General features: G+C 39.8%; 11 protein-coding genes across 16 annotated transcripts; 5 read left to right on the top strand and 6 right to left on the bottom strand.

Moving 5' to 3' along the window:
• Nucleotides 1-353: 353 nt before the first annotated feature.
• Nucleotides 354-9,737, top strand: LOC145911532 (uncharacterized). Its single transcript, XM_082998916.1, has 13 exons — nucleotides 354-494; nucleotides 2,654-2,846; nucleotides 3,642-3,792; nucleotides 4,244-4,556; nucleotides 4,957-5,202; nucleotides 5,783-6,149; nucleotides 6,611-6,842; nucleotides 7,195-7,339; nucleotides 7,508-7,600; nucleotides 7,879-8,118; nucleotides 8,395-8,490; nucleotides 8,775-8,984; nucleotides 9,383-9,737. Exons 1-13 carry the CDS (start codon nucleotides 479-481, stop codon nucleotides 9,631-9,633), a joined length of 2,553 nt encoding a protein of 850 aa, XP_082855042.1. The 5' UTR covers nucleotides 354-478; the 3' UTR covers nucleotides 9,634-9,737.
• Nucleotides 9,738-10,618: 881 nt separating this feature from the next.
• Nucleotides 10,619-44,972, top strand: LOC145910256 (hemicentin-1-like). Of its 2 annotated transcripts, XM_082997316.1 has the most exons (55): nucleotides 10,619-10,757; nucleotides 11,522-11,713; nucleotides 11,907-11,996; nucleotides 12,655-12,801; nucleotides 13,071-13,352; nucleotides 13,465-13,576; nucleotides 13,924-14,105; nucleotides 14,627-14,738; nucleotides 14,804-14,985; nucleotides 15,555-15,666; nucleotides 15,812-15,999; nucleotides 16,074-16,185; nucleotides 16,256-16,440; nucleotides 16,497-16,608; nucleotides 16,671-16,852; nucleotides 17,052-17,163; nucleotides 17,238-17,422; nucleotides 17,492-17,603; nucleotides 17,661-17,848; nucleotides 18,005-18,116; nucleotides 18,355-18,536; nucleotides 18,744-18,858; nucleotides 18,915-19,096; nucleotides 19,255-19,366; nucleotides 19,423-19,598; nucleotides 35,748-35,859; nucleotides 35,912-36,099; nucleotides 36,369-36,480; nucleotides 36,546-36,733; nucleotides 36,795-36,906; nucleotides 36,963-37,141; nucleotides 37,405-37,516; nucleotides 37,577-37,752; nucleotides 37,827-37,938; nucleotides 37,991-38,178; nucleotides 38,448-38,559; nucleotides 38,625-38,812; nucleotides 38,874-38,985; nucleotides 39,044-39,222; nucleotides 39,487-39,598; nucleotides 39,658-39,833; nucleotides 39,903-40,014; nucleotides 40,067-40,254; nucleotides 41,005-41,119; nucleotides 41,416-41,597; nucleotides 41,867-41,978; nucleotides 42,044-42,234; nucleotides 42,630-42,920; nucleotides 42,984-43,148; nucleotides 43,218-43,316; nucleotides 43,685-43,911; nucleotides 43,984-44,133; nucleotides 44,281-44,467; nucleotides 44,591-44,692; nucleotides 44,780-44,972. In XM_082997316.1, the coding sequence occupies exons 1-54, from the start codon at nucleotides 10,709-10,711 to the stop codon at nucleotides 44,683-44,685; spliced, it is 8,187 nt and encodes a 2,728-aa protein (XP_082853442.1). In that variant the 5' UTR covers nucleotides 10,619-10,708; the 3' UTR covers nucleotides 44,686-44,692; nucleotides 44,780-44,972. The 2 variants fall into 2 exon arrangements, 1 of the variants encoding a protein (XP_082853442.1); XR_014403195.1 differs by lacking the exon at nucleotides 44,780-44,972 and having other exon boundaries at nucleotides 43,984-44,069.
• On the top strand, nucleotides 27,540-31,375 carry LOC145911334 (uncharacterized). The gene is made up of 9 exons (XM_082998647.1): nucleotides 27,540-27,670; nucleotides 28,065-28,256; nucleotides 28,446-28,535; nucleotides 28,624-28,770; nucleotides 28,874-29,155; nucleotides 29,444-29,670; nucleotides 29,748-29,909; nucleotides 30,009-30,210; nucleotides 30,680-31,375. The coding sequence occupies exons 1-9, from the start codon at nucleotides 27,622-27,624 to the stop codon at nucleotides 30,796-30,798; spliced, it is 1,470 nt and encodes a 489-aa protein (XP_082854773.1). The 5' UTR covers nucleotides 27,540-27,621; the 3' UTR covers nucleotides 30,799-31,375.
• Nucleotides 44,973-46,197: 1,225 nt separating the features above from the next.
• LOC145910752 (uncharacterized) lies at nucleotides 46,198-66,175 on the bottom strand. The gene is made up of 22 exons (XM_082997953.1): nucleotides 65,849-66,175; nucleotides 65,369-65,703; nucleotides 64,976-65,095; nucleotides 64,531-64,622; nucleotides 57,459-57,626; nucleotides 55,258-55,332; nucleotides 55,000-55,044; nucleotides 54,807-54,930; nucleotides 54,470-54,531; nucleotides 54,099-54,221; nucleotides 53,596-53,831; nucleotides 53,250-53,317; nucleotides 52,957-53,105; nucleotides 50,489-50,570; nucleotides 50,008-50,192; nucleotides 49,534-49,879; nucleotides 49,407-49,470; nucleotides 49,100-49,206; nucleotides 48,364-48,522; nucleotides 48,095-48,226; nucleotides 47,613-47,742; nucleotides 46,198-47,550 (listed from the first exon to the last, which is right to left on the bottom strand). Exons 1-21 carry the CDS (start codon nucleotides 66,120-66,122, stop codon nucleotides 47,620-47,622), a joined length of 3,069 nt encoding a protein of 1,022 aa, XP_082854079.1. The 5' UTR covers nucleotides 66,123-66,175; the 3' UTR covers nucleotides 46,198-47,550; nucleotides 47,613-47,619.
• A 2,519-nt stretch (nucleotides 66,176-68,694) lies between these two features.
• LOC145911365 (uncharacterized) lies at nucleotides 68,695-72,703 on the bottom strand. The gene is made up of 2 exons (XM_082998685.1): nucleotides 72,094-72,703; nucleotides 68,695-70,627 (listed from the first exon to the last, which is right to left on the bottom strand). Exons 1-2 carry the CDS (start codon nucleotides 72,524-72,526, stop codon nucleotides 70,593-70,595), a joined length of 468 nt encoding a protein of 155 aa, XP_082854811.1. The 5' UTR covers nucleotides 72,527-72,703; the 3' UTR covers nucleotides 68,695-70,592.
• A 1,158-nt stretch (nucleotides 72,704-73,861) lies between these two features.
• LOC145910415 (pumilio homolog 1-like) lies at nucleotides 73,862-85,810 on the bottom strand. 3 transcript variants are annotated; one of them, XM_082997533.1, is made up of 22 exons: nucleotides 85,688-85,810; nucleotides 85,431-85,535; nucleotides 84,020-84,271; nucleotides 83,723-83,814; nucleotides 83,446-83,615; nucleotides 83,136-83,311; nucleotides 82,782-82,896; nucleotides 82,411-82,556; nucleotides 82,143-82,281; nucleotides 81,947-82,072; nucleotides 81,800-81,874; nucleotides 81,548-81,700; nucleotides 81,137-81,397; nucleotides 80,751-80,874; nucleotides 80,465-80,608; nucleotides 79,959-80,100; nucleotides 79,666-79,782; nucleotides 79,094-79,231; nucleotides 78,143-78,247; nucleotides 77,490-77,632; nucleotides 76,402-76,567; nucleotides 73,862-75,750 (listed from the first exon to the last, which is right to left on the bottom strand). In XM_082997533.1, exons 1-22 carry the CDS (start codon nucleotides 85,751-85,753, stop codon nucleotides 75,556-75,558), a joined length of 3,150 nt encoding a protein of 1,049 aa, XP_082853659.1. In that variant the 5' UTR covers nucleotides 85,754-85,810; the 3' UTR covers nucleotides 73,862-75,555. The 3 variants fall into 3 exon arrangements, with proteins under 3 accessions (XP_082853659.1, XP_082853660.1, XP_082853661.1); XM_082997534.1 differs by having other exon boundaries at nucleotides 81,146-81,397; XM_082997535.1 differs by having other exon boundaries at nucleotides 81,947-82,054.
• A 1,004-nt stretch (nucleotides 85,811-86,814) lies between these two features.
• LOC145911285 (selenoprotein N-like) lies at nucleotides 86,815-91,014 on the top strand. Of its 2 annotated transcripts, none has more exons than XM_082998575.1 (13): nucleotides 86,815-87,053; nucleotides 87,112-87,233; nucleotides 87,301-87,409; nucleotides 87,546-87,712; nucleotides 87,767-87,954; nucleotides 88,151-88,303; nucleotides 88,381-88,518; nucleotides 88,860-89,012; nucleotides 89,240-89,360; nucleotides 89,544-89,725; nucleotides 89,855-89,990; nucleotides 90,233-90,300; nucleotides 90,609-91,014. In XM_082998575.1, exons 1-13 carry the CDS (start codon nucleotides 87,017-87,019, stop codon nucleotides 90,676-90,678), a joined length of 1,644 nt encoding a protein of 547 aa, XP_082854701.1. In that variant the 5' UTR covers nucleotides 86,815-87,016; the 3' UTR covers nucleotides 90,679-91,014. The 2 variants fall into 2 exon arrangements, with proteins under 2 accessions (XP_082854701.1, XP_082854700.1); XM_082998574.1 differs by having other exon boundaries at nucleotides 87,112-87,239.
• Nucleotides 91,015-91,600: 586 nt separating this feature from the next.
• On the top strand, nucleotides 91,601-93,812 carry LOC145912633 (multifunctional protein ADE2-like). Its single transcript, XM_083000169.1, has 5 exons — nucleotides 91,601-92,108; nucleotides 92,202-92,390; nucleotides 92,726-92,845; nucleotides 92,911-93,048; nucleotides 93,191-93,812. Exons 1-5 carry the CDS (start codon nucleotides 91,731-91,733, stop codon nucleotides 93,788-93,790), a joined length of 1,425 nt encoding a protein of 474 aa, XP_082856295.1. The 5' UTR covers nucleotides 91,601-91,730; the 3' UTR covers nucleotides 93,791-93,812.
• Nucleotides 93,813-93,941: 129 nt separating this feature from the next.
• On the bottom strand, nucleotides 93,942-99,396 carry LOC145912631 (adenylyl cyclase-associated protein 1-like). Its single transcript, XM_083000168.1, has 11 exons — nucleotides 99,239-99,396; nucleotides 98,975-99,069; nucleotides 98,754-98,828; nucleotides 98,134-98,366; nucleotides 97,798-97,909; nucleotides 96,836-97,022; nucleotides 96,028-96,200; nucleotides 95,344-95,467; nucleotides 95,062-95,144; nucleotides 94,639-94,788; nucleotides 93,942-94,498 (listed from the first exon to the last, which is right to left on the bottom strand). Exons 1-11 carry the CDS (start codon nucleotides 99,348-99,350, stop codon nucleotides 94,409-94,411), a joined length of 1,434 nt encoding a protein of 477 aa, XP_082856294.1. The 5' UTR covers nucleotides 99,351-99,396; the 3' UTR covers nucleotides 93,942-94,408.
• A 998-nt stretch (nucleotides 99,397-100,394) lies between these two features.
• LOC145911234 (dolichyl-diphosphooligosaccharide--protein glycosyltransferase subunit 2-like) lies at nucleotides 100,395-104,805 on the bottom strand. The gene is made up of 14 exons (XM_082998509.1): nucleotides 104,698-104,805; nucleotides 104,460-104,557; nucleotides 104,304-104,396; nucleotides 104,071-104,166; nucleotides 103,736-103,847; nucleotides 103,530-103,672; nucleotides 103,141-103,275; nucleotides 102,495-102,865; nucleotides 102,222-102,356; nucleotides 101,776-101,887; nucleotides 101,296-101,493; nucleotides 100,961-101,140; nucleotides 100,814-100,889; nucleotides 100,395-100,682 (listed from the first exon to the last, which is right to left on the bottom strand). Exons 1-14 carry the CDS (start codon nucleotides 104,708-104,710, stop codon nucleotides 100,549-100,551), a joined length of 1,896 nt encoding a protein of 631 aa, XP_082854635.1. The 5' UTR covers nucleotides 104,711-104,805; the 3' UTR covers nucleotides 100,395-100,548.
• A 690-nt stretch (nucleotides 104,806-105,495) lies between these two features.
• Nucleotides 105,496-111,385, bottom strand: LOC145911339 (uncharacterized). 2 transcript variants are annotated; one of them, XM_082998654.1, is made up of 6 exons: nucleotides 111,189-111,385; nucleotides 109,469-109,642; nucleotides 109,112-109,281; nucleotides 107,864-107,962; nucleotides 107,104-107,196; nucleotides 105,496-106,282 (listed from the first exon to the last, which is right to left on the bottom strand). In XM_082998654.1, the coding sequence occupies exons 1-6, from the start codon at nucleotides 111,198-111,200 to the stop codon at nucleotides 106,186-106,188; spliced, it is 645 nt and encodes a 214-aa protein (XP_082854780.1). In that variant the 5' UTR covers nucleotides 111,201-111,385; the 3' UTR covers nucleotides 105,496-106,185. The 2 variants fall into 2 exon arrangements, with proteins under 2 accessions (XP_082854780.1, XP_082854779.1); XM_082998653.1 differs by having other exon boundaries at nucleotides 107,864-107,958; nucleotides 109,105-109,281; nucleotides 111,189-111,384.
• Between the last annotated feature and the right edge of the window lie 9,912 nt (nucleotides 111,386-121,297).

Here is a 121,297-nt window from a genome sequence, read left to right as displayed (position 1 = left end):
TCATGAGACCAAAACCGATTTTCTATGATCCCTCAATACAGACTGGTGAAGATGGCGAATAGTTGGTAGTGATAAAACTGTGGTTTATTGTAACGTTTATGTTAAATGGTTTCGACCTTTTTTCGCTACATTGACTTCCACTAACCCTAGAAAAGCTTCGGCACGGATTATTAAATCACTTCCGTAAAAAACGGCATTTATTTTATGTAACTGTGTTGGCTCCGTGATAAAGCGACATTCCATTCCAATGGGACAACATTGCGATTTTTTCTTTTTATAGAGAGGTGCATTTTACTTTACAAATATTGACGCAGTTTGAAACAACATCGGGTAATTAACCTTACTTTGCTCCAAGCTGACCAGGTGTATGTGGTGTGTATGACTGCAGTTAGGTGGTTCAAAATACTTCCTGCTCCGTTGGCCTTTCCTTGGAATGACTTATGAGGTCTAAAGTGATCGACAAGTTTATTGAGAAGAGATGACAAGATTAAAAGGTAAGTGGCGGTGGATTGGAAGTTTGTGTCGTTTTGTGGCGACATCAGGTTTTAGAATTGCTTCAATTGTAGAGTGAGCCATTTTTTGTTTTCTCAATCTCTATGAAAAGAATATTGCAATGGAATAAAGACCGCTACTTTCGCGACAACACATACGTAGTTTCATTAAAAAATCGCACGCCATTAAGTTTCACAGAGGATGCATGTTTAGAATCCCCTCCCCCCCTCCCCCAGTAAAACAGAAAACTGCAACAAACTTACAATAGTCTATCCAAATTCCGACAGCACATCGCCAAAACAATCTGTCGACAAAATTAATAATTATTTGCTAAAAGAGTCTTGACCTATTGAGCACATCGCCTATTCACATACCTTAAACTCGTTTCTTACCAATGAAAACAGCTGAAAAAAAGTGTTTCCAAAATATTTGCATCATGTATTTTGCGATGCGTGCTGTGATGGATGCAAACACAATCGACAACGAAAGGAAATGTGATTACAACCCGTGCTCCCACGTGGGAACAATTGAGAGCTGGGGGGATTCTGAAATTCATAAATTATTTATGCATGGTATTTTGTTCCAGCTTAAAAGATTTGTTCATTCCAACCCTTTCAGTCAAGAAATGATGTAATATTGCTTGCTTTCTGCTTGAACCGGTCATGCGTTCCGCTGCTGTTTCATAAAAGTGTAATCTACAGTGAAGGAACAACTCTTAGACATATCTGAATACGTGCTAAGACAAAAATTTACTTGGCATGATACCAATTTTCAGCAGTTGTCATAAACATGTTGATATTTTTTCATCCTGCGAATGTTGCAATATACTTGCTGTGGTGCCCTATGTAAGTACCACCTCTCAGACACATTGCCATATATGGTCCCGCAGCATTCCAATATCATGTCGTGTGTAATTGGTCCTCTTGCCATATTTGCTCTGTTGATGAAAACAAACGAATCCACGGCTAGTTGAAGGACATGAAACATTTTCCGTCCAAAGCAACCAGCGTCTGGTCCAAATATGTTTTTGAATCGAGTAGTAACTCAAATACAATTAAATTCGATTTGGATTTTTATCATGTTAAACGCAAACAGTGTACAAAGGCTGTTGTTTTTAGATCAACGTGTTTCCAGGAAATGAGATACTGATAAAAACTGAATAAAAAATTAAATGAAATTTTTTTATACTTCATGACTTGACGGAGGTTGGCTTTAATTGGTTCCCATGTCTTATATTGTGTCATTTTACGATGCACAAAACTTTGATTCAACGGCAAGTGTCAACAAGACGCTCTGTGACTACGCCTTACAAACAACCACCATAGCGTGAAATAATGGCAATAAAATAACAAGTGACGTTCCGAGATTATGAAAAACAGCGCTATCTGAATAAGAAAATACCTTGAGCCCATGGCTAAGGAGAAGCGCTGCTTTCTTGCCACAACACGGTGACGTACGCATTAAAATCAATCTTGTGTCCTCCACATGTTGATGTGATGTCAATTTAATCGTTACATGAACGTGTTGACAGACGTGTCCATTTCCTGTTTGTGTGGTCAGTTCCAACGACCATATCTGTTTTTTGAGCTGCTGCATAAAAAAGTATTACGTTTAGGGAGTATCGTCCAAGCATCGTTTTTCTGCTTCGAAACTTTTTTACTTTTTTGTCGCAATTCCTCCCAAATGAGTTGTCTTAAAATGCTGGTGTTTGGCATAACTATTTCCATTTTACATGCGTAAAAGAGCGATAATAATCAATGAGCGCTGCAGACACGTGTAAGCACTGCTTCGACAGTCACCAGCTGCACTGATGAAACCTTACAGGTCGAAACAGTGTGTACACCTGTCTGCAGCTCTCATTGATTATTATCATTTCCAAATATTTTCTCGTGGAATTCTTCGCAAGTTTCACGTTCCATGAGGTTGGGATCGATTATCGCACATTGGTTACATTTTATTTTAAACAATTGAACATTTTTGTCAATCGAGCTGCATGACATGCTACAGGTTTCGACCTTTTAAGTCTCACCAATGCAACCACTTACCACTAACCTATGTCCGGCAGGCTAACTGACCAAACTAATACAATTTTACCGGTTACTTTTAAATTACTGTCAACCCGTTAGTGGTATCAAAATTCTAAAAAATACCTCTTTTTTAGGCGTCTTTATGGTAATCGCCGTTTTCATCGTGAACGTGACCAGTAGGGAACCACTCAACCGCAACGTCACGTGTGGCGACGGAAGAGGGGAATTCCCCTTCGGCGCCCTCTGCGATGGTGTCAATGATTGCCTTGATTTTAGTGATGAGAATTACCTCGGCAAGGGATTGAAGTGCCAAATACACGGAAGCAGGTTCGTTAAATGTATCGACTGCGGTGACTTATGGCTTGGAGAAATGTGCCTGACTTCCTGGCTGCCGGAAGACGATTATGGGTTGTGAGTTAATCTTTTCCTGTAAACATATTACATCCCTGCATATTGTGGGGGTTTCTTTTCATTTGGTCACGTATCGATCGAAGTGTATTAGAATCTAATAATTAGATAACACTGTATTTAGATGGATCAAAATGTATTGTTTTTTAGCAAAGTAGAAAATATTGTATGAATGGGAACACTATTTACAGAACTGCCCATAATGCTAAGAATAAAGACGTTTTAAATAAATAAAACATGTCAATGTTTTCAACAGTATGGACCCGTCTCTTTATTCATAGAATTATATGAATATATTCTGAATTGTTTCGCATAACACAGTAATATTTCACGCAATGGCATGATTGGCAGGATCGCCCCACTGCGCAGGTCCTTGCTTGGCGATCACAGCTAACGTATCGCGATCATAAGGTTTTCGGGCTTGACAGCCCAGGCAATGCAGCCTAGCTGGATCAGCCACTTTTTTCTGACAAGTCGGAGCGAGATTTGAAAAATCAAGCTCCCGGTGAGGTTTGAACTCACGAACCTGGGCTAACCAGGCCCAACGCTCTACCAACTGAGCTACAGGAGCTCAGTGGATTCACGGAGTATATTCGAAAACCTTATGATGGTTGTTTAGCATAATGTTGAAAGTTTTATTGCCGTTGGTATCGTGTGTCGTGGATTTATCGCTTATCCAACCCAAAGCAAACATTACCTACGAAATGCTGGCAGGCGATGCGTTCTGCCCCAGGAGCTGGTGAAAGACGCGGAAACAACCTTTTGCCTGGACGCCCTTGATCGTTGCTTCGACGAGAAACAACAGCTGATCGGAAGCAATTGCTTTCGTTGCCTTGACAGCCGTCACGTGATCTCTGTCACGCAGGTAGCCAATACAGTTGCAATTCCCAGGGTCTTGGGAACTATTTGCCGAAGTAAATGGGGTACTTGAAGCAATTTGTAACGTTTATGAGTGCTTTGATCCCAGGGACATTGTTGCGAAATCAGTGTGGGAACCAATGTATTGGTTTAATCTGGGGATTTGTATTTTCCAACGCCGCCTTCATAATCGCGGGAAAATATTGCGATTGTAAATTGGAAACGTTCGTTTTTTGGAGGTGTAATATTGTGGGAACAAGATAAATAGTTTGCTGCAAGTATAATTGTCTTTTATTGTTGTTTGTTGCGTGCATGGTTTTGGTTTAAATATGAACTTACAGAAATGAATAATATAAATTGAAAAATAAATTTCCAGTGATGGATTGCGCTGATATGCATATTTAAATAAGTAACGACAAGTTGTCTTTGTGCGTCATGAATTTTATGGTTTTTGACAGGTTTGTGACGGCATAATCGATTGCGACGACATGTCGGACGAATGTCTGTGTCAAAACAACGCCCCTGTTGCCGACTCTGCCACAATCAACGTACTCAACCCTGTGTGCAGTCACCTCTGCATGGCTACCGAGACTGCTGGGGTGGGAGAAATCGGTCAGAGTTCTTGTTCGTCATGCTCCGTTGGCGAAGTCACGTGTTCACTTGAAAATGGGACTTTCCTTTGTGTGAAACCGCATCAGGTGTGCGACGGTGTGGTGGATTGCCCTGACGGAGTGGACGAGAAGTTTTGTATCCAGGAAATCTTGTGCGACAGTAAGCAGTGTTACTTATACCGGAATAGTGGCTATTGCTTTGTTCAAGTAATAAGTAATTAAACCAGTGGTTCTTAACAAGGGGTTCGTAGAGGGTTGTCAGGGGGCGCGCGGCAGCCTAAGCTCGGAATAATTACACCATGTGATCGATAAACCCCTGTTTTTAAAAAAGATGCTTTCGCATGTTACAAGATATGCATGGAAACATGCAAAATTAAGGAAGCACGTTACAGTCTGGATATACATGGTAAACAAAAACGCATTGTGACGTGTATCCCGAACATAAATAATAGTAGAAGCAGAAAAAAACATGGGGTCTGACGACACTGGCGTCATCGAAACCGTTCGGACAAAAAGTGCAAGAAATTATTCAGCTATTGCTAATTTTGCCGCTCTTTCAGATAACGAAACAGTCGCTACATCATGCGACAACTCGATCACATGCGGAGACTTCAGCGACGAGTGCGCCACCCAGTGTTGGCAAGAAATCGGCGCTTGCGACCACGTGACAGGCGAAACCTTCGCCTGTTCGATCGATGGAATTGAGCGATTGCCGTCCAACCGAGTCTGCGATCACGTGATCGATTGCCATGACAACATGACTGATGAAAAGGGATGCTCAACCTCGGATCATTTCTATTGTTGGAGTAAGAGGTGTTAACGATAACCAGGGATTAAAGTTTTTAGGATCATGAGGCAAGAACACCTAAGTCATGTAGTTAAAGAAGTACTTGCTAAATATACAAATATACATGCATGTTTGCATTTTACCAAGACAGTTCGTGTGTTTAGTAAGTGCTTCTTTTGTGTACTAGTGTTATTGAAACGGCAGTGATCGCCAGAGGTTATCGTCTGCAGGTTTTTGTAGAAATCTTCTCCCACAAAACTAGTCATATTTGTTACGTGTTTACTTTTCACAAGGGTGAAATACGTTGTTTTCGTTTCGCAAAATGACGTGGATACGGCATTTTGACTCAGCGAAAACTTCGGAGTTTACAGAGCATGACTAATTCGTTTGGTTTCCTGTTACCTTTCCACAAAAATAAGATTTTTATTGTAATAGTGTTTGCACTCCACTATACCAATCGCTGATACGTAACAAGATTTTTACTCCTATATCCCAAAATTGGTGAAAAACGTTTTGCATCGGTTAGAATTCACGCAAAAATTCCTGAGTTCACAATGGTAAAAAACTGTCTCAACCTACAACAACAACTAAATCTACAGGAGGAGATCTGCTCTTCGTCAACTGGACTCAACGTTTCGACGGCGTCCGTGACTGTGAATTCGGCAGCGACGAATGTCCCTCCCTATTCCAAAAGGGTCTCAGCACCACTTACGCCAACCACGACCAACTTGTCCGCAATCCCTTCCTCATCGTCATGGTTTGGATCCTCCTAGTTCCGGCTCTCTTTGGAAACGTCGTCGTCATTGTAGTAACGTCACAGGAGCTGTGGAAAGACCGACACGCAGATAATTTGGGAAGACTGGCGAAGTGTAACCGAACTTTCGTTCTTAACCTTGCCTTTGCCGACCTCCTGATGGGAATTTACCTTCTTATGTTGGGCGTGCTCCATGCCGTGTATCACGACAAGTGAGTTGACATTAAGGATTTAAAATTCTCTCTGCTGCTGAGTGTTAATCAAAATAGTAATTGCGTTACATTTTGATTGAATTATGTATTACGTCGGTTCCATTTCCTCAAACAAATTAAGCAGGTTTTAATGTTAAACACCCACAAACTCTCTGTTTAACAAGTAAGTGGACATGCGGAATTTATTACATTTTCCTCTCCTTGGTATATATTAAAACAGCAGTTGTGTTTTTTGGGATCAACGTGATTATTACCAAATCGCTCTGTTGCTTTCACCAAACCAAAGCACTGTTAAAATTAAAACAGCGACGAATTTACCTTTTTAATATTTTAGGATAATTTGTTCTGTAATATGTTAAATCCAAATGTCATCCAAATGCAACGGTGACCTTACGTACAATTATACGCAAAGTATGAAAAACTTGTGGTTGTTGCCCGTCTTACAGTCAGTCTCTGTTTAGTTATTGCATAAACGACCGAAGTTATCGAACGAGTCGGACCTGCACTGCTATGGGAATTCTCTCACAAGTCTCGGCGCAGACTTCCGTTTTCCTGCTCCTCCTTATGACGTCATACAGGCTCTACGGCACGCTGCATCCGTTTCGAGTCGAGGAGTCGCGTCTGATTGGCGGAGCGGCGTCGCTGGCAACTGTCTCCTGGACGACGTCGATCGTGCTCGCCTTCACCCCCCAGGTGGGTTGACACAATGTTAGGGTACAGACACATAACGAGCTGGATCAAAGCAACTTTTACCTGACCAGTGTGATTCCGAACGATGTCCCATTAGGCCTTTTACTTTTGACACGGTCAAAGAAAAATGAGCTGTCCTATTATTTGTATCACTTCAGAATACTCACTAGAAACTATGGCTTATTGCTTATGGTAGTCATTTGTAACCAAATGAAAGGCGTAAATATTAATTTTAAAGAACCTTACAACACAAATTTTTGATTTAGTATTGGTATGTGTAACATGAAAGTCATTTGTTTAAAAAGATACTCTTTGGTGTAAATTGCTAACGTGTAACTATCTCTGTATCTTTTAGGCTGGCTTTTTAAACGATTACTTCGTGGTGAGTTATTGGCTTCCTCTGCCTTTCTTTAATTACGATTTCGTCAACAAGGAACAGATGAAGAACCTGGTGCTGGGACTTTATTCAATCAACGTCAACTCGAGTTCCAACTTACCAGGTTCGCACATTCACACATTTGAGTTTAAACAACAACTCATACTGTACGTATTGTATTATTATTTATTCCCTTAAATCAGTCCAAGGTTTTGTGTTCAATTATTATGGTGTAAATCCGCATATAATAGACCCATAAGGTCCTTTGTGATTTGTATTACTTTCGTTGCAGACTTAGGCTGGAAATCTATGATCGATTACGTGAAGTCCCTCCACCTTCCCATGATACACCCGGCTTGGGGAGAGCAGTATGTAGTTCCAATAGGTAGTTACGATCTGTCGGTAGGCATGCATTCCTTAACAAACGTAGCGCGCGGTTAGAACGATATAAAAGCTAAATTACAAACGAAAAACGAAAAAAAAACGAACGATAAAGATGTTTGTATTATATGAGTTGTATTATTTTGTTCTTTTGGACGTATAAATCTCAAACTATTAGGGTGTGGGGTAGTATGTTATATTGTGCTTTTGCTTTGCCCCATTGGTTGTGAAAAATAATATTGCAAAAAAGGACCACACTGACCAAAGCGTACTTACTGCCAGGTTACTACAATCAGTACGCAATGTGCCAACCTTTCTTCTACCCCGAGGTAGGGGACACCGGGTGGATCTACATGTCTTCCATCATAATTTTTAACTTCTTGGCCTTCGTTTACATTGCGGTGGCGTACGTGGTAATATACAAGGCGTCTTCGAAGCCCATGGTGCGCAAGAGTGTTCGCAGGCGGTCGCGGCAGTGGAGAAGAGACAACAGGACGATGCAGAAGAAGATTATGTGTCTCGGTGAGATTCTTGCCTAAATTATGTGACAATACTCTGCAGTATACGTATGGTAAATACCACGTATGGTTTTACCGTTTTGAGAAACCATACTTTCGGTTTCCGATACTACCACGAGCACACGAAACCTACAGTGCCTTTCTATATTGCTCGTAAAGGGTTGTTGTTTTTCGTAAACATGTCAATATATTTAAAATTCAAAGATTCTTTGTGGATAACCTTCGTTAATCGTTGAAAGAATTTCTTGAAAACTGTTGCAATCATCCGTATTTCTTTCAGTAATGACAGATCTTGCTTGTTGGCTTCCTGTGTGCATAATATTTCTGCTGAAAATTTCTGGGTGCCACGTTCATCCCATCGTTCACGGAATAACGGGTAAGTCTTTATTTAACTGGACCAAAAATTAGCCTTTGATGGATATCAATGAAAATATAATTTAACCTGTTGTATCGTGTAACCTTTGAGTGTTATATAGAATGGCACATACAATATGTTTAATGGCTGTACCTAAACGGAAACATATCAAAACATATCAGCTAGCTTGCTTGCAAAATGAGGTTTAAATCCAAACGGGCCAAGAAAATATATTTAAAGAATTTCCTGCTCGTTTGCAGCACATAAAACTAATAACCAATTTGAAACACCATTGATTTTTGCAGGCACTGTACTGCTTCCGATCAACAGCGCAGTCAATCCTATTATATACTCCAACGCCATTACTAAACTGAGAAATCTCTTTCGCCGCAAGAGGGGCTATTTAGACAGCAATAGTAGCGATGCAAGCGACGCAGCCAAAATGGCTGTCATAAGACAAGCGTCTAAGGCTTCCTTGGACACGATTGGATCCATCAAAAGTTCATCCAGTATAGGTTTGACATGTTTGAAGTTTTTTCATTACAGAACAAAAGGTTGCTGCTCCCCACAAACGAAACGTTGACACTTGCAAATATTTTTGCCAGGAGGGCCGTCTTGAAATGATAAATATGCATCAGCATTGACTTTTTTGTTTTGTTTCCCTTTGATACACAATAGTTTTTTATTTGTGTCAATGGTAATTAAGTGAACATATCGTACGTTTCTGACGTTTGCTGAAAGCCTTTGCAGACTCAGTCTGTAGTCTGGTGCTTGCATTTTTGTGTACAACTATGTGCACCAACCCTTGAGGGAAAATTAACGACAATTTATGCATAAAACTTTAACGGCAATTTATGCATAAAACTTTAACGGCAATTTATGCATAAAACTTTAACTACGCCGTGCAACGCAGGTAATTTATTCGCTGCCGATTCCCCAAGCTCACGACGGGGCAAGAACAGCAGCGCCGCCATGCGGAAAAAAAAGTCCAATGGCTTCGTGCGAGCACGAGTGACTTTTGCTACCTCTTCAAAGGACGACCACGTGGAATCCGAAAGCGTGCTCGAACTCGAAGTAAAAACCCAATGCAAAGAAAACGTTTCTTGTGCTGTGGAGCCAACCCTGCTGCGATCGTCGCCACTAATGAAAGAAACCATTATTTAAATATTTTTTCGTTTTGCGTTGTCGTGAAAAGAGTGAGTTTATTTAAATCTGTTTTTTTTCGATATGCGAAGCGTTTGGAAACGAATGCACTTCCAACTACACTGTCTGCGGTATGTTAGTGAAAACTTAAAGATATTCTAAATCTGGAGCAGAAGCTCCTCGCAATGACCCGACGGAAGCCTCACTAATGGTTGGCGAAATGTTGATGTAAGACGACCAACAATTAGGATTTGCATGCAACAGAAACAACCATGGTTTTACAAAAGATCAACATTTTTACACGCTTCTTAATATTTCATGGCAACGTATAGCGACCTTGAAATAATCCTATACCATTGCGCGTAGGCTTTCCAGTTGAGCAGAATTTCATGTCGTCCATGACGAGCGTTCATGTTCCAAACATATCGTTCTTTTGTTCTTTTTAACAACAAAGATATTGCGACAAGTATTTAAAACCATGTTTGCGTCGCTTACGATTCAAATGATAAATGTTTGACAATCTTTTTAAAAAGGTATAGCGGGCTTGTGGGCAATGCCTGAGTATTGTATTCACGTGGGCAACACAATGAATGCTAGAATTCCATTCAGCATGCAAGAATTCCATTCAGCACATCGCAATGTAGGTTTTGAACTTTAATTGGGAAAGTTAACAGTGGTCGGGTTTATGCCATGCAGCATACCATCAATATCACTCAAAGGTAGGCCGAAAAGCTTGTGACAAATTCAACTGCGTGCTGAAAAAAAACGTTTGGTTGTTGGGATTGAACACATTTATATGGCGTTTCGCTTTCCTCTCAGTAGCATGAAACCGAAACAAAGTATACCATTGAAGAGTGTGGGCGGATTATCATCAGGTGGGGGGTCGGCAATGGATGGAATGGACGCGCGATGTCATGTGAAGTGTGTTGTACCGCGCATGTGAATGGCAGTATACTTGGATATAATTTCAAAACGCGCTCAGTGAATACGGACGACTCTTTGCGAGATCGAAACATCAGTTTTGCATGCAGTGGTCACACGAAGGTGAGGCAGCGAAGCTACGGCATGTAGAATAGTTTAGGTAATTGTTTTCAAGATGAAGCTACATCAAGCAGTTGTTATTGTCTTATGTTTGTTTTATAACCGTAAGTACCACCGACTAATGTCATATGGTTAAAAATACTGTATAATTTTGCAAAACTAAAAGAATGAACTTTCAACTTCTTATGAAAAGGGTTTTGCAATAAAATTGTGAAAGTAATGAAGCCGTGACAAAAACAACTTTGACTTTGAAGTCTTAAGCAGTTCAAAATCGACAAAGGCTTACTTCGAAAACGTGATTCTAACACAAGTGTTGGTCGGGCCTGCAAAACGACGCATACTAAACAAGTTCAAATAAACGGCAGTGGTTGGAGTTAAAACATATACTTCTCAATCAAACTTTCGAGGTTTGGTGCGGTGCACCGAAACCTTTTTACCGTGACGTCACTCTCACAAGGGTTAAAATTACGCAGTACACCCCAAGTCAATCTGTAAGAGCTATGAAATCAGAATATAATTTCGAAGTCGTACAAATGCAGTCTAACCATAGCGTCTGGACTAGCTTTAGCGAGTATTCAGCTATTGTAACAGCAAATATTTGTAAAAATACAAAGATAGTAAGGTTTTTGAAAAAATTGTCTGGTTAAGGTCATAACTGGAATCGTCTAGCAGCACTTAGAGTGCGGAGGAATCCAGTTGTGACCACGGCAGCACTTAGATTGCGGAGCTCTGATTTGGTGTCACAGATAAAATATTACGAAGGAGGAAATACAGCGGCTTGTCTGTTGCGCTATTAATACACAATTGTTGACCGGACCTGACACAAGGCTATATTACGGATAAAAGTAACAAAAATTTTGCTGTACAGGTGCGGCTGGCAACCAGTGTGTCGGGCGTTTCTTCGTTGTATCGGAGTTTAGCGATCAGAAGAACTGGGATGACGCAAACGCACAATGTGCCGCCAACAACAAAAACGGTTCCTTGGCTGTCATACTTGATGCCGATACTCACAACTATCTTGTCACAGAAGCTGGGAGCAATTTGGGAGGCGAAAATGTTTGTGAGTTTCAGTTCAACTTAATATGAAATGCTGTAAGCATGGTGAAATATTTTCTCCCCGTATAAATGAGCATAATTAAAACAACAGTGTGTAAGGGTTATAATAATTTTGCCTTGAAAACTACAAATCAGTGTAAAGTTTTAAGGTGTGAAATCGACTGTAGTCTGTCCCTAATATTTTGACTTTATCGCAGTTGCTTGGATTGGAAGCAAAAGAGGAACCAATGACCTTAGTTTTCAGTGGCTCGATGGGACGGTGTTTGCAACTCGGACATCGACCCTCGGTATTACCGAAAAAAAATACAAGGCAATGTATACCAAGCCTGGTCAACTCGATACATGTCAATATTGTTACCACCTCGCTCAGATTATAGTTTGTATATTCAACATTTTGCTTGTAACGGTTATTTAGTATGGATGGGCCGGACCGAAATCGAATATCGACACAGAATGTGAATATTGCTTCAAATCCTTGATTTTATTTTAATTCGAATCCTGATTATGTTTTACTTAAATTAAAGCATCGACATTTGGAAGCGTTGAGATTTATACACAAAATTAAACGCAGCAAACACCGACAAATTTAACGCATAAATAACGACATCAGAACAAAATTATGTTGCTATCCATTTTTTACAACCAATATGTAATTTATGACCTCATACAATATTCGGATTCGGATTCGGTCCGGATTCGGCCGAAAATTTGGTAAGGTATTCCGGTTCGGCCGAATCCGAATCTTTTTTGTTTTGGCACATCCCTAGTATGTAATACAAGACCCCGGAAGACTTTCACAACCAATATGTAATTTAGGACGTCATATAATATTCGTTTTCGGATTCGGTCTGGATTCGGCCGTAGAAAATTTAGCATAGAAAATTTTATCCATGGTTATAAAACTGTAATTCAAGACTAGGACTAAAGCATAACTGTTGACTTAAGATACTTGGACAAGCGTAGGATATGCAGCATGGTGGAGGGGGTCGCTTGGAAGTGGTTTATGTCTTCGGCTTATAAAGGAGGAGGGTATATGGGGATGGTTTACTTTCTCTTGCAGCACTTCACACCATTACATTTGCGAATACCGTGGTAAGCATTTCCATATTCGCGTGTGCTGTACATAGGATGAAATCCACAAGTTTTCAAATGGCTACAACCACAATCTGTTAGTATCGATGTCAAATAAATGCTAATACGGCAATATTCCGTGAAAAGTAGGCTACATATACTGCTAATCTAACAAAAAATCATTGTGAAAGAAAATTAAATTCAAATCAACCGCATAACGCTTCCTGTCGATACCGGATTTCTGGACGAACTTTTTCCCACAAGCAATACGATATCGATTTCATTTCTAGATCACCGTACCATCACATTTTCTCAAACAAGTTACTCTTCTTTGATCGGCGGCGCAATCACAATAACAGGAACAATTTCTGGACTTCAAACCGAGCCTCTTAACATCTACGCAACTTACAACAACAATCAACACGTCCTCCTCGCAAATTCATACACAGGGGATAGGTTTACCTACACAATTAGTAGTGTGACACCATCGCATTTTGGAGACATCGATATCAATATCGCCGGAACGACCTCCGGTTGTACCGCTGTGGCAAGCGTGCCTTTAAACATTATAGGTAAGGCGATACGCCCTTTATGACGTAGAAAACAACTACCAATGGTCCTCTTCTGACCTTCACATATTGTTCAATACATTTACTGTGTATCAAAAATAAACGAAACATTCAGATACCCTAGACATCACCTTGGACAGAAGTGAAATCGTCGCAACTGTTGGAACAGAACAAATAGTCAAATGCGTGGTAATCGGATATTCCAACCCTTTAGTTCGATGGTTCAGGTTAGTAGGTGCTGTAACGATTATCTTTCTCAAGGCTCGCAGAACCTGGTTAAAACCAGTAGGGTATACATGCTTTAATAAAAACCAAAAAACCACCAACAGGTGGTTCACATAACGAGTGTCTCACATTACTGCTACGCGTACATAGTCAACATATTAGCGGACGCTAGAGGCGATAAGGAGATCACGATAAAAATATGCAACTGATTTTAATGATAAAGTTTGTTGAATGGAAAAACCCGTTTTTCGCCACACGACAGATAGTGTTATATATTGTAAACAGCAGTCTGAGAAACTAAAGCGTAGTAAAACATGCAACAAATGGACGTTGTTTGTATTTTTCGCAGAAACGGGGTTTCCGTCCCATCAAATGGTCGGATTCGACAAATGTCAAACCAGCTACACAGTTTCGCCACTGAAGCTGACCTGCATATAAACATCGCTGACGCGACCGAAACGGGGCCTTACGTTTGCGAGGCAGTAAATTGGAATGGAGGAGGGGAGAGGACAAGAACATTACAAGTTGAAGGTGACTTTAGACGAACCGTCGCACACTTCTGAGAAATGTTCGAATATAGGAACACTAATAACGGACTTGCTTATTATTCTGAGAATAGAGAGATTGTCCCATTTTTAAACCGATGATGTCATAAGGTTTCGCCGAAACGTTCTAAATAAATAAAACATGCTATTGTTGTCAGCACGTTGGGCCAGTCTTTATAAATCTATACTGAACTAATGAACACAGTAATCTCGTCCTCCGACAGACATGAACTAAAGGAGAATGTTTAACAATAGAAATCGTCGTTTGCGGTGTTGAATGGTAGTGGTGTGTGGGGCGCCACCTGGAGGAAACATCACAAAAAAAACGAAACAAATTCATTAAGTTTATATGACCTAAAAACTCTTTCCTTCAGCACCTTGCCAAAAACAAAAGAACGATACTAATTTTGTGCATTAAAAGTTCCCTACAGAAGTTTCAAAAGTTTGGTCATTTCTCGATCTAATTTTTTATTGTGCTGTAGTTGAATACTGTTTATCACTGTTAAGTGCCGGTAGAAGTAACGACCATCAATTCGACCATTATCGCCAACTACAACCAACCACTCTTTGTTATCTGCACCTCGTCTGGAAACCCGACTCCAACTCTTACATGGGAAAGGTAACATAAAACAAAGCAAACTTTCTGTTTGCGTCGCCATTTCAACACCTACTTAAAAATAATAGGGACGGTTCAACAGTGACCTCTGACCCATCCTCCCCAGTTTACCAGACAATCTCCGAAGTTTCACAATTTCAAATGCAAGCTCTCCTACATTTCAATATAAATGACGTTGCTCAAACTGGACTGTATGAGTGTTTTGGAAGCAACGTCCACGGAACCATCAGCCAAACCCTGGTAGTGTATGGTGAGTATGTGTGTTTTAACAGCCTTAAACCGAAAAAATGCATTGCAAAATTGACCCACGTTGCGCACAACTTCATTTTAAAGTTAATAATTTTTGAAAAAATTTTTATCACCGACAATTAGTGCCGGATTATCCATAAGGCAAACAGGGTACATGACTTAAAGCCAGCCAAAAATCCAGGCCTGAATAACTTGACGTAAGTTCAAGGTTAAGGAAATCTAAAGGTAAAGAAGTAGTCTTCGAATCTTAAGTTAATTCCGTCACAAACCTGTCATTTGTTAAAATTGTCGGTGTGCTCTAGTGTTTCCCCCTTATTCTGGTGGACACAATGTACAGTATGTGTATTTTGAGGCCACCTGTCACAATTTGTCTTCCGATACCAGCTCTGCCGATGATAACGCCTGCTGAAGATTAGGTCTAATATTTTTGGTGAAATATTCGATATTGTTTAAAAATTTTACAACCTGCGTTAAAACGACACACTCTAACATTATATACACACCCAACATCGCGTTTGTTCTCCTCTCGCCTCTTCAATGTAATTTCGATTATTTATCATTCTGTCACAGTGCCAGCAATGATCACGCTGTCAAGAACGGAAGTTACAGCAGAGCAAGGAGTCGAAGAAACGGTTAATTGCATATCAGACGGAAACCCCCGACCCATTGTCAACTGGTACAGGTGATGATCCACATATTAATTAATTTGCAAACAAATCGGTAGCAGTTCTTACAACTAAAGCATACTCAATGGTATTGCCGATGTGCAACTACTTTTTGAAAAAAAATGTTTTATTTTTAAAGATGGTGTATTTTATTGTTTTCAGAGACAATATCATGGTGGCCTACACGAACACATCTCAAATCCACCAACAAATGCAATCACAAAGCACATACCAAACCACAAACAGCTTAAACTTGACAGTCAATAGCCCCAGTGACTACGGTGTCTATGAATGCCGCGTACAGAACAACTTAGCGGGCCCCGAGATGAGGGCAGAAATCAACGTAATACGTAAGCAAGACCCTGAAGTTACAACTTGAGACTCCGGTGTTGGTGTAACATTTGAATTATATGTTTTTCGTTAGATGGTCCAAACATCAGTCTTACAAGGACAGAAGTGACAGTGGAAGACGCGGAAGCCGGCTTCGTCGACTGCACCTCGTTCGGACTTCCAAAACCCAACGTTGTTTGGAAAAAGTACAACTTGTCTAACTTCACGGATGGTTAGTGAGATTAGAAACGCTTAAAATTTGTGTTTCCAAAATAGAAACGGAATTATCATCGGCGGTGAAGCAAATGCAAGTGTCTACACGAGTTTGGCGGATGAGAGCACAGTGTCCAAGAAAATCAGATTGCATTATAGAATTCAAAATGTGGAAGACGCAGGGAATTACGTTTGCGAAGCCACCACTGATATCGGGGCAATCGTGAGAAGGACGCTGCAGATAAAAGGTGATCTCTAATCTTTCTGTGTTTCGTGATATTTAGTTAATTTCTGTTGCTTCCAGTTCCTGTTAGCATCACCCTTTCCGAATCAAACAGAACCACGCTAATTCCCAACAGTCTCTTAATCACGTGCGAAGCTCAAGGATTTGACAAGCCTGATACCATGTGGTCAAGGTATATTAGTATATGTTTTAGTATCCCGGGCGAAAATATGCAAAAAAGGAATTATGCTTTAGAAACAATGTCACAGTCTCCACCGACCAATCAAATGCAATTCATCAAGAACAATCAAGCACTGGGGATTATCAGTCATCTTCTGAGCTTCGTGTCAACTTGACTCGCATCGAAGAAGCAGGAGATTACGAATGCGAAGCATCGAATAGCGTCGGCGCTGTGAAGGCAACCTACACATTACTCGGTACACTGAATACAAATCTTGATCTAATCCAAATTGTTATTATGCCCATTGCATACGAATTTGCACATTGACTTGTTTCAGTGTTAATATGTGCGTGCCTATAATTTCTACTGTATATGGTAATGGAGATATCAACAACAATAAATAAACAAATAATATTACAGTGTCAGTTTCACATAGATTTTCTTTTTTGCTTCAGTAACAACAAACATCACATTATCAACACCTGAGATTATGGTAGAAAACATGCAAAGTTACGACGTTAATTGTACCTCTTTCGGGAATCCGATACCCACCTTGCAGTGGAAAAAGTATTTTTTTTTCATAACAGAACCAATTGGTCCGTACATTTTTTTGATACTTTTTCTCATATTTTTCCACGCAGAAATGGCCTGAACATCGATGCAGTGGCGTCTAACAGCATTTTCACTACTCTCGTTGAAGAAGGAAATTTCGCACGAACTCTACAACTCAGTTTAGTTGTAACAAAAGCTGAAGAACTTGGGTTGTACGTTTGTGAAACCACAAACGACAACGTGACTTTCAAAAACAGTACATTGGTGGTGAAACGTGGGTTGAGAATACAATTATTTTAAATTTATTGGACGTTTTTATACCCATCATCATCTGTTATCACAGAGATGGTATATTTAAACCTTTTAAGAACTGCGCGCGCCTTCAACGTTTCAACAGAATTGAACAACACCTGCGAAGGCAGAGGATTTCCTACAAGGAACGTTACATGGAAACGGTACAAATGCGGTTTTTACGAGTTTTAACATACAGAATCACTTTTTTCTATGATTAGAAACGGTTCCGAGGTCAGTTTCGTGACCACGGAGTCGGTGTACCAGATGCAATCATCCGTTAGCGATTTTGTCACCGAATCAACATTACGTTTCAGTTCGTTGCGAATTGAAGACGGGGGCCAATATATTTGTGAAGCCGCAACCTATGAAAATGAAACTGCTGTCAGGGAGAATTTTTCCGTGATTGGTAAAGTTGTTAAACTTCACCTAGCGTTGGTTGGCGCATATGCTGGGTTGTTTTGTTGCAAGCATTTTGTTACCGATTCCTGCTGCGTGTAAATTAAGCTTTTATTAAGCATACAGGGCTCAACGCAAAAAGTGATGTCACGATGCTTTTTTGTAGTTGCCGCCGATATATCACTTACAACGGAGGTAATAAATGCCCTCGCTTCAGAAATCTACGATGTTGATTGCATTGCTTCTGGAAATCCTCGCCCACATGTTACCTGGCTCAAGTAAGTTTGAAAATATAAGGATTAGACAGGGTTGCCGGAAATGTTCGGAATTTGGTGCTAAAATCCGCTTTTAGGGAATAGGGCAAAAAATGCCTGTGAATCAAGGTAACTCGTCGACACTTTACATAATTTGGGGTTTCTGAGCCCCCAAACTGCACCTGTCTGACAAACTCTGTCCGACATTGCGTGGTATGACTGACTAACGGCTCCTTGCAAGTCAAAATGGATCATTTTACAGAAACGGACAAGTGGTCAAAGGATCCTATCCCAACATTAACGTAAGTATCATCGATGAGAGAGATTATTCACAAACACTCCGACTCTCTTTGCTCATTGAAAATGTTGAAGATTCAGGAATTTATATTTGTCAAGCAACAAATGACAACGAGACGATCATTCAAGGCCGGGTCGCTGTAAAAAGTACGTTTTTACAGTTTTACAATTATGGATGTCCTGGGTTCAAATCCCGGTGTGTCCAAAAAACGTCTATTTGTTGGTACGATCGAATCAATATGTCTTTACATTTTTCCACCGGTTGCTAATAGTAGATAGTGAATAATAAAATAATAGCCTATCGATAACTTTCGTTGTCTTCAAAAAAGGCTTTTATTATACATTTTATTTCAGTACCAGTCAATATTTCTCTGTCGGAATCTAACAAATCAACAGAAATTCCCAGCTACGCGGAAATCACATGTAATGCAAATGGTTATCCACCGCCTAATAGTGTTAATTGGACGAGGTATTCCTGAGAATGTTGTAACCTTCGGTCACCAAAGCTAACAACTGACATTCTAGAAACGGCGATGTCATCACCACCAACCCGACAAGCTTAATATACCAAAACACTACAATTGTTGATCCACGGCCATTTATCACAAACCTGCATATAAACTTAACACGCTTAGAAGATGCTGGAGAGTACGTTTGCGAAGCTGGAAACAACCAAATTGCAGTAAAAGCAACGTTCAGTTTAGCAGGTCATACTAAGTTCGATAGAGATACTGATAAAAAATAAAAAAACGTTCAGTTCAGGCTGGTGGGAATGGCGTATTTCGACGACACTCAAATTCTTTATACGGATATTTATGTTGTAATGGTAATTGTGATTGTTGTCTAACGTGGGTCCTTTTCGCAGTCACACCCAGCATCAATCTGTCAGATAAGGAAATTATTGTGGTGAATTTGGTAACGTACGAAGTCAATTGTACTTCTGTTGGAAATCCAAGACCATCTGTTTCGTGGAAGAGGTGGTCGCAAAGGCAATTTAAATCTCGAGAATTTATAACATGTTTTTTTCATGTAGGAACGGGACAGCGGTTGTTATGCCATCAGGCGTTAGCACAAGTTTGATTGCTGAGGGAAATTACTTTCAAACAGTTCGTCTGACTCTCCTGATTACAAATATCAGCCAACTTGGAATTTTTATTTGCGAAGCAACAAACGGGAATACAATAGTTACCTCAGCTTTGCAAGTTAAACGTAAGCCCTTTAATACGCTAACGAACATCGACAAAGGTATTTGCATACCAAAATACTATTTGCAGAACTTGTTAAAGTAATGTTGTCGGAAACTTCTCGAATATCAACAATACCAAACAGTTTTACGATCACCTGCACAGCAGAAGGTTTTCCGCAAGCTAACGTCACCTGGAAAAGGTCAGTAATGACAGAGATAAATCAGCAGTTAGTTACTGCATGCCTAAATGACGAAACTTTTAGAAATGGCGTAACGATCGCGACATCACCCACTGACCCGATTTACCAGAAGCAAACCAACGACAACGAGTTTGTGTCCGTAACTGAACTGAACATCAACATCTCACAAATCGAAGAGACTGGCCAATACGTTTGTGAAGCAACAAACTTTGCCACTGGCCCGACTGTCACACGCACGTTTTCCTTAGGAGGTGAAGTCAAATTGATTTACACTCCTATGAACTTAATTTTACTTGTTTTTCTTTAATGACCAAACATATTTTGCAGCATAATTTAAAACCGTATTCCAGTGAGTTAGGTCGTGTTTTAAACGTACTGATCTAGGGAAGATACATCGTTGGTCACTCAGACTTAATGGGTCTAAATGTCTCAATACCATCACTTTACTGTTACAAACATTTATATTTTAGTGCAGCTGGTGTGACTTTCAGACAACTTTGCTGGCCATAGTGTTTGCACCTTGTTTTCTCCGCACCTAGTTTGGTGCCCAACGGATGACGGTGATTGTATAGTCACCACAAAGTGGAAGTCTTTGCTTGGCCGTTTGGTCAGCAAAGTCGTCTGATAGTCACACCAGCTGCACTGATGAGAACTTTTGGGTCGAAACAGTGGCCATCTGTCTTCAGCTTACACAATTCATACTATTGGTTCCACTTTATTTTTTAGTATCACCCAACGTAACTTTATCGACAAATGAAATATTTTCCCAACCTGGGCAAAGCTTCCAAATCGACTGCACATCATTTGCCCATCCCAAACCAGACATATTATGGACGAGGTATTTTCTGTTTAAATTTGTGTGTGCATCGTGCGTATTGAATTCTGAAAGGTATTTTTATACTGTAGAAACGGGCACACAATTGATAACTCCAGCACATCAACAAATAGTTACACGAGCTTGGTGTTGGAAACAAACTTTTCACGGACTCTCCGACTCCACCTTATGGTCGAAAGTGTTGCGGATGCTGGAATTTACTGTTGTGTGGTTATCTATAACAATATGACGTACCGAGAGGAAGAGTTGTACGTAAATGGTAAAACTTGTATATTTGTCAAAATATGAACTATTTGGGTTCAAAATACTTGGAGTTAATGAGTCTGAATAAGAAAGCCAAAGCTAATATGCTATTGATCATTTAAAGTAATTTAATAAACGTTTCGAACTCTAACTGCGGGTCTATAGTACTGATGATGAACCCAGTTAGAGTTCGAAACGTTTATTAACTTACTTAAGTATGTACTATTCAGTCACACGTTGATTTCCAGCTCCTGTGAACATCTCGCTTTCACAAACCTCCGAGGTCACCACGATTCCTGACAATCTGACGATTACCTGCGAAGCTGAAGGATATCCCCTACCCTCAGTCACGTGGATCAAGTAAAAAAAACAAATTCGATTCAACGCAGTTGCAGATATTGTGCAACTATAATATTTTAGTTGGGTGCAAAATAAACGTTGATATTTATAATTTTAAATAAAAAAGCCAAAGCTAAGATGCTGTTGATCATTTTCAGTAAACGTTTCGCATCTATACTTGGTTCATTGCATCAGTACTATAACAGCAGGTTGCAGAAAAGCGTCGAGTTAATAAGGGACTAAAAAGCAGAAGGGAAACAGCAGCATATTTCATTTGCAGGAATGACTCCGAAGTAAACTTGTTTTCAACCAGTGGGATTTACCAAGTACAAATAACCGACGGACAATTTAAAACCTCATCCACTTTGTTTATCAATTTACGGCACTTAGACGAAGCTGGAACGTACAGATGCAAGGCTGAAAATTACGTCGTCAAAGAAGCATCGTTCAGTATATCGGGTATGAAGTGGCAAGTTCCACTTTTTCAGTGCAGGAAAAGTTTGACAACGTTATCAACAGAAAAAATCACGTGTACTTGCAGTTCCTGCAAATATTTCTCTCACGGAAACTTCGAGAATTGTTGAACTGCCATCATATGACGTCACGATTGTTTGCGATACATTCGGTCTTCCACGGCCAACAGCTTTGTGGATAAGGTTGGTGTCGCCTTTGCTCTATAATTATCAATGATAATATCGCAGTAATTCTGGTTGGAGTGAGAACTGTTGCTGATTTCTGCGAGCAACCTGTAATGAAATTAGGGCTAAAAAAACTCACTGACAACTGGAAAAATCGATCACGTTTCAATCCAGCTTCATGTGCAGCTAAATGCAACGCAAAAAATGCTTTTAACATCCAACTTTTGAATCGACACCATTACAGCTCCCAACAACTACATCAATATTACTTTCAAGGTTTGAAGAACCAGTTAGTGGATCACCAGCTGACCGTACCTATCAACAGACAACAAGAATCGGCCCCTACAGGTCATCATCTCAACTGCATATAAATTTCACAAACATAGAACAAGCTGGAATTTACGAATGCAGGGTGTCTAACATCAATCATACAATTGCGCAGACTGTGACGATCCAAGGTGCGTTAAACCCTTTGTGGTCAGAGGTAAAAGTAGAAAATTGTTCAGGCCTGAACGATTACCTTTACGCGAAAAATAACAACAATAAGAACGGGTAAAATTTTCCGGATATTAGAATGAATTTACTATAAGGAAAGCTCACAACATCTGGACATGCCAAACCCACTGACTTTTTATTCTCCAAATCGAAAGATTTTGACGTTTACTCTTGGAATTTTTGGTGCAAATTGGCGTTATCTTTCTGTGTAAACCTGAAAAACTGATCAAAAAGACAATTTAAAAGATGTTTTTCGTCAGATTTTACCTTTAGAGCATTATCAGTTTCTGAGATTGCTTATTTAAATATAGTGGGAATCATCTTATTAATTTTGCTTTTGACAAGTTTCTTAACTTGCAGTAAAAGCCAACATATCCGTCTCCGATACAGAAGTAATATTATCTGACGGAGAAACTGCAACGGTTGAATGCAGTTCGTGCGGATATCCTTTACCGGGAGTTTACTGGGCAAGGTCAGTGATCAATTGCAAAACATGGGCTACAAATACTCGTAAACTTTACTAACATTTCTACGTGATGCAGACTTTCGCAAAACGTGTCAACTTCGCCGTCGGAATCAGTTTATCAGGAATCTTTTCGACTTAACAATTTTTGTACCGCAGTACGGTTGCAATTTAGTGGACTTTTAGTCCAAGACGAAGGCGAATACACCTGCATCGCATCAAACGTGGCCAGCGGCGGTATTGCTGTTTCAGCAAGCACGAATGCAATGGGTTAGCTCGCTAAACATGTATAGTAGAATAACGTTGTGCCAAATTCAGCAACTGACACACTGTGACTAAAACCTTACTAGGGTTTCTTATGCAGTGCGATCTTCGCTTTCTAAAGGTATTTTATTAAATCCATAAGATACGATTTGGTGCTTGGGCATATGACCGTGCATAAGAAAATACACATACGTTTATGTAGGTTCCGTAACAAATCAATGTATTGTAGTTGGCCTCACGTTCGTCTCATCCACATCACCGCGATCTTTCAGCCAATCACAAACGTTTACGTGTACATTTGCTGGAATTCACCTTTTGAATGTTACTTGGATTATTAACGGAGTGGTCGCTGGGGACAAAACGACAGCAACGTCAATATCCACAACACAACGATTGAACCAAATTACATCCACGCTATTTGTGTCCAGCTCTGTTATTTTCGGCCCAAACTCAACAGTAAACTGCTTGTCTGAGAGTTCGCAAAGAACTACACCACGCAGAAGCTTGAGCATGAATTCAGGTAAAAATTGATACTTTACCAGGGTTTAGCAACACTTATTTCAACTTTATACCTTAGACCTCAAAATGGCCAACGGACTCATTTACACTCGCGCAAATGCTACAGAAACTTTTGAATCTGCTACAAGACAATGTACATTGACTGGTGGTAGTCTCCCAACAGAAACACAAATAAACAACTTGTGCAGTCGACTGCCTCCAGGAAACAAATTCTGGTTTCAAGGTACACGAGTTGTAATACTTTGCGATTCTACTTTTCACATTCCATCTAAACATTACGATACATACGCAGGTGACTCAATGTCAACCTGCATGATCCTCAATCCATCGAATTGCAACACTGAGCAAATTCCTTGCAATGCGGATCACAGCCATGTTTGTATATTTTCGGGTAAGTATTTTTCACTGTCGGTTTTTGCAGCATTGTGTGGTTTTACGTTTCTTAAAGATTACAGTTTTGCCAGTCAAATGAATAGGATTTATGCGAAACTAGAGTCTGTATTTCCAATACAGTGTTGGATTGTAAACGTGAATTGTTATGTATTATCAAGCGTGTTGACAATAGAAATTTTATGAAAATGTATGAAAAGTTACAATATTCAAATTATATTCGAACAAGGAAATTGATCAGTAACCGCGTGAAACGATTTTTTGAACAGCGGTGGAAATTCTCAATAGCAGCAAGTGCTACTCGGATCGCATGTCAGTTCAATGGGAAGATTTAACGAGTTACAATGCTGGACCCAATATAACTTACATTGTGCGAGTGGAAAACCGAAATCACTCCGTTAACGTCAGCACAGAGTTTACTCAAACCACAACTAACGACCACATCTACACAAGCGAAATCAACAACCTCCAGTCTGAGCTGCCTTACAATACCTCGGTAAGTTTAACAATGCAATCTGCCTTCTTGCTGCTCGCACGTTCCAAAAAGACTCACAACGTTTTTACAGATCGAATTATTTCCATTGGTTTGGAATCTCGGTACTGGATACAAAGCAATCACATTGGGTACCTTCGGCAATCTTACAGGCCAAATGTCGTTGCATGAACGTAACTGCGACATTCAAGTTAATATTCCAGAAGAAGCACTTCAAAGTGTAGTTGCTGTACAGGTAACATATATAATTCATGGAATTTGTGATAAAAAAATGGGACTTGTGCACCCTATGACTTGTCAGCACTAAATAGTGATGGGAGCTACGATGTTTATCATTTCTTTCAGATCCAATACACGGTGTCAGAAGTTGACATCGACGCTGACGAAAGCAACCGGACTGAAATCACGCTTACGTCAGACACTGGTTTTCAATTTTCAGTACAACTCGTGGAAAACCAAAAACTTAACGCCACATTTCAAGCGACCGCATTTTGTACCCACCAAACAAAACGAATAAGCGGGGAATGCGAGGTGGTATCAACTGAAGGTATGCCGTTAATACTGGGGTTGCTACAAGGGATGTGTCTAGATTACGATCTAGATTTCTACATGGACTGATATTAACTCGAATGTAGACAACGACTCTACAAATCTTGAAATGTCGCTACGATTTTGCACAAACATTAGGTTGCGCTAAACAAGCAATAAAGGATTTAGCTGAAAACCAACAGCAGTAAAATAGAATTATAATATAGCGAAAGTATTTTATCTACGTAACAAGGTTTTATAATGTCGCTGTAACTTACGTATAGTTAGTAAGGTTTTAAAAAGAGCCAAGAGAATAGATCAACATTTTTTGTGCCTCATAAGTTATGGTAACCATGCTCCATGCCTTGCTAATTGTAATTACAAAACCGACACTTATTATTTCTCAAACTAAAAGATAAGCAATCAAACGCAACTGCAAAGTTTTTTCACTACTTGAATCAACTTACTAAAATACACACTTTTTACAGAGCTCTCGGTCCGAATAATAGTTGTGATTGCAGTTGTCTGTTTTCTGGTTATTGCCGCCATAATCGCGTTCTCTGTTTATTGCTGGAAAAGGAGAAGAGCAATGGCCACTTTTCATTGAAACAATAACCGATGTCGAGATTGTTCGAACGATAATGAAACGCGGATCAGCTGCTGCAAAAAAACAATACAAAATCCTGTACGTCATTTCAAATACAAAATGCATGTTTGTCCATGGGCAACCCAGCAAAGACCTGAACACGAATATGATGTGCGACTTCATGGTACAAAACAAGTACAGATGTGGCCATTGATTGAAGACGGTGTATTGCATATTATATCCACGGAATAATTGGTGCAACGTCATGGACAAACCTTCCTTGTCAAAATATAACACATTGCATTTATTGTACGAAAATTTGCCAGTTTCTCTCAATTTTTAACCTTTCTTTTACAAACTGCCTTTTTCTGCTGCTGATCGGGATAATAAGGCACGCTCATACGAGGTTGAAACTGACAGTTTTTAAAACCGATTCCCTTCGATTCAGTGTTCTGAATTTATATAACGTTGAGATAATTACCAACATAAATTGGGCAAAAGGTCATTATATCGCTGTGTTGTATGCAAGTTACTGTTAACGTTAAACGATTAACATTTAACGATATCTTGTGTCTGGTAAACGGCACTTACAATAAAGTCGTACACATTAGTTCAGTGAGATGTTTCAATACCCGAAGAAAGTCAAACGAGATTGTTGGCTTCGCAATTCGAAGGCCGTCTGCCTTCAAATTCAAGCGCAATAAAATTTTAAGTGAGCTTCACGAAAGACTATTGCAAAATTTTGGAAAAACATCATTCTTTCTTAATCGCACTGTGTCTTGTTTACGGTAAATTGTTTAGTTTGAAGTTACGCCAGTATAACAAACACACAGCGTTCACTCAAACTGCAACAAACGACCACTTGTACACAAGCAAATTGACAACCTCCAGTCTGGGCTGCCTTTCAATACCTCAGTTTGTCGAACAACACAATTCTTTCTCTTGCTACTCGAAAGTAACTTGACTGAAATCTCGCTTACGTCAGACACTGATTTTCGATTTTGAGGAAAATTCACAAATTAATCTTGAATTTATAACAACCATCGACTCGATTTTATAGTTTTTTGTCATATTGCTGTCAAGAAGTGATACAATACAATATACAATTAATTTGGGGCGAGTTTTGGCGTCTCAGCTTTTTTAAATTGGATTTCATCAACAAGGCACAAATGAAGAGTCTGGTTCTCAGCCTTGTCAATCGTATTATTTACTCCAACGCCATTTATCCTCATAAAACTTTCTCGGTGTATGCAAGGTTATCATAACTTATTCGTTGAATTTACTGCAAGATTGACAGTAAATGGGGTTTGCATTGTGCCTGACAATGGCGACAGTAATTTAAAAAAGTTCTAGTTTAGTTTGCAAAACTACAGAAACAGAATAATCAAACAGAACACAGATTGGGGGAAGTGGAAAATAAATTGGTGTTACCTCATTAATCGTACATAAACTTTGAATGACAATAGCACTGTAGGATCACATACAGACCACGTTGATATATCGGATTGTTTGCAGACATCACATTGCGAAAGACCATGAAGGCATCATATTGCGAAGTTAAACAATTAAGCCATATGGCGAAACTTCATACTTTTGTTGCGACTGTTCATAGAATTTCAGTTGCGATAAGTTTCTTCCTCACGTGGGTGTGTAATCTTATCGTTTATTTTGTTCCTTTTGACAACGAACATTGTCACACGTAATCAAAACTATACGCTGCGCATGCGAGGTGTCATCAAAAAAAGGCGTTGCTTATGCGAGGTATTGTGAAAATACCATTTAGGAAAACGATTACGCGTCATGGAAAAAATGTGTGCGGGATAATTGTCCAGTGGGGTTAAGAATAGCTGAAATGCCACGGTTGTGCCAACAACAATGGTGTTTTGCTGACACAATGTAAGATGTGGAGACCAGGTGGGACTTTCCGCATTGCGCAAGCATGGTGATTTTGGATTTCATCATACAAAGGGAGGCAAGACCAACAACTGTGGCCATACGAAGTTGATCTAATCACGATGCAACATGTACGAGAAGTCAACAAAATAGAGTTAACATGAAGTTGTTTTCTGAATCAGTTTTTGTATTCATTTTGGGTCTTTGCTGTGAGTATTCTAAATTAATTTAAAAAAACTGATGATGATATTCAAAAATTATTGGACAGTATTAAATAATCGTCCACGATAACTTAGTAAAATGCAACATAGCTTCTTCTTGAATAATATTTTACTTCAATCACTGCACATTTTAGAATTCGAAGATTAAGTTTATAATACTGTAATATAAATTCTCATACTCTGTAAATTATAAAATACTTGCATGTTTTTCCGACTTAACCGGTGATGCTTACGAAGCAGGTTATTTACAGATAGTTACCGCAAAAACATATTAAAAGTGCAAGATAACACGTAATGTGTGAAAATTAATAGAAAGGCAGTACTTCTATACCATGCCTAATCTAATTGTAACAGCTGCACCAAAACATTTCAAACTGTACAGGTGCGGCTGGCAACCAGTGTGTCGGACGTTTCTTCGTTGTATCGGAGTTCAGCGATCAGAAGAAATGGGACGACGCAAATGCACAATGTGCCGCCAACAACAACAACGGTTCCTTGGCTATCATACTTGATGCCGATACTCACAACTATCTTGTCGCAGAAGCAGAAAGGATATGGGGAAATACGACATTTCGTGAGTTTTTGTTTATTTACCGTTCCTCTGTGTATTTGAGTGAATTAAAGTGTAACAGGCAAGCAGTAATAACTTCAGTTTGCGAATGATTCGTATCTGCTCCTCACAAACGAGGTGTAAACACCGCAGGTCAATTAAAATACATCACATGAATCATAATCTGCATCTAATGTAAGCAATTTGTAACAGACGCCTGGATTGGAAGCAAGAGAGGAACCAATGACCTTAGTTTTCAGTGGCTCGATGGGACGGTGTTTGCAACTCGGACATCGACCCTCGGTATGACTTGAACTTTAATGAATCCAACTTTGTTCAAGCAACACTTTGCTTCTTGCGGTATTGGGCATAAAGTATTTTTTAACTTAAGATACTTGGAGAAGTATAGGATATGCAGCATGGTGGAAGGGATTGCTTGGGAGCGGTTCATGTCTTCGGCTTATAAAGGAAGAGGGTATACGGGGATGGTTTACTTTTTCTTGCAGCACGCCACAACGATACATTTGCGAATACCGTGGTGAGCATTTTAACAGTTTAACATGCAAAAAAATTTGTTTATCGCAAGAATCTTGTGATTAAATTAAAATCGACCACAAAATTTTCTAGTCGAAATTTTCTAGATCACCGTACCATCACATTTTCTCAAACAAGTTACTCTGCTTTGATTGGCGACGCGGTCACAATAACAGGAACAATTTCTGGGCTTCAAACCGAACCTCTTGACATCTACGCAACTTACAACAACAATCAACGCGTCGTCCTCGCAAATTCATACACAGGGGATAGGTTTACCCACACAATTAGTAGTGTGACACCATCGCATTTTGGCGACGTCGATATCGAAATAGTAGGAAAGAATTCCAATTGCACCGCCGTGAAACGTGTAACTCTGCGAATAATAGGTAATGTGATATGGTTTTTTTTTACGATGGCGCAACCGAGAACTCCTGCTGTGGTCTCATGTTTGGTCGGTGCCAGTTGTACGTTTCTTACAGAGTAAAGTTTTGCCATGATTAGGATTTATGCGAAACTAGAGTCTGTGTTTCCAATACAGTGTTGGATTGTAAACTTGAATTGTTATTTATTAACAAGCGTGTTGACAATAGAAATTTTATGAAAAGTTACAGTATTCAAATTATATACGAACAAGGAAATTTATCAGAAACCGCATGAAACGATTTTTTGAACAGCGGTGGAAATACTCAATAGCAGCAAGTGCTACACGGATCGTATGGCAGTTGAATGGAAAGATTTAACGAGTAACAATGCTGGACCCAATATAACTTACATTGTGCGAGTGGAAAACCGAAATCACTCCATTAACGTCAGCACAGAGTTCACTCAAACCACAACGAACGACCACATCTACACAAGCGAAATCAACAACCTCCAGTCTGAGCTGCCTTACAATACCTCGGTAAGTTTAACAAATGCAAATTTAACAATCCTTCTTGCTGCTCGCACGTTCCAAAAAGACTCGCAACGTTTTTACAGATCGAATTATTTCCATTGGTTTGGAATCTCGGTACTGGATACAAAGCAATCACATTGGGTACCTTCGGCAATCTTACAGGCCAAATGTCGTTGCATGAACGTCACTGCGACATTCAAGTTAATATTCCAGAAGAAGCACTTCAAAGCGTAGTTGCTGTACAGGTATAAAATGCATGAAATTTGTGATACTGCAAAAATGTTTTCCCGTGACTTTTCAGCACTAAATGGTGGTGGGAGCGACGATATTTACATTTCTTTCAGATCCAATACACGGTGTCAGAAATTGGCATCGACGCTGACGAAAGCAACCGGACTGAAATCACGCTTACGTCAGACACTGGTTTTCAATTTTCAGTACAACTTGCGGAAAACCAAAAACTTAACGCCACATTTCAAGCGACCGCATTTTGTACTTACCAAACAAGACGAATAAGCGGGGAATGCGAGGTGGTATCAACTGAAGGTATGCCGTTAATACTGGGGTTGCTACAAGGGATGTGTCTAGATTACGATCTAGATTTCTACATGGACTGATATTAACTCGAATGTAGACAACGACTCTACAAATCGTGAAATGTCGCTACGATTTTGCACAAACATTAGGTTGCGCTAAACAAGCAATACAGGATTTAGCTGAAAACCAACAGCAGTAAAATAGAATTATACTATAGCGAAACCATTTTATCTACGTAACAGGGTTTTATAATGTCGCTGTAACTTACGCATAGTTAGTAAGCTCTTAAAAAGAGCCAATAAGATAGATCAACATTTTTTGCGCCTCATAAGTTATGGTAACCATGCTCCTTGCCTTGCTAATTGTAATTACAAAACCGACACTTATTATTTCTCAACCTAAAAGATAAGCTATCAAATGCAACTGCAAAGTTTTTTCACTACTTAAATCAACTCACTAAAATACACACTTTTTACAGGGCTCTCGGTCCGAATAATGATTGTGATTGCGGTTGTCTGTTTTCTGGTTATTGCCGCCATAATCGCGTTCTCTGTTTATTGGTGGAAAAGGAGAAGAGCCATGGCCACTTTTCATTGAAACAATAACCGATGTCGAGATTGTTCGGACGATAACGGAACGCGGATCAGCTGCTGCAAAAAAAACATTACAAAATCCTGTACGTCATTTCAAATACAAAATGCATGTTTGTCCATGGGCAACCCAGCAAAGACCTGAACATGAATATGATGTGCGATTTCATGGTACAAAACAAGTACAGATGTGGCCATTGATTGAAGACGGTTTATTTCATATTCAATCCACGGAATAATTGGTGCAACGTCGTGGAGAAACCTTCCTTGTCAAAATACAACACATTGCATTTATTGTACGAAAATTTTCCAGTTTCCCTCAATTTTTACCCTTTCTTTTACAAATTTCCTTTTTCTGCTGCTGATTGAGATAATAAGGCTTGCTCATACGAAGTTGAAACTGACAGTGTTTAAAACCGATTCCTTCGATTCAGTGTACTGAATTTATATAACGTTAATATAATTACCAACGTAAATTGGGCAAAAGGTCATTATATCGCTGTGTTTTATGCAAGTTACTGTTAACGTAAAACGATTAAAATTTAACGATATCTTGTGTCTGGTAAACGTCACTTACAATAAAGTCGTACACATTAGTTCAGTGAGATGTTTCAATACCCGAAGTAAGTCAAACGAGATTGTTGACTTTGCAATTCAAATGCCCTTTGCCTTCAAATTCAAGCACAATAAAATTTTAAGTGAGCTTCACGAAAGTCTATTGCAGAATTTTGGAAAAACATCATTCTTTCTTAATCGCACTGTGTCTTGTTTACGGTAAATGGTTTAGTTTCAAGTTACACCAGTATAACAAACATACAGCGTTCACTCAAACTGCAACAAACAACCACTTGTACACAAGCAAATTGACAACCTCCAGTCTGGGCTGCCTTTCAATACTTCAGTTTGTCGAACAACACAATTCTTTCTCTTGCTACTCGAAAGTTACTTGACTGAAAGCTTGCTTACGTCAGACACTGATTTTCAATTTTGAGGAAAATTCACAAATTAATCTAGAACTTATAACAACCATCGACTCGCTGGTCGACTCGATTTTATAGTTTGTTGTCATATTGCTGTCAGGAAGTGATACTATACAATTAATTTGGGGCGAGTTTTGGCGTCCCAGCTTTTTTAAATTGGATTCCATCAACAAGGCACAAATGTCTGGTTCTCAGCTTTGTCAATCGTATTATTTACTCCAACGACATTTATCCTCATAAAACTTTCTCGGTGTATGCAAGGTTATCATAACTTATTCGTTAAATTTACTGCAAGATTGACAATAAATGGGGTTTGCATTGTGCCTGACAATGACGACAGTAATTTAAAAAAGTTCCAGTTTTGTTTGCAAAACTACAGAAACAGAATAATCAAACAGAACACAGATTGAGGGAAGTGGATTGAAGTACATAAACTTTATTGAGAATGACAATGGCACTGTAGGATCACGGAAAAATCAGTGAATACAGACCACGTTGATATATCGGATTGTTTGCAGACATCACATTACGAAAGACCATGAAGGCATCATATTGCGAAGCTAAACAATTAAGCCATGTGGCGCAACTTCATACTTTTGTTGCGACTGTTTATAGAATTTCAGTTGCGATAAATTTTTTGCTCACGTGGGTGTGTAATCCTATCGTTTATTTTGTTCCTTTTGACAACAAACATTGTCACACGTAATCAAAACTATACGCTGCGCATGCGAGGTGTCATAAAAAAAGGTGTTGCCCATATGCGAGGTATTGTGAAAATACCATTTAGGAAAACGATTACGCGTCATGGAAAAAATGTGTGCGGAATAATTGTCCAGTGGGGTTAAGAATAGGTGAAATGCCACGGTTGTGCAACAACCATGGTGTGTTGCTGACACAATGTAAGATGTGGAGACCAGGTGGGACTTTCCGCATTGCGCAAGCTTGGTGATGTTGGATTTCATCATCAAATATTTCATCATAAAAAGGGATGCAAGACCATCAACTGTGGCCATACGAAGGTGATCTAATCACGATGCAACATGTACGAGAAGTCAACAAAATAGAGTTAACATGAAGTTGTTTTCTGAATCAGTTTTTGTATTCATTTTGGGTCTTTGCTGTGAGTATTCTAAATTAATTTTAAAAAACTGATAATGATATTCAAAAAATTATTGGGCAGTATTAAATAATCGTTCACGATAACTTAGTAAAATGCAACATAGCTTCTTCTTCAATAATATTTTACTTCAATCACTGCACATTTTAGAATTCGAAGATTAAGTTTATAATACTGTAATATAAATTCTCATATATACTCTGGAAATTATAAAATACTTGCATGTTTTTCCGACTTAACCCGTGATGCTTACGAAGCAGGTTATTTACAGATAGTTACCGCAAAAACATATTAAAAGTGCAAGATAACATGTAATGTGTGAAAATTAATAGAAAGGCAGTACTTCCCAACCATGCTTAATCTAATTTTAACAGCTGCACCAAAACATTTCAAACTGTACAGGTGCGGTTGGCAACGAGTGTGTCGGACGTTTCTTCGTTGTATCGGGGTTTAGCGACCAGAAGAAATGGGATGACGCAAATGAACAATGTGCCACTAACAACAATAACGGTTTCTTGGCTATCATACTTAATGCCGATACTCAAAACTATCTTGTGACAGAAGCAGAAAGGATATGGGGAAATGCGACATTTCGTGAGTTTTTGTTTATTTGCCGTTCCTCTGTGTATTTAAGTGAATTAAAGTGTAACAGACAAGCAGTAATAACTTCAGTTTGCGAATGATTCGTATCTGCTCCTCACAAACGAGGTGTAAACACCGCAGGTCAATTAAAATACATCACAAGAATCATAATCTGCATCTAATGTAAGCAATTTGTAACAGACGCCTGGATTGGAAGCAAGAGAGGAACCAATGACCATAATTTTCAGTGGCTCGATGGGTCAGTGTTTGCAACTCGGACATCGACCTTCGGTATGGCTTGAACTTAAATGAATCCAACTTTGTTCAAGCAACACTTTCCTTCTTGCGGTATTGGGCATAAAGTATTTTTTGTCTCAAGGTACTTGGACAAGCATAGGATATGCAGCATGGTGGATGGAATCGCTTGGGAGCGGTTCATGTCTTCGGCTTATAAAGGAAGAGGGTATATGGGGATGGTTTACTTTTTCTTGCAGCACTCCACAACAATACATTTGCGAATACCGTGGTGAGCATTTTAACAGTTTAACATGCAAAAAAATTTGTTTATCGCAAGAATCTTGTGATTAAATTAAAATCGACCACAAAATTTTCTAGTCGAAATTTTCTAGGTCACCGTACCATCACATTTTCTCAAACAAGTTACTCTGCTTTGATTGGCGACGCGGTCACAATAACAGGAACAATTTCTGGGCTTCAAACCGAACCTCTTGACATCTACGCAACTTACAACAACAATCAACGCGTCGTCCTCGCAAATTCATACACTGGGGATAGGTTTAGCCACACAATTAGTAGTGTGACACCATCGCATTTTGGCGACGTCGATATCGAAATAGTAGGAAAGAATTCCAATTGCACCACCGTGGGACGTGTCACTCTGCGAATAATAGGTAATGTGATATGTTTTTTTTTTTACTATGGCGCAACCGAGAACTCCTGCTGTGGTCTCATGTGTGGTCGGTGCCAGTTTTTTTATCAATGCTGTACATTTATGACCAAAGGCTTTAGAATTTTGGCTAATGCAACCGACGTTTCAATGCAGAAACTCTGAATATCAGATTGGACAAAACTGAAATCGACACAACGATTGGAGCAGAACAAACTGTCAAATGCGTACTGTTTGGATATTCCGACCCTATACCTCAATGGTCCAGGTTAGCACGGTCTGAACAGTCGTAAGATGGGAAGGTTGTTGTGGGAAAACAAACCTGTTTAGCAATCCAAACTTTAAAGCATTGGAGATGACCTTTTGTTTTTTTTCTCGTAGAAACGGGATTTCCGTCCCAACAACGGGTCGGATTCGACAAATGGCAAACCAGCTACACGGTTTCGCCACAGAAGCTGACCTTCATATAAACATCGTTGACGCGACCGAAACGGGGCCTTACGTTTGCGAGGCAGTAAATTGGAATGGAGGAGGGGAGAGGACAAGAACATTACAAGTTCGAGGCAGGGAATGCGTAGGCGTAACAAACCATTACACAATTTCACCATTTCACCAGAAGTATTTACCAATACTGAACAAATGTACATCAACAAGTAAACGGATTTATAACATGTTGTAGAGGGGTTAGGAACAATGACCCACAAATCTACTTAGGTGTGGGGGAAGGGGCCCGTTCTACACAACAGTCACGAAAAAATCCACAAAATGTTGTTAAGATTTAAAATATTAACAAACAAAAACAAATCATCCCTCCAGCTATTGTAATTTTGTAAGGCACGTTACAAACAAAATTTGCATTTATTTTTGTATTAATAAGTTTCGAAAGATCTTTTCTTCTCTTTAGTTACACTATAGGTAATTGTATTTGTTATTTACGTGGGGCTTTTTCACAGTCTCGCCCAGCATCACTCTAACAACACAGGAAGTGATTGCGGAGAATTTGGAAACGTACGAAATCAACTGCACTTCGTTTGGGTATCCAAGACCATTTGTTACTTGGAAGAGGTGCTGGCGCAAGCAAACCAAATTAGTTTAAAGAATTTTAACAAGTTTTTTTTATACAGAAATGGAAAAGACCTCGTTTCGTCCTCAAACGTTAACACAAGTCTAGTTGCTAAAGGAAGTTACTTTCAAACAGTTGGTTTGAATCTCCTGATAAGAAATGTGAACCAACTTGGAATGTACACTTGCGAAGCAACAAACGGAGATACATTTGTTACCTCAGATTTACTAGTAAAACGTAAGGCGATTTTTTTATTACGCTTCCCAACATCGACAAAGATATTTACATTCCAAAATAATATTTGCAGAACTTGTTAAAGTGAAATTGTCGCAAACTTCTCGAATATCAACAATACCTGACAGTTTTACGATCACCTGCACAGCAGAAGGTTTTCCGCGAGCTAACGTCACCTGGATAAGGTCAGTCATTGCAGAGACAAATCAACAGCTATTAAACTGCCTTAACGTTTAGGGACGGCGTTGCAATTACGACATTACCCACTGACCCGATCTACCAGAAGCAAACCAACGACAACGAGTTTGTGTCCGTAACTGAACTGAACATCAACATCTCACAAATCGAAGAAGCTGGCCAATACGTTTGTGAAGCAACAAACCTTGCCCCTGCCCCGGCTGTCACACAAGATTTTTTCTTGAGAGGTGAGGGCATATCGATTAAAATGAACTGTGAACTTCATCAAATTTTGACAACAATGATGACTTGTATCTTTGCTATGTGAAATAACATATGTTTTTAAGGCATAATCCAGTATTTTAGTGTTTAAACAAGAATTTAGACACTCATGCTTTAAATCGACTGACCTTGGTATTGACAACAAAGCACAAATGCATATCGCTTGGTCACAACCGTCCTCATAGGTTAAGTCACAATATCATTATATTTTCTAAAACTATTACTTGTATTTCAGTATCACCCAACATAACTCTTTCGAGAACTGAAATAGTGTCCCAACCTGATCAAAGCTACCGAATCGACTGCACATCGTTTGCCCATCCCAAACCAGACATATTATGGAAAAGGTTCATTTTCTAATTTATGCTTGCATCATGGGAGGTGAATACTGAATGAATCGTTAATACTGCAGAAACGGGCACACAATTGATAACTCCAGCACATCAACAAATATTTACACGAGTTTGGGGTCAGAAACAACCTTTTCACGGACTCTCCGACTCCACCTTACGGTCGAAAGTGTTGCGGATGCTGGAATTTACTCTTGTGTGGTTATCTATAACAATATGACGTACCTGGAGGAAGAGTTGCACGTAAATGGTAAAACAAGTTGAACAGCCACAGAAGTGTGCTATTTAGTCACGCGTTGCTTCATTTCCAGCCCCTGTGAACATCTCACTTTCACAAACCTCCGAGGTCACCACAATTCCTGACAATCTGACGATTACCTGCGAAGCTGAAGGATATCCCCGACCCTCAGTCACGTGGATCAAGTAAAATAAGTTGATTTATTTCCGTTGCAGATGTAATATACCGATTTTTGTTGAAGGAATGGCTCTGAAGTGGATTTGTTGTCAACCAGCGACATTCACCAGGTGCAAATGCCTTTTGGACAATTCAAAACCTCATCCATTTTGAATCTCAATTTACGAAACTTGGAAGAAGCGGGAACGTACAGATGTAATGCTGAAAATTACGTCATCGAAGAAGCATCCTTCAGTTTATCAGGTATGACGTGGCGAGTTCTACGTTTTCAGTGCTGGAAAAGCTTGACATCGTGATCAACACACAATAAGTTAAATAACAAAAAACCTAAGTCAATTTATTAACAACAATAACAAATTATCCCTCCAGCTTTCGTAATTTTGTAAGTCACGTTACAAACAAAATTTGCATTTATTTTTGTATTAATAAGTTTCGAAAGATCTTTTCTTCTCTTTAGTTACACCATAGGTAATTGTATTTGTTATTTACGTGGGGCTTTTTCACAGTCTCGCCCAGCATCACTCTAACAACACAGGAAGTGATTGCGGAGAATTTAGAAACGTACGAAATCAACTGCACTTCGTTTGGGTATCCAAGACCATTTGTTACTTGGAAGAGGTGCTGGCGCAAGCAAACCAAATTAGTTTTAAGGATTTTAAACAAGTTTTTTTTATGCAGAAATGAAAAAGACATCGTTCCGTCCTCAAACGTTAACACAAGTCTAGTTGCTAAAGGAAGTTACTTTCAAACAGTTGGTTTGAATCTCCTGATAAGAAATGTGAGCCAACTTGGAATGTACACTTGCGAAGCAACAAACGGCGATACATTTGTTACCTCAGATTTACTAGTAAAACGTAAGGCGATTTTTTTATTACGCTCCTTATCCAACATCGACAAAGGTATTTACATTCCAAAATACTATTTGCAGAACTTGTTAAAGTGAAGTTGTCGCAAACTTCTCGAATATCAACAATACCTGACAATTTTACGATCACGTGCACAGCAGAAGGTTTTCCGCGAGCCAGCGTCACCTGGATGAGGTCAGTCATTGCAGAGACAAATCAACAGCTATTAAACTGCCTTAACGTTTAGGGACGGCGTTGCAATTACGACATTACCCACTGACCCGATCTACCAGAAGCAAACCAACGTCAACGAGTTTGTGACCGTAACTGAACTGATCATCAACATCTCACAAATCGAAGAAGCTGGCCAATACGTTTGTGAAGCAACAAACCTTGCCACTGACCCGGCTTTCACACAAGATTTTTTCTTGAGAGGTGAGGCCATATCGATTGAAATGAACTGTAAACTTCATCAAATTTTGAAAACAATGATGACTTGTATCTTTGCTATGTGAAATAACATATGTTTTTACGGCATAATCCAGTATTTTGGTGATTAAACAAGAATTTAGACACTCATGCTTTAAATCGACTGACCTTGGTGTTGACAACAAAGCACAAATGCATATCGCTTGGTCACAACCGTCCTCATAATTTAGGTCTCAATATCACTAATTTTTCTAAAACTATTACTTGTATTTCAGTATCACCCAACGTAACTCTTTCGAGAACTGAAATATTGTCCCAACCTGATCAAAGCTACCGAATCGACTGCACATCATTTGCCCATCCCAAACCAGACATATTATGGAAAAGGTACATTTTCTGATTTATGCTTGCATCATGGGAGGTGAATACTGAACAAATCGTTTATACTGCAGAAACGGGCACACAATTGATAACTCCAGCACATCAACAAATATTTACACGAGTTTGGTGTTGGAAACAAACTTTTCACGGACTCTCCGACTCCACCTTACGGTCGAAAGTGTTGCGGATGCTGGAATTTACTCTTGTGTGGTTATCTATAACAATATGACGTACCTGGAGGAAGAGTTGCACGTAAATGGTAAAACAAGTTGAACAGCCACAGAAGTGTGCTATTTAGTCACGCGTTGCTTCATTTCCAGCTCCTGTGAACATCTCGCTTTCACAAACCTCCGAGGTCACCACAATTCCTGACAATCTGACGATTACCTGCGAAGCTGAAGGATATCCCCTACCCTCAGTCACGTGGATCAAGTAAAAAATAAGTTGATTTATCTCTGTTGCAGATGTAATATACCGATTTTTGTTGAAGGAATGACTCTGAAGTGGATTTGTTGTCAACCAGCGACATTCACCAGGTGCAAACGCCTTTTGGGCAATTCAAAACCTCATCCATTTTGAATCTCAATTTACGGAACTTGGAAGAAGCGGGAACGTACAGATGCAGGGCTGAAAATTACGTCATCGAAGAAGCATCCTTCATATTATCAGGTATGACGTGGCGAGTTCTACTTTTTCAGCACTGGAAAAGCTTGACATCGTGATCAACACACAATAAGTTAAATAACAAAAAGCCCAAGTCAATTTATTAACAAACCATAACAAATTATCCCTCCAGCTTTTGTAATTTTGTAAGTCACATTACAAACAAAATTTGCATTTGTTTTTGTATTAATAAGTTTCGAAAGATCTTTTCTTCTCTTTAGTTACACTATAGGTAATTGTATTTGTTATCTACGTTGGGCTTTTTCACAGTCTCGCCCAGCATCACTCTAACAATACAGGAAGTGATTGCGGAGAATTTAGAAACGTACGAAATCAACTGCACTTCGTTTGGGTATCCAAGACCATTTGTTACTTGGAAGAGGTGCTGGCGCAAGCAAACCAAATTAATTTAAAGGATTTTAAACAAGTTTTTTTATGCAGAAATGGAAAAGACATCGTTCCGTCCTCAAACGTTAACACAAGTCTAGTTGCTAAAGGAAGTTACTTTCAAACAGTTGGTTTGAATGTCCTAATAAGAAATGTGAGCCAACTTGGAATGTTCACTTGCGAAGCGACAAACGGCGATGCATTTGTTACCTCAGATTTACTGGTAAAACGTAAGGCGATTTTTTATTACGCTCCCCAACTTCGACAAAGGTATTTACATTACAATATACTATTTGCAGAACTTGTTAAAGTGAAATTGTCGGAAATTTCTCGAATATCAACAATACCTGACAATTTTACGATCACGTGCACAGCAGAAGGTTTTCCGCAAGCTAACGTCACTTGGAAAAGGTCAGTACTGGAAGAGACAAAGCAGTAGCTATTAAACTGCCCTAACGTTTAGGGACGACGTTGCAATTACGACATTGCCCACTGACCCGATCTACCAGAAGCAAACCAACGTCAACGAGTTTGTGTCCGTAACTGAACTGAACATCAACATCTCACAAATCGAAGAAGCTGGCCAATACGTTTGTGAAGCAACAAACCTTGCCACTGGCCCGACTGTCACACAACATTTTTTCTTAAGAGGTGAGGGCATATCGATTAAAATGAACTGTGAAATTCATCAAATTTTGACAACAATGATGACTTGTATCTTTGCTGTGTGAAATAACATACGTTTTTACGACATAATCCAGTTTTTTGGTGTTTAAACAAGAATACAGACACTCATGCTTTAAATCGAGTGACCTTAGCCCTGTATAGCCCCAGGGGTCACAGATGACCCCATTACTTTAAAGACCCATACAAGAAAGGTTTCTTTTTTTTTTCCTTTAAAGCTCAGAATCCACAATTTGCTCTGATCTACGTAAAATTTCAAAGCCGTTAGATGTCGCTATAGCAATTTTTGATTGACACAGCAAGCACACCGGAAGGAAACGCAAAAATGCTTTATATGCTACATATACATATGTAAAAAATACCATTGAATTGGTAAACAATTTACAAATAAAGTTGGTAATCCGTTAGCTAAGGCCTTGTGCAGTATTTATAAAATGGTCAGGTATTCGCAGCACGTATTTTTAAGATTCACTTTATTCAATTTATCAGGTATGACGTGGTTTGACTTCGTAATCAACACACAATAAGTTAAATAACAAAAAACCTCCGTTGTTGTGTTTTTTTTGGTAAATGTATATTTCGCCTGTACAGTTAGGTATCATCAAAATCACTAAAATAACAACGCGTTTGCCGACTCTTTGTGGCCCATAAGACTGTTTAAAGATTCCGATAGTTATTTAATGAGTTTTATCAACACAAAATCACATGCACTTGCAGTCCCTGCAAATATTTCTCTCACGGAAATTACGAAAATTGTTGAACTGCCATCAGATGACGTCACGATTGTTTGCGATGCATTCGGTCTTCCACGGCCAACAGCTTTGTGGATAAGGTTGGTGTCGCCTTTACTGTATCTATCCATTTTACAATTGCCGACATTACCGTTAATTGATAAAAACTTGTCGTATGGAGGATGTGGGCTGCATATTGCTGATTTATGTGGGCAATTTAAATAAACATGTAAATACAGAAAAATATCTGAACATCCAGTAAAAAAGATAACGCTTTTGTGTATCTGAATCTACAAAGTTTTAAACCTTTTATTGGCTGTCGGTAGGTTGCTTGATAAAAATCAGTTACAGGACACCGTTGCTACGGCCAAAAACTGCATGAATTTTTCTTTCCAAGGTTTGGAGAACCAGTTAGTGAATCACCAGCTGATCCTACCTATCAACAGACAACAAGTATCGGCCTCTACAGGACATCATCGCAACTGGCATTAAGTTTCACAAATATCGAACAAGCTGGAATTTACGAATGCAGGGTGTCTAACATCAATTATGCCATTGCACAGAATCTAACGATCCTAGGTACGGTTATTGTCAGTGGAGAATATAGTAGATTTTTTTTCTACGTAAAACAAAAAATTGTTCGAAAGAATTGAATTTACTAATATTAGGTTTCTCACAATTATTTGGACACCAGCCGTAAGATGCTTACCAGAACCCCATAGGCTATTTATTTTTGCCTCTGGTCATATTGCACCAACTCCAATGTTGTTGTTTTTTTAATTCTTATGGATTTTTTAAATACCTTGTTACTTTTAATATGCCTGTGGTACTTCTCAATTGCGTTACAGTGAAAGCCAACATATCCCTGTCCGACACGGAAGTAATATTATCCGACGGCGAAACTGCAACTGTTGAATGCAGTTCGTGCGGATATCCTTTACCGAATGTTTACTGGACAAGGTCAGTGATAAACTAGAGTGAGATAGTTTTCCATGCTTGTAAAATAAGTTTTATGGTTGATGCAGACTTTCGCAAAACGTGTCAACTACGCCGTCGGCCTCGGTTCTTCAGGAATCTATTCGATTGAACATTTTTTGTACCGCAGTACGGTTGCAATTTAGTGGACTTTTAGTCCAAGATGAAGGCGAATACACCTGCATCGCATCAAACGTGGCCAGCGGCGGAATAGGTGTTTCGGCAAGCACAAATACAATGGGTTAGCACGCTAAACATGTATAGTAACCGTAAGGTTGCACCTAGTTTGGTGCCCAACGGATGACGGTGACTGTATAGTCACCACAAAGTGGAAGTCTTTGCTTGGCCGTTTGGTCAGCAAAGTCGTCTGATAGTCACACCAGCTGCACTGATGAGACCTTTTAGGTCGAAACAGTGGCCATCTGTCTGCAGCCTTTACACAATGTATAGTAACGTTGAGTCACATTCTAACAAACTTACAGGTTGCGCCCAAAATCTCACAAATGGATTTTCTACGAAGCTACGGATTGAATGTTTGTAGCATAATTAGGTGGCATATGATACCTAGTTACTCTTGAAAAAGTGTGAAAATGCAATGGCTTTCGATAGGTTCCGTAACAAATCAATGTATTGTAGTTGGCCTCACGTTCGTCTCATCCACATCACCGCGATCTTTCAGCCAATCACAAACGTTTACGTGTACTTTTGCTGGAACTCACCTTTTGAATGTTACTTGGAATATTAACGGAGTGGTCGCTGGGGACAAAACGACACCAACGTCAATATCCACAACACAACATTTGAACCAAATTACATCCACGCTATCTGTGTCCAGCTCTGTTATTTTCGGCCCAAACTCGACAGTAGAATGTTGGTCTGAGAGTTCGCAAAGAACAACACCACGCAGAAGCTTGAGCATGAATTCAGGTAAAAAGTTACATTACCAGATAATTTTAATATTATACCCAAAAATAAAACAATTTACTTTAGATCTCGAAGTTGCCAACGGACTCTTCTACACTGGCGCAAATGCTACAGAAACTTTTGAATCTGCCACAAGACAATGTACATTGACTGGTGGTAGTCTCCCAACGGAAACACAAATAAACAACTTGTGCAGTCGACTGCCTCCAGGAAACAAATTCTGGTTTCAAGGTACACGAGTTGTAATACTTTGCGATTGTACTTTTCATATTCCATCGAAACAATACGATATACACGCAGGTAACTCAACGTCAAACTGCATGATCTTCAATTCAAGGAGTTGTAACACTGAGCTGATTCCGTGCCATGAGGAACACAACCACGTTTGTCTTTTTTCAGGTGATTATTTTTCACTGTTAGATGTGGAGCAACGTGCATAGTATTACTTCAACAAAAACTATTCATATTTGTCGGTCGAAGGTTTGTAGGATGTGAAAATAAAGTCTTTGCTGATTGGGCTAAATTGGGTTGTAACACATCACGGCCTATTATTGCCCATTATAAAATGGGTGGGTAATTCTGTGAAGTAATATCTGCATGTAAATTTTTAAAGCATATACATATTGCAAAGCTTTAAAAATTTACATGCAGATATACATATTGCAAAGCATATACATATTATAAGTAATTCGTGTAAAAATAAATAAACGTGATGCGATACACAGTGACTTCTTCAAATTTAATTCCGCAACAATTTCTTTGAACAGCGGTGGAAATTCTCAATAGCAGCAAGTGTTACTCGGATAACATGTCAGTTGAATGGAAAGATTTAACGAGTTACAATGCTGGACCCAATATAACTTACATTGTGCGAGTGGAAAACCGACAGCTTTCCATTAATGTTAGCAAACACTTCTCTCAAATTACATCAATCGACCACAGTTACACCAGTACGATTGACGACCTTGACCCTATGTTGTTTTACAACATCTCGGCAAGTTGAAAGAATATTTTTCAATGTGGGCGCTTGTAAAACAAACCTTTAAATCTTACAATGCTTTCACAGATCGAAGTCTTTCCATCGGTTTGGAATCTCGGCACTGGATACAAAGCGGTCACCTTAAGTACCTTTGGCGATCTCGAAGGCTATATGTATTTATATGAATACCATTGTATAATCAATGTTATTACTCCAGAAGTAGAAAATTTTGGCACGGTAAAGATAACGCAAACATGGCACGCAAATACCTTGGTAATGGGGATTGTGAACCGCAGGTTCTTTAATGGTTTAGCAGTATTAGAATATTTTTGATGTAACATAAGGCTATGGCCGGTATACGATGGTACATATGATTTCTTTCAGCTACAATACACGGTATCAAATGTTGGTGACGACCCTGATAAAAGTAACCGGACTGAAATCAAGCTTAATTCCGATTTTCGAATTGAAGTAGAACTTGACAATAACCAAAAACTCACCGCCACTATTCAACTCAACACATTTTGCACTTATGAAACAAAACAAATTATTGGAGAATGCGAAGTTCCAAGTAAGTCGTTTAAACATTATGATCATAATCATTGACAAGATTCCAATGACGGTGTTATCAAAGGAAATTGCAAAGATGGCTGCTTAATTTAACTTTTATTTACCGTTTGTTTTTATTCAACAGAATTTTCAACTGGACAAATAGTAGGGATAGTGCTTGGTGTGGTTGTTGGTGTGGTTGGTTTAATCATTTTCGGTATATACTGCATGCGGCGATAAAAACAACGTGAGTCAGCTGGCATCAATACATATCATACAAACTAATGATTTCAGAAAACTTTCACATAACAATACAACTCCTTGTCATTTTTAGATATGGAAATCACCGGGTTCAACGTTGATCTGATCTTGCAATACATCCGATTGTCATAGCAAAAAGAAAAGCTTACGTGCGTGTTGGTAAGACGAATATGCTCATTGCATCAACAGCATTATGTTCTACACGATGATATGTACATACGAGTTGTAAAGTGATTATGAAATATAAAATAAAAGACCCTACGTATTCACTGTATTCTGTTGTCTATGTCAAAAAGGCTTTTTAACATTCTAGCACCGCGAAAATTGATGAGCTGGCTCCACTTTGCTTATATAGTAGTCCTTACCGGTAGGTCTATTAGGTATCATCTATTTTTTGCATGCCGGAAAAGGCACAGTTTATAAACGGTTAATTGTCTTGTATAAGTTGTCTACACGTCAAAATTCAACCACTGGTTTAAGAAAGCCTGTAGTTAAAACTTTTTGGCATCATGCAAAATATGTTTACCAGGCCAAGTCATAAGCTAAACACCAAATACCTGCATCAACACCACGTACTGTATTTTCCTGTTGAGCGAATACGTTGTTCATAACGAAATACGACAATCTGCACTGTTTTGAAATCCACTCGAAGCTTTTGTGACGGTATATCTGCTTTTTACGTATACGCAATCAGGAATTCCAACGATCATCACGACGTTTACTGTGAACAGTAAAATACTACACCAAGACCAGGACTATAAACCAATAAATGGATATAGAAGGTTCCGTGAGCTACTTCACGGAAAAGCTGGTTAACTTGGCGTTTCTGATGTTTTGGGGAATCCTTCCTTAAAAAACCTTGCGTGGTTTCGCCCATGAAAAAGTTAGGAAATCATTAGTTAATTGGAAGGAATACAACTAAATAACCTTAAACGTGGTAAATTCTATTGCGTTGCATCAATGTTGAGCACCCATACGTGGTACCAGGAAGAAATTATGACAGGAATCAGGCATAAAAGCAAACATTGTCCCATTGATTCTACTGCTTGAAACGAATTTTTGCTGAAGTCAGCACCGAGAAAGTTTTGCCGACCAGAGCTGATCTGATCTAGTGCCCGAAAGCGACCGTGCTCTAATCAGTCACTCGGATCAAATGACGTGGTTGGTAGGTGAGATAACGAATGTCTTCTGTACAATTTACATCATAATAACAAGCAAGTCAGGAGCCAAAACGCGAATGGGAATTGCTTCGATCTTGCGAAAACCCACTTTACACTTGCTCAATTGGCCAACACCTCTTCTGGACCGAACGATATTTTTACTGTCGACTGCTGTTTCCTACGGATGATTTGCAAGCGTTTTGCTTGTGATCTCTATTGCGTCACTTAGTTGTCATTAGCAAATCTCTCAAGCTAGTTTGCAGGAAAACTGTTCAGATCGCCCAGACCGACAAGATGTTGGACACAAATTTGGCTTAAAACAAAAGCACAATTTATTCCGATGAAAGAGAAAGGGGGTAGAGGAGTTCTTCAGTTGCTCGACGTTCACACAGTGCACCCGAAACAATACAAAGAAATCTGCGCAGGAGGGGATTGAATAATGAAGAATTGAACAAATGCGTCGAACAAAACAACATCAACTTGAAACAACGAAAACGGGAAAAACTTTCGGCTTCAGAAACTCTTTTCACAAACTGTGGAACTCAACATCAACGAAGAGAGAGAGAGTAACAAAACACAAGGGCATATAGATTTATGTATACGTATGATTTTGAAGGGAAATAGAGAAGGAATTGGGTGAGAGCGGCGCTTCATAAAGTAACTATTGTTTTTTTATATTGTTATAAATTAGATATACTTTGATGTTTATAAAGGCTGTTACTAAAATAAAGACTGTTGACCGGCCTATCATTTTATTTCGAATTTAGTAAAAAGTTGTACACGTTAGCATCCAACGACGTCGAAGTTATATTCAAGTGAGTCCTGTGGTATTTTGGACAAGTTGGTTCACCAAAAATGAAGTGTTAGAGATGTTTTGGGGCAGACATGGAAATATTTTGTTGTCCTAGTAAAAAACTTACAGCCAGTACCATACAGACTATATCACAAAAGGTTGTATAAAATCGCACGCACACAAAAGTTACTGTATTATTCCGTGGTTTGTATATGGCGTACACGTTTTGTTACAAAACCAATTTATCAAATAAATTTGTACCATCCAGGTTGAGATAATGCGTGTAATCATGGATTAAAAATCTATGGCGCTTTGGCTTCGAGACGAACCGTTAAGATGCGTAAAAAATGTTAAAATTTATGCACTAAGATTGGCTTAAAAACGCATAAATAATATAAAGGGATGATTTAACGTCACAGTGGCTCGACCCGTGTTAGTGAATTGACTAGGATGGTGGAATCTGGTTTGAGCGCTGGCTCGCACAAAGGTTGTACAAACAGTTTGAAGAAAGATGAAAAGTCAAAACTGAAAATAAATACACCGAAGCAACAGCAACGAAAAGCAAAAGAAACTCTATTCATAAAATTCCAAAAAAGCACAAATAACGTTAAAACATAAAATACCCTAGTGGTGTTTACCCACAGGGGGCATCGCAAAATCGAAAGTAAAAGCAATGGAACATTTTGAGGGCTTCGCACCATATATTGAGGCGTCTGCTAAAGGTAAACGACGACGCCAAATGCGCTGGAATTTACGCCCAAAACGACAACCGCCAGAGGGCGTAGAAGCGCGATGATTGGGGTGGAGGACCAAGGGCCGGCCTCGGTGCACACATGAAGGTAATTTTTTCGGGCAGTCGAGTTGTTTGTTAGAAGCAGCAAATTTTTACACCTGTAAAAATAATGCAACTTAGTTGTAAAATCGTCCGCTTGCCACAGATGCTTTCAACTCACTTTAAGATTAATCAACTTCCTCATCGGAACTAGGAGGTGCAGCCGCCCTTCGGGGAGATCCCTCTGAGCTTGGGGTCTCAACTGATGAAAGTTCTTCCTCGGTTTCGTTCAGATCGTTCAAAAACGATTCCTAAAAGGCAGAAGAAAATATTTAGACAATATGTTCGGTTTAAGAATATCATATTATGTTACTACTGTACAGGTGGTACATAACATATAACTATAAATTTTGCAGCTATTGTATGTGTGTCCAATTATTAAATTAGCAGCTATAAAATATTTAAATGGGAGCTTGAAAATTAAAATATATTTTTTTAATAAATTTAAAATAATGAAAATGGCAGCAACAAAACAAAACTTAGCAGCTTTTACATGCGTGTACGATAATTACAAGCACGGCAAATTTGTAATTAACCATTAATTTACCAAAATAACCCAAGCATTAACTGTATGATGGTGGTGATGGACAGAGACCGACTTACCATTGATCTTCCCCTGCAGAATTCACCGAACATTCGGGTCGAGAAGTTGACAGCATTCTCCACAGCCTGAACGGTCTGCTGTGAACTCACGATGTCAACGACAAGTTGGGTCATATTCAGCACCATCACAATCTGCATAACGACGTTATTTTTTATATTTTGCTGTTTGATTTTGAAATATTGTTCTTGACGAGATGAGATTAAAAAAAACACTTATTATAAATTGTGTAAAAGTAAAATGGGAGTTAAATGAGGTTACGTCGACTTGCCGGAAAAACTTCAGGATGTCTCGAAGGCGACCCTTCCACCAACTGGCGCACGTTGTTGCAAAACCGATTCGCAAACTGCTGGAAGGCGCCGAACGTTGTGGTTGCCATGTAACGAGCCACGTTTATCCTTAAAGCTGGCTCGACAGGTATCGGTGGCATCTGAATAGAAAAAAAAATGATCTTACACCTTCGTTTTTAAATAAAACACAGTCGCGGAATGACCATGGTCAACTCTTCTCCAACAAGACGCACAAAAAGACGTCGATATAACGTTAGAATAAGGCACTAGGAATAGTTACAAATAAAACTGAATATTCATCAAGTATGCATAGGTACTTGGTTCATGGGTGCAAAATATTTGGAGTTGATAACTTAGAAAATGAAAGCCAAAGCTAAAATGCTGTTAATCATTAGTAAACGTTTCGAACACTAACTGGGTTCATCATCAGTACTGCAATGAGCGCATGCAAGAAAAGCGTCGGGGTAATAAAGGCTTGTTGCTCGTTGTTGCTGCTGCTGTTTCCCTTCTGCCTGCTCAGTCCTTTATTACCCCGACGCTTTTCTTGCATGCGCTCATTGTAGTACTGATGATGAACCCAGTTAGTGTTCGAAACGTTTACTAATGATTAACAGGATTTTAGCTTTGGCTTTCATTTTCAAAATATTTGGTTCATTTTTAACAGAAATCGAAAATAATTTGCAATAGGACTCCATCGCCACAACGTAACTAACTTACATCGATCGATCTTGTGTATTCGTCGCCCTTCTGACACAAAACCGCAACCAACATTTGAACAAGTTTATCTTCATCGATCGCATTCATTGGCCGCTCGGTGTCACGTGCTGTTCAACAAATAGTTCATTAATTAACGTTCTGAATCCAACTTTTAAATAATCGAAATCCGTATACTATAGTTGTTACTAGGATTAATTTTGAATCGCATTAATAGCTTCCAAATAAATGAACAGCATTGCCACGAATAAAACTATAAAAGTGTTTGATCCGTCCATAATCTCTTAACAACCAGGAATAATCAACACACCTTCAAACGTGAATTCCTGCGTAGTACTGGTTCCAGGATCGCCATAACTGTGCGCCGATGTGACCTGAAGCAATTAACATAAAACGTCACTACACAATACGTCATCACTGAATGACGTCACACCCACCGTGTGACTGCGGAAGTATCTTTCGTGGTCAACCTCGCTTCCGTTCGAAGGATATTCACGGAACAAGCTGAACGAAGCCAATTCCTCATCGGATATAATGCTACCCCCTCTAGTGTGCGAAGTACGTACACTCGCAGCCTCGTTAGGTGGCGCAGCATGGTCAGTCTCCAGAGGAGGCAGACCGTCGGGAACGTCGTTGTATTCTTGGGGTGGCGTGAGATGTGTGACGTCAACGCGACGATCGGCTTGAGGAGACGAGCGCTTGCGCGACACCCGGTGGCGGTTATACGGAGAGTCGAAGGAACCGGTGAACGTGTGTTGTGTGTGACGTCGAACCAAATTTGTTCTAAATAATGTGTTGTTGTGTTTAGCGACCGGTTTATGAACACGTATGTTGTACAAGAAATGCTTTAATGGTAAGAAAATAGACAGAGTAGCAATAAAATCCTACTGCCCACGGTAACCCCTGCCTACCGTGGCATTTTAGCCGCTCGGAAGCGCCCGAGAGACTCATTGCTTTTCGATGCTCTTTGTGTTGATAAGTTCATGAAGGCGTTCATCGCCGGTTGGTTTCCATCCCTGTGCGATCTGAACGATCTGTTGGCCGGGTGAATTGGTCCGCGGGAATTCTGTCGAGTCGGTGGATCGGAGCGAGTTGTCTGCGGGATTATATATTGTTTTACATGTGATTTTCATGTTTTTTCTGCAATATTTTGGTTACTGTGGTTATTATATTTGAAAGAAATCGTGCATTTTATCAGTGAAAACAGTGGCCCAGGGGTGTTTGCCCTTTTCTTTGCGCAAGTACAATACTTGCGATACTAAGAAACTTTACAATACTAAGAACACAAAAATTTATACACGGGCAGAACAAAAAACTTAACAAAAAGATTATGTCAGTGACACCGAAGCCACGAGGCATCTTATTTGAATTTAACGTTTTCTCTCCAATAACCTTGATACTGCAGCGATATTCGGCGGTGGAGGATGAAAAAGAAGAATCGGGGGTGACGATGCGACTTCCCGGCGTAGAAGACCTGCATCAATAAATTCAACTCTTGTTAAACACAGCCGGTAAATATCAGTTTGTTTTCATCCGTGTAATCAATTTATTGTCCATTTAGCCGTGGAAAACCTCTTTAGGACACCAAACTGCACAACCTTATGTTAAGAAATTTTTGAATGCATGTTAAAGTTACACAATAATGTTTGTAACAAAACAACAGCCAGGAAAAACAAACACAACGGCAAGACGACAGCAAATTTACCAAAGTTTCTGAGCTCCCCGCCATTTGGTGACAAGTTTGCGCAGACCCATGCTGGCAAACCGGCAAAAACTTCCTTAATGATACAATGTACGAAGATACGACACTTAGAATTCACTCTTGTAAAGTAGTCTGTTCTATTCGTTGGTGTAAGCAATATAACAACAGCATCAGCTCGCCAAGCATTAAACGTAAAGAACAAGCGCCTTTGCGCCGTCCTGGAAAAGTACTGCAACGGATTTAGACCATCCCTTATATAACGGGTGTCCACCTCTCCTATCCCACTCCTCTTTTCCCTTTCTCTTTCTTTCTCTCGCTTCTCTGACGGACAATAGCTGTTTACGTGTCGCTCGGTCAATGCTACGTCCGAGCGAGCTTAAGGAAATCGATGAAGTAATTACAGCAGAGGTCGTTGGGTTTCAGAACCAGCTGCGGTGGTGTGCGGAGAAACAGGCTTAACTAAGGCCACCCGACCACATTTACTGCCGGTTTATTGACCCGATCGCAGCGGTGCAGCTGGAAACGACAGTACAAGAACACTACAAAATGTTATTGTGTGCTTGACCACAAAAGCTTGATGAACCCGAATCACCAACAGACAATGTTAAATATGCCAAGAAAGCGAAACGTCTGTTTTTCGTCATTACTTTGGTAATTTCAAACAGAAAAGGCGTGCCTTGAGAAATAGAGAATAAAAATTTACGTTTTCTGTTTTCCAAAAAGTTAACATGCGTTTAGCTAGAAGCAACTGCGTTAAAGAAAAATAAATTAAATTTTACTTTAAATAAAAGACAACAAAATGTACCGAATACTACCATCCCAATCTGTATCTATAAATAGAAAATCTAGTTTTTTTTAAGATTGGAGCAAGAACAGCAACTTTTTGTTCGCGGTACCAATCAACCTTTCCGATAGGCAATAGTTAACGAGGAGATTGCCATTAAAACCCACAATGTGCATGTAAGACATTCTTAAGGTTAGCAGGGGTCAACAACAATAAACCACACAGCGAAGCGGTCACAGGTGTTCACGTGCATTATTTATGGCCCCGGGGTCGTCGGTTATTCAAACAGCACTAACGCACCCTTTATCACTAGTTAGAGAGATATATGACCACATAATGTCATTTGTCACATATTGCAACGGAAGCAAAGTCGGTTCAAGTGCCCTAAAAAACGACAAAAGTCTTCAAGCGTAGATTTGATCTCAATGACGTCAGTATAGCAATGTATGTTGGTCGTTGGTCATTTTATGAAAATTAATAGTAATACTTATTTGAAATCACTGTATGCGTGCATCTTATGAAATAAGACAGTGTCATTAACAGTATCACGTTTTCATAAAACCCTAAGATTGGTAGCTGTGTAGATGTGCAACAATAAGCAAGATTCCCTTATGGGATTAACCACCCGAACCCACATAACCTCGGCATTGCAATCATTAATCGGACAATGCATTGACAGGTAAGCTTAACCAACCGCAGTAGCATATACTTCCTGAATTACTCGACCAGCGCATTAACCTGCGGGAGAAAGGTGGTTTTGTATGCTTTTTTACCATTAAGTTTTAATGGACAATTAATATGAGCGCACTGTGTAGTCTTGACAAACCAATAACAAGCAATCAGCGCCTCCTCAAGTTTAAGAGGGCAACTTTTGAAATAAGTTCAACAAGACATGCAGGTAAATGTCGCTGCGTTTCACACCCAAGTCACGTGACACCAAAGGTTACGCCACAGCAAGACGTGATTGGTCAAACGTTTGATGACGCACACGTGCAAGGACGACAACAACAACAAACACACCGATCGATACGGACAGAGTGTGGTATATTACCAGTACAGAGTGACGTGCCGGAGACTGCGACGCATTCTGTGTGGATTTGAATGGGAAAATTAGAAAAAGAAATAAGAAATTAATAAGAATCCTGATTTGCACAATTTTTTCAGGCCCAATGACGTCACTGACTCTAAGAGCAAATACATTTCTGTCTTAAGATATCACAATTCGGAGTAAGAATTGAAGTCCTAACGTCAACAATCAGCAAAAATTTAACTACGCGGATTTTGATTAGTGCACAGGGTGTATCTACATGTGAAATTAAAGAGGAAATTTGATCGTTTCTACCACCGTATATGTTAGATTAATCGGGTACGAACCTGCTCTGTATATGTCGGTTGTACTTCATCGAAATTCTCTTCAACGTCTCGGCAATCTCGTCGTAGATTTTCTGTTTCTCAGGCAAGGAGAGATTGTCGAGATCGCCTTGTGAGAATGACAGCGATCCCCGGTGGTGGTAAGGAGGAGGCTGTGGCGAAAATTATCGAGTTATGCCAGGGCGGGGTTTGAACCCACGACGCTAAATTAAGATAAAATAAATTAATAAATTGAAAATCGGAAAAAATATGATTGCGATGAGAATGGGTGGGTCATTAAAAACATCAGTAATTACCTGCTCCGGAGCTTCTGCGCTTGCGTCTGTTGTATCCCAATTTTGTTTCTGATTTTCCTCCTTTCGGGCTGTGAACAAGTTGTAAAACTTAACTTAAATTTCATGGCAGCAAATAGGTAGTTTTTCATCTGTGATTCGACGGCGTAAAAAGTTTATTCTAGCAAGCACTTTAGTTTGCATCGATAAAAAGAATTAATTTGGAGTTAGTTGCAGATATACTGGTCACGTGGTCAGACGCTTAACAATACCCCGATCCAATGCAGTATTTTAAGTTCATACGATTTGCGATTTTACGTGAATTCATCCACCGGTTGCTTAGCCATCAACAAATCATAAAACAAGAAACCTTCTCTCTTTTCCTCTTTCTCAAGAGCACGAGGCAGGGATGGCTCCGACTGTGAGTGGCTTGATCCATCGGAGGTGGAGGAATCAGATGAATGACGCTTCCTCCAGAATTTAAAGAACTTCTTAAATTTTCCGCCCGAGTGTTTTTTCTTCGTGTTCAAGTCGAGGTGGTCGGGTCGCACTGGAGATGCCGAGGAGTCGGTGTCGCGCTTTTTACTCGGCGTCCGCTTGGGGGAGCTATATGAGGGAAATATTTTTATTGACTGGGGACCAATTGGTTGCAGTGTGATTGGAATCAGGCCAATAACACGGATTTTTGTAAAGTCGGTTGACAATATTTTCAGATACTTTTTCCAATGATAGGAAACAAAAACTTTAAATCGTATTAAATCATTTTCGGTCTGCCATTATTTAAATTTTGAAAGGATGTTTTGGCGAACTGAAAAGATAAAAAGTTTCAGGAATGACCACAATGTTAACACTGCGGCAAAAAAAGCTTTCCACCTTAACGAGAACTCGTCGGAATATCTTCGTTTCTTCTCGAAATCTCGCATCTGTTCGTGTCCAGAGTTGAGACCGAAGCGAACAGACGAAGGCAAACTCCCCGATTTGTCACGTTCAAGATTGCTGAAAAAAAAAGAAAAAAAACACCTCATGAAAACACTATTTCAACCAAATAAAAGCTATATCCGTTTAAATTACAAGGACTTCAGTTTAAAATTGGCAGGATTAAGCGCATAGCATTATTGACTTGTATATATTCAGTTATCAGCAGTAGGAACCAGGCGATCAGCGTAACCCATTTTACATTAAATTGACACCGAAGAAGTTGGTTGTGATTATCCAACATCATTTAGGTAGCTTATATAACCCACCCTGTGGCAAGAGCGTTAATGGAATTGCTTGAAGTTGATAATGGCAGGTTGTCACCCTTTATCTGCAATAGAACAACTTTTAATAAATATAATACGCGGTGTTAACACTCCCCCAAACCACTTTTACATAAAAACAGTTGTTTTGCTTGAGACTGGTTGGGCCGGTTACAAATCTAATTTTATACTAATGATTTCATAATTTCATAAAAAGTTACACCATATTAATGTGAAGAAGTGCCAACAAGTAGTTCAATCATCTAATTGTGCAATGGTTCACAACAACAAAATATTATAAACTACAATTAATGAAGCAAGTTAAACGAGTTGCAAAACTCACTTTTGGTGATGGCTTCACTTTGGTCGAGGGGGAACGGAAAAGTTTGGAAATGTTTTTCCCTTTGGGGGGCGACGGGCTGCGGTCGGCAGGGGATCTCCCACGTAACCGCGGGGTCGGCGGGGACCTAGGGGTAAAATTTACAGAATCCCAACGAGCGTCAAAGTAAAAGGGCAAAATGTGTTAAACTACTTACACAACTTCCACGCCGTGCAGTTGTTTGTGGTAATCTTCGGTTTTACTGAAAATAAACAGTTGTTATAAAACAGGCGTAAGGTTTACTATGCGATTGCATGTATGATCACAAAACAAAAGCACATTTGACCGAGAAGTGTTTAAGTACTTGCCATGGCCCAGTTTTTCGCCACTTTGAACTCGGCCAAGCAGTGCCCCCTAGCGGGGTGCAAATCGCATAACCATTGCCACCAGATGGCAGTACAGATCCCAATTTTACCTAGCATGCTGCGGCGGTTCTTCCGAATCTCTCTCGTGACGAAGTTCGAAGGATTTCCTGTACTGTATCTTCTTTCTGTAAGTCAAAGCGTCACTCACAGTAAGCCATATAGGAAAATATATACTTAACCTTAAGGCGTTGCATTGTGTAAAGATACGAAACTTCAAAGACAATTCAAAAAAAAACTTTGTACAAATCCGGGTCTAGTTTACTAGATGAGATATATATTACGACTTCTACTAGTCAAACAACGAGTGACCGTGAAACAAATAAAAACTGTCGTTCTAAAACCCCCCACACAAATACCTTTCTCCCTACTTGTGGTGTCTGCGGAATTTACGAATCATTGACTGAACAAAAACGACACGAGTACAATTTGTTTGTCTGCGGGGAGCATTATTACCCCGACTTATACCACTTGCGTAATATTAAGTTCCTCATTACCAAAAAATGCAAAATACAACTATGGCGAAAATTTGAGAAATTCCAGTATTGAAACTCAAAAACGCGAAAAGGTCGACATATAATGGCCAGAATTTCGACGGTAAAGTGCATTTTGTGTCAAACACCCGAGTAGTGACGACATAGGAGCAAACTTCACCACAAGGCTAGTTTCGGATGTTGCAACCCCCCTGTCGTGATGTAACATTCGCGTTGTTGCAAGACGACTGACAAAGAGTTATATCTCCATTTTCTCCACACCCCATACAACAAAGTATAGCTGGATACTACATTCAAATTTCATTCGACCACCCCAGGTGAGTACATTTCCACAATTTATCCCTTGCGCTCTGTTAAGTATTTTGTTACAAGCAGTTTTCCTGTCGCAAGCGTCTACTGTGTGTCCGTAAACTCCCACATACTATTTGGGAAGCGTCCTTGTCCCCTTACACAAAGGTCGCGTAGCATAGTGTAATAACAAATGATGATTAACATATCCACAGGGAAAGTTTTGTCAGCGCCTATAGGTTGATATCTAGGGCGCGTGGAGGGTTGTGAGAAAATGTCCATTTGGTGCGTTGCATAAAAAAAAACAGGATTTTTAATGAGTTTAAACCCGGGGTGGTCAATCTATGGCGCAATGCACGAATCTTTGTGGCGCATTATACATTTACCAAGAGATAATACAGAAACAGGCCTGGCCGTAAAAAATGGGAGATTTTCGGGGAAAAAACATATTAGAAATTTAGATCACCCATAGATAGACGTGAGTTGAATTGAAATAAAACTAATCTAAAGTTAATATAAGACTTAGTAGGGAATAAGAAAGTCGAGAAAAAGTGACAAATTTGGCGTATGGGAGCAAAGGTTGGCCACCCCTGGAAAAAGTGTTGCGTTATCACATTTAAATAAGTTTGTCTGCGCTAAAAAATCATCCGCCAAATTCTTGCTAAAAACAATATTTTAAACGCAACAATATACTTTTAACATTAAAGTCATATTGAACCTGTTCAAAAATACAAAAAAAAATCTTTTCAGGCCCAAACCCACGAATAAATCAGGTGGACGACACCAACAGAGTAACCCCCGGTACTTTCCAACAGGGGCATGCAACGTATAATTATCCCGTCTTGTGACCCACACACTAAAACAAGACGTCTGTCCTACACCCCAACGGGGAATACCCGTAAACTTATGCTCCGAAAATAACAACACACTCGTGATATTCTTGAAGCGATATCGTGCAAGCCACTCGATACGACGATCTTTTGTGTGCGCCCAAATCCAGCCTCCCCTAATTTGGAGCGAGTGTAATAATGACGCACCGTTCCGGTTCGATTGGTTTTGATTTGCGCCACCGTTTTTTAATTTCTATTAATGTACACACAGTTTTGCCGTCGTGGAGTAAATTACACGTGACTTCTGCCAGCAGGATACATTCAAAATTTAAAATATATTATGAAACTTTCGATATGAATGAACGCTCCATCAAATATTAAACACTTTTTTTGCAAATAACACAAACCGAAACTTCAACAGAAGCCGAAGCAAAAGTAACTGACTTTGCCTACAGTCATAAAAGTTACATCAAACTACCAGAAAACATTCAAACTCAATGTCAACTACTTAAAGTTCTGTGCCAATGTGCCACCAAACTTGTAAATAGCCCGAAATAACGAGGTCTGGCTATAATTCGAGAGAAGAGGACAAAATCACAAGACCTGTGCTGACAGCTTTAAAGTAAGCACATCATTTCTTACTTGTTTGAAGGTCCCGCCATGAGTCGCTTCATTCGCTCTTTGAGAGTCGGCCTTTTCTCCAGCGACGATCGGGCATCTTCGGATTTGCTCGGATCAGCGAACGTCGAGCCGTGCCACGTGGAAGCCAGCGGTTCGCTCACGGAGAACTTACGAGGAAGCACCTTGGTGCTGTAAGGAGAAAAAAAACATTTTTTAAAATTATGTTTAAGTGTTGTTTGCTAATACAAAAACCACCAGTTCGTTTTTACAAAGCGAACAAAGGCTCATTAATTATTTTTTCTAGAACACCGAAAGCAGCAATCGTAACACGAAGCTTAAAAATCAATGTGTAGTCGCGCGCACAGGGCGTAGTAGGGTTATACAAACGAACATGTCGCAACCTCGGTACATTTGTCCGCAGTGTTTAACAAACAAGTCCCCCCTCTTAGCGACGACATGGAGACTTGTTTGTGGAAGGACGCAATAGGGAGTGATTTTGCAAAAAAACACAACCAACCACAGTCGCGTGCACGAACGCTTTCGCGTACCTGAGCGAGCCACTTTTAGGAGCCCAATAGACCCATCTCTAAAATGGTAAACACGGGAGGCGATGGGTTCACTGAGTTCGCCCACTTCCAGAACATCCTTGTTTACTACGAGTCGCGTGCGTGTCACGTGACCGCGTTCGCCCGAGCACAACGCGAACGGACGCATCTGGAGCGCAAGAAGATTTGTGCCCGCGAATGTCGGCAATTGAAACTGTTGCTAACGAGTTGGGGGATCATCAACAGCAACACTCCCGTGCGATTTGCTGCTATTTGGGGTTGTGTTTTCGTTCGAACAAAGACCTCACGACGTCAGTGAACGTACTTGGGAGCGGTGGAGGAGTTCCACAAATAACATGGCGCGATGCGAGTTTTACCCAACACAACCTCAGTGTCAGCCTGAGCGCTGAGTAACCGAGTTAAAGGAGGGACTTTGGTACAATACACGGCAAAATTTCCCACGACTGCGTAAAATCCATTGGGGCGGTCATGTTAAAAAATAACTGAAGTTTAAAGCAATTAAATTATATTATATTGGACAAAACCATCACCGTGCTCAAACAGGCATTTTGCATTGGCAAATTTCTGGGATTAAGCCGGAAAAGCGAAGGACGCCAACCGAACGTGCATGGCCATACGGGAAGCCTTGAATGAAGTCGGTGTGCAGACTCTACAAAGACAGCTGCTGGCCAGCATTTGCGTCCATTCGTGGAATTCGGTCCAGCAAAAGCTGCACCACCCGCCAGGCAAGCGGCCATACACATGTTGCAAACTTGCACAAACTGCAAACTCGCTGCAACCGGCAGTTGGCTCGCCAATCCGAGCAGATCAGATTTCACGGAAACGGCTTTGCGCAACTTTCCGCCAAGCCTTTCGGCAAATTAGTAAACATGCAGCTCACAGCACGACCACGGTTTGGATTGGACCAAAGTCTTGACCACGTTGTGGAGTTGGGTTGCATGCGCTTCCTTGATAGTCTAAGGTTTTAGATTGCGTTCGCTTCCGAATCTACGCCACCAATTATGACCGAGTGTTTTTAGAACAAAACAAAGCGCGTATTGCATACTGTATATGTCATGATAGTGGACATTCCCATTGTTACAAAAACATTGTTACAACAACGACAGACGCCCTGACTGATCAGATTCAAGTAGGACAAACCGAACAGTTGTGTTTCGTCATATGTCACAGGCGAAGCGAGTGCTGGTACCCAGTATCCACGTCTCTTGTAACAACCACGGTTTGTTTGACGAGTGTGTGTAGAAATCCTTACGTGATATGGCGACTTCACGGAAACAATTTTCCATCTCAAAGACGCCCAACAAATAACAGCAAATACGGGAGCTTAAATTCAGTCACTTGGACAAAAGGTCTGCAACAAGCTATGGGTCGACCGCAACCTGCGCGCCCGCGTTCTTAAAACGGAAATACGGTTTTTAAAGGTCAGTTTTGATTGGTGGCAAGCTGCAATAACTGTTGCGCAAGAACGCCTGCAAGGTACCGTATTACATTTGACGCGACGACGTGCAGTTGCATTCTTGTTGCATAGCAAGCGTAGTATATCGTATACCTGCTGGCCTGTAATAACCGACGTTGTCATAATGTTTTTAAAAGTAGTGAGCATTCATATTCGAGATTTAATCGATATTTTTGCGAAAAATTTGGCAACCAATTTCCTTTGGGGGTTTGAGTTGCGTTAGCAGTCACGTGTTGCGTGTTAGGTTGCAAGAACCGTCTGCTCACAAACACGTTTCCGCATATTCTAATATCAATTTCCGAAATATAGTAAATCCGAAAATCACTTATTCATTGAACAATGATAATCTGGGCTCGGTGACCAGATGTAACAAATGCTATTGTGAGGCTGCTGGAAACAATGTACAACGAACCAAGCGAGGAAAATAGAGCGTGACGCCAAAACCCCCTCGTGCGAGCGCACAGCCACAAATCAACATCTTCCGCTCGTGGAACACGTGGCGTAGCGACAACATAGGGCGCTTGACGACCAACCAACAGACAGGGACGACAAGTCCAGACAAGAACCGAGGCGACGGCTGGGGGAGCGCGCGCAACGTTTAAATGGATTACATGACGTCACAGTGACTGGGTTACACGATTGCGCCACTGGCAGTTTGGAGGGTTGGAGTGATTCGAGGGCCGGGCGATTGTTGCGCGTCCTTGTGTTTTTTTCTCTTCTTTATACGAAGTCGCATCAAGCGCGCGCTGCCACCGTTAACGTGGATATATTAATAGCCGCAGGTTCGTGAGTGACATGTGGTGACTAGTGTTAATTACGCGCCAACGAGGCCTTGCCAGAACGACGAACAAAGGGTTTGTCTCGCTCGTTGAGCGTGCGAAACTGGGACAGCGTTGGCCTCGCGGAAGGTGCGTTTTTCTGCTAGTGTTGCGGTTGGCGCTTCGAGCGCTTGGGGTAACACTCCTCGGTTTCGATTTGCGGGCGTGACCAGGGGCGATGGGAAAAAAACAATGTTGTTACTTTGGAGCATGACGATAATCTTACGATGATGACTTGCCGCTTTTTCCGAGCTACAGTCTGGTTGGGATTACATATCGCACCTTGTGTTACGCAAGGTAAACATGTTTTCAACTTCAGTGCATATCGCACTATTAATTACAGTGACTGGCGACGGGTGTATAAAGATGCAACAAAAGACAAAAACTCCATCAGTATCCATATACATTTTAGTGCCGCTTAATTACCTTTCGTTGTAACAACATTTAGAATTTGCGTGTTTAAATTTTTAAACTTAAATGCGAGAAAAAACAATTCCCGATTTAAACGCGATTTTAATGCAACACAAAAAATTCAATTTCGTAAAGAGGTTTTCGTACAATTTAAAAACGAAAATTCACGCACACGCAAAAATCACAAGAAGAGCAGACCGCCACGTGACTACGCGGTCGTCTTGTTTTGACGGGTTTTCAATCTCACCCTTCGCTCGACTGACAAAAGGCCAAAAGGTTAAAACGACGGGCATTGGAAGTCGGACACTGATGTGCAAAATGATCGAAAATGCAATTTAAACCGATTTTTCAACTTAAAAAGTTGAACGAAAGCAATTCTGGCGCCTACTGTGGGTGCAGAACGAACCTCGAATTCAGGTTTAGAAATTAATATTAACCATCTGACCTCGCAGTGACCCGCACTAAGGACCCTTTAAGTTGTATATCGTGAATAACCGAACGAGCGCAGAAGTGTAACGCGTGATTCACTATCAGTGCTCACGTTGAGGGCAATTGTCTGAACTATAACATAAACTCCACGATCGAGCAAGAAGACCCAGGCGATCCCCCAGGGATCAAGAATGTTGACATTGCCAGAATGACTAAATGGTGCAATCGAGCAGGTGTTCGTCGACACACGCAGATGGCTGAAGCTCGGGGGACTTTATTTGATCAGCGGGCACCGGTTAATTCTCGTCGTCGATTAGCAGTCAAAGTGTCGTGCCTTACAAAAGCCTGGTGTAATAGGCGCTGATTACACATACATCGCTATTGAGCGTAAAGGCCGGGCCCGGAGGCGTCGTTGTGCCGAGATGCAACACAAAACCAGAACCTTCCGCGCCATATATCGAATTAAACGTGGGCGGTGGTGAATATAAAAGCGGAACATGGGCAGGTGACACGCGATTAGCGCAGCAATCGTAACTCTACACTTTTGCGTGCGATTAAACGACAGCAAACACGAGCGGTTTTTCCCGCTTTCGACATATTATTACAGCTGGGGCGCCAAGAAGCCCGCTGGTCGTACTTCAGAAAGAGGGGTAGTGTTTGTTCATCATAACGCGTTCTATTCACGCGCGATCGTCACAAATTGTACCCCGACGAAATCGAGAGCACCAGGCGCGGCGAATTAACGGACCGCTAGTGGGGAGGGGTCAAAATTGGGGGGTGGCGGGCCCGAGAGCAGATCTCGTTTCGCCGTTCAGTCTGCTTGTTATGACTCAGCGCGAGCCCTAGCACGCGAACACTCGAGCGAGCCAATAAACAAACATTCGAAAACGGGGGGCGCGCGAAAGGCACCTCGTGTGACGTCACAATGGAGAGGTGGTGCTTGAACGGAGGGGGGACCGACTCGCTCGAGCGGACGCACACAAACACGGCGCCGAGACACGCGTGCAAGCAAGGTCAGGAAACCGCCATACCACTCAACCCCCCAGTTTTGAACCCCTTTCGCTTTAGGTCCACTAACAAACAGTGCACAACGACTTGGTCGAATCTGCAGCGTTGCGGCAATGGCCCGCACCACACCCACCCCCCAACTTGTCGAGCTCGGAAAGTGCACGTTTGCGCCAACAAAGACGCCCGCGGTGAGTCATCCCCACTCGGGCCCACGGGCACACAAAGGATGACGCGAGCGCGCTGAGGGGCATCCCCGGGATTACACGCTCTATGGGATATTCTGATACGTTCGCCATCGAGCCCGAAATGGCGGGATGGCTGGGGGACATATACCGTAAGCCCGGATGCGTTTCTGTTGTGTTAAGACAGCACTTGACCGCTTTGGAGATGGTTTTCGGGGCGTTTGGCAATAAAAACACATCAAACAAAGGAGTAATTACTTTTCCTTGGTTGTTTGCAGCGCAGTTTCATGCAGGTATGGAGCATAACATTATCGTTACTAAAGGGTTATGTTAGATTTTATTTTACGGCGAAAGTTTCAATGCTTCCGGTGTTGAGAAAATATGGTTACGCAAAACCACATATTCAAAGTAAAATTTCCTCCTAATTTAAAATATTTTCCGCAGCTGCGAGTACGTTTTAGTTTGCACAAAAGGTAAACCAGCTCCTTGTACGCTAAAGGTCACTGACCTCTGGCCAAAACACACCACATCATAGCAGTTACAAAAAAGGGCGCAATGCATGAAAACAGCCTGGGTGTGTTTGTTTTTACCAGTGCATGGGAAACACGTGTCTGGGCACCATGCAGCTGTCACAGTATTGAAGCCTTAATAAATCGCTTCAAAACGCTGACATGAAGAAACTGCGCCAACGCAATCCCTTAGGGACGAATTAAGTTTGTCTGGCGGAAAGATCAGCGGAATAACATTACCGAGTAGACACGTGCACTTGGTTCGCTGGCACGGTTGCACATTGGCGCTTGAGTAATAAATCACAATGCCAAGCGATATAGACAGTTGCAGCGCGCTTTGTTGTCCCACGATAAGGACGTCGTCAAAGTTTGAAGTGTGGTGTAATAAGTTGAACGCGCAGCCCACTTTGTGCAATGAGTTACCCTTGGCGCAATTTCTTTCCAACAAAACAGGTTCGATTTCCGCGAACAAAAACAAACAAATCAATTCTTTGTGGAAAAAATATAAAACGCTTGCTGTTTGAAAAACGCAAATTTCACAAAGTTGCGAAAATAAAATATATAGGCGTTCGGCGACTTACTATCAAAAATCGTAGATAACTGTGCCCCCGCAATATTTGTATTTTGTTAGTCGGTCCTGTGTTAAAGCTCGTCATTTTCAAATATTTATCACATAAATTTACATCACAATATAATGATGCACAAAGCGCACGCGCAATGTGGTCGATTTATTAAGTGGTCGTGGGAAAGTGATGATTCATCGAAATAACTCCAAAAATAAACATTTGAGGGAAAAATGTAACCACCGCCCACTGGAAAAACATTTCAGCCAATAGGAGCAATATTGCGAGGAAGCCAGCTGGCACATTTTCAAAACAAATATTAGCTTTGATTTTCCATTACGTAATTCATTACCACACCACACTCCACACCGAACAACACTAACTGGAGGTCGACGTTTGTTGAACGGAACCCACGATCCATGTGAACAGAAAAATTGCGACCCCGTGCGTCTGTAGCGACCAATGACGCAACACGCACATTTTATGACGTCATACCCGTTTAGCGCAAGGTCTTCAAAAAACCTTGTGGCGAAACACCTGAACATTCTAACTTCCGGGTAAAAAAAACTGCTGTGACCTTCACACGACCGACCGTAACGTCATAAATGGCCACCGACAGTTCAAATGACGCGTCGTAAACGATGACGTCATCGACGTGGGTACAAGTGCGTCCAGACATTCAGTGACGGACGCGTGTAGGTAAAACTTGAACGTAAGGGCGGTTAAATCACAGGAAATTCTTTAGTCGAGAGCCACTTCGCGTGCCTATGTTGTTTAAATTTCCTGTGTAAACTATTGCTCTGGAGTTTGAGTGAGTTTGTCATCTCCTATATTTACGCGCCTGTTGTGGTGTTGCAAGATGCTGTTATTCATAGTTAACAACACACACATGCACTTGAAAAGTCTATCCAGTTGTGTAAGAAGTTTTGAAACTCGAAACTGGCGCCACAATCTCATGAAACTTTAATGGCCCCCAATCTTTTGAAAGCAATTCAAGGAAAATGGGGACAAACAAATAAGAGTGTGATTTGACATTGTGTGAACAAAAGAAGCATGCGACAAACCCCCAGATAAAATACACAATCCAAGACTCATGTGCTTAGCAAAGTAGCTCTAACACCAATGTGGGCAAAATTGTTTAATGTTCATACCTGAATTTTCTTGTTACATCTGGTGTTCTTGACTTTCCCTTGGGCCGTGGACGCCTGCTAGCTGAAGTGGTAGCTGACGTTTCACCAGAGCTCTGCATACATTCATTTCTTTAATGAGCCTATTCAGGACTTTTTCTATTTTGTTGATAATAGCTTCTACATTCTACTAATATTATCTTCTAATTTACAGTGGTTTGCCACAAACCTATATGGTTAAAATGTTTTGTAGGTAAATGTACACTGGTTTTTGTGTTTCAGTCAAGCAGTTTGTTGTGTTTGCCACCACTTGGTAACCATTATCACATCTGCAAAGTGTGGGTGCCCGATTATATTGAGTCAGAAGAGTCCCTCAATAGCCATTTAAACCAGAAAGATAAACTATACTTAAGTGGCCCCAGCTTTGCATCACTGTCAAGTGCTAAATGTCAGGTGCCAGCTGGCAAACCTCTCTGTGCCTTTTCTTTTCTTCGATGTAACTTATGACCGACTTCCGTGTGACAGCCTTGGTGAAGCTCTTTCTTCTCCGCATATGAGTGCCATCATCACCTCCACTTCCCATGGAATCCTAAAGCCACAAAAAATATTTTGGTACAATACTTTGCTAACAACATATACATAGTCGTGTGGAGAAAAAAGGGATGAAGCTGTAAAGCCAACACTGATCGACAGTAGCATTATCGTCAATCAATGTTGTGAAAAGGAATTCTGTACAAGAATAAAATCTTTTTTACAGTTGTGCAGGAACATGGCAATTGATGTTCGTGTATCTTGTATTATTTATTGCATCTTGCCACAGGAAAGACTAACCACATTGCTCAATAAGTTAATAACTTCCTACCGAGGACTGAAACCCGCTGTGAACACTATCGTCATTAATCAAGCTCTCAATCATGGGGCTTCCCCGTTCTGCAGTTCGCTCTGCAGCAAAAGTTCTTCGAATATCTTGGTCTGACGTGCTCAGTGGAGAAAGGTCTGTTGGCCTGCTTGTCATAGAAACCTTTTTGGCCTCACTTGTGAGTTCATTTAGCGAGGGTCTCGATGGCAAACCAGAAACTGTTGGTCTGGTGCTTTCACTTCTTGCCAACTCCTTTCGAACAAGGCTCCCTTGTTCGGGTTTACTTTGCTGTCTTTGGTAGAAGGCTAGACGGCCATCTCGCTTTAGCTTGTGATACCCTGTAGGAGACACGTTTTTACCTATTTGTCATTGATAAATTTGAAGAGTAATACACCTGCAAACATACTATGAAATATTATAAAAGCAATTGCAACAACCAATGATAAATTCACATATTGGGGCCCTGCTCATACAAAACTTTACCTTCTGGTCTCATGGTTTCCATTGAAGCCTTGGCATTCTGACTCAAACTTCTTTTTAAAAATGATTCAACCACTTTTCTAGACTCCTCAAGTTTCTCTTCAACATTATCACCATTCACATTGTTTTCATTTTTGTGTTGCTTTGCAGAAGCATTTCTAATCGGCGATGTGTTCCTTGTGTTGTGATTGTTGTTTGCATTCTTGTTGTTGTACATGCTGTTGACATTGTTATGCTGCACATGGTTAGATACTTGCATCGCGAGCAGATGGAACATTGACAGCCATACAGAAAACTTAAAAATGATGGTAAACAAAAAGGTCACTGATATAGCACCTATAACACAATAAATTTGAGGTTACACAAATAAATACTGTATATACAGGTTCAAATTTAACAAATAGAAGTGTAGCATTATGCAAGTGTAAACAGCAATAACAAATACATTATTCCACTTTAGAAACTAGGCTATACTGACAAGTTAGTTGTAAAACTGAACTGAGCAAGGCTCTGCAGTAACACGTGAGATACAATTCAACACGGACTGCACGAAAATCATGTAAGGATATGCTAAATATAGCAAGACCAGTTCACAAAAAAACAAGCCAAAGTTTAACAAACTGAAATACACAGTATTTCCTTCAAATAACTTATCAGTGTGCAATGTTGCACTTGTACAACCAAAACGTTTATTTTGTGCCAAAACGCGCCCTATAACTTGTGGGCCAAATTACAAATGACTAGCCTTCCCGCTCCGCACACCCCTTATATAGAGAATCCAAATTTCCCACTTGCCAACCGAGACGCACCAGAAAAACGATTTCTATTGCGGCCCCATGGTTATCGGCGGGTGCTGATCGGCGGCTGATGTGGATGCTGATGGCCAGAAAATATATTTTTAAACACTTCTCGACTCTTCCCACTTGACAACGACACAAAAGCGTCCCGTGGAACATATATCTACCGCGCATATGAGTCAACTTGACGAGGGTTTGAAATTTGAGACGCGGAACTTACCTTGGAATTTGATACGCTGTGGATAACAATAGTCACAAAAAAGGTAAAAGACCAGCTGTGATTTGACTCAACGTTCTGATTTCCCATGAATATCAGCCGTAGAGGAACGGTTGATTGCAGCAAGGGTGTCGCAATTAACGGAAATTTGTGTTCTTTTTCTTTTGATCCCACGCGGACAGGTCTGGACTTGCCTGCACATTTTCGGAGTGTTTGTGGAAAATTTTAATTGATGATTTACGCCACAAATCCTATTATGACATAATCTTTGCAAGCGACCCAAAATTATCCTTAAACATAGGTTAACCAGATTTGCCTTTTTTAAACCAAATTTCGTGGCCTGTTTTTTAAATTTTGAACATAAAGCGTATGTTTGATAAAATGAAAGTGAATTCTTGTCTATTTTCTGTGACATTTACTGTAGTGCCATAGGTTAAACTTTACATTTTTATGATTTAGAAAGAAAAGTGTGTGTTTTCTGCCAATATATATATATGTTGCCGAAACACATTGTGTAGAGTTTATAGTGGGATATTGTGGCAACACGCAGGAAATTACTTTTTTTCGAACTCATTTATCATTTCAGATCATGAATATGATAAGTTTACAACTTGTTTGTGTGATAGGAAAAGCGCACCCTACGCTAAAGTAAAATGATTTACTTTTGTGGTTAAATCTAGCTGCTAAGTTTGCTCAAACTTTTACAACTTGCCAAAAATATAGCATAAATAAAATAAATATACACAGGATAGTTATAATGTAAAGCGATTTATTACGATGATCGTTGTGGTGGACATTGATTGTGTCAGGCATATTCTGGATGTTACAAAACAAGCTCATTGGTGTCGTTACTAATTTTATTCATATCAAAATCCGCATGGTAGCGGTAAAGCCCAGCGCATTGCGATTTCGTGTGCTTATCAAGTGCGTGAAAACTGCACATCTAGGCAGGACATGGCCCCAAGGAACGCCATTAGTTTAATGTATGGTAAGCCTGGATATCCTACTTCCTTTCCAATACAATGTTCAGTGCTTCCTGAAGCTTTAAATCGACGTATTCAGACTTGGGAAGAGAACAATACCCAGCATTGCCGTATTATCAGGTCTGTTTACAGTGAGATAGCGGACCGAAAAGCCACCCAAGTCTTTACGAGTAAAAACAAGCAACTTGTAATCAAAATTTGTTTTTCATTGAAGGGTAAAACGATTTTTCATCCGTTTATTACCTTGACTTAATCCCACGACCTTGGGACTTCCATCGGAGATGTTTAAGTTTTTTGGGGTGAGTAGCAGGATTGAAAGTCAAAAAAAGTCTGTTTTTCGACCCGCCATACGTTAAATTCTTGCCGAAACGCCGCACCGGCAAGAATTCCTTTAACGGAACGGCGTTTCGGTTTACTTGCAGCAATGGTAAGTAGACTACCTCGCAAACAACATAGTCGCTTTCCACTGCAAAAAACGCATTAGGCCAAATCTATGTGCGAACCAACAGTATCTTATTGCAATTCGGTTCCTATTTCTTGTGTTAATAAACCTATACAAAACTGCAGTGCTTCACTTGAAAATGGCCGGATAAAACACCAGCTTTCGTGGGATTTGGAAGCTTCGGAAGTGTCACTAATGGCACAGCTGCTATATCGCCATAGCCTTGGCGTATGGCAACCCAGCATCCCAGAACAGTTTCCACACCGAGGTGAACCCGCGCTGGACAGAACTGTTACCGAAATTTCCCTTTTGAAAGGTTTCGGCTCAAGGCAGCATCAATTGATTGTTGCGTGAGTTCCTTCTTATCAATACGTACATCGTATCACCGGTTACCACACCACAGGACAAGGGAAGTTTTGTGCATGTAAAAGCACGTCCGTCTATTTAGCGTATGCAACGGGCACATATTGGATACGACACAGTCGCCACAAAAAAAAACACACATAATCACAGTGACGATCATCCGATATGGGTTAATTACTCTCGAAATACACACGTACATATCTGTTTGCAATATTAAACCGCGTGAATTTTAAAGGATCATTTTGATTCGACCTTATCGTGCCGTGTATATATATATTTTGTACGGTTGTGATACACCTATATGCACACGGAATGATCGTTCCCACTGAAAACTTGTCGGTGCGAATATGCAATGTATGCGACGACCATTCTGCGGTAGCTTTATATATAACACTGTGGGGGGTTGATAATAGATGCTACGGAAGTTAATCTATAAGGTGGCGTCTATTACAAAGGGTGATTTCATTGGAGAGTTAAAAGTAAAAACGTGTAAAATCAAAAAATCTCGCACTATTCTGTTTAAAGAAATGTATCTTTATCGGTTTCTTAAACACAACAGGGCTACACTGTGATATACAAGCGAAAAGCCAAGAAAACAATGAGGATTTATATGTGATTTGAAAAGCGCGGGCACTGTACAGCACAACCGAGCGGAGACTAAAAACGGATAATCATGCGGGTTTGTGGTTGAGATATTTTGCGCGCCAGGTAATGCTGAGTCACAGGTGTGCAACAAAAGCCCACTATGACGTCACAGAAATCGCTTCAACACTGTGCTTTCTACCAATACTGCACTTCGTGGCAATCGCTGGATAAAAGAGTTTCATAAGAACGCGCTATGGAAGAGTTCATATTTTGCGTTTTAAATAAATTAAATGTATGACCATTTGATTATTATCAAAATTCGACTAATAATTAACGTCGATGATACCAAAGGGAACGGAAAAGGTATAAACAAGCATGGTATTCAATAATGATCAACGCAAAACGGCACAAAAAACGTCGCTTGATTTATTACAGGAGCAAATCTATCTATGTTGTTATGCGAGCAACCACATTGCCAACCCTATTATTTGGTACTATGCCCTTATATTCGGAAACGGTTCAATAAAACCTACTGAATAAAATTACGTGGACGGTTTTAGACTAAAAGCTGAATATTGCTCATAATAAAACGTTATATATAAAATGGGTAAATAGTTGGCGGTACCAAGACAGTGGTATTAACTTGGGGTTTCGGAAACCAAACTATAGAAACCTTAGTAAGATTGGGTTTAGAAAAACACAACAATATGTTTCGTTTGTAATGTTAGGAACTAATTTTTGATTAAAATGTATTTGATCTTAACCTCGAACTGTACCAGCCCGCGAGCGTCGGTGCCCTTTAAGAGCAAGGCGGCGCTGAGTGCAAAACAGCAAAGACATGAAACGCTACTTGTACAAGTACAACACTGATAGAGGGAACTTAGGGGCGCAAAAGAACGGCGCAGGCGACTGATACTGCGTCCGCATCACTGATCCGCGTGCATTGCATATGTATGTAAATCTACTACATAATATCAGCAATCCTGGTGTGTATGTATGTGCTTTGAGTGGTTCGGGTTTGGAACGATTTTAGGTATTTTGATCAGTCGTCCAAAGTCAGGTCACAGCCTCTGTATACGAACGCACAATGCGGAAACAAACGCACACAAAATTACATATCACACAGGGCAAGTTAATGCCTGACACACTGTTTAGTATATATGTACGTGCGTATATGTACAGTACATCAAAAAGGGACGCGGTATAGTAATGTGGCAAGTATGGGTTTACTAGCCCGTACCGACAGTGCACACCTCTAGGAGAGAAGCCATGCTTGCTTGCTGTGCCGTAGAGCGATGGCTCAGGACTGTGAGAAGCTGTCGCATATGTAGGAGTATCCAGGGTATGGTTAGCCGCTATCTCACCTGCGTGGAGATTTGGCTGGTGGTTGGTCACCTGTGTACAACAAGAGTTCCGAAGTTACCCTTCTTGGGATGTATTGTTGATACAGATTTAGCCGATACTGCGTAATACGGTAAATTAAGTTACATATTAGCCCGCCTAATGTAGCTACTCATTGCAGCTAATGCAGTTATTATGTAGTTACAGATAACACAAGACGGTTGCACTTGGGAAATAGAAATGTGTCTTGGTCTTTATCAAAGCGGTTGTCGAGGTGATTGTATATAGACAGAAAACAATTTAGTAATGTCGTTCATCTTGGGAGTTTAAAACCTGCGTGCAGTACGACAGTGTTTTTGGTCAACCACTAACTCGCACGACTTTCCTAATTTCTAGTTGGAATATAAAAACGGTCAATTTAATTAGAATATATAAGTAACAAACAACCATGGTAGCTGGCGAATGTGTGGGTAGTCTCGACCAGGCATTAAAATTGTGTGTGGTAAAAGTTGGATCAGCGGGAAATTCGTCGTCATCAGCGTCCCAACGCCACTTTAAAAAGGCGTGGGCAAACATGGGCGACCAACACGCTTTCAATGAAACGTTACCTGGCAACGCCAGCGTGTAGTAAGCCCAACCAAGCGGAGAGGGCAAACACGTGCGCATCGACGACCTGACTACGCAAATTTGCTACGACGCTCACACGAAGTGCAAGCCTACGCTTGTTGGCAACTGCTCGGTTACGAAGGCACACTAACAGTACGGCGGTACAGCTTGGGCTATTGCTTCACTTTTATACAAACAAATGAACAGCGTCTTTTTAAGCTAAACGCTTATGCATTGGTCATCGCACTTTTACCATAAAGCTTCATAATCTTCCAAACGTATTACATGTTTAGATAGAGTGCAGTGGTAACTTACACCAAGCGCTTTCTATTCAGCAACAGGACGTATTTTGATAGATGTAATTGCGGATATTTGGATGTATATCCACACTTAAAAAGTGCAAACAAACCATTGGAGTTCGTAAGCAGCTTTGGGAGGTCATGGCTTCTGATTTTTGCACCTATCTCTCATGTGTGCGACCTGGATTTGACCACGGGCGTTTAAACTGCATATCACACAGCATGATGCACAGCTTGCGACTTTTCGGCGCTTGGGCGTGCAAAAGAGGCGGCGCTACTTAAAGAAAGGCATTACCAGCTGGATGAGTTTACCCGGCGTTCACACGATCGGTTACGCCCTGGCGCGTTAGAAAGTAGCGGGTTGTTTGAACGTTAATATAAACTGGTCAATCCAGAACGTTTTTTGTGACATGGGTTTGATTCAAATCCACCTTAATAATCAAGTCATAATTGTAAAAGGTACATGAATGTGCATTTTTAGACCATAACCTTCCGGACAAATAAAATTTTCATAAAATTTTACTGCAATCACTCATGACTTACATGTAAGAACAAATGACTTTATAACTTTTGTGTGACATTTGATTTACAGCAGTGCATGGTTGTAAAGCTTACCATCAGGCGAAGGGTCCCTTGCTCTCTTTGGGACAGTCTCACCGGTGGATGTTGACTTTTCTGGTTTTTGCAAGTTGTCTGTAGATGAATCATGTTCGGTCAGTTTCTTGGAACTGCATCCAGGTACAGATGATGCATCTCCTTTAGATTTGTCCTCCAGATGAGGAATGTGCAACAATGAGTGTCCTGGGGAATCCAACTCCGAAAGCTTTTCCCATTCATAGCGTCCTGGTAGTTTGCTATCGCTTGTGATATCATAATTCCATCGCTCCTTAAACCTTTCATTTTCCCTTTGTTGCATCTCCTCCATTTCTCGAGCAAGATGACTGTCTCCAATTGCTTGATCGCGACCGAAAAGGTTTTTCCTAGCTGATTTGGAACCCGGGCATTTTTCTCGACCCCTACCTCTATCCGGGGGTCTGTTATCAGTCATTTTGTTGAAGCATTTAGGATTTTTTAAAGGAATTGTGTGTTTCCATGCAATTCATTTCCAATTTAAATTAAGTCACAAAGCCAAAATTTCCTGTGCCACAGACAAGAGTTCATCAGGCCTGTGGCATCTTCATCAAAAGTGCCAAAACTATAAACAATTGTCAAATCAAATAAACAATTGTTAACTTTACCTCTGAGAACATTTTTTCATCATAAACTAACTTTTGTTTTTAGCAATTAAACTATTGTTTAAACATTTAGTGTCAACTCTTTATGGCTCATTAATTCCTCAAAAGTATGCAGTAGTAATTTTAAATTCCATTTAAACTTAAACAACCTAAGTTTAAAAACAAAGAGTGATTGTCCACTAGTTTTATGGTTTTCATGTCTCGCGTCCAAGGTAAACAAAATGGCAGCTTTCTATTCAAAATGTCTCGCTCTATGCAGAATACAGTGAGTATAACATAAGTATAGCAATCTCTTTAGATACACAAACGCAAAGTTGGGACATATGGCAACACAATGACGGCGTTTTTCGCGAAACTCTTGCGACAATTTGACGGGATCTGTCCCGTTCCAAGTTTCGCCCAACTAATTAACTTGCAAAATACGCAAACCCGGTCATAGCGTGACAACATCATGCCTGACAATCAACATCTCGCAAACATACTAACAATGGCATATGATACGTTACTGTTACAAATCTTGTAACTAAATACTACACACAGCACATCCAATCCAAACAAAGCTAAAAAACGCAAAATACCTGCAAAGTGTTTGTTTCTAAGACACCATAAGGTTATAACCAACCTACGCTATATTGTGCGATATTCGACCCGTATTTTCAATCAATGTCTACGCCACTACCACTACCACTGCACTCCGAAGTGTTGTTTGTCAGCACCGCTCTACGCACTAACATTCGCATCCCTGGTTATGACTTGAAGAAACCAAGCGGGAGTTGGCCGGTTTTCTCTTCGTTTCGTTTTGCGCTGATCGAGTTGTGATTTTTCCTCGCTTCTGATTGGTCGGTTCCGCGTCACTGGCCTATCGCGCCTATTTGGAAATCATGGTAACCGGCAGTTTAAACCACCCCCGGCTTTTGCATGTTAGCTTGAAACCCAAATGTGCAAATTACGAGAATCAACAGCATATTTCTGAACTACGCTTACCCCAAACCAGGCCTATAGATATTAACTTTAGGTGACCACCTTTTTTGACAGGTGATGGCACTTGCAGCCTCATAACAGGCGATTTTGCGTTTTAACACTGTTCAATTCTCTGTTCACTGACCAAAACTTGTTCAGTTTTCATTGTAGCTTCATACACACCAACAAACATACTGAGAAGTTTTATTTGTTGTAAAATTTCTACGCTTTCACATGGTCGTGATAAGAATAAAAGTTGAACAAACTAAAAACGAAAAGAAACAATTATGTACATCACACAGACCAAAAGTTAGGCTTTGTCAAATTATTTGTTTGCTTTTTTTGTCCCAAAAGAGCAATTTTAATTTAACCAGTTATGTGGCTATATCACCGAGAGTTAGTGATGAAATACAAAGTTGCACGAATTCAGTCTAGCAATAAAATGAACTGCCCAACAAGCACTACTACACAAGTAAAAAGCAAAAGGCAGTTCAGGAATTAAAAGCAAGGAGAGTGAATTAACTATTTACAATAAACATCAGGACGGAGCTGGTGGAAAAAAATTCAAATTTGTTTCAATCAACAGTTTATGAACAATGTATCGCCTTCTTAATTTGCGGAACAAAGCCACCCAAAGATTTATTCAATATTTTATGATCAAACCGGGAGCCCAACGAGTACTGGGTGTAACGTATCTTTGGGTAATAGAAAGAGGAAAGGGTTGTACTGGACGCCAAACAAGCTATGACTGAAAGAGGCGGTGAGGGAATGTGACAATATGTGGTTTTGTACAAGAAGGAAAAAGGATAACAAGTAGAAAGAATTCAGTAGTTTTTGAAGTCCAATGTCTATGCACAGCATAATATACAGTTTGTACACAAGGGTAAGAGGGCTGGGTTATCCAATTACAAACATTCTTCCGAACATCTAACTATTATAACTAGTAACATCTTTATTACATAACAGATTGCCAGCGAATCCATCGAATTGCATTAACAACATACACCACATCACTCTTGCGAGGGACCTAGGTCCAAGCCTCGCTTGTCCAACAACTACCTGTTCGCTCATATTTACATCCACTAGCTAGCTAGCATTACATCTAAGAAATGCAAAATGTTGCAACGCGTAGAAAAAGAGGGGGGCATATGTTGACCAAAAATATCATTTGTCTCTAAATGTACAATTTTTACAGGGGGATAAAGAGAAATATAAGGATAAAGAAAATCGAGAAAAATAAAAACATTACTGCTTCAAAAATTATTCAATGATGGACAAACTTGAAACGAGGGGGAGGCATCATCATTTACCATCTTGATTATTTATACCGTACCAAGACCATCGCAACAGACCAGCTTGGACACAGTTTAAACAATGCATTTCTCGAGTATTTGCGGCAAAATCACATTGTTAGATGGTACCAAAGTTTGTAGCAAATAGTTTGCTACTTTTAGGTTAGAATACGTTCTTTATGTCTGTAAAACTTTTAGGTCATCCATACTTCAGCTATGTCTTTCACATGGGTTCTTCAAACCCTATGGCAGCTTAGTAGTGTAAAATACACCTTTCTTCTCCATTGCCCTGGTGCAGCCACTATACAACCTTGGTGTTATATACACAAGTAACTCCCAATGGCAAGCAATTGGGAGGCAACAAGCTTGGACCCTTCGCATTATCAAGTATTTACATAACTCTTACAGGCCTTTTCATTTGAGGGGCATGGGAGCGGAAATTTAACTTCAGGACAATTTAAAAAACAAACTGAAATAAACAAATGCTTAACAAGAATAAAATGAAGTCTATATACAATATATACACCAGATCACAACCAAGCAGACCAGAAGAGCTCAAGGACAATTATTTTCTGCTCAAGATTAGGTGATTATTCTGGATTTTCCAACACCCAGTTTGCAGTAGCAAGCTGGGAGGCACTTAGATCTGCAGAGGAGGTACCAGGAATTCCTCCGGTTTGCGATGAAGATTTGAGAAAGTATTTTTCCAGTTTAGTGATGATGTGCTTGCCATATGTAAATTTCTTCAGTGCCATCATGTGAGGTCGTATCTTGTGAATCAGAAGCTGAGGAGTAAAGAAAAAACATTGTCGGTCAGTAACACACAAGAAAATATTGCCAGTCTCTTTAATTTGCACAATATCAAAATGTTTCAAATAACATTTACGGTATCGAACTTAAAATGAGAGTTTTATTGTCAAATAAGACTTAGTAGCAGATATTTTTAACAACTTATATAATATATCCTATGTCATTCGTTTCACAAATTTTCAATGATCAGTATCATTTATGCAAATAGAGTCTTTTGGATAAGCGATACCAATGATGCTTACAAACATAGGTGATCATACATATCACATGAAAACCTCTACAAACTAACAACATAGGATTTATTACAGTACTTGTTGTAACTCAACATGAGGAAAATATGATTGAACGCAAATCATCTGTTCTATGCCAAATGTGCAATTTATCATGAATAGAGAGAAACAATGTTCATAACAAACGTAACCACATGATAAAACCCAGCATTCAGATCTACAACGAAACTCTACAAACACAATACAAAGGACCAAAATACATTTGCATAAACAGGATTAAATTCTCAAACTTGGCCCAACCAACAAATTTTGATTTGTATTAATTTTTAAAACTACTGTTCACACCCAAAATCCTTGGTACAAACTGTATTTAAGAATGCAGTAAGTGGATTTTACCTTCTTTTGTACTGGTTCAGCCACATCCAACATTTTCTGCACCACATAGTTGGCATATTGGTCTTTCATCATGATAAAAAGTGCATCTGGTTCTTGGCAAACTTCCTCGATTAACCAGGCACGGTTTGCTGGTGATGAGTGACTCACACACTTCTCAATCACATTGCTAGGAGAAGGGAAATATATTAATCGTAAGAACTGTCTGCAGGAAGGTGTCACAAACTATCACTGGAGACAACTAGGGGCTTGTTTTAGGTTGTACATGTACAAATATTTTTTGTTGAAGAGACAAAAAAGAAAATGTTTTGATAAAAACTGAATCATAACTGTGTTGTAAACAGTAAAACTTTGTTAATCCGGATTCGAATTATCCGGAATAGGGAAATTTTTGGATAGTTCGAAGACTTTTGTTTCTAGTCTAACATTGAGTAGTTACAATATCAGTAAAAACACCTCAATTTAACAAAGTCAAGATGTCTTGCAACTTTAAGATCCCGGAGGTGCCCTAAAAGCATTGGGTGAAGGTGACAAGTTAGTTTAGTGTAAAAATGTGCAGTCGAGGCTTCACCTCAATCCAGATTATGACATGTGAAAAAAGGCAACTTTTGTTCGCAATTGGTGCAAAAATAATCTGGAATATCCGAAACATAGGGAAATTGTCATCAAAGAAAAAGATTTCAAATCACTTGTCCCCTCTAATGTCAGCAAACATGGGTGAGTTTCTGGATTAATCGAATCCAATATAACCGAGTTCTACTGTACATGAACACAACCTATATATGGCTTTAACTGACCACAATGTGGCAATTGGACAAGTACATTCACTAGCAGAAGATAGCTTCACAATGTGCTGCAAGCACAACAAATGTAAGCCTGGAAAGAAGCAGGTTTACACAGTTGCACTTTGGGCACATGTGAAAACAGTTTTTCTTTTGCAACGAAAAAAATAGTTTGAGAAACAAACCCACAGCATAACTCAAAATCTTTAGTGCAAACAATACTAATGATTGTAAATGCAATCGAAACGTTTGCAAATATATTTCACATATATGGTCTCTATTGTTTGAACTAAACATAATTTTGCTTACCTTGCAAACTTGTGTTGACTCAGCGCAGAAATCTTGCCTCTCAACTCGTTGACGATCTGGCTTTTGTTTTCTGGTTTGCCGTGCTCCAGGATATGTTGGATGACATAGTTGCCGTATTGGTCCTTCACCAGTATTTCAGTGTGCTGAAATAGAAACAAAACTGTACCTTAACATTTTCTCTACAAACACAACATTGTTGTGCACATTTAGATGTGATGCATCAGCAAAACCAGTATACTTCACTATATTTCAGCAGTATCCATTGGCAAAAAACATCAGTTGCATACAATTCAACTAAACAAAATTCAGAAGACCTGGTGAAAACCAAGGTTTTTTAAATTAGGTTGTAGAGACACTGGGGAATCCCATGACAAATTCATGGGTAGAATTGTTTCAGTTGCTTCAATAAAATTCTTGAATACATAAAAAATAGGTAAATGTCAAGCCTGAAGGGCTATCAACATCTTTGAGCAATTGAAAAAGGTGTGTAAGAAATAGTTTACGAACTGAACATGTAACGACTGATACGGCACATTTAGTAATTTAAAGAAATAGTTTGCGTAGCTCTGTTTTAAATAAGTCTCCTATGTTAATGGATCAGGTTAACAAACATGAATGTATATGAAAACTTTTAGAACTTGGTATGGACGAACCTGATGCAGTTCTTCCAGTATAGGAGTAGTCTGTTCTTCCACGCAATGCTCCAGTATTCTTTGAACCACGCGACACCCGTAAGTGTGCGATGACAAACCAACAACCTTTACACAGAAAGGAACATTACCAGTACAATGTTGGGAAATTTAACTCACACAGGACATGAAGTGAAAAACAAGCAACAGCACAACACATTTGTAAACCTTCAATAAAAATCCCTTCTAACAAAGTTTAAGTGGCAAATACAGATTATATTAATTTGTTGATTAACTGTAAGGTAATCTTACACCTGTAAACATTTAAAGGGTCTCGACAATTAAAATAATGGTTCAAATTTTTTGAAGGTCGAGCAATTGGTACATATGCTTAAAAATCAACCAGAAATCATCAAAATATAATCATTCCTCAAGTGCGTAAGAATTATGAAGCACATAGAACAATGTAATTTAGATTAGCAATGAACTACCTAAACTTTAGCCATTTGTAAATAAGAAGTATTTGATGAAGCATTGCATGGAACAAAATGCTGGGGCCTTGACTTAAATACCCACAAAAAAAAAGAATATCTTAAAATACCGTATTTACTCGATTGTAAGCCGCATGCGAAGGTGTTCAAAAATTAATATAAGCCGCCCTCGAAAGTAAGCCGCATGTTAATGTTAAAGACAAACTAAGGTGCCCTACAACAATAATTGTCAACAAATCTGTAGTTTAAACTTCTCAGATACGCTGACAACCTTGGGCGATAAAACATATTGGTACGATGGAGCGAGTTGATGGTAAATTTCATTAAAAAACAGAGCGCAGACAAAATATCGGCGTGACATTAAATAATTAAGCCGCCCTCGATTGTAGGCCGCACAAACATTAGGTTAAAAAACTTTATAAGCCGCGGCTTATAATCGAGTAAATACGGTAAGCGGAAATCTTTTTACGAATGTGTGTTGTACCTGTCCTTTAAATCCATCAACAATAAACTGCAAGTGTGCAGGTGGTACACATTCGATACACTTCTGAACAACATGATTTCCATTCTGGTCTTTAACACATTTGAGCAGATGCCCGTTCAACTCCTTCACAATTTCCACCTGAAACAATTGATTTCTACGATGAATAAACATGCTTTTAAGACTATCATTTAAAGTTTGTTCACAACATCAAGTACATCAGAACCAGGTGACATCAAGTATTTGTCAGGAGTATCCATTGGTAATGAACATCATTTGTACTCGACATAGCATTAACACAGGTTTTTTTTTTGCACCTTTTGGGACTAATATTGAAACTTTTAACAGAGCGAATATTGTGCCCTTGGGAATAACCAAAACACAAACAGAAGTTAATATCGCTTAAAACTTGTTTGGCAAACACTATTTTCAAAAACACAAAAAATAACTCAAATTTCATCCAACTAATCATATCTCATGAGCATCAAGTACCTTGTTTGTATAATTAATGCAATGATAATATGAAAACCCTGCAAGTAACAACTAAAAAAATTTAAATTAATATATGATGTTACCTGTTGTTCTTGAGGAATGCATTCCAGAGCCTTTTGTATCACCCGACACCCATACATCTGCAGAGCTAGCGGCAGAACTGAACCTCGAATACGATTTGCTAGAGCAAGCTTGTGTTCCTATAAAAATACAGGAAAACACTGCACGTTAGATTACAATTTAACATAGGTGTATTTACATCCAGTTACACAAAGTCTCAGAGATCAAGTTTAAACACATTTGGTTTCATGTCAGACATTTAAAGCATCACTGACCAGTGCCTCAGTACTAAAACATTATGAAAGAGCTAGCTTACTGGGGAGCCAAATTCGAAGAACTTCTGGATTACATAATTGCCGAACACATCAGTCATGAGCTGGTAAGCTGAGCCAATGATCTCACTAAAGACAATTTGCTTTTCCTGTGCAGTGGCACGTTCCAGCTTTTGTTGGATGAATCTGAAAGTAACACTGTCAATTACTTGGAGAAAAACCGCATTTCCCCCCCCGATGGTGATGACTTTACTGAAAAACTTTTAGTTTTTAACAGGATGATGCCAATACAATATTACTAAATCAACATTTTTAAACCAAACCTATTAAAAAAAAACATAGAAAATAACAGGTGATTACAGTCTACGGAATATTTTTGAACGTGGCTGCCATCAGCATCTGCCCCACAACAATGCCAATTCTGATGGCACAATGGACAAGTAGATCACTCCAGTCTTTATGGCTAAAGCATCCCTCTCGTAAACATTAAACAAGTTTTACTACTGGCAACAATAAAACTAGCCTGTTCAGATATCTTAAATGACATTACCTTGAGCCATGCTGGTCCTGTGAAAATTCAACAATGTGATTTACAAGTTCATGCAACTGTGGGTTGGGAAGTCGGTTGTTCCTGAAATCATCCAATAGCTTGCTGCGACCTTGTGACACCATCATATCTTTGCCTATAGGTGGCCTACAACACAAATTTTGAAAAAGATTGTCAAATTCTTGGACTGCCAGTCTACTTAACAACACAGCTAACTTTCGACAATAGCAGTTTATAAAAGCTGACAAAACATAACCAGCAACATGTTAATAATGGCAAATAAACCTACCTTATTCTAGTAGGAGGAAACAAAGAGCTTCCAGAGCTGCCGCAGATGTTTGAGGCGATGTATGAACCATTTCGATATTTTGCTTCAGCTCCTGGAGCTGCAGAAAACATACGGCTATTCCCACCTAAATACAACAAAACAGTTACAAAAAGTAGCCTCTATTTCATGATAGAAAAACTACAACAAAATAAAATCCATTCCATAGCAGCATTAGCAATCCGGATGGTTATAAACTTTCACTTTCATATATATATAAATATTGTTTGACACAAGTTTAAGATTCCACAAATCTATCCCTTTGCCCAAGAACAAATCAGCAATTCTCAACAGCAGAAATGAAATAATAACAGGGTTAAAGATTCAAAATGAATCAAGATCAACTTTACCTCCTTTACCTAACATCATGTTGTTTGTGGGCGAAGACATAGATGGGGGTGGTGAGTTAAGATTATGGTGGCTGTGGGGCATCAGACCACTCAGGGGGCCAGGGGAAGGGGACATCATGCCTCCAGTGCCTTGTGAAACACCCAGAGAGTTGTAGAATTGGGACATGCTGGCACTATACTGTGACATGCTGCCTGGGGGGTGTTTGGAGTAGTCGGAGAAGGAGTCGCGCCGCTGTGGAGTCGAACTCGAACTTCCAATGCCTGGAAGCATATATAAATTTGTTTAAAAAGGGTTTACAAACTCTGTGCTTTGCATTTAAATTTGGTAAATATAAAATAGATTAGAAGTAGTGTAGATCATGCAGGCAATTTTCTAGTTTCATATAACAAAACAATGTGTGTAATTCATACCGGTGGCCAAGCTGCCAATTCCCAAACTACCGACATTTCTGGCATTCCCAAATTCACCACCAGGCTGACCTGCTGCTGGGTTGTAAGCTTGACTCAATGGCACGGGAGTGCTTCCTCCACTTACACTTTGTTGACTTGCATACAGAGCATTTGCTGCAAAGCAACAACCACAGTTTGTGTTAAATGCTCATTTTAGGTAAACCTGTGTTCTTACATCACTAACGACAAACACTGTTTTTTTGTTTCTTTTACCTTGCTGTTGTGCTGCCTGCGCTTGGTTGAATCTGTACACATTGCCATTTGCACCAGTCATCTGTGGAGCCATAACTGCAGAAAAGCATGTGATTGCATAAAGTACAACAGGTAAAAAGACTAAAAGCCCATAACTATAAAACTTACTGTGTTGAGACCCATTAACGAACATAGGTCCTGGAGCCAGCAGACGAACAGGACCACCTCCACCCCTGTTGTTTATAATAAGTGCTCCAGACTGGTCATAATACCCAGCTGGAAATACAGGGTATCCTATGAGAATAAACATTGAGAATAAAGCACAACAAACATATTAATCTATTAAAATTCAAACGAGATTTACCAGCCATGGCCATTGTATTTAGGTTGGACTGTTGCATGGCAGCCATGTTTGCAAGAAAATCGGACTGCTGTGGAGTAGATTCTTGTTGCTGTGAGGAAGGACTTTGAGGTCTTGAAGAAGGCGATGTAGTTCGGTTTGCCTGAAATGCAAATATATTGTAACCCTACGCACATGGTTTCAACAGTTTACACACGTTTAAAATTAAAGACATCAGATTGGTCCCTAATTGTACGGTCTCTGTAGCTCACAAAAAACTGTCAACACATACTTGGCTGCCAGGAGATGTTCCAGGTTGCTGCGAGGTTGCAGAAACAGCAGTTGTTATTTGTTGTTGCAAGGAAGGGTGATACCAACCGTATGGGGAGTACTGGGGTATAATTGGAAACTGCGGTGCTGTGTTGGGGTCTTGGTACCCTGAAATATACAATAGCAGGATTCAAAATAAAAAGTCCACATGCCTTTGTGTTCTGTTGGGCTGAATTCAAACAAGCATTCCACAAATGAATGAAACTTTATTTTTCCATTCAACAAACAATTCTTATTCAGCTACTAGTTTAAATAGTTTGTTGTTTTTGGTAGATTAAAAAAGAAAAACGGTGGAAGAGTCTACTCACATGCAGTACAGAAATATGTTTTTACCTGCTGCAACATTAGGTTGTGCTTGAATAAAATAAGGACTGGGCAAAAACATTTGTTGTGTGAGGTACTGCTGTTGCATAGCCAGTTGGTAGCCTGTTAATTGGGCTGCGATGGCCTGCAAACAATAACAAAGAATCTATCTCCAAATATTCGATGCTACAGAAAAAGTAAAAGCCAATAAAGCAGTTTAATGTATTAATCATCAGCATGTTTCAAATGCTAATTTTTAATGCTAATTCAAAATATGTCATCATATTTAATGTACTCTCACCAGTAAGGTCTGTATCTGGTAAAGCAATGAGTATAATCATTTGACAGTCTGTGGGAAACTTTTAAGAAGAATAACTTCACTACCTGTTGCTGCGCCACATAATCAAGATTCATCTGCTGCAGTTGGTCGATAGTCTCACCAACCGAGGCCTCCGCGGTGGCTTCAGGTGCAGGAGCCAATGGAGTTTCCTCTGCTGGGAATTGTTGTGTAGAGGTTGAAGGTTCCTCAGTCTCCTCTGCAGGAGTGCTGGATGAAGCATCTGCAAGTAAATTAACAGTGTTTACTACGCAGGCAAGTTTCCGTAGAATCACTGCATCAGTGAAAGCCGTTGTGAAGATAATGCAAGGTATTGGTGGCTGGATTAGATCACCAAATTACAGCTATATACATTACCTGTAGGTGTTTCTGCAGTAGTGGGTGTAGTTGGGCTTTCAATTTTTTCCTCTGCTGTGGTTGCCGTATCTTGCCCAGCAGAGGGATCAGTAGCAATATCATCGAGATCATCAAGTGCTGCTAATTTTGTCTCTTCCACAGGTGAATTATGTTCGCTTGAAGAATTCCCACTGAAAACATTTTGTGAATTAGAACAGAAATAAAATTTAGCTGCATGACCATTCAAGCTGTGGTGAAGAGCAGATGAAAAATTTGCAACAATGGTTCAAAGGACAACCTTAATTTTTCTCCTGCGCTTTCATTTTCTTGCGTTTCATCACTGGGTGAATGTGTCTGTGATCCTTCTTTTGGTTCATTTGGTTCTCCACCCTAGAAATTCATATCATACTTTTTCCCCACAATTCAAAAACAAGGTGGTGTGCTGATGAGCCCCGATAGGTTGAAACAGTATATTGTATATGTATATATATATATATATACTCTATTTGCACCGCAACAAAATATGTTTTGATTAAAACAGTTGTGAAAAGTTTGACAAATAACTGCGGTTTTGTCAGAATTATACCAAATTTACATCGGAGTTTGGAGGAAATGCTGGAGACATCCTGGTCAACCAAGGCTCATGCGAAAACATTGGATTCTCAACCGGCAAATTGGACGGAAGGGTTGATGTGCCGGCCATTGGTGGCTCGCTGTTGCCGTCTGAACCCCAGGGGGCACCACCTGACTCGCGACCCCATCCTTCGGTGCCTAAAAATGACCTTTGCTCCAATCCGGTTCCAGATACACTTTGTGCATCACTTTTCCAAAGGGTTGCTGATGGGTGCTAAAGCATCAAAAATAAGTTTTTCAGTTTTTCTACAGGTCTATTTAAAACAAGTGTGAATGATGGCCAATCGAAGTTTGGATATTTAGCAACTAAGTTGTCCTTGCTAAATAAAAAAACTGCTTACTAGAAAAATTGAATGAAGTATATAACATACATATATACAGGGTGTCGATTTATGCCTTTTTCGCTATTCTAAATGTTCGACACGTGACGCCACTGTTCGACACGGAATAAATTTTAGGTGACCGGTATACAGTACCTCGAACAGATCAACGCTATTGTTATCTACCAGAAGTCCATAATTACTCAATTTAGCCTAACGTATCGCCTATCTTGCAACATTCACATCGATCTCACTAGTTTCCTTTTTTCGAAGATAGGACGGCAACGATTTTCCTCCTGGTGGCAAAAGTGGTTCAAGAACATTGGTGCCAGCATAAGTCGATAATTTCAAAACGAAACAACTTTTTGGGGAGAAATTTGTTTTTCAAATCTCTATCGAACAACAGTATTTAACTGAACGTGTTGAAAACTTAATGGCATCATCGCTTGGGATCCCCACCCAAAATACATTTGTCAGTTTAGATTGCTAAATAAACGCAATTGCTAAATTTTGGACAAAATCCATGCAAAAACCAGCGAAAACTTGCTTTAACGTTCAGTGAATAAGCGCGTTAAACCTAAAACTAACCATTGTTTTCAAACATGGAGCATTGTTACCAAACAAGTACCATTTTTCATTCAATCTGAGTCGGACCTTAAAAGAGACATAGCAGCCTACAACATGCAAGGTTTTTAATTGTTTTGACGTTATTTTAACGTGCATTTCAAACTTATGCAAGTACAAGAATCCTGTGATCATGGTCGTTCTCATGCGTTAGTTACCAGTTACGACATTTTTACTATTCGACACGCTCGACAATTTTTCTCAAGATGTTCGACATGCAGAAAAAAATCGACACCCTGCATATATATATATATATATATATATACATGTATATAAGCATATTTTGAAGAAGGAAATCCTCTGGCATATATATTTTGAGCAACTTACATACATACATGGTTATCCACATATATGGATTTATGTAAATTCTACCACAAATGTTTGGAAAATCTACATAAAGATATTTTTGCAGAAATGGCATTAACCTACCTGTTGGGCATTTACATCTGTTTCTGGTTGACCCCAACTGGGCCGTAAGTGGGCTCCCCCTGGTTGTTGTGTATTCATTGGGTAAGGAAAGGTGTTATCTCGACCCTAAACACAATTATGTGATTCTGGGTAAGCTAAATGACACACAAAACTCACAAAAATAGACAAAAGAAGATTTTTTACCAATTTGGAATACACCCAACAGTAGAACTTCACAAAACATATCAATGAATGCAAAATATAATTTTTTGACTTACATAGGTATTACCCGTGATGTCCCACAGAGCACTGCTGTGCCCGCCACTGTTACTTGGCCTTTGCATTGTACAATATTTACAAATACCTACAAGACATTACTACAATCACTTTTCAACGCATCTAGAAAAATTAAAATAATATTACAAGTCCCAACATTAACTTTCTTTCAGCATAAAAACACTTTAGGGCAAAAGATAATAACACAAAAAATTGTTCATTGCTTAACTTTTTGATGTCACAAACTCAGCAATATTAATAATGCTATTACGTAGATTCTTTGTCTACCGATAGAAGTTCAAAACTTTGTCAAACCCACTCCCAAACTAGGAGGAACCAGTTCATAACAAACAGTTAGGAGAAAGGTAACCACAAACAAAAAAACTTTTTTACAGTTACTTTTTAACATTAAGCAGCAAGAATTAGAGCAGGATTTAATAATTACCAAAGAAAATGTTAGCAATTTGATTCGCAATATGCATTCTAAAGACGTTGCACAACCCTGCAAAGTTTTGGCGCGAAAATTTACATAACCAGTCAACGAAAAGGTTTTACAGCGTTATATAGTGAGTAATATATATAGTTTCGACCACAAGCACAAAACACTTCCACACTTTATTACATAGCATCAAGTTTATCATTTTACCCGCAAAACTTTTGAAGATCTACAAAGATAAAAATACTAACTTTCTACCAGTTCCAAGAACAAAACAATCAACATGGCGCTAGCGTTGTTGTCACCAAACGCGCACAGCATTGTGGGTACCATGTGCGCGTGACGAAACGAGAAAAGACAAAAACAAAGCAGATAATTTGGATTTTAGTCCATGTTTTCGACCAAAGTTGGTAACAAATGCGTTTTTTTCTTTCCACACATAGTTTCTTGTAAGCTGCACAAAATATGCCATGATATTTTGTACATTCAATTTTTTTTCTTTCTTTGAGTAAATGCATTGTATTCTTGAACAGATTATAATTTAATTTTGCACATGATCGGATTGGTACGGAAAAGAAAAACGTTAACTGAGTTAAATATTTATGTTTCATCGATGTATTATCAAATATGACGTCACAATGGGAATGGGAAAGCCCCCATAAGAATCTTCGGTACTGTATGCATTTGCCGAGCGACTAATCGATCTCGCTTTGTGTGTGGACGTGCGGAAAATATATATCAAAACGGCAAACAAAAAGAAAAGGCGGTGCCCGTGAATGACAGCGCGAACAATATGCCCCTTAAATAAGGTATTGGCATTTTTTGTCCTCGTGTACGTGCTGTTTTATTGAGCCACATATGGTTCGTAACCGCCGCCTGGTCATCTTTAGAAAGAATGGCGCAGAAGACAAATAAAGCTGAAGAAAAATCTGGTAAGTTGCAACTACACCCAAAAAAACTACTTATAAGTAAATTAACTTGTGTCAACAGGTTTGTTCAAAAATGGTCAAAACATTTGTTCAATCTTTCTGTTTGCATCAATATGTATTGCACTCACAGCTGTGTTCAGCAAAAGTGACCTTTCCTATAGGGAACAAATAGACATCCCCCAGGTGAAGGTATTTTAAATTTTCAAGTGGCTTGTATTTTTATCAATAATGACGTTGCAATCAATTTCAGGAAAAAGATTTTCTTCAAAGTGATGAGCTGGAATTATTTGTTAAATTTGATGCAAACCATGACCATGTCATTTCTGCCGAGGAATTTAGTGCTCTTTTTAAATTCATATGTAAGTGACCATGCCCCAGTTTCTTCATTGTTTATTTAGGTTGTAGTCATTCATGCAAAACATAATAGTTTGTTTATGTTTTTTTTTGCTAAAGTTTAATTGAAAAAACTATTTGTCTCAAAACTTGACTTTATAGCAAGAGAACCAATAAGCAAACCCCAAAATGCCCCTGAATATGAGATCACTGAAAGATCGTATGACCCAGAAGTAGATGAAGTTCTTCAACTTACAGCTAAAATGACCCCCCTGGTAAAAGCAACAATGAGTCAAACAAAAAAGAATCCTTCATTTGGAGCACCAAATGTAAGATAGATTAAGGTTAACTGAACCGTTTTAGATCATGCTTTTTTTGTGAAGTTCAAGTATGCTAGAGAGTTCAAAGGTTTGGTCGAATGGAGAAGTCCAAACCAGAAAAGCATTGAGCTGCAAGCGCAGGAATTTAATGTATTTCTGCCACATGACACCCAGTCTGCAGCACTTGCAAAAACATATTGGTTAATTCCAAAGCAAGAGTCGGGGGCCCCAAAGGACACTGCAATATATGAGTATGTTTGTTAAACTTTGGTTAAGCAAGAGTTATTTCCCCCCAATGGAAATATCCTTTTAGATGTAAATATGACATATTAGTTATGTCATATCCTTTATTTTTCCAGTAATGATATATACATAGCATTTTAACTAAGTATTGTAAACTTAAATTACCAACCTACCAGGTAATTTAAGAGTTTACTTTTGTTGCAGCTCTCCGCCGCCACAGTCAGAGATGGAGCATGTGTTGCTCAAACTCCTACGTGCTTTCCACCCTCAACCTTTTGTCAACATGCGTTTCCCGCCACAAGGTGGTGTTGCTGTGGTGAAGGGTGAAAATGCTGTGTACCTTGATATCTATTTTAGGTACACTTCATCATGTAACAATTGGAAATATAATCTGTACATACCCATCCATCTCGACAAACTTTGCGTATTTTCAGATTCCATTGTGAGTTTCAGCTTAATCGACCACCTCTGAAACCATTTTGGTTTACTCCAGCCCAGTTCCAGGGCCATGTTATCATATCCAGAGATGGGTCACATGTTCGTGATTTCAAGCTGTATGTTCCTAATGAACGGCAAGTTTCTATCACATCATATGCATTTCAGGATTTTTATGATATCAATAAACTGCAAACACATTTCTACAGGTTTTAAGTACAAAGACTATATTTTAGGTTTGTGGTTTATAAGCATTATTATAAATTGTGGCATATGTCTTAAGCATGCAGTACCACCACCTTACTTTCATTCATCTTATTGTGAATGTGTCTGGATTGCTTATAATCTCTATGCATGAAAAACTGTTTTGAAGTTTCAATGCTAAAATCAGTTGGCTTGTCAACGACAGCCAAGCATTTCACTTCCATCATCAATGCCTTGTTGAAACTAATTATATTGTATTTCTTTTTGCAAACAGGAAATTAAATGTGGACATGGAATGGGAGACAGTAGATGGTGATGGAAACATGGAAGTTGACATTGGATATTTGCCACTGATGGAACTACAACAAGTTGCACCATCAAGTCCAATGCATTTAAAAAATCCCGATGGCACTATTTTGGACAGGAGGTACTTCATAACCTTATGCACTGTAGCAATTTCACTGTGCTTGTATTGTAGCGATATTTTTGCATCGCAATCTTATTCATTGTTTTTCTTATTATTATCTAAAAATATTGTTGTTTGATAGAAAACATGCAGAACTTAATTTTTTTGTGAAATGGCCTTTTTACTACATTGAGTTAATATAAAAATATGTCAGTTGTTGTTTGTTATTTTGATTTGATATTCTACAGAAAAATGTGGGAAAATGGTAATGATATTCAACTGGAATTTGACAAAATAGTTTGGAGAAATGAAATTGACCCTAAGCAAGCACACCATGAAATAGAAAAAGCATTTTTTCCATTTAAGCAGGTATTTTTTATAATTTATACAATACACTGTTTTTTGTCTATCAAATAAACAGTTGGCCCAATTTTAGAAATGTTTAAAAGGTACAAATAAAGCATTAACAATGAAAAATACATTTCAGTGTTTTGCATGTATTTAAATTAGATAATCACAGTCCATTGTAATTTTCATTCCACACTTTTGTAGGTGGATTACCTTCCTTTTGAAGATACTTTTAACATGGCAGCTGAAAGAAACAAATTGGTCCACCAGGTGGTGCTATGGGGTGCTCTGGATGACCAGTCCTGCTGAGGTTCTGGGCGAACTCTTAGAGAAACCGCTCTTGAGAGTTCGCCCGTCATAAAACTTCTCCAAGAGAAGTTTGTCAGGTGAAACAATATTTTGATAAACAATGCAGACATATTGCTCCAAAATATATGTTCGAATAACAGTCAAATTTTGAAGCTCAATCTGAGATTAAACACAACTTATCCTCAGTACCTGGTTGTGTTTTGCAGTACGTGGTCACTGGTGGTTACATTGGAAGAAATCCGTGACAATAAATTCAACACATTCAGTTCAACTGCCAATTTGTCACTTGCTGCTTACGATTTTCCTGTTCAAATGATGGTTATTTTGCCAAATGGGACAGTAGTAAGTAGTTGATCAGAATTGTCGAAACCTTCGAATGTTAATAACAATATGGGCCAGTCTATTTATACTCAGCCTTCGAATAAAACTTTAGAAACTTAAATGCCAGAAGAACAATTCTTATCAATTAGTATGCCTGGCTGCAAAAATAGCAGTAGTAATTAGAGTTAATACTTGTGAAAAGCTCTTGCTTGTTTCCAAAGAATTAAAACTTGCCTTAGTTGGAAACAGTGTGAATTTTTTAGGTTTCATCACTCAATGCAAATGATTGGCTGGCAAGTTTTGATGAAAATTTACCCCTTGATGGGACTTGGTAAGAAAAAGTTTATACATGGAAAAAAACCTAATTATGATAATTAATTGTGTCGTTGGTTTAGCAAGAAATTTGGGCACTTCTGATACTGTTAGTCTGAACCTATTATGCCTTGTTTGGAGCAGTTGAATTTATTGTATTCAATTACAGATTGATTATCTTTTTAATTACAAGACCATGACTCATTTTTACACTGGTGCAGCTGTCTAGCATCAAGCATTGCAGTCATGTACTTTAAACTTTCTTTAACATTAGGCCTATATATGTACCAAATGAGAATATTTTAGCCAAATTATGTTTGCTGTTAGGACAACACCTGGATCAAAGGAGTATTACAACTTTCTTAAAGAAGCAGTTGAAAACATTGAGACACTGTAGGATCATCATTATCATCTTTTTGCAGTATTACTTTTTATACTTACAAGTCCGTTTTTTACCACCCAGACAATTATGTGCCAAGCAAGATTATGTGTGTTTTCAGTGCTATTATAGGCATTATTTTTGCCATCCCCATATCGCGCTTATATCTGCCAGCCTAATTGCGCATCGTGGCGTTTGCCCGACAGAGCCTGTTCTCTTGTCAATGACGTGCCGTTTCTGAAATCTAATGGAAAAGGTTCGGTACTGATAAACTCAAGATGCAGGTCTTTTCGTTGCAATTTGCCTCGTTGCGTCGCTTTTTTTTTGCGCCAAAATACATTACAAATTCCCTCTTCCGGTTGTTTTTTTGGTGTGTGTTCCAGCCTTTAGCTGCGGAGAATTTAATAACGAATTGTGCAACATTGACTGGCGACCTTTTCTGCGTAATTGCGATTACTTGCAGTTACGTGCCAGCGGTGCAGAGCCCTGTCGAGACTGGCGCAGCGTGGGTCATATGTTGCGTGCGGACGAAGACATTTGCGTGTTAAGGGCTGAAGGTGCTTGTCACGCTATTGTGACTAAATATGAAAAGGCTTCTGAGCCCTGCAGACATATATTAATGCAGCGCGAGCATCATGCAACTTTCTTAAAAGCGTTTAACATGTTTGGTTCGGAGGCATATTACAAAGATCTAATCAAACGTCACGAAACCCTGTTCAAACAATTCGGGATTTCGGGTGCTTTGAGTTTATTCCAGACGATGAAATGAGGTCAAGAGTTAAACGACAACAAAAAAAGGTTACACACACGTGTTGATTTGGAGGCGTGGGCGACTAGACCGCGCGTTTTGCTGCTCAGGTAGAATTTTACCAGCGTGATAGTAACGCTTGGTTTTGAAACAAAGAATGAAGGGTATGAACAAGTTGGTTTGATATGTTATCACATTTTTTTTAAATTGTTGTAGTCGCAATTTCAGTTCATAGGATCCGGAAGCAGTGTGTTTTGCGCTGATTAGAAAAACCAGAAGGCATCCTCACAATTAGAAACTTAGATCTTCCTGGTAAAAACAAATGGCTTCTACACATAAGTTGAGCTCGAATGGGGCAGATGAACACGAACCCCTATGTAAGTATCCCAAAGCCATCGGAGTTGAGATGGAATCAACTGGTGGCCCCACAACTCAATTTGAAATGAGTGGAGACAAAAAAATATGCAGTGATGCTTTTACTATGGGTGAAATGATCAACCAAGGAAAGACCAAATTTATCTATGATGTTAAATCAGAAATACCAGGAAGATGTCTTATTGTCTCCAAAGACATGCTTACTGCTGGAAACAATGCTAAACGAAATGTAATGGAAGGAAAAGCAGAAATAGCCACGGCAACAAATGGCTCTGTTATGGAGATTTTGAACAATGCCGGCATCAAAACAGCATATATCAAACTGGTAAAATATTCTGAAATAATGTTGTATCTACCAGTGTATTAACCAAAAATACATGTGTACGTGTGGAGAACTAATACATCAAATTTGTTTCAGGTGAGCCCGAAGTCCTTTCTGGCATGGAAGTGCAGTATGATACCCATTGAATGGGTGGCAAGAAGAATTGCCACTGGATCTTTTCTGAAAAGACACAAGGGGGTGAAAGAGGGTTATCGCTTTTACCCCCCAAAGATGGAGACATTTTATAAGGATGATGAAAACAACGACCCTCAATGGAGCAAAGAGGTGAAAAAATATGTCACGTTTTACCGAAGTGCATAGGGTTACCATGATTGTCAAAGCGCAAATCGGACAGAGTCATGTTGACAACATTAAAACATGTTTTCGTTGTATGCTGTCAATGACCTTCTTCGGCCATGGTATCACTGAAGGCCATTTTCTACAGTCACATGCATCACAACTAAAGAATGTTATGTGAATTGACAGGCTATGATGGGCCCCATCAAAAAATTCTGGACATTTCTGGCAAAATCCCTTTTTTTTCCAACAACCCCAGAATAGCAGTTACACATATTGTTGCTCCTGTATATATGAATGATGGTATTATACTTATTTTGTAGGTTTTGGAAGAAGCCAAACTAGAGATTGACGGAGTTTTAATCACACCAGATCATATTGATATTATGGAAAAAATGACAGTAACCATTTTTGAAATTTTGGAAAGGGTTTGGAGTACTAAGGTGTGCAACTACAAATAATATGAAGAAGATGTATGCACAAAACCCTTGTTTTTTGAATAATACAGGATGTGAGTCTAGTTGACATGAAAGTGGAATTTGGAATTCGATCAGACACCAAGGAGATTATTTTAGCTGACGTCATCGACAATGACTCATGGAGAATTTGGCCAAGTGGGGATAAGACAAAAATGAAGGACAAACAGGTTTGTGTTTATTACGTTCACATGGTTTTCATTTCATTGGTGCTAGGAGAGTGTTTGGATGTGTTAGCCACCAACAAAACATGCACATGTTGTCACACTAAATTCTAGATCATTGTGAACAAGCCTACAAATTACTCTGTAGGTTTACCGCAATTTGAAGGAGGTCACTGAAACTGACATGAAAAACCTGAAGCAAAACTATAAGTGGGTCGCTGATCAACTGAAAGATTTATGTGACTTTTCAATCTTGGAACACCATGATACCGTACACGTAGCAATTGTTATGGGATCGGCAACTGACATAGGCCACTGCAAAAAGATCGAATTGGCATGTGCAAAATTGGGAATCGGCACCAGTTTGCATGTTTCCTCGGCACATAAATCAACTCATGACAGCTTGAAATTACTTTCTATCCTTGAAGGAAAAGCTGTCATTACCCCAACTGTTATAATAGCCGTTGCAGGACGCAGTAATGGCCTTGGTCCCGTGCTCAGCGGTAATTCTGCACTGCCCGTTATCAACTGCCCCCCAATGTCCGATCAGTGGGGATCAGCAGATGTTTGGTCTTCACTGAGACTACCGTCAGGGTTGGCATGTGCCACTGTACTTAGCCCGGATGGCGCGGCACTTGCGGCAGCACAAATATTGGCACAACACAACTTCTCTGTGTGGGGTAAAGTACGGGCACTTCAGCTGAGCAATTGGGTCAAAATTAAAATGTCCAACATGGATCTTAGCTAGCACTAGAGTGTTATTTCTTGTCAATGCTGCCTTACCTATTGTGTCATTTCCGTTGTTGGTTTAGTACAAGTTTTGTTGTATCACTGCTGAACATTTTGCCATTCACCACACACTAAAATTCTGTACAAAGCATTTTGTTTTTATTTATTCTGTTTATAAGCGAGGCACTCTGCAGAGTCGAATCACATGCTAATCACAAGCAAATTAATTCAATACACAAAGAAAAGGCATCTGCAGTTTTAAATTTCAATGGAACATTCAAGAAATAATTATGTTAGTAACTAAATGCCAACCAAATGCCACTCAATAACCAGGAAATATTTAAGTGCATCATATTGATGGAAATTGCCTGCGCAGTGGTTATGAAACAGCATACTACTTCGTGTCAGGGTAGAAATGATTGATTAAAGGTGATATAGCAACTACACATTTTAAGTGCCTGAAGAACATAACATAAGCTTTAAAGTTCTGTTTATTATCATAACACAAACCATACAATAAGGACACAGAACAGGTACTTTTGTAATATGGCATTCATTGGAGGCAGGCGAAATCTTAATTAAGACATTGTTACGCTGTTCTTCCAAAGTTGTAAGACTTGATTGGGAAAGAGATGTTTTATCCCATTTGTTCACTTGGTTCGCTAACGAACGTCTTCTTTTCTGCATTCCAGTAAGTGCGGAATTGTTCGCAAATTGGGTATTCATCCTGTGAAAAAATTTAATGCATTTCTTCAAAACCTAATTTAGGAACAACAATTTAAACACAAAAGCAAACTCTAACAAAAATTCCTTTTATCTAGGATATCATATGCAGATTTTATATAAAACAGAAAAAAATTTCTTTACAAATTCGCCACTGCCATCATCCTTTGGTCTGGAAACATTCATTTCAGATGACTTTGCTGACACAATCTGGCAGTCCATACATTCTTTGCTCAAATACACAATACATCCATCTGTTTTGTCAATTGAGCAGTTGGCCATTGTTCCTTGCGACTAAATGTAACAACAAAGTTATCGATATTTTACAAAATGCCACTTGTATCAAAATTCTGATCATTGTGGTTAATAGTTGTTCTATCAACACACGTTGTTTACGCTGGCAAATTTTTTGCTTTGTTTTCGAAGCCAACATAAAGCACATGTGCAGATCAAGTCTAATATTCATCACAGGTGAAAAGGATAATTTAAATGGCAAAATCTACATTGTAAACTAAATTATAAAAACTGTGCACAGTTGCCAATAATGTAAAGCCACATGGTACAAACCTGAACTTGAATAGAATCACAGTTGATGATTTCAACACCAGACACAACTGAATCAAAAACAACTCCAAATTTCTTGCAGCTGTCTGTATAACACAACACAAAGTCACAAAAACATGTTTATTAAACTTGCAATTTAAAGATAATGGCACATCTAACATGGCAAGCCAAACATATAATATTATGTGTACAGTTAGTATAAGTGAATAAACCCTGTTTTTTAGCTTTATGCTGAAAGCTGCTCCTAAATACAACTTTGTACAAATTTCAAAACATCAACAATACCCAGCACGATTGAGTTAATCTTTCCCTTCACAATCAATGATGACTTGGTGCATTTGTAGACATAAACTGTGTGTTTCATGGCAGTTCCTTCAATGACAAGTTGGTTCTGATTTTCTTGATATTCCTGAAAAAGCATTAGCGTTTTTGTCAAAACATACAAGCTTGAGTATGAAATTAAAGATCTTTAAACAATAAGGGATTTCAATTACTCAACCTATCAAAGGCTTGTATTTGTAATGTGGCTCAACCAAATGATAGGAGTTGCAAAACAACTATTGTGGCCTTTGAAGATACTCCAGATTCCATCCTTTAGCAGGAAAAGCAAGGAAACCTGGCTCATTGGATTTAAAAGGGGAAAATGATGTCACACTGCCACCAACAGCATACATCACTTGATGAAAAAGTACTAAAACAGTGCCATTGTTCTGGCCAGCCAAACTGCACTAATAATTTTTTATGTTACTTGTTACAGGTAGACAGTAACAAGATTTAGATTCATTTTCCCCGTGATGAACTTGCTAACACTTATGTTGTTAGCACTAAGTGTGGCCACGTAAAAATAAAAGTAATGGCGTTAATTGTAATCCCATTAACTGCAAAAATTACACAAGTTTTTGTCCTTATAGAAATTTTCACACAAGATTCAAAGGTGCAACTGCGAACACAGCTATTTGCAAAACCTACCACAATCCATTTTTTTCCTTCAAGTTCCAATTTAGGTGGTTTCTTTACTACAACCTGTGGCTTGCCCATAGGCTTGTAAGCAGTCGGCTCCTTGGCTTTGAAGGGAACAGGCCCATGCTTGCGAAGATCTGGATTCTTGTGAGTCTTCATGTCATTGGTCACTTTCTTCAGACCTGCAACATCATCATATTCAAAAATTCTGAACATTACAAAGCTGTTGCAAGTTCTTGAAAATTAATCAAGCAGTTTTATGTTGTGTGTGAACAGGTTTTCCAAGCATGACATTTACAGTTAAGAAAAGGACACAAACAAGCCAGCACAATCCATGCCAAAACTTACGGCAAAAATATTCTCATGCATTTGTATGTGAAAGATTCTCAAAACCACATTAATTACAATTGCTGGTTGAAGACTTCGAGCCGCTTGTATATTTTGATTCCTAATACACTGAAGCCAAAATTAAACTAGTGGAGAAATTCTTTAATGCAGTTGTGATCTATACGATTGCCCATGTCCTTACATTGGTATGCAAAAATGTTTAACCTGACATTTTGTTTCATGTTACTACTATCAGGGGAATATCAAAACAATATACAAAGTTATACCATGCATTTTACATACAATTCAGTATATTGAGCCAAGCCAAGATAACCATATTTTAAGGATGTGTTTGGAAACAATTGTACCAATCCTACCAATTATTACACTGACACAAAAGAATTAACTATTTGGGGGATGATTATTAGTGTACAAGGCCTTGATGGCAATTTTTGCTATTGAAAGTATATTGACCAGGATAATGGATTACCCTTTGTAACATCAGTTCCCTGTCGGATGGAGGCAAACACGGCTGACATGTCGCCTTCTGAAGCCGCTGAAGCCGCAGGGGCTGCCTGTGATGCTGGTAGGATTGGAGGTGGGGGTGGGACACCTGCAGGTGGAGGGGGAACCCCACCTGGAGCAGCCTTCTGGGAACTCTCTGTGGCAGGAGGAGCCTACAGCAAAGCTAATAATGTTCTGTGTTTGCCAGTTGAAGACAAGACATTATGTAGTGGAGAAAGTTTTTTGGGAAAGTCAGAGAGAGAAAGTTGGTGGATTTCAGTTTGGAATAGATTGCTGCACGAGCAAGTTTACCTGAGCATTTTGCTTTGGGTTAAAAACATATGGACAAATGTCCAAAACTTTGCCACTTACAGCTTTGTAAGTTTTACCAGTGAAATAAATGGAAGCAGTGTTGCAAATACCCCAATGCACCAAGTGCTGGTTGCATGCATCACACAGTGTATGCTGTTGCCTAAAACTGTCCATGCACAATGAATAAAATGCCCCCCTGCTTACCACCAGTGATTCCCAAACCCTTTTTATTGATCTCGGCAAAAAGGGCTTTAGGAGCAGCATCCGATCCACTCATGTCAAATTGCTTGGGTGGCATTACCAAAGGAGGTGGAGGAGGTAACATGGGGTTACCATCACCATGCTCCAGAGAAGTAATAGGAGGAGGGGGAGGCAAGGGAAAAGAAGAGGAAGCCTTGAGATGGTCAGGTTTAGGAGGAGGAGCAGGTTTTGCACAGTCCTGAGTAGGTAAGGATCAAGAAGAGGAAAGAGTTTAGCTTTCAAAAATCTAATGCGTAATTACAAAGTTGTCAAACAAAAGTAATTCTGTTTTACTACATTGTCTCATTTAGCATTTTTAAATATACATGAACATAATCATTTTGTGATCATGACAAGTTGAATAATGACCAATGACTGACATGGCTCTTTTAATACCTTCTCATTCCAGCTGAGACCAGTCCTGTGGTTACTCTTAATGTAGTCCTTTAGTGCTTCGAAGATGGCAAGGTAGGCTGCGACCCATGTTCTGTGAGCATCCTTAGTAGGACTACATAGAAATATAGGGATCTTAATCTTGGTGCAGTACAATATGCTTTACCTCAATTTAAATCAGTGAGTACATAATGTTATAAGCCTAAGTTGTTTTTTGGGGACTTTTCAGAAAAACAGGAATTATCCTAAAAGTCTGCAAGGTATACACAAGTGTGCCAACAGTTAGAGAATTAAAATTTCAATTCCATGCAGAACAAATTCCTTTTTGTATCTGCCTACCCATTCTTTGTGGCCATCAAAACTTTGTCAGTGTAAAATTTGACAGAATCCCTTGTCTCTTCAATGTGTTTCATGGGTGTTTTGGGGTAGCCCACCCAACTAAACACCACAACACCTTCACAGCAAGCTGATACATGGTTTTTCTCATCGTTCGTCATCTTGCGTTTGGCATCAGCCATTTTGCCCATGGCATCACCCATCGCTGCGGTAAGCTTCATGAACACACTGGCATCCTGTGAATATTATTTTAAAACCTTTTACCACGCACATAAGGATAGGAAGCATTGGAACAAACATACATTGATGAATATTTACTGTGTGCGACTGTACGGTGCAGATACAAATATACATATAATACCAATGCAATGAGTTACTAATATGTCAATTTACAATAGCTTTATTTATGCAACAAACAATTTGTTGTTGCAAAAAAACTGTAGAAATGCTCTATTTGACAATTTCTTTTGACATAGGCATTTGCATAAATATATATTATGTTTATGTTCATTGTCCAAACACTCAGGCAGCCAGTTACATTAACCTGTACAAGGTATAATTACAGAGAGTAACAGTGTCGTTATTTTAACATATCCCGGTTTAAGTAAGTTAATTAACGTTACCTTAGGAGCTGAATGCTTGGAAGCCACAACCAGGAACTTCCTTTGTTCATCAACCACTGATTTAAAGCACTTAGCCTGCACAAACAGTTTAATTTACATATACAATACTGGATCACAATAGTTAGTATCAAGTTTGAGTTTATAGCAATAATAAACCTTAGTTACAAGTATTATAAGTTTTCACTCATCTCAGCACTGGCAGTTGAATTTTTTAGGCCTACCTGCATATCAACAGCTCCACCAAGTGCTGCAGATGCTGCCAAATAAGGTTCCACATGGTCCGTGACCAAGTTGTCAAAATCTTCAACGAACTGAGCTAAAAAAATAACCAACACAGTAACTTTTCTTGAAAGCATCATAAATATTTGATGTTTTAGTTTTCCTATAGGTCTAACACAACTCAAAACCATTGCCTCACAATTTTTTTTACAAAGGGAAGTATATTAACATATGTTTTTACATAATACTGATGTATAAACCATTACCATCTGCTTCTCCAGCACCAGCATCTCCACCACCTCCTCCAGTCTTCTCAAGGCGGTTACAAATTGTTTCCAATCTAGTAATGAGGTTGGCCAGATCTGCCGTCGAACTCATTTTTGCTTTGTTTAAGACTGACTACGGTTGGAAGTTTCAAAACTAATGTCCTGCAAAGTCACACAGAATACTTTTCAAAATCATAGAAGATAAGAAAATCACATTTTACTTTTTCTTTTGCAAGTAACACTACTCAATAAATTCAGAAATAGTTAAATATTCGGACACGACAAGCTGGAGCGTTTAGTCGTTAATTATCGATGTGGTTGTTTTGTCTATAAAACCTCTATATTCTCGAATATGCGGCAGTTTTGTTCTCGTTTTGCACGCCATCTATTGAAGTGTTTAAGCTTTAGCGCCAACAGCAGCTGCTAACACCTCTTTCCTTTTTCTGTGCAACGGGAGGACTGTAAACCAGCGCGACCCTTGCTTTTTTTTAACAAACAACTGCGCCACCCTTGCTTAATACCAGCCACACCTGTCAACCAAGCACAATTTCCGCGTATGGCTTGCAACTTTGACGTGAAAATTCGCGTCGCCTTTGTCATATTCTGTGACACACACAAATTGACGCGGATTTTCACGGCTTAGCAAAACCGGCATCAAAGCAAGTGGTAACCGCACGTTTACAATAAATTAAAGGGCTCAGGATACTGCAAATACAGTTTACTGTACAAGTGTGAAGGTTCGATTTTCAATATTTGTCGCCTTCGTCCTTTCAAATGTGTGTACAGTATGTGGAATCTTCCTAAAAGCTTCGCCATAGGTTTTTGTAGTTTGAAATCTGTGGACTACTGTAATTCTCTCATAATCTCAAAAAAATTTCTCTCCCTCGGTTTTCGCGAAAACGGTTGAGGTTGCAAGGCATCGTCTCTTCCAATCCACCCAAAGGTTTGTGGAGAAGAGTTCGACGTAATAAACTACAGTTATCTGTTTCTCAGAAACTGCTTTTTCATCAAAAATAGTTTTGAAGAATTTTTTGGCTACATCAGTTAAATTTATGATCATTGCAGGACAAAACACTTTTCAGTCCACATGTTTACCAAGACCTCCCTCACCAAGCAAACATTTTAAAATTAATCAACCAAACAAACCACGCCCAAATACTTTTGAAGTGGTTTATTGTGTCAAAAAAAGCTTCAAAAAAATTTGACCACAGCATTCAAAATTAGAAAAAAATTCCAGAACAAGAGAGTTTTCAAAAAGAACTTCTAACAATTTGATCAGACAATGCTTTCTTAGCACAGCACATCCGATGTCAGCGATTCTGGGCTATCTCCGAGAGAACCGAATTCCCAAACACAAACGTCACGGCCCCTATACCGCACAGGTACTGGATGGTGGTGAACATGTCTAGCTTCAGCCAGAAGAAGTAGTAGAGAATAAATATGCCTGCAAAATGAAAGTTCGGTATTGGAAATCATGCAAATTCTGATTTGCTGTTGATTTTTTGTTATAAGATATTTTTCTATACAACATGCTACGTTTTAGACACATCTTGCAAAAAAAGATGTTTAATTTACCTGCTAATCCAGCATGGAAGATAAGATTCTTTGGTGCAAGAGGCATGTTATGAAGATTTGCACCCACCCTCATCCACTGCAAATATCAAAATCCCATAATCGGTAAGCATATTCAAGATTTTCAGATCAACACTCGTCCTAACTTACCAACGCTAAGAGCAAGAGGATTGGAGCAAGACAGGCCACGGTGAAGGCCTGCGATATGATCACTGGAGGGCGCTTTTCAGCCTTGCGGAACTCGTGGTGTATTTCCGGTTTTATTTCGTATTGGTTCATGAAAGAACTTGGCTTCTTAGACTCTTCGCCTATCTTGAGCAATGCCTTTCCCTGCAAAATTTGTCGAATAAACTTTGTTAGGTCAACAAGTTAACTGAAAGCTTATGACAACAAAATAAATGCACATGAAACAAAAAAACATGATAGACCGTTTTTACAGACAAGACTATCCTTGCTGTTCCTATTTGCCATACTGAAGCACTTACAAATTGCCAGAAGACGGAGTTGGAGATTGCTGCGTCGCCGACGATCAAATGCATGGAGTATTTTCCAGATACCGAGTTGAATTGTTCCGCTCCAATGGTTGCCAACTCAACTTCGAACTTGTATGTTAGAGTTTTGTCTGGTTCAGCAACGAAGATCACTTCCTGACCGCTGGCCTCGTTGACGAATCGCACGAATGCCTAAAAGATTTTTAAATTTTTAGACCTAATCCCATAATATTACATAATAAAATAAAATAAATAAAAAATAAAATAAAATACGTGGTTTTAAATTGTACATTTTTTGCGTTAAGTTTTCCTATGACAAAAAACATATAAGCCTACAGCTAAAAAAAACAATCCTTTTCCAAATTTCACATTTAGTCCGGAAATTGCTAAAAAATACCCAACGAAGTAAACGCACAATTTTGAATAAGATGTTATGTGCCAATACATGTTGCCACTAATACGAGTTAAACATACCTGGTGGGGTTTCATGAGAGTTCCTGAGTTCAAGTCCTTCACTTGGAATTTCATCACGATTCTCTGTTGAAGATCTGCTTTCACGTCCTCTGCAGGCTTGGGGTAGGACACGCTACACAAAGACAGCATAGATGTATTAGGACATTTCTACCCAAACCAATGAAATGTCGCTTAAGACAATTAAGACATTAAAGTTGAATAATGTGATTGACGTTTCCCGAAAAAATCCTGTTATTGGAAAACCTTTGCGCAATTCACATGTTTAACGAAAACGCCTAATCAGTAATTTTATGCCAAAACGTTTTCAATGATCATGGTTAACCTTATCTGCATTATGGACAAACACTGTGTCATTATTTCACCACTCAGAAAAACTAAACACAAATTAAGCTGCATGGCTCTTTTGCATTGAAAATTGAAACGAGCACGAAACCAAAGAATCGTACCTCTTTAAATCGGCCCCTGTCTGGTCTTTTTCTCCGGTTCCCAGTTCCACGTTGGTGATGGCGATCTTAGTCGTCACCTTAACCCGAAATTCGATGTCTGACACGCCCACCAGCGGTTTCGCTGGTGAAGACACGCTGAAATGAATTGAAGTGGTTACAAATTTAATCAAAGAAACACGTTAGTACGCTATTAAGTTTAAAATAAAAATTGGCTATTTTGAGAATTCGTATTCCCAATTTGCAAATAAACATTTCCTTACATACGAGACTTACGTGAGAATGACGTCATAGAATCCGCTGAGTGGCTTGTCCTTCCAAAACAGGATCTTGTATGTGTTGCGACTGGCGTCGAATTGGAAAGGTACGTTGGACATGATGACCTCATTATCGGAAGCTCGGACGACGGAATCGACTTTCACATTGAGTTTCGGAATCGATTGGCCCAAGACGTTGGACACTGACACCTCCAAGTTGGGTTTGTCTTCCGATACTGAGTTGCCCGATACCAGTTGCGCTTTGGCTACCGACACTTCAGCCGATGAGGCGATTTGGGAGAGAGGATAAAGTACGTTGGCAACCTGCTTGGCGGTTTTTACTGAGCCCTTGGTGCGCATCAAAAAGTTGGTGAACAGAAGCGTTTGATCCTAAAAAAACAAAAAAGAGATTTAGGAGTTTGGCAAGTTTAGACATATTCTATGATAGTAAAGATGTAATAAATTTAAAATATACTGCTCTTCTGGCATAAAATTAACGTACTGTATTGTTACGACGATACAGTATGGTAATTTTATTCCTGAAGAGCAGTATATTTTACATTGCAATATGCAACATACAGTAAAATACCATGATAATGGCATAGGTCATTCACTGAGGATCAAAACAAAATAGAACTTTGGCTCAAATTGCAACATTAGCTTACAGGTGTGATGCCAAGTGGCTTTTTCTGTGCTTGACTGAGGGAGAAAACTGCAGACAAAAATGTGGAGGTTGTTTGAAGGTCATTCTCGAAATGAAGGTAACGTTCATCCACTTCATCAGCTTGAGCTGCCATGTCCTAAAATTCATAAAAAATTTGCAATTATGTGGGCACCTGGTAATAGGAGCATTGTTGGATGTACAACTAAGTATACACACAACATGACTTCACTTCTAACTCATACACAGTACATATACAAAGTACTCTGCTATGATTTGGCCCTTCAGTTAGGCATCAATTGTCTTTACATCGGCAAAACCTTATCCCAGTATACCGATTGAAAATGATAAAAGTTTTGTTACTTTAATGAAAAAATATTACTGTAGACTTACTTCAATGTCAACAGATTTAAGGAGAGCATTCAGGTTTGGTTTATCAAGTTGGGATGCAGTGAGCAAGGCATATGACGAACTGAGAACACTGTTGTCATTCTTTACTGCACTTAATAAAGCCCCAATGACCTCATCACTGTCAACTACAAAAAAACATAAGTTAGTTGTGAATTACTACACTGGGGCAGTAGCAATGGTATATTTACCTGGTTTTCCCAAGCTTTTTAGAATGGTGACAGCAGAGTATATAGATTTTGTGTCAGATTCCTCGCTTATTTTGCTTTTAGCCAATGCCAAAGCTTCTTTCGGAATGGTGAACTGGAAGCAAGACAAATCATTAGTGGCAAAGCAAGGCACTGTGAATAAAATGCATTACCCAACACAACAAAATAGCATGTAGATTTTAAAATATTAAAAACCTTGGGTTGAATGCTGATTCTAAATTCATTTTAAGCGTTTTTTTTAATATATATATATATATAGTATTAGGGTTGCTTGCAGAATTGCTGTAGAACTCTTAACATTTCTTTAAAATACCAACCTTGCAAGTTGTGCCGACATTTGCTAGGGTGGTTGCAGCGTAAAACACTGAGCACAGAGATTTGGTGTCACACTTCTTGATTTGATCACAAGCAGCCTGAACAATGTTTGTATAAATTACTAAGAGACTGAAGTATTTAAGTATAATGTTGCTTTTACAAAAAAAAAAAAACAGCCCAAACATTGGATATTTTACAGAGTTATCAATATGAGCTCTGGGAACAAAACCTTTACCTGTTTTAGGTCATTTCCAATGGCACCTCCTTGTGTGTATTGCTTCAATATTTTCATGGCATAATATGCCGTTTCCAAATCAGGATATGGCGCCTACAAAATATATCCATGAAAACTTTCTTTTTTCAAGCAGAATAATATAAGTGCTTTACTTACTTTGAAAAAGTCCATGAGGCGCTTTGTGTCACCAGGTGCAATAACTGAACTTAGTTCTGCAGCAAAGGTGATTTGCAGAATTGCCACCAACAAAAGTCCTGTATCAAAATATTAGTAAAGTAAAAAAAGTATTTGCCACGACATTGTCCAAGCTTGCTACACATTATCCAAAAATTATTCGATTTAACGCTTTACACTGACTATGATTTTGCACAATTATAGATATATGTAAACTTGCCTTTAATCCACATGTTGAATTTCTTTCAAGTACGTCCTAAGAAATGCTATCTTCTCAATGTAAACTGCGACTTTGCTCACTTTTGTACACAACTGGTTCAACGTGTCCAATGAATTCGCTACAACGATTATTACGCCGGTACACGTCCGTCAAACATAGAAATAAAAAAGCTTTGACATTAAAACAAAAGTGAACACGTAAAAATTATACTACAAAAAATATAGGAAGCAAGTAGTTCTGAACCCTTTTACATTTAGAGGCTGGCAAAATTTCAAAACATCTTTTGAGGGCCGGTGATTTTATAAAATCTAACGCAAAATATGCGGTGGTAGCTAATAGCACAAATTAATCAATAAAAGAAAAATCAATCCTACTTAATAAGAAAATTGCTGCTTAGGGAGGGGCGGTTGAGAAACGATGCTGCAAACGAAAAAGAATCCAAGTTCGCTTTACATTTACAGTAATTTATTGTAGATTGATGGAACGAAAATAGTCAAAAATATGGGTGGAGTGTCGTTATGCTCATCCTCCTCTTCTTGCTGTAATTCCACCTAACTTCATGTCATTCTCTTTCTATATATATTTTTTTGTTCGTATCTTTCTCTATTTATTTAAAATGTATCGTGAAAAAAAATTAGTAACACAAAATATATCGTGGAACTGCGGACAAAGGACTCAATAACTTCTCACGGTTTTCCACAACTAGTCCTATATGTCTTGGACAAATTTATCCATCTTACTGTGTCCAAATATTTGACAATACAAACTGTTTACGAAGAAATTTATTCTTTAGCTGGATATAAAGTGATGCAACTTTGAAAGTACGTGTCATTAGTACGCTACTTATATTGTAACAGGAAAGGATAAAATTGTCAACGTATTAAGAAAAGTCGTTTTCGTATGGCGAGTTTAAAGTATACGTACAGCAGTGCTGCTTTAAACTGGTTTGACAAACTATGTTTTTGACTCTTTCTGCAACAATATGGTCCTTATTGATCAGTAGATATGTAAAAGGAAACGAAGAGCCGCGTGCAACAACAAAAATGCAAACAGATTGCGACAACAACAAAATCTAAGAAGCATCGAATAAAAACGTTTCACTGAAAAATCATTTTGTGTATGTGGATAAGAGCAAAAAACAAAGATTTCGGGGAGACAAAAGTTCAAAAAACGTAACAGCATAACGGTTTATGTGGATTCGAAAGTTTTTCAAACATTTTCGGTATAACCAACAGTATCTAACAAATATAACAATATAAAGGAAAAGATACACAAAAAAATATCAAGGCATTCGTTTAATTGCTTTTTTATGCCATTCAAAAATTTAAGCTCTTATTGAAAAAACAGCAAACAATGAAAGTTCAGTCGAGGGAATGCTAAACTCATAGCGCAATGTATTTTGGAACTTGATCCACTCCTTGTTACTACCCAAAAGTACATTGGCCCGGAGAAGTGTTTTTCAAAATACGTCGTTCAGTTCAATCCCAATCAGTTCACAAACTGCTCATTGGACGTTACTCCGTCTGACGTTTCACTCGTCGGGGTTGTGACGTCACTATCGCTGTGTGTGTCAACTGGCGAAGAACTGCAAAAAAGGAAAAAGTTGTTTGTGATTTGTTTAAAAGGTACATGTAATTTGTTGCTCATTTAGCGGGCATTTAGAAAACGCCAGAACATCAGTTTGGCAATTTATGGTAAACTTTATCGTGACCCAGGTCCAGCCAATGTAGACAAACTCAATTTCCTGAACTGAATACTTCGGGGCAACAAGTTCGACCGAACGGCCATTCAAGCAATGAATTACATCCCTTTTTTCCAAGCAAAAATGGCTGAACTTCCGAATAAGGCAGATAAATGACAAAATATCAGACGCCTTAAATCTTTTTGGCCTATTTTTTGTAGATGCCGGTTCACATTCACAAGCAAACGAGCTCTTCGAATTTAAAAAGAATGCAAGAAATTGTGTTATATTCACACGACTTAGTTATTATGTTTTGTCTCTACAAGCTCAAAACCAAAAAAAAAATTTTAACAATACTCTTTTCACTTGACGGAAAAAGTCATGCAGCCATAAATAGACAAAATCCGATTATGGAAACATTTCAAAACCTAAACCGGGTCGCGTTTGACATATTTGTGGATTTGCAAGCTTACCATTCGCTGAGTATTTACTTAAATATACACTTTAAGACAAGCTCTACTTTTAATTATATTTTCGCAGACATTATTCTGCTGCGATGCTAGACTTTGTATGTATTTTCAACTTTTTTTTCACTGTGCTAATTTTTAAGAAGGTAGTTGTGCAAACGACAACAAAGACGCTACAAGACAGCAATAGTTGACCGGTGCCGGATATGAGCGTAACGCAGGCATAGATAGCTTAACCATGCGTTAAGAGTTACTTACTTTGCGGACGTCCGGTCATCTGTCTTGTCGCCATCGCAGGAACCCGTCCGACATTTTTCTTTTTTCGCTTCGAGGAAGGCGATCAACCGCAGCCTACGTACAACGGTTAAAGGTTATTAGATTTAGGCCAACGCCTTTAGCTAGAAAAAGTAGAAACAAACACCCGTGCTATTGCGGTTTTAATTAAAAAATTCCTCATGAGGCCTAAGCGCTATTTAAATAGAAAACAAAAAATCTCCAGCTGGTTACGTAATTGTACACGATGTTGTAAAACTTCGGTGAAGCGTCATAAAATACCTAAATATAGGAGGTAAACGAACCTATACGGTGGAGTACATTGGTAAAACATTCGTCATGCGCAATTACAAGCAATAATATTAAATTATTAACGTAAAAATGAACATAAATCAAAAACTAAAGCTATAGCTTTAATTGGTTTGTGTAGTTTCATGAGTGTTCGGTTCTAAATAATTTAATTTGTTTGCCAAACTGTATATTCACCCTTTGTTTTGTCTCGGCTATTAAATTTCACCGCGGTCCCCATCTATACACAAACGTATAAGCGAGCGCGGGGCGCGTAGAAAACACACCGAAATTAGACATTACATCACAGCGCCAATCAAGAAACTGACGTAGAGCCGCGAGGTCGCATGAAATCTCGCTTCCGATCGCTAGACGAAGATTCATCACAGTGATAACATCCCGTAATGTATTTACACTGCCCGTGCACCTGAGAATTTATTTTTAAACCCGTATATACCTGCTGCGTCGTTTGGCCGACGGCGAGACTTTTTTTCGCCGCTGCGTCTTGTGGATGGCAGATGATAGTCCGTCGCATGTTAGCTGTCCTTGGATCTGCGTTTAAAGGATAGAAAGATGCTTATCGGTGTTGTAAGGTGGGTGACGATTGTCGTTAGAATGGTGGCACGCGATGCTGTATTTCAATAGATGTTTTGTCCTACACGTGCGGGTGTAACTCTGTAAACGTGACTGAATGACAGGAAATTTCGCTTTGTCAGGTCCCAGTTTCAGACCATTATGATATACGCCAGCACCAATGGTCGTTACCCCCATGGCACAAATAACACACACGCCATTCTTGCGTCTAATGGGTCATTGGTTGGCCTGCTTTTACCGCTTTGCATATATGTTACGCCCCAAAAACAACGCCAGCACTGTTTGGGCGCCGCTGAATGATCGAACAAGGCCATAGGGAAAAGGGGCAAATCGTCGAGGGACGTTGGGGTCGCTGTCAATTGCATTCACACGGCTGGCGCTAATGTGACCGGCCCTAATGCGCTGTAATCCAATGCCTGGGTATTGTGTCCTGGACGGGCACTGCATAATGCATAGGACAAGCAGCGTGATTGGCTGAAAATGGATACATTATGTATGTGACAGGCACGGTAAAAAAGACAGGTGTTTGGGGCTTTGTATCCCGCCACCGTAAAATAGACAACACGGGAAACTATCTGCATTCTGCAGATCAGACGAATGAAGAATTAAGTACTGATTTCGTGCAACTGCTTTGGCACGTTAATTACACCTATATATTTGCGCGAAAATATTAAGGGTGTGCAGCAACAAAAATTATTTCATCATTTTACAAATGTCTCAAAGTCATTTACAGATATCACTGAATTTCTTCTTTATGGCACAGCAACGTTATTGCTGAGGCGGAATGGGTGGGAAAAAATAAATGTCGTATGGGCATCTGGGCCAATAATATGTGAAACTATACTCCCTGTCTAACTTGTTTTGTATTTTCTGTTTCCGATGTTAAAAAGAACCATTGTTTCTGAGCTGGGTACAGCAAAGGGCATTCTGTTTTTCACGTAAAGCACCGCATGCCACATTTAAGTTCGAAAACATCATCTTTCCTATGTAGTAGGGTCATTACCAAACCGCATCCAAACTATTTCAGTCGTCCCTGTTACGCGTGAGGCCACCACACTCCCATGCAATTGTTACACGACAATGCCTTATTGTTGGTCACAATACCTGATGCTGTAGTTTGGCTATCGCGTGTTGATTGCCTGGGTCATAGATTGCGGTGGGTGTTGTGGTTGTCGTGGCACCGGAGGGAAGATAATGTAAAGGTTGTATAACGAGCTTCTGTGACATAAAGTCGTGGCAAGGTAGAAGTGATTGCGCCTCTTGTGGTAGCAGTGGCAAGACCTGTTACAGGAAAATTACAGTTAAGTATTACAGCTTGTGAAAGGCAAGATTGTTAATGTTGAGAAAAGTGTTACTAGGTGGTTTATGCGCCTTTTATGGTGGTAAATAATCAAAAGTTATGCCAACACGATATCGTAACTCCTTGGCCACATTTGGTTATTTCCGACCTACTAGTTACAATCCTTACCTGCTGGGGTGCATGTACCATAACATGGCCGTTGGCAGAGGGTACGATGAGTTGTTGACCGGGAAAAACTGCCGGATGGATGAATTGTTGCTTGGAAACGGGTGACGTGTCATGGTAAGGCATGGCAGGGGTGTTGAGGTGACAGAATGTCGGAACCCATATCGCTGATGCTAGCTGCGTTTTGAATCAACAAATATACTGTAGGGTAAATAATATACTGATTTATCGTGTTTCAAACAGTATTGTATCTAGCCTAGTACCAATACCTTAGTCATACAATTAAACAGTATTGTGTCTTTTTCGTGGCCCAAAACGCCCAATGTTGAGATTTAAAAAGCACACTTTTTGCAATAAACGCTAATGCTCATTATAGGGACTGTTCATCCTAATGCACGGAAACGCATACCCCAGGGACTGACATAATTCACTTTTTACGATAAGCATAACTGACAACCAGCGATGACCGGAACGGGCCAAAGCCACGCAGTACTTGAACCCTAAGATTCTCACGCCCTTAACCCCTATTTCGCAACTAACCCACTTCGTTGCGGGGCGTGAAATGGAAAAAAAGTGTTTTATGGGAAGAAATAAATTAGGGGTCGACATTTGGCGAAACGCACGATGCAAGACCATTGAAGTTATTAAACCGGTTGGCCTGAGCTGTGGCCAGGCACGGAAATCAATTGGATACGGGCCATGAACAGCGATAACATATAGATCTAAAGGGCAAAGGACTGCCCATTCAGACCAGAGGTTGCTATTTTCATAATTTCAAATGTTAAAAACAACTCAGTGAATTGGTAATATTTGTTTTTTTCAATTTGCACAGAGAGTGCTTCAGCCACGCGTGAAAAAAATCAACCTCATCGGTAAAAAACATCTGTTTTCACTTAAGGCCTTTTGGGTTGGGTAAATACTGATGTTTGCCCAAGAGTCTGTGGCCAATTCGCAATAAATTACCTACGCGCGAGGGTGGTAAGAGTATACCTTTTTGCGATTAATCACAAACCTTCTGCTTTTCTTGGTATTTTATCTTGAATATTCTAAACTTTGGATAAACCTCTAAACACGTCAAAGGGGATTGTAGTAATTTATAACAAGCACATTCCCAATAAATAAAACCAAACTTTTGCGACAGCGCTTATTTGGTTGTTATCGATATGGACAATATGCAACTTTTGATGATTGAAATCTGTTATCTTGCTTCTGGTCTTAACATTTTATACTGGAGTTGGTTTTGTTGTTCTTAGCAACGCGCATGTGTAGCCTACGTGTAAGCACAATGTTAAAATACAAGATAAACAACGTTGAAAGTGCACTCCCACATCTGTGGTGTTTACTGTGCGAAAATGACTGACAGAATTGTTAATTTCTTTTTAGTAGGCCTGGAGAAAGGCATATTTTTGTGTTAACCATAACCTCACTAATTGTGACTATACATTTTATGTGGATCAGTCAACTGTTTGGTTTTACGTCTAAGGTCCAACACAAAACTTTAGTAGCAAAGATCCAGGCTTCGCTTCACAAGCCATAGTGGGTCTAAGCATAACATTATTTAGGCCCTGGCTTTGTTTGCATTTAACACTATCTAGGATTATATGTGTCACGCAGGGCGGGTCGGGCTCTTATAAGCAAGACCTCTAATGTGCTTTTCAATAAAAAAGCTGCAATCTACAGCTTAACTTAAAACTTAAAACATACACAAATATTTGAAACACACCTGAGTTTCCATGACGCTTTTGACTTGGTCGTCTTGTAGTCCGATTTCACTTTGTCGGCACCAACAACAGCAACAACAACTTCTAAAACGCACACAATCGCACGCGTCTCGCTTATAAACCTAACACAGCGGCGATCACGCCAACCTGCAACAAACAAGTGGTCGGAGGTGAACGAGGAGATTATCTCCATCGCGTGGACGATGGCGTTTATTTCCCCAACAGCCAATGTTTACGCTTCGCCCCACGCGTCCCAGCGGCTCTCACCGTGTACAGTCTTCAGGTTTTCAATTGCGCCATTCATGGTATCGGAAGTAATGTCCGCGCGCTCTTATAATGCCAAACACCGATGCCGGGCGCTCTGATTGGATGGCGGGCGCCTTTTGCGATCCAATAATAACCCTGTAGCGCCGCCGTTGCTACGCCGTAGCATCGTGTGAGGGCTTAGAATGACTCAAAGAACTTTGCGCACGTGCAATACGATACCTTTAACTTACGCGTTGCTCTTCCACGGATAAGTACGAATGTTGGCCTCTACAAGGCCGTCTTTGTTACGCCGATCGTTTCTGACCTTGCGAGTAAACACACTTGTTATATCATATGCGCGTAAACGACAAAAATCGTCGCAAACCGGTTCTTTTTTCGCGACTGAAAGAATGTCGTCAGTTGAAAAAAGTGGTTTTGACTTAACTGTTACTCTACAAAGTCAATTTCATTGCGAGTGGGACTTCGCTTGATAAACTTCATAAACCTAGAAGAGGCAGGAGATTAACTGGACGAAACACACCAACTTGTATGGTACCATGTCGTTGCAACACACAGAAGCATAAAACGATGTAACAAAACGTGCTGAAATGGCAAAATCCTTCATTATTTGTTACAATCACGTTCAACACCAACGCTCAAAACGTTTTCAAAATCAATTTCCGAATGCAGTAAATACCACGCACAGACAAAAGAAATAGCCCATGCATGTTTGCGACAGTTTATAATTTTTTGCACCTGGTTTAACAAAAAAGATGCCGTCTAAAGCTGATTTCCTTGCATCTTCACACTCAAGGCAAACACAGTACAACGAAAACAGCCTCCGTGCCTGCTTTTAATACGCGTAGCCAGGGTCCAAATTCGTTCTGACAGTTACGTTTTTTTATTTGGGTCAGGCGAGATAATGTACCCTTACGAGCTTTGTTGAATACCATTGGGGCATTTTTAATCCGTCACATCTTTCTGCGTTTTTATTTTTTTATCAACCTATGTTAAGCTACATGCATAGTACTGCTAATTTTGCGAAGCTCAACAAGCTAAAAGCGCCAAATTTTTTTCTGGGGCTACGTTGACGCAAAACGACTGTACTTGTAACTTGGGTGCGAACAAAGCTCATATAGTTAGTTCATTGTCATCTCCTGACTATAAGTAACTATCGGCATTTCTTAACACGACACGCGTGTGATTAACTACCCGCAAAAGACAGTCTCCGCTACGTTGCCGAAGGCACACGAATCAAGCGTGATGCTTACGCTGTGTGTGGGTCACCTCCTTCACCGCGCTTCTGTAAGCAATGTTACTCCTGAGGCTAGATATGATCTTGATTTGTGATTTGTTTTTTGTTTCAGACTTAAACAACAATTTTTGGTTTATACCAGTTAATGTGAAATTTGGAATGTTACTACCAAAGATGTTTTGGAGTGAACTATATTTGCAAACGATTAACAGACTTTTTCAATGTTAATTATATTTGGCCAAAAAAAGGAGATTTAAAATTGCCACTTTATACTCGATCGAAACTTTGACAAAAACCTTCACAGACGTCGAATATTCACAATAAATTGAAGCTGGGAACAATCAATGCACGAACAGCGACATGCGATAACTTATATTAAGTATGCCATCGCCATCCCTACCATTATCCTGGAGGCGCCAACGGCATTGATTACGTCTCGCATGAAATCAATAAAAATGTTTCTTTAATGTCTTACGAAAGTCCAACTGACAACAAACATTGTCAACTTTTCAGAAGCCTTTTTATGCTGCTCTGTAGTTGTGCGTGTATATAGGCATACATTTTGTCAAAATTAGGTTTTCTATAAGGCAGCACTGGGTTCACCAATATTCTCCTTTTGAAACTGCGCCAGAAGAACAATTTCTAGAAATTTCTATGCCTGGCAGCATGAATAGCACTACACCTTTCGAATCAACTAACGCGCAACACAAACATTACTGAAAGTTTTCAAACTAAAGTATATACAAGCGATCCAAGGCACACACCTCGTGTTAAAATCATCCGGGCGTACAAGACATATGTCCTGACATAAAACGTGTCTGCACCGACGCCTCTGGACGTCACCAATCCCTGTCATAGCCGACCCTCTTGCAACCGCCCTGGCGCCACGCTTTCTCCCGTCGACCAAGTTCGTGGCAACACTTTCGCCAGATCTCGTCCACTCGGGCGTTACAGGCGCTCGTCACCGTCCCCCGTACGTCTCAACCCCATCCTGCCCCCCTTCACATAATCCGCGTGAATCACCTTAATCCGTAATTACAACGCCGCGATCATCCATTCTTGATCCGTCCAAAGCGAGTCACGTGACGGAGGTACTGGCGCCAAGGTGATGAATATTTCATGGTCGCCTGTACACACACCCAGAGACCAACAAACGCCTCCGCCACCTTTCACGTACAGCCAATTTGCCGCACACAACCATTGTGACGTCACACGAATTATTTCATTGAACGATTATTCCAGCGGGTGAATTTAGCTGGGGCGAAACGTATATCAGCCCTTGTGTGTCTTGACTCCTGTTCCGTCACCTTCTCGTGTCTATTCTCAAAACCGCCGCCCGCCTTTCGCAAATTTCGGCACCCAGGCTCGTGAGTTGGAATTTATCTCATGCGATAATCTTCATGTCGCCAATTTTGATCGATTTTTTCGTCTCGAGTATCGTATTTCTGTTGCAGGAGCCTATATTTACGCGTGCTCGGAAAATTTGAGATGATCTCGTTAACTTTCCTGTGATGCATAGGATGTTTGTTTGGTATTCATTGGCTAACATCACGTGCGAGAATTAGCTAGTTCAAATATTGCCGATCGTAAAGTTACAGTTGCATCTAAGGCACCACTGGATTCACTTTTACATGACAAGTCGGAGGAAAACGAGCATTTCCGTAATGCATTATATTTGCATCACAGACACAGTAGGAAATTCAAACTGCGTATTAAGTGTCAATTGATGATCGAACGAAGAGAAACTTTTCATAACGATTTGTTTCCTCGCTAAAACAACACTTTCAACCGCACATGAGGTGTTAAATTTTAGTTATAAACGCTTAACCGCGGGCATCCAAACACGTTTTTCTTGCAACAATTAATTACGCAAGAAAAAGTTTCTGGCCACCATGGAGCACTTCCGTTTCTGTTCACAACACAACCTGAGTCATCGCCAATCGTGCGCGCAGCCCAAGGTCGCTAACCCTTCGATGACGTCACGTTTCTTAATTGGCCGTGGTGTTTATTTTTCATAGGGCACAAAATTCGATCCCACGCTCTGCACGATCGGTGGCAGGATCGCGATATTGGCTGCAACTAATGAGGCGTAGAGATGCCCAGGCCCCGGTAGCCGGCGATGAACTTTACGATGGCGCGGGCGACGCCCTGATATCTTCAATACATCTTTCGAAACAGGGAACCACCGCGACTAAAGGTATAAACAATGTGTGACCGGAGTTCGTAAACTATCGGGATATGCTTATTTTGGCTTTGAATACGACATCGCGGCAGGCCAACAACGTAACGGCTGAAGTTTTTTTAATGCGAGCGACATAACTGAAGGGTATTATAGGACATAGCGCAATGAGAAAACATTGTTCCAAATGTGAGAAAAACTAGATAACCTAAAAGCACATTTTCCGGATCAGAAAAAACCTCAAATAAAGATTCCCTTTATTCTCAAAAACACGTTGGAATAGGCAACGAATGTACATACCGAAATGAAGCCGTTTTTTTCAACTATTTGCACTATCTTGCCATTATTTTCTGCAAATATCACTGCACCAAAATTACCACAGTACATACGTTTGTATCGCGTGCCAGCCCCACCCCGCGCGGGCTATTACCCTGACAGCAAACCGCCTCAAATACTGTACCGCATCAATTATGTTCCAATATAGCACCTTCACTGCGTAGCCCCACGCCTGAGAGTCGCTTTAAATCTCGCCCGGGCTAAGTCCTTGCATAAGCAAACACTCAAACCAAAGAAGATGAGTTTTCATCACACGTCAGGGAGCGTGGATAAATATTTTTGCCGATATTCCCACTCGAAGGCCACTTGTACCTTCCTGGAGCTCCACGCGGGCGGGTTGGTTTATTGAAGAGGTGGCGATGTGCGTATTGTTTATGATCGACGTTGTTTTGATTGCTCGACGCTCTTTGTCTTCAACAACCACTTTGGCGAAGTCTTTGAGGATTTTTGCTGAACTGAGGTTTTATTTATGCGAATTGGATTCAACGGAATGCAGTTTTGTGTAATAATGGTATTGATTGAAGTGGAATATCCTGAATTTATGTTGAACGTCACACCTCAGGCCACCGACTTACTGCAAAATCCATATCGGAAAGCGCCAGGTTTATTGGAACATATTTTCATATTTTCGAGTCGCTCAACATTTCCTTTAAAGACCTGTGGTCCAATCACCAAATCGATCAGGTCTTTTTGGCCCAGCATTACGCATTGATAATGATTGTATATAATATGCACATTGCAACGGAAACAATTACCAACTGTTTAAGAAACGCGTGTTCGGAGGTTTTGCATTCAACAGAGAGTGTGATATGTTTAGGACCAATAATAAGTTCTTACAGCTGATGTGAATTTTATTTGCAAATGTTTCGATCGTATCTACAAACATTGTCAACTCAAAAATCAGCTATATGGACCACACCGTTTGTCCTAAAGATTTACAAAGCCGTGAGTTGTGTTCCTACGTAAACTTAGAAAACACGTTTTAATCTCGGGTTCGACGACATCGAAACTCGTCTCTAGCAACAAAGTGTACGGACCGCTTTCATTTATTAGCTTGTAAAATTGTAGCCCGAACGCATATCGCCGAAAACCAACTGTTTTTTACGACCTCGCTGGAGTGAAATTCCACTTCACAAAACTTGCGAAGATCGATGGTAAACGCTATATTGCGTGGCAACACATGTTCATTAATAAACTTCTGCGTTCTTTAACAAATATACGCATATGCTATATTGTTTTTGCATTGTATTTTTGACATGTTGAAAAAACATTTGGGGTATAAATGCAAGGAAGATCCTGAAAACGACTAAACCTCCGAAAGGTTTAAAGTTGGTCGTAACCAAATTTTTGTCAAATAAACTCGGACAAATGAAATCCACCCCCAGGACTAAATATTTGCAGTCACATCATCGTGTATTCAAATGCGTTTGTTTAATATGTAACCAAATTTTTGCAGAGAAATCTATAATTCCATATCGCGCTGCCCTTCTGACTTAACTTAAGTCAAGCTGACTGCTCAAAACTGATATAGTTTGCAACAAAATGAATATGTCTAGCAAATTAGCCTGGCTGCAGCTGTAAAAAGAGTAAAGCACTCCACTTTTGCAGCGATTGACATCTGCTATGTTATACAAACCTCTCTAAACATACAATCTTTACCTTTATCACCTTTTTCTGTGCGCCTTGGTCAGAGAACATAAAGCAAGCTTGTGAGCTCACTAGCTCATTTCATGCATAAACGCAAAGGCGTTGCAGTCTCAAAGACGGAAATGTGCATTGCTGTACACACTACGTCCCCAAATTGCAACTCAAACGAGCGAAAGTCAAGAGGCGGTCATTAGCATCGTATATCGAGCACATGGTAAGCCCTTGGCGCGACCCTCTGTCCCATGCGCCCGCTCTGAAAGGAGCATCTGTACGATGAGGGATACTTCATCAGGTAATTCATATTTCATAAGCCGTTCGTTCTGTCGGAACAAGCGTAATTATTCATGAAGATGGCGCCATTACATGCTAGAGAGAGAAGCAAGAGCGGTATAAACAGTTTACCACACATCCTGCATAAGCTGATGCCGTTAATCCAGAGAACCGAGTTTCCAGTGGGATTTGCCTCGATTAGAATTAGAGGACTTTCTCTCAGCCCAACTTGTAATCAAAACAGTTTTAAAATTTCATGTCCCATTGGTTTGAAAGTGCGCCACGAGCTTCCCGGGGTTGAAGGTCTAACTGCGCAAAGTATACACTTTTTTTACATGCAAAAAAGCCATTATTAATCAGTGAGCTGTAGACAGTGTATATTGTTTTGACAACGAAATTTATAGGTTTGTAATGCAGTTTGAGAAATTTTGGGCAGTTTTGAATTAAAATAATGTGTTGCAAAAATCGTTAAACATTTTGCTGTACTGAACTTTGATTTACATTTTGTTTTGCGGCCACTGAGCAAAGAAGCAATTGCGTCACACAAGAGTATAATTTCCACCCATATTATACCCGACAAACAACATCGGGAAAATAGCGTTCCTCTCATGCGAGCTGCGATTAGGAGCGAAACAGTAACACCGAGGCAAAGTGCGATCCATCAAACCCGTCGATTTAGCCTTCAAACTTCACAATTGTGGTTTATGCGGGAACCGCAGCGCCAGACTGGCGAGTGTGGATCTCTTACCGCACAATATATTGCCTGTATTGCTTGACATGAAAAGTATATTCACGAAACTGCGGCAACTGGTTGACATTTGGGTTTCGCAAGCTTTGGAAAGGATTTGCATTGTTCACTTGCCATCATTGCCGACTCTGTGATAATACAACCCTACAAGACTCTGTCAACTCATGCGAACTGATTTTAGCGGAAATACACTGACTGGTGGAATGGTAAGCGGGATAATGCGACTTTCGTGTGCTTTTTTGCAAATAACAGCTTTGGGAAACATATTATCTTTCTTTAGTAGAGTAACCTTTAATTAAATTGCGGCAAATGTAACAGAGTGCAACATTATGGTCACCTTATCTATATTAAATCATACGGGGCACTAAAATATTGCCTTCGGTCGATTACATTTCGGTATCGCGTAGTTCTGAATAGCTCACATATTTCGTAGACTCTCCCATACCACTCGTAACTGTTTTACTACCGTTTCCACAAGCACGCCTTAACGTTCGACACCACAGTTCACCATCATGCAACAAATTCGCGCAAACACGTTGCTGTAAAGTTTAAAATGATAAAGGCTGCATTCGTCATTACTTCTGTGAATATCATTGAACTATTCCAATAATTTATCACTAGAAACGAAAATATCAGTTTTCTTACTTAAAGTTAAGTGTTCGAGTTTCTAAATTAAACTATCAACGCCTTTTGCAAAAGGGCGAAGAAGTTAACATTCAACAAAAGTTTTGCCTTGGCTTTGGCATGTTGCACAAGCTTGTCGGAAAGTCACATTGCACTTTCGTAAAGTATGTCCAGAAGAAGGTTTGTTGAATAACGATCGAAAAATTATCATGAATTCGCCAAATTTATAGTTCCAACATAAATTTCACTCGACAGATAGCTGATTCCGACATGATGTCGATACTGTCAGTTCCAAATGTCGTTACCTAATACAATTGCAATCGGCGTCACGTTCTGTCAAATTATTTGGTAAATTTTCTTCAATAAACGCCAGAAATCTGTCTACATTTTACGAAGCGCTTTCTGATCAACGAAATCCCGAGCGACTTTGCAGAAATCCCGGCGGAGTTGCACAAGACGCGTCCAAGTGTCCCCACATAGGACAAATATTTTCGACACAGCGTCCGTAATTTCAGACAAATAAGTAATGCACGAAACTCGACCAATACCAGCGAGATGCAAATTTACCACAAAGAAGTGACTAGCAAGCTGTTCAAATAACCACTAATCACTCAACATTGCTCGCCAAGATCTTATAGGCTGCTCTCACAACGGGCAATTCAAACAACGCACGCATGCCGGTGACTATATAAATCATCTAACTTCTCGGCATTGTTTAGAGTAGGAATTTGCGTAGAGGAGGCCTGACCAAGAGCCACAAATAGACCTGTGAAGGAACACCCACTTCCTTCAAGGCATCTCTTAGGTTGTTTCCTTGTTACGCGACACAACGTTGTCACTGCTGTATTCAAAGTAATGCAAATCTCCCGAGGGGCACTCCGCCTGTGTGCGTGCGCTTTTTGGGGCTGCAGCGATTTGGATTGAAATCAATTTTCATAAGACGCTGCTGCTGCTGCACCTTCATCATCAACAGCAGACCGCCGGACAGGCGTCTTTACACGAAAATTCACCGTGAGATTCGGGTTCGTACCTTCGGGACGTACACGTGTTGGTGAAGGGCGCAAATGACGCCCGTGGCATTGATCGATAACATGCTGAGATTGGGTGTCGACGGGTAACCCCAGGCATGTAAATAATTCATTACATCTCCCACACACCCACGCAGCACCTGGTGACGAACGGTTGCCTTTCGATAAACAGTGGCGCCATGGGTCAATGTTAAACGTGGCGGCGCCATTTGTGAATCACCAGCGATAAGGTAAAGCTTAAAGTTGTTTGTCGTCTCGTCTGCCCGCTTTTGACTCAACGCCGAGTACAAGATAGTTAAATATTTCACCGTAATAGTATAAGCAACACAAGGAAAGTTAAGATGTCTTCGAACGACCCACGCAAGCCAGATTTTAACAGTCGTTTTAATCCGCTGCATTTTGTGTCTGTAGCACAAAGCACAACTACATTGAAATAACTGATTCCTCGTGGCTGCACCAGAACAAAATTGAAGGGCATTTGGGTAACCTGGGTGCATGAAGCACACAAACGTTATTTCGCTTACTTTCTTTTACCCACCGAGCCTTCGCGAATAGCACTTCCCGTCTGTAGGCATGAAAGACGTCAAACAAAAACTTGAAACAATAAGTCTTTTCCTGTCTATGCCCTACCATGAAACTATCTGCCCTAACTTTTAGGCAACAAAGCGACACTTCCCGCCTACGTAGGCCAGCACTTCGCTACTCTGCTCTTCGCGGTGTTAATGTAAATTAAATCCTTGCCACCGAAACGCTTCGCCCGAGGTCCACGCCTCTGATTAAAACGCGCGGTGGTTTCGTCGAAAAGGCGCTCATCACCAACGGGTGACAACAAACTTTAACAAACCGAACCTCGATAATCCGACTACGCAAATGCCGCCATTCCTGTCTTAACTTCTCGGGCCGCAGCGAACAGCAACCAAGTTCTCCTTTGCGAGCTACCAAGCACTGTGTTGTTGCGTGTCAGTCGTCAGCCCGAGAGAGTGCGTTTGCATGGAACTTCGCTCGCTGCTCCGACATCCATCATAATGATTGGATGTAAATATACAAACAGGGCCTTCCTCGTGCGGTTAGAAAGCAACGGTCAGCGCGATGCTACCAATGGGTTATGTCATCTCATATAAGCTGCTTGTTATTCTGTAGGCTCGACAGCAAAACCAAAATAGCCCGATGGAATCTTTTAAGGAGTGGTTGACGATTACAATCGAAATGTTATTTATGCCCTGATCACGAACATTAAATTTGTTACAACTCGCACTTCGTAACACATAATTTCCAATGTAACATTTATAACCTATAACAAGGGCCCCCAACCATCGGGCCCCGAACCGGTACCGGGCTATCAGGCATTTATACCGTTCTATTCATAAAGAATAAATGATTGGCCATAATTTGCACGATTGATGAATCCACAGCAACCAGAACCATTGATACTGCGTTGTAAAGAGAATTAACTTGCATGCTCTTTAAATTGTCATTCAACTTCTGAATATACCTGTCACACCTTGAAGGCCGGTGGGTAAAAATACTGCCTGTGTTCAACCGGTCTGTGGTGCCTTAAAGCTGGGGAACCCTGTGTTGCCCTGAAGTGCCGTTAAACATTTTTAACGTTTGCAATTCATGAGATACCACGAAGGTACAGAGTTTGCTACGTGCTTCGAAAAGGGCATTTCGGGAACTTATGTGTGGTTATTTGCTCCTTAAACACAAGCGCAACATATCGACCTCGTCTGTTTTAAATCCTTAGCCACTCACTTGACTCATGCAAGGCACCTGTAGGG

This window comes from Ascidia mentula, chromosome 8 (genome assembly GCF_947561715.1).
Source record: "Ascidia mentula chromosome 8, kaAscMent1.1, whole genome shotgun sequence".
Taxonomy (NCBI): domain Eukaryota; kingdom Metazoa; phylum Chordata; class Ascidiacea; order Phlebobranchia; family Ascidiidae; genus Ascidia; species Ascidia mentula.
The sequence above is the reverse complement of the archived record's forward strand: the minus strand, read 5'-3'. Positions and strand labels throughout refer to the sequence as shown.

Excerpts from the sequence above, each read along its gene's own strand:
- LOC145911532 (XM_082998916.1), top strand. Across the intron at positions 6,150-6,610 it reads CATGCCGTGTATCACGACAA|TTATTGCATAAACGACCGAA; the intron begins GTGAGTTGACAT and ends GTCTCTGTTTAG. Across the intron at positions 8,491-8,774 it reads CATCGTTCACGGAATAACGG|GCACTGTACTGCTTCCGATC; the intron begins GTAAGTCTTTAT and ends TGATTTTTGCAG.
- LOC145910256 (XM_082997316.1), top strand. The coding sequence starts at position 10,709 with ATGAAGCTACATCAAGCAGTTGTTATTGTCTTATGTTTGTTTTATAAC. Across the intron at positions 17,423-17,491 it reads CAGTACATTGGTGGTGAAAC|AGATGGTATATTTAAACCTT; the intron begins GTGGGTTGAGAA and ends CTGTTATCACAG. Across the intron at positions 18,117-18,354 it reads CCACATGTTACCTGGCTCAA|AAACGGACAAGTGGTCAAAG; the intron begins GTAAGTTTGAAA and ends ATCATTTTACAG.
- LOC145911334 (XM_082998647.1), top strand. The coding sequence starts at position 27,622 with ATGAAGTTGTTTTCTGAATCAGTTTTTGTATTCATTTTGGGTCTTTGC. Across the intron at positions 28,257-28,445 it reads ATGGGGAAATACGACATTTC|ACGCCTGGATTGGAAGCAAG; the intron begins GTGAGTTTTTGT and ends AATTTGTAACAG. Across the intron at positions 30,211-30,679 it reads CGAGGTGGTATCAACTGAAG|GGCTCTCGGTCCGAATAATG; the intron begins GTATGCCGTTAA and ends CACTTTTTACAG.
- LOC145910752 (XM_082997953.1), bottom strand. The coding sequence starts at position 66,122 with ATGTTCCATCTGCTCGCGATGCAAGTATCTAACCATGTGCAGCATAAC. Across the intron at positions 65,096-65,368 it reads ACAGCGGGTTTCAGTCCTCG|GATTCCATGGGAAGTGGAGG; the intron begins GTAGGAAGTTAT and ends TTGTGGCTTTAG. Across the intron at positions 48,227-48,363 it reads GACATCCTGAAGTTTTTCCG|ATTGTGATGGTGCTGAATAT; the intron begins GCAAGTCGACGT and ends GTCGTTATGCAG.
- LOC145911365 (XM_082998685.1), bottom strand. The coding sequence starts at position 72,526 with ATGACTGATAACAGACCCCCGGATAGAGGTAGGGGTCGAGAAAAATGC. Across the intron at positions 70,628-72,093 it reads AAGGGACCCTTCGCCTGATG|GTGACCAACCACCAGCCAAA; the intron begins GTAAGCTTTACA and ends TGTTGTACACAG.
- LOC145910415 (XM_082997533.1), bottom strand. The coding sequence starts at position 85,753 with ATGCAAAGGCCAAGTAACAGTGGCGGGCACAGCAGTGCTCTGTGGGAC. Across the intron at positions 82,557-82,781 it reads ACAACCTAATGTTGCAGCAG|GGTACCAAGACCCCAACACA; the intron begins GTAAAAACATAT and ends TGTATATTTCAG. Across the intron at positions 76,568-77,489 it reads AGTCAACACAAGTTTGCAAG|CAATGTGATTGAGAAGTGTG; the intron begins GTAAGCAAAATT and ends CCCTTCTCCTAG.
- LOC145912633 (XM_083000169.1), top strand. The coding sequence starts at position 91,731 with ATGGCTTCTACACATAAGTTGAGCTCGAATGGGGCAGATGAACACGAA. Across the intron at positions 92,109-92,201 it reads AAACAGCATATATCAAACTG|GTGAGCCCGAAGTCCTTTCT; the intron begins GTAAAATATTCT and ends AATTTGTTTCAG. Across the intron at positions 92,846-92,910 it reads AAAGGGTTTGGAGTACTAAG|GATGTGAGTCTAGTTGACAT; the intron begins GTGTGCAACTAC and ends TGAATAATACAG.
- LOC145912631 (XM_083000168.1), bottom strand. The coding sequence starts at position 99,350 with ATGAGTTCGACGGCAGATCTGGCCAACCTCATTACTAGATTGGAAACA. Across the intron at positions 98,367-98,753 it reads CCAAGCATTCAGCTCCTAAG|GATGCCAGTGTGTTCATGAA; the intron begins GTAACGTTAATT and ends TAATATTCACAG. Across the intron at positions 94,499-94,638 it reads ATGATGGCAGTGGCGAATTT|GATGAATACCCAATTTGCGA; the intron begins GTAAAGAAATTT and ends ATTTTTTCACAG.
- LOC145911234 (XM_082998509.1), bottom strand. Across the intron at positions 104,167-104,303 it reads TTGGAAATGACCTAAAACAG|GCTGCTTGTGATCAAATCAA; the intron begins GTAAAGGTTTTG and ends AACATTGTTCAG. Across the intron at positions 101,494-101,775 it reads CTCTCATGAAACCCCACCAG|GCATTCGTGCGATTCGTCAA; the intron begins GTATGTTTAACT and ends AAAATCTTTTAG.
- LOC145911339 (XM_082998653.1), bottom strand. Across the intron at positions 109,282-109,468 it reads TGGTACATGCACCCCAGCAG|GTCTTGCCACTGCTACCACA; the intron begins GTAAGGATTGTA and ends TTCCTGTAACAG. Across the intron at positions 107,197-107,863 it reads TCGGCCAAACGACGCAGCAG|GCTGCGGTTGATCGCCTTCC; the intron begins GTATATACGGGT and ends CGTTGTACGTAG.